The sequence below is a fragment of the Hyla sarda genome, chromosome 8, assembly GCF_029499605.1.
Source record: "Hyla sarda isolate aHylSar1 chromosome 8, aHylSar1.hap1, whole genome shotgun sequence".
Taxonomy (NCBI): Eukaryota; Metazoa; Chordata; class Amphibia; order Anura; family Hylidae; genus Hyla; species Hyla sarda.
The window spans coordinates 174805542-174949720 of NC_079196.1; the positions used below are offsets into that span (position 1 = coordinate 174805542).

Below are 144179 nucleotides of genomic sequence, written 5' to 3' on the forward strand. Positions count from 1 at the left end.
AGCAAAGAATTGTTATATGGATAAGATACATTTGTTGCTTTTTCTTTTCCCCAGGGTCTAGGTAGGAGAACCAGGCAATGGCGGGTACACTGCCAGTTAGTGGACCTGTCAAACTTTTTATATAATGTAGATAACATATATATATTTGTAATATACATTGGTAAAAAAAAATGTATATTTTTGGGTGAAAATGCTGTCCCTGAAGCTATTGCCTGTGTGTCTCTGTGAGGAGACCAAATACAGGAAGTGAGGGTGGGACAAGAAGGGCTCTGTGCAGGCTTCTGGCTTGTCAATCATCCTCATAGGTAAGCCCATAGCATGTCAGTGAACAGAGCCTCGTTTGTCCTCAGTGCAGAGCCCCGCTTATTCACTCTCACTTCCTGTATTTGGACTCCTCCTAGAGAGACACACAGGCAATAGCTGCAGGGACAAAAATAGATATTTTTTTAACCAATGTATATTACAGTGGTCCCTCAAGTTACAATATTAATTGGTTCCGGGACGACCATTGTATGTTGAGACCAGAACTCTATGGAAACCTGGTAATTGGTTCTGAAGCCACCAAAATAGGAAAAAGTGAGGGTTAAAGATAAATAAGTAGATAAAACCAGTCCTTACATATAAAAGTAAGAAAGATCTGCTGGGAGCTGTAAATCACTGTCTATGTCAGTGTTTCCCAACCAGGGTTCTTCCAGCTATTGCAAAACTACAACTCCCAGCATGCCCAGACAGCCGAAGGCTGTCTGGGCATGCTGGGAGTTGTAGTTTTGCATCAGCTGGAAGCACTCTCTTTGGGAAACACTGGTCAATGTAGAGGAAAGAAGCTTTGTCAGGGTCCTGTACAAAACACGCAATATCCTAATAAAAAAAACGTAAAATGGAGCCGTCCTAACCTGATGTCCAAAGAAGCAGCTAACCCTGGCACAGGTAAAGAGTACAGAACATGTTATACCTCCCTGTACTGTAGGAGGTGCTACCAGACATCAGTCAGTGCATACACCTTAGGAATACAGGGGTTTTACCAGTGAAATGTCCATTTTGATTGGTCGGTTCTTCCAACCCTTGACACGTTTTGCAGATTCCATAGCATTGTATGTTGAGTCTGGTTTCAAGTTACAATGGTCCAGAAAAGACCATTGTCTGTTGAAACTATTGTATGTTGAGGCCATTGTAAGTTGAGGGATCACTGTACAAATATACATATAATTACATTATCTACATTATATATAAAGCTTTTGTTGATGACCGGTCCACTTTAATAAACTGCAGATCAGCTGCCTTGTTGGTTGGTACATCTCACGTGATCTTGTACGCGCTTCAAGTAAGACGACAAAACACACACATGTAAGGAATGTCTTTATTCTGCTGCTTAGACTGAGCCAAGGATATAGAATCCAATATCCACACAGACAGCGACTACTTGACACTTTTCTTTTTCCTATAAAGCAATTTTATATAACCATCCATAGACTTTCTATAGTGAGTCGCTATCAGTAACACTGCTTCTTGTATCATTCTTACAGATGATTGGTCTATCTATATAGGTGCATGAGCAATGTCAATTATGTTATTACCAGAAAAGTACAACCAACTCCACCTAATCCCCGACATACCTTTAACTTAATTTATGCTTCCTGCCACCACCTTGTATAAGCCTCTCCTTCCACTTCATTTACACCAACATTAACCTGACTGCTAGAGATGAGCGAACTTACCGTAAATTCGATTCATCACGAACTTCTCGGCTCGGCAGTTGATACTTTTCCTGCATAAATTAGTTCAGCTTTCAGGTGCTCCGGGAGCACCTGAAAAGCTGAACTAATTTATGCAGGAAAAGTCATCAACTGCCGAGCCGAGAAGTTGGTGACGAATCGAATTTACAGTAAGTTCGCTCATCTCTACTGACTGTCTTACTCATACAGTATAGGACAGGTCTAATCTCTATCCCATCATGCTAGCACTACTATATAACTAATGCATTTCATGGTTTGATTTTTATATATTTATTTCTGTTCTATAAAAGAATGTGCTATAGCTAACCCACAAAATGCATCAGTTAACAGCTAGAACACAGTATGAAATTGTGCTAGAGTAAAGGAGGCCTCGTACGCTTATGTACAGCAACACTGAGTGCCCATTTAAAAGGAGTACTCTGCCTCTGGACATCTTATCCCCTATCCAAAGGGGCCCCCGCAATCTCCCTTCTGTGACCAGCATTCATTTATGGGTGCAGCCGCACCCTCAATGCAAGTCTATGGGAGGGGGCATGACTGCCGTCATGCCCCCTCCCATAGACTTGCATTGAGGGCGCATGGCCATGATGTCACGAGCCGCCGCCCCGCATGTCATCCAGTGGATATCTGGGGTACTGCAGCCGAGATTGCAGGGGTCCCCTGAGATCAGACACCTTATCCCCTATGCTTTGGATAGGGGATAAGATGTCTAGGGGCAGAGTACCCCTCTAATAAAATGGTGCTGTAAAGCAGCAAATCACATTAGATTTACACTTTTTGAAAAGTTACAGTGAGGGTCACACTGTGTTAATGCTTCTTTTAGATGTACCTAACTGAACACTACCACAGTGTGAACCTAGCCTAAGATCTGGTCTCTACACTTTTGCACATTTTACCATAGTAAATGAGCGCTAATGGAGTAAACCTGTAACAAAAATACAAGTTTAAAAAACAAAAAAAACACTTCCTCTTAGACCAGATTGATGTCTCGTTACCCAGGCCAAACAATTGTACTCACTGTAAGTAGTGGGAGACTGGGCTGGATGTGCCCACAACAACCAAAGGTCACCTTCCGTATTTTTTCCATGGCAGTCCAGGAAGTAAATGGTGCATTCTGGTTGCTGAAGGCCAAATGGGCACTTTCCCACTGAAATAACGTGATACGTGAGGCCATCGGTTTATAACCTGCGGCAGAACTACAATTCCCACCTTGCCATAACACCTGTGTGGTCAAAGATGAAGTTCTGCAAAAGCTGGAGAGCTGCTGGTTGTAGAATACAGTACAAGGGTCACTTCTAGAGATGAGCGAACTTACAGTAAATTCGATTCGTCACGAACTTCTCGGCTCGGCCATTGATCCTGCATCCTGCTCCGGTGGGCTGGAAAAGGTGGATACAGTCCTAGGAAAGTCTCCTAGGACTGTATCCACCTTTTCCAGCCCATCGGAGCACCAAAAAGCTGAACTAATTTGTGCAGGAAAAGTCATCAACTGCCGAGCCGAGAAGTTTGTGATGAATCGAATTTACTGTAAGTTCGCTCATCTCTAAATCACTAAAAAGAGGTATGAGGCAAGCCTTACAGAAAATACATATAACACTTTAGACTGTTAAGCAAACATTTTAGTAAGTTAAAATAAATAACAAAAATAGAAAAAAAAAAAAAAAGTTACAAAATGGCTGCAATTGCTTTTTTGTTGCAGAATTTCCCTAGAAAACAAAAAGGAGCAGTAAGGATATGTTCACACAGGCAGATGACCCACCCGGTTCCTGCTGTGGTGGATTTTCCTCAGCAGATTACATAAACCTCAAGGGAATGTGCTGCAGCGAGGAAATCTGCCGGTGTGAACCCTAATACATCAAGTGGGGTTCCAGCCAAAACGCCTGAATGTGTGATGCATGATGCACAGGAATCCTCTTTTCGTTCTTTGAATCCCTATTTTACTTCTACTCTGTGTTCCTGCACTAGGTGTAACTGTATCAGTTCCTTTAGAGTACTTATCTGTACGCTCCAGAGGAAGTTGTGTAGTTCTTTCCAGTCTGACCACAGTGCTTTGTGGACACCTCTGTCCATGTCAGGAACTGTCCAGAGCATAAGCAAATCCCATAGAAAACCTCTCCTGCTCTTGACAGTTCCTGACACTGACAGAGGTGTCAGCAGAGAGCACTGTGGTCAGACTGGAAAGAACTACACAACTTCCTGTGGAGCATACAGCAGCTGATGAGTACTGGAAGGATTAAAAGGGGGTTATTCAGGAATATAAAAAACCACTAGTCTTTGTCCAGGTTGGGTGTGGTATTACAACTTGGCTCCATTCACTTCAATGGAACTGAGCTGAAGAACCGCACCCAACCTGGAGACAGACGGGGGGTGTTTTTTTAAGGAATTTGCTCTGTTTTTCTATTCCTGGACAACCCCTTTAAGATTTTTAAAAAGTAGTCATTTACAAATCTGTATAACTTTGACACCAGCTGGTTTGAAGACATTTTTTTTCTCCTCCAGAGTTCCCCTTTAAGGAAAAGCTCCAGCAGTACATTTTTAGAAAAGCTTTCAATACATTCCCCCTGATAGAAGCCGATCCCATATTAGGCACTAAATAAAAAGAACAATTACCCAAAGCTTTTTCATGCTACAGCAGCAGTCTCCAAACTGCACCTCCAGTGGCTGTCCAGGCATGCTGGGAGTTGTAGTTTTGCAACATCTGGAGGTTTATAGTTTGAAGATCACTGTTCTACAGTATAGGATTATAGTCTTGTCTTACAAGGTGTTCGTATGCTAGGGCATAAAATATAGTAATTGGCAACTGTAATTAATACATTGTATCATGCCCATCAATGTCTTCATCCTTCCAAATCTAAGTGACGGCCGGTTGACCCGACACTGGACACCCCCCCATCCCCCCCCCCCCTCCCCCTCCTGTAAAGTCCATCCCACTTCAGTATGGCGTACCAACTTTCATGCCTAAGAAAAAGGCTGCTGGGGCGTTCCCGCATTTAGGAGAGAACCATATTTTCTAACAGCCATTGTAGAACTCGAGGAACAACAGAAAGAGATAGAAAATAAATCCTCTGAAAATAAACATTTAGGAGAGATAATTTACAGCTAGAAATAAGTGCAATATATTAGTGTTCTCTAAAACTAAGTCACAGTATTATAGCAAAAGGGTATCTCTGAACGGGGGCCAGTAATAGGGTCCCATCCCTTCTTTAGCTTTTACATTAAGTATCATACAACTACGTTTACCGCAGATAGAATTTACGCACTTCAGCTCCTACACGGCAGCCATGCATAAAACAGACCTTGTGCTGTGTTTAGTGTACTAAGAAAAAGTACCCTTAGGGTCTATTCAGATGGCGGAATTTCCGCTTGCAGAATTCCGCCTCAAATTAAAACCCATAAATGGGATTCCACACTCCCATTCAACCTTCTAAAATTCAGGTTCAGCCGAGCAGAAGTTTTAGGCAACCAGTGGACAGGTGTGGTGCTATTTTTTTTTTTATTATTTTTTTTTTTATTATTATTATTTTTTTTTTAATAGGAAATCAGCCATATTTTTCTACTCTTACTGGTAGGGCCCATTCACAGAATTTTTAAACAGTATCCAGTGAAAAAAAACTCAGCTGAGAAGTTCCCTTGCAGCAGCCTCCCATTGTTATCAAGGGGATTTTGCTGCACTGTGCACACAGCAGAAATTTCCAATGGAAACATCTGCCATGAAAATTCAAATTCCAGACTCCACAGAAAGAATTGCCGTGTTCATTATTTTTGCAAAATCTGCTCAAGAAGGCATTGGTGTCTATGGAGACATTTCCGGGCAGTCTTTGCATCAGCTTGAATTTTTTTCAGCCGGAAATTCCACTGTGAGAGTGCCCTTAAAGGGGTACTCCATCCCTAGACATCTTATCCCCTATCCATCTCGGCTGCGGCACCCCAGACATCCGGTGCACGGAGCAAACTTCGCTCCGTGCCGGATGACTGGCGATGCGGGTCACGCCCTCTCCCATAGACCTGCATTGAGGGGGCGTGGCTGTGATGTCACGAACCTCCAGTGCTGCACTTGATGCTTTAAACGACCGCCGGGTGCAGCAGGGAGATAGTGGGGGTACCCATCGTCGCGATCCCCGCATTCAGACAACTTATCCCCTATCCAAGGATAAGATGTCTGGGGGCGGAATACCCCTTCAAAGGTCTTCTCTAGGTGAGCACAATAGGCAAAGTCAGATAAAGCTCATGAGGAAACAATTTAAGGGTGCGTTCCCACCTGGCGTATACGCAGCGTATTTTACGCTGCGCAAAATTTACGGCAGCAGCGGGAAATACGCTGCGTATCCCTTGCTCACTATACACACACAGGGCTTTCTGGCGGCAGCCCAATGTGTGCAGTGAGTTTTGGAGGCGGAGCCGCATGTCAGAGTCACACCGGCACACGGCCCCACCTCTAAAATTCACTACACACAAGGCTTTCCGGCGGCAGCCCTGTGTGTATAGTGAGCAAGGAATACGCAGCGTATTTCCCGCTGCTGCCGCAAATTTTGCGCAGCTTGAAATACACTGCGTATACGCCATGTGGGAACGGACCCTAAGACCTAAAAGTGGGTTACAATTTGCTGTCGGCAGTCTTGTCGGACGTTGTATCGGCTATTGAGGTAGCCATAAGACATCTTTGCCATAAAGCATTAAATAATTTAGACTGTAATATACATATGAATGAATACGTTTAAGTAGTGGGAACATTTAAAGAAAAATACGTTCACAACTTCAGGAGCTTCTAGCTATTCTGGGCATTGGACATAAGTTTGTATTTTGTTCGGTGCTCGCTGATCTCCTCTTTGGTTTTGTTGATACAACTAAATATTTCCTGAAACAGAACTTTGTACTCCGGTTGTGAGGCAGGTGAGGTGGGGCTGTGCTTGGCAGAGTGTAGGGTCTTAGGTGGGGAGTTGTCTGGGGAGGTCATGGTGGGGAGCTTGGAGGTCTGGACAGCCTTGTGACTGAAGAAGTCATCCTCCATATGGCAGCGCTGAAGAAGCTCCTCATACTTGGTCTTCAAAGCACTGTACTGGGAGTCCACCTCATTGAGCAGAGAGATCCCCCTTTGCTTCACAGCCTCAGTCCTTCTGATGCAGGTTTCCTCGTGACCATTACGTATGGCTTCTGCGGAACAGCTGGGCAGAACCATCTCACTACTGCTTCTTTTTAAGGGCTTTATTTCTACTTGTGAGACAGGTATCACTGCATCGGACTCAAAGTCCTTTTCTGCAGTCTCTTTGAATGAGATGAAGATTGACTCCGGAATCAGCTTTTCAACGCTGCTTGAGAATACGCTGTCTGACCGGCATATCTGGCGCATTTCGGCCACCTCCGCTTCCAATTCTTCTGCCCGGGCATGACAGGAATCTCTGTCTTTCAGAATATGCTCGAACTCAGAATTTTCTTTCAGGACCTGATTATACTCCTCTTCTAAGATCTCCTTCTTCTTACGTTCTAGGCTGAGCTGTGCCTCCAGAACAGCCAAAGTCTTCTTGAGATGTTCATTCTCCTCCTCAATGGGACCGGGTTGTGCGTTTAGAGATGTGATCTTCTCAGCAAAGATGTGATCATAAACAAAATACCTGCAGAAATAGGGAAGAGATTGGTATTTGTAAGAGGCTCTTATGTGGTGATAAAAGACGCTGTACTACTTTACAGGGCCTTTAGTGTAGGTGACAAATGTCACTTCAAGGACCACGTTACAGGAGCATAAGAGGTGGATTTCTGTGCCTGTATTATGGCTGTAAATCCCACCCAGGAGGTCTCCTCACTTGACAAACAGCATAATGGGCCCTATAATGTGGTAATCCACAGTATACGCCTAAAATGTCTGATTGATTAAGGTCACACACCTCTTGGACACACTTATCTCAATATTGAGGGCTCTTGTGACTGCCAGAGGTGGTCGGGAAGCCAAAAACAGGCTAGACTGCTGTTTTACTCCATTTATGTAGCTCCTAAAGAGCTTAATGGAGATGCATAAACAGTGTAGCACCATTTTCATTAATGTCTATTCTACACACTAATATGCTAACTGCGTAAAACAGCCTGTTCAATCTGTGTGACGTCCTGAACCACCTCCTGATGGGGCTGGAGGTCCTCAATCTCAAGATAGGTTCAGGTCCCAGAAATGGAAGCTGCAGCTATCACACATCTATGATATATCCTTTACATAAATGTCCAGATGAGAATACCCTTTTAAAAAGGTCTTGCCACATAATGTCATGAACTATGTTAAACCTACTGGCGCAAGTCATAGAGTTCCTTTAGGCAGGAGAAGCTGTGTGTCGACCTAGACTGCTCAAACTTCTCGCGGCCGCCACACACCCGACCAGGCTTCTTCAACTCTTCCACTTGTTTCTGAAGATCTTCAATGTGAATCTGCAGACTTTCAATGGTCTCAGTCAAACTAAAAAAAAAAAAGGAAACACTGATTTGTTACCAAGAACCTTAACCCCAAAGAGGATACTCTCAAAGTATTACAGGTCATATCATTTCCAAGGGGGTTATTAGGAAAAAGAAGACGCTTGTGTTTTATCAGTTTGTTGCTGAATTTTTTGGGTTGATCATTGAGCATTAAAGGACTTATGCAGCGTGATTAACACTTATCCCCTATCCACAGGATAGGGTTAAAGTGTTTGATCGCGGGGGTCCGACCACTGGGACCCCCTGTGATCTCCTGTAGGGGGCCACAGCTGTCTCGTGCAGGGGGCGTGCCGGCCGCAGCATGATGTTGCAGCCGGCACGCCTCCTCCATACTTCTCTATGGGAGAGGCAGGGAGGCAGCGTTCGTGCCTCCCCCATAGAACTGTATGGGGGACGGGGAGGAGACTGGGCGTCACCGTCGACCTCTAGGTCGACGCTACGCGCCTTAGCGCTCACCGTGAGTGCTAATGGCGGCGCCCCGTACAGGAGATCACATGGGGTCCCAGCGGTCGGACCCCCGCAATCAAACACTTATCCCCTAATCCTGTGGATAGGGGATAAGTGTCATACCGCTGCAGTTGTCCTTTAAACTAAGGATGAATGTAAAGTGGTAATGTAATGCAAATTGAGCATCTACCCCTATCAAGGGTGTTCTATTTGGTACCAGAGGAGCAAGCCTTCCCAAGGTGGACCTGTAAGGGTATGTTCACACTACTAAGTTCCTACAGAATTTCCACAAGCTGAATTGCGCTCAGAATTCTGCAGTGTGACCATACCCTAAGGCCCTATTCACACGGCAGAATTTCCACTCATCCGCCCCAATTTCGCTTCCGCTTTTGAGGATTTTGTGCTGTATTTGTGTGGAATCCAAGCAGAAATTCAGCGGGAGTGTGGACTCACATACAAGCAGAATTCTGCTGTGTGAATAGGGCCTAAGTGTAAGACACCATTGAACTATGAGCAATATACAGATGCCGACAAAGACTTTTTTTCCCCTCTGGCAATTCATTGGGGCATGTTCCATTGAATGCCAACCACTAGATATATAGTTTCTAGAGCAGAATACAGCGACATGAAACAACCATTTGGTGACATATAGAGCCCCTTCAGTTCTCCATTATGGGATGTAAGGGGCCTCAATGCACCACTGTGAGGGCTCTCTGCATGCAATTTTGTAGTTAATTTTGGGGAAGGGTTCTGAATGCATTCTCAAGTTTAGGCTCCACCACTGACCTTCGCTTATCTGCAGTTCCCACAAAAAAAGAATGTGGATCTAAGAATGGGTCATGGACTGAATGATAAACAAATATAAGCACAGGGCCATGAAAGGGGTCATGGTTGTTGAAGAGTCTGGTTGACACTTGGTAGGGTTGGCATTTAAAGGGGTACTCCACTGGCCAGCGTTCGGAACATTTAGTTCCGAACGATGCTTGTGTACTCCGGGGGTCAGCCGCGCCCCCTGGTGACCTTGGCCATCACGCCCCCTCCCATAGACCTGTATTGAGAAGGCGTGGCATCACAAGGGGGGGGGGGTGGCCGACACCAGCACGCACACAGCGTTGGGAACTAAATGTTCCGAATGTTGGCCAGTGGAGTACCCCTTTAACCAGCAAATTGTGCCTACTAGTTGTTCGTTTACATATCCTAATTTAAAGGCAACCTGCCTTAGTGCTACGTTCCCTTTATGTACTGACTTTCCTAAAAAATTGCATTGTCCATAGCAGTGTTTCCCAACCAGGGTGCATCCAGCTGTTGCAAAACTACAACTCCCAGCATGCGCAGACAGCTGTTAGCTGTCTGGGCATGCTTGGGGTTGTAGATTTGCATCAGCTGGAGGGACTCCGGTTAAGAAACACTGCTATGGACAATGCTATTATTTTTTTTTTTTTTTTTTTTTTTTTTTTTTTTTTAGGAAAGTCAGTACACAGAGAAAATGGCCCCTTACTTCCATAATAGAGAACTGAAGGGGCTCTATATGCCACCAAGTGGTCTATATACAATTTACAATGTTGGGGTAAATGGTGGTGAAAACATTCACAACAAAATGATACTGCAGTCAAAATCTGATAGATTGACTGTTCGTAATCCCATTGTGGAGGTATCTGGGATAATACATAAGATTAATAACTGTTTATAAACTATGACACTGTAGATAGTTCAGTCAGTTTTGAGCAGTGATTTAAAGCACAAAAGATGGATCTATCACAAGAAACATCGCACATAAGGTATATATATATATATATATATATATATATATATATATATATATATATATATATATATATATATATATATATACGGAACTATCAGGCCGCCAAGACTTCCTGAATTACCATATGCTGCCATACAACTTTTGAAACAGGACAAACACGTAGACTGATTCAAAGTGAGAAGTAAAATAAAGTTATAAGATTTTTTTTTCTTTTCTAGGTTTGTATACAGGTGTTAGGCTGCTTCCACACTATGAAAAGTGCCCGTTATATAACACCCGTTGTAAAATAGCAGCCGATCGCGGGGTTAAACGGCCATTAGAAAATCCCATTATAGTCTATGGGATTTTTCTATTAGCCGTTTTAACCCATTATCGCCCGTTATTAATAACGGCCGTTATTTCGTGACGGGCGATTGAACTGAAGAAATAGTGCATGCATCATTTCTCCCGTTACTATCTTCCGTCACAGAATAACGTCAGTTATTAATAACGGGCGATAATGGGTTAAAACGGCTATTAGAAAAATCCCATAGACTATAATGGGATTTTCTAATGGCCGTTTAACCCCGCGATCGGCCGCTATTTTATAACGGGTGTAATATAACGGGTACTTTTCATAGTGTGGAAGCAGCCTTAGGAGATCACGCTGCACACATCCAACAGTATTAGGAAATCAATTTTACACATATGTGCAAAAAAAGTAGGTGATGGCTGAATCAAATTTACTTCACAGCCTCGGCCTACACAAGTAACGCAGACCGTGTGAGAGATCTCACAGGAGAAGAATACAAATAATTAGAGATGAGCGAACTTACAGTAAATTCGATTCGTCACGAACTTCTCCGCTCGGCAGTTGATGACTTTTCCTGCATAAATGAGTTCAGCTTTTCGGTGCTCCGGTGGGCTGGAAAAGGTGGATACAGTCCTAGGAGACTCTTTCCTAGGACTGTATCCACCTTTTCCAGCCCACCGGAGCACCTGAAGGCTGAATTAATTTACGCAGGAAAAGTCATCAACTGCTGAGCCGAGAAGTTCGTGACGAATCGAATTTACTGTAAGTTCGCTCATCTCTACAAATAATATTTATAAAGAGGGAAGTAAAGTAGAGGATGCAAGGGAACACCCCGAGTGGGTAAAGAGCCTAATTAGCATATTACAATATTTGGCCATAACAGGAGCAGGGATTCAAAAATGGTAAGGACCGTCTAGATTAAGCACTATATGCCTGTACCAGCAGGTAAGTGCAAGCAAATCTTAACCCCCTTAAGGACTCAGCCCATTTGGGCCTTAAGGACTCAGACAATTTTTACGTTTTCGTTTTTTCCTCCTCGCCTTCAAAAAGTCATAACTTTAATATTTTCATCCACAGACTAGTATGAGGGCTTGTTTTTTGCGCGACCAGTTGTCCGTTGTAATGCCATCACTCACTTTACCATAAAATGTATGGCGCAATCAAAAATATACTATTTGTGTGGGGAAATTAAAAAGAAAACCGCAATTTTGCAAATTTTGGAAGGTTTCTTTTTCACTCCGTACAATTTACGATAAAAATGACATGTGTTCTTTATTCTTTGGGTCAATACGATTAAAATTATACCCATGGTTATACATTTTTCTATTACTATTGCGCTTAAAAAAAAAGAAAAAAAATTAATTGCAAATCCTTTAACCAAATTAGTAGGTTTAAAATCCCCCTATTTTGAAGACCTATAACTTTTTCATTTTTCCGTATAAGCGGTGGTATGAGGGCTCATTTTTTGTGCCGTGATCTGTACTTTTTATTGATACCATATTTGCTTATATAAAACTTTTAATAAATTTATCAATTTTTTTGGGAATAAAAGGTTATTAAAAAAAAGCAGCAATTTTGGACTTTTTTTTACGTTCACCGTACGGTATCATTAACATATCATAATAGCTTGTATATTTACACACGTGGCGATACCAAATATATATCTAATTTATATTTATTTTTTTACACTTTTTGGGGGTGAAACAGGTAAAATGGGACAATTTACGTTTATATTGTGGGAGGGGGGTTTTCAAAAAAATGTTTTAAACTTTTTTTTACCACTTATTTGTAAACTTTAATTGTCCCCATAGGGGACTATTTATAGCAATCATTCGATTTCTAATACTATACAGTGCTATGCATAGAGCATAGCAGTGATCAGTGTTATCGGTCATCATCTGCTCTGGTCTGCTCAATTACAGACCAGAGCAGAAGACCCGTGGAAGGTAGCGGAGGCAGGTGGGGGGACCTCTGTCTGCCGTTCTCGATGATCGGATCGCTGCGGCAGCACTGTGGGCGATCGGATCATCCATTTTAGTGTCTGCAATGCTGCAGATGCCGTGATCTGTATTGATCACGGCATCTGAGGGGGTTAAAGGGGTATTCCGGGAAAAAAACGTATGTATATCTCAACTGGTTCCAGAAAGTTAAACAGATTTGTAAATTACTTCTATTAAAAAATCTTAATCCTTTCAGTACTTATGAGCTTCTGAAGTTAAGGTCGTTCTTTTCTGTCTCTGATGACACGTGTCTCGGGAAACGCCCAGTTTAGAAGCAAATTCCCATAGCAAACCTCTTCTAAATTGGGCGGTTCCCGAGACACGGGTCAGAGATTACTTAGAAAAGAACAACCTAAAGTTCAGAAGCTCATAAGCACTGAAAGGATTAAGATTTTTTAATAGAAGTAATTTACAAATCTGTTTAACTTTCTGGAGCCAGTTGATATATATAAAAAAAAAAAGTTTTTTCCTGGATAACCCCTTTAATGGCGGACATCCGCATGATCGCGGATGTCAGCCATTACCGTCGGGTCCCTGGCTGCTATCAGCAGCTGGGACCTGCTGCACATGATCCGGGCATCCCATGTATAGGACGTAAATGTACGTCCTGGTGCGTTATGTACCTGCATCGTTAAGGGGTTAAACAGGATTTATGTCTTGTAATTATTGCTTTATATTTCCACATCTGAATGCCCAAAGCTTCCAATGCCAGGTCTGTGTACAGTATCATTACTTTCCTGTAGCATATGTAGTAATATCTGCAAAACCATGGGAGATTTGCAATTGTTACCCTCAGGGCGCTGAGCTTGGCATGGCCAGATTGGGGAGTATGGGAGAGAAGAAAAAAAGGTAGCAGATCTAGACTTCAGGAGGCTCTAGGTCAGGTAAGTCTTCCCTCACACAAGGTCACCTACCCTACAATCTTTTGCTGTGATGATCGACTCTCCAGCACCAGCTTCTGATTGGCACCTTCTAGTTCTCTGGCTGTGACATCTAGCTGCTCATACACCTTGGCATGCTGCTCGTTCATCCGCCTCAGTAGATCCACCTGCTTCGTGAGGTACTGGTAGAAAGAAGAATAGAAACTCATTGGGGGAGATTTATCAAAACCTGTCCAGAGGAAAAGTTGCTGAATTGCCCATAGCAACCAATCAGATCGCTTCTTCCATTTTTCAGAGGCCAAAGAAGCGATCTGATTGGTTGCTATGGGAAACTCAGCAACGTTTTGATAAATCTCCCCCATGTCCAAACTATATAAGAAAGTGAAATTGAAAAACAGCCCCGTATAAGCTCTTCTTGACCCAATAAACTCCTTTTGATATTGGCGTCACGTTTCCACTTTAAAGTGAATCTGTCACATTATAATCACGTGTTAAGCTGGCGACACATTGCGGGAGGAGTTTACACCCATGAATTTTTAAAACTGTCCAAGAATGTTAGAGCGGCATGGCCCCGGGTCCTATGCTGCAGGATTGCACAGCCCCTCTCCGCTCGAGGTGCACCCGTTCCTCCTCGCGATTGTCACACAGGGTTTGACCTATGTAGTTGTCCCTCTGTAATACACATTGATGGTGCATGGGCGGGACAACTACACAGGACCGCCTCAGGCAGACCACCTGTGTGTCAATCGCTAGGAGTAGCAGGGAACGCCTTCAGGGAAGAGGGGCAGTGCGGCTCCGGGGCATAGTGGACCCCCACTCATGGACTAAAAATTATTATTATTATTTATTTTCTTAAATAAAGCATCCAAATCTCAGTAGATAGATATGACTAGATTATGGGTGTGAACCCCTACTGCAATGTGTCACCAGCTTAAAGCGCAACAGTCATCATTTATTACCCCGCAGACTACCACAATGTTGTTACAGACGACCATATAGTAAGTCTAACATACCTTTATGGACACTCTTTTCTGACTTATAAAATACTTTTATAGGAGGTGTCGGGCACAGTCTGATAGGCATGGTTTGGGGTACACAAAACCCTGCCGCCGCCGCCACGCATCCTCCCTTTCAGCACTTGGACCGCTTGCGCATGCGCCCCTCCCTGCCGACTCTAACGTGCACGCGCCGCCGCCCTTCATTGACAGAAAGCGCATGCTCCTGGGTATGCGCCAAACCACGCCTATCCGACTGTGCCTGACACCTCTATAAAAGTACACTGCTCAAAAAATTTAAGGGAACACTCAAACAACACATTGTAACTCCAAGTCAATCACACTTCTGTGAAATCCCACTGTCCACTCAGGAAGCAACACTGACTGACAATCAATTTCACATGCTGTTGTGCAAATGGAACAAACAGGTGGAAATAATAGGCAATTAACAAGACACCCCCAATAAAGAAGTGGTTCTGCAAGTGGTGACCACAGACCACTTCTAAGTTTCTATGTCTCCTGGCTGATGTTTTGGTCACTTTTGAATGCTGGCAGTGCTTTCACTCTAGTGGTAGCATGAGACTGAGTCTACAACCCACACAAGTGGCTCAGGTAGTGCAGCTCATCCAGGATGGCACATCAATGCGAGCTGTGGCAAGAAGGTTTGCTGTGTCTGTCAGCGTAGTGTCCAGAGCACTACCAGGAGACAGGCCAGTACATCAGGAGACATGGAGGAGGCCGTAGGAGGGCAACAACCCAGCAGCAGGACCGCTACCTCCGCCTTTGTGCAAAAAGGAGAACTGCCAGAGCCCTGCAAAATGACCTCCAGCAGGCCACAAATGTGCATGTGTCCGCTCAAACGGTCAGAAACAGACTCCATGAGGGCGATATGAGGGCACGACATCCACAGTTGGGGGTTGTGCTTACAGCCCAACACTGTGCAGGATGTTTGACATTTGCTAGAGAACACCAAGATTGGCAAATTTGCCCTGTGCGCTTCACAGAGAAAGCAGATTCACACTAAGCACATGTGACAGACGTGACAGAGTCTGGAGATGCCGTGGAGAACGTTCTGCTGCCTGCAACATTGTCCAGCATGACCGGTTTGGCGGTGGGTCAGTAATGGTGTGGGGTGGAATTTCTTAGGGGGGGCCGAACAGCCCTCCATGTGCTTGCCAGAGGTAGCCTTACTGCCATTAGGTACCGAGATGAGATCCTCAGACCCCTTCTGAGACCATAGGCTGGTGCAGTTGGTCCTGGGTTCCTCCGAATGCAAGACAATGCTAGACCTCATGCAGCTGGAGTGTGTCAGCAGTTCCTACAAGAGGAAGGCATTGATGCTATGGACTGGCCCGCCCATTCCCCAGACCTGAATCCGATTGAGCACATCTGGGACATCATGTCTCGCTCTATCCACCAACGCCACATTGCACCACAGACTGTTCAGGAGTTGGCAGATGCTTTAGTCCAGGTCTGGGAGGACATCCCTCAGCAGACCAGCCGCCACCTCATCAGGAGCATGCCCAGACGTTGTAGGGAGGTCATACGGGCACGTGGAGGACACACACACTACTGCGCCTCATTGTGACTTATTTTAAGGACATTACATAAAGTTGGATCAGCCTGTAGTGTGGTTTTTCCACCTTGATTTTGAGTGTGACTCCATATCCAGACCTCCATGGGTTGATAAATGTGATTTCCATTAATAATTTTTGTGTGATTTTGTTGTCAGCACATTCTGCTATGTAAAGATGAAAGTATTTCATACAATTAGATCATTCATTCAGATCTAGGATGTGTTATCTTAGTGTTCCCTTTATTTTTTTGAGTAGTGTATTTCATAAGTCAGAAAAGAGGGAAGAGCGGCCATAAAGGTATGGTTAGACTCACTATATGGTCGTCTGGAACAACATTGTGGTAGTCTGGGGGGTAATAAATTAAGACAGTTGCGCTTTAACAAGTGTCTATAACGTGATAAAATGTGTCCCCTATTCACAGGTTAGGGGATAAGGATCTGAACGGTGGGGGTCTGACCAATGGGACCCCCACTGATCATGAAAACAGACTATAGGAAGCCTGCTGGTGAAAGGGGAACTAAGAGTCTAGGGGGAAGCTATGAAACAGGAAATCTCCAGAGAAGAACAAAGGGGGAGATTTATCAAAACCTGTGCAGAGGAAGAGTGGTGCAGTTGCCCATAGCAACCAATCAGATTGCTTCATTCATTTTCCACAGGCCTCTAAAGAGGCCTGTGGAAAATGAAAGAAGCAATCTGATTGGTTGCTATGGGCAACTACACCACTCTTCCTCTGCACAGGTTTTGATAAATCTCCCCAAAAGTGTGTACATAGTATTTACACTGGATATGTACAGCAATCCGCAGCTTTACTGAACCCGACTACCCATAATGCTCTTCTTCATAATTTCTTACTCTAATAATCTAGACCGGATTATTAGACACGTTACTAACATTAATATTTCAGCATTGTCGGCCCAGCATGCAGGCCCTTGGTGCTCTGCAGCTGCTTCACATGGCTGGAGGATTTGGTGTAAAGTATGGATTAACCTGAAGTGCTTCAATATGACCTATTTCAGATTAGCACCTTCCTATGGGGCATAGAGGAAGTTCACAGGATTCATGATGTCCTATTTGTAGACTATATTCAGAACAGCACCATGACAATGCCAGGCTGATATTCCCAAGGGGACCAGCGTGCCCGACATCCTGAGCAGGTTATAGACTCCCTTATATGCTGCAGAGCTGTGTGTGTGAAGAAAGTGTCAGCCTTCTCCTCTAAAAACAAACACCATTTGTAATTCTGTGACACACGTTGTTTGGAATCTACTGAGGAGCCTTCTGACTAAACCTGCGCGCTTAGAAGTCTGGGACCCCAGCTGTTACAAAACTACAACTCCCATCATGCCCGGATAGCTGAAGGCTGCAGTTCTGCAATAGCTGGAGATCCACAGGTTGGAACATGCTGAACAAACCCAAAACATTTCAGATAGGCTCCTTACTAGGCCGAGGTTTAGTAAATTAAATGCACGCGCAGCTTTTACCTATGGATTTGCTGAGGTAAAGTCTGCAGTAGCATGTTTAGGTCCTATCCATGTTGGATCCACGTGCTACATATACAGTGATCCCTCAACTTACAATGGCCTAAACATACAATAGTTTCAACATACAATGGTCTTTTCTGGAATATTGTAACTTGAAACCAGACTCAACATACAATGTACAGACAGTAGTTAACAGAAATACAAAGGCACTGATAGTAACCTAGGCCATATAACAATACACTCTCAGAAAAGGAGGCACAGGTAAGGAGTAGTAAAGAACTTGTAGTTCCTCCCTGTAATGTAGGGGGCGCTACCAGACACCAGTCAGTGCATGCACTTCAATAATACAGGCGATTTACCAGTAAAATGCCCATTCTGATTGGTCAGTTCCTCCAGTTGTGACACGTCTCACAGATCTGGACTGTCTGTACATTACACTCTCAGAAAAGGAGGCAAACTAGGTACAGTGATCCCTCGACTTATGATGGCCCCGACATATGATCATTTCAACATATGATGGCCTCTCAGAGCCCATCGTATGTTGAAGGCAGCCTCAACATATGATGCTGCTGTGTGTCGGGGCCATCATACAAACAGCTATCTAACAGCGCTGACAACTTCAGCAAATGACAGATAGTTGTATAATGTCCCCGTGTGCCCCGTTCTGCCTCCTGTTACTCACATGCTGTCCTGCTAACTCATACAGGCTTCCACTGTGAGCTCCGTGTAAGCCCCCCCCCCAGTGCAGCTATAGCCAATAGCCTGGAGCATCTTGCTGCAGGCATCCAATGAGCTGCTCCCCTTCCTTTCCTATAGAGCTGTAGTCGGCAGGATCGTAATGGAGGACATTCTGTCCCCCCCCTGAAGGTATTTAAAGAACTGTACAGTACTGTATGCGATGTCACACATCACATCCAATACATATACACACTATACACCCCATACATCAATGTTTACCTATCAGTGTGCCTCCAGCTGTTGCAAAACTATAACTCCCAGCATGCCCAGACAGTCAATGGCTGTACATGCATGCTGGGAGTTGTGGTTGTGCAACAGCTGGAGGCACCCTGGTTTGTTAAACACTCCCCATACAATGGTCATCCCAGAACCAATTAGCAATTTCCCATAGAGATATGGATCAAACATACAATGGTTCCGAGGCCCCAGAACCAATTACCATTTTACATAGACATATGTACTCGACATATGATGGTTTCAACATATGATAGTTCTCCTGGAACCAATTAATATCATATGTTGAGAGACCACTGTATATGTTATAAAAATTCAATCTTTATTTAAACAATCAATAAAAAACGCAAGCTAAAATCACGAGAGGAGATCTGTGGTGATCAGATAAACACATACTGAAAGGCGGGGTGAGACTGTCCCGAAAAAAAAAAAAAAAAAAATTTTTTTTGATTCAAGAAAAAAGCATATCACAAGGATTGTATCAATTATTAGGGTAACACACTAGGGGTAGGTGAGATGCTCCTCTGTAGGGTACATGACTGGTACTTTTGAATACATGTATATTGCCTTTTGCTTTCAGTCTCCCCTTGCTTAATATTTAACCTTTTATGTAACTCCAGTGTATACTCCATTCCGTATACTTTGTTAATTTCATTTTTCGGAGTGCGTTACCCCAATAATTGATACAATCCTTGTGATATGCTTTTTTTCTTGAATCAAAAAAAATATATATGTTTTTCCTTTTTTTCATTCGGGACAGTCTCACCCCGCCTTTCAGTATGTGTTTATCTGATCACCACAGTTCGCCTCTCGTGATTTTAGCTTGCATTTTTTATTGATTGTTTAAATAAAGATTTAATTTTTGTAACTTATATCTAGTTTGCCTCCTTTTCTGAGAGTGTAATGTACAGACAGTCCAGATCTGTGAGACGTGTCACAACTGGAGGAACTGACCAATCAGAATGGGCATTTTACTGGTAAATCGCCTGTATTATTGAAGTGCATGCACTGACTGGTGTCTGGTAGCGCCCCCTACATTACAGGGAGGAACTACAAGTTCTTCACTACTCCTTACCTGTGCCAGGGTTAGCTGCTCCTTTAGACACCAAGTAAGGGTGGCTCCATTTGGGACACTGTGTGTACTGTATAGGACCCTGAATAAGCGCCTGTCCCCTACATAAACCATCGTTTCCCAACCAGGGTGCCTCCAGCTGTTGGAAAACTACAACTCCCAGCATGCCCGGACAGCCAACGGCTGTCCGGGCATGCTGGGAGTTGTAGTTTTGCAACAGCTGGAGGCACCCTGGTTGGGAAACACTGACAGACAGTGATTTACAGTTCCCAGCAGCTCTTTCTTACTTTTATATGTAAGGATTTGCTTTATCTGTATTAGTTATCTACTTATTTTTATTTAATCCTAACTTTTTCCTAGTTTGGATGACATTTTGGGGGGTTCAGAACCAATTACCAGGTTTCCATAGAGTTATGGTCTCAACATACAATGGTTTCAACATAGAATGGTCGTCCTGGAACCGATTAATATTGTAACTTGAGGGACCACTGTACAGACTTTGCTTATGGCTGTTATTAGAGATGAGAGAACTTACAGTAAATTCGATTCGTCACGAACTTCTCGGCTCGGCAGTTGATGACTTTTCAGCTTTCAGGTGCTCCCGTGGGCTGGAAAAGGTGGATACAGTCCTAGGAGACTCTTTCCTAGGACTGTATCCACCTTTTCCAGCCCACTGGAGCACCTGAAGGCTGAGCTAATTTACGCAGGAAAAGTCATCAACTGCCGAGCCGAGAAGTTCGTGACGAATCGAATTTACTGTAAGTTCACTCATCTCTAGCTGTTCTCATGGCATTGAATCTGCTGAAGACGTTTGCTATTACCTATTAGAGAATAATGTTTGCTTCAGTTTCCGAGCAAAAATTAATTTCTCATGCTGCCTACATTTCCCATGAATCCTGTGGCCTTGCAAAGAGGGGGTGGTGCACTTCACCTAATGAGACCAACCTATTCATCTGGCTTGACTGCAGCAACCAGAAACCTAAACTGCTGAGACTCATAAATAAGTGTCAGTTCAGTCGACCAGTTGCCCATAGCAACCAGATCGCTTATTTCATTTTTGAAAGCGCCACTGAAAATAAAAGCAGCAATCTGATTGGTTGCTATGGGCAACTGGTCAACTTTTCAATACAGGTCTTGACGAATCTCCCCCATTATGTGCAGCTTTAAAGGAAAACTGTCACATATTTTCTCCCGCACTATCCACAGGTACTGGTGGATAGTGCGGGAGACGCTGATTAAAACGAGCCCTACCTTGGTCTGATCCGCGCTGCCGTTCGCCCGCAATTGTAGTTTTAATCTCTGTGTATATCCTGCTGTAACTGGCAAAGGCGGGGCTTCTGCGGGCAAACAGACACTGACGTCAGCGCCGCTCATGAATATTCATCCCTCCTGTTCTCCCTCTCTTCGCCGCTCCTAACCAGAGGCAGGGATGAATATTCATGAGCGGCGCTGACGTCAGTGTCTGTTTGCCCGCAGAAGCCCCGCCTTTGCCAGTTACAGCAGGATATACACAGAGATTAAAACTACAATTGCGGGCGAACGGCGGAGCGGATCAGACCAAGGTAGGGCTCGTTTTAATCAGCGTCTCCCGCACTATCCACCAATACCTGTGGATATTGTGGGAGAAAATGTGACCGTTTTCCTTTAAAGGGGTAAAGGGGTAGTCTGGCCCCGAGACATCTTATCCCCTAAGGATAAGATGTCTCGCCGCGGGGGTCCCCCGTACTCTTGTATTTGCCACCCACCTGTTTGTGAGCTGGCACCGCGGTGCCAGCTCACAAACAGCCGGGTGGCGACCACAGGGCCAGAGTATTGTGACGTCACGACTCCGCCCCCGAGGGACGTTACCCCCCCCCCCACACCCCGCTATGCAAATCTATGGGAGGGGGCGTGACGGCACTGAAGTGTGAGTACCCAATGGTAAGTAGCCAGATGCAGGAAAAGCTTTGTACCTCTATTTCCTGGATCTGTTCCTGGTTGGTGGCGTACATCTGCTGCAGAGACTCCTCAAGTTCAGTGTTGCGGTCCAGTAACGTTTTGCCAAGCTCAGCAGCGAGTTGCAGATCTGGTAATAAACACGACATATATAAAGATGAGACATGCAGGATCAAAATATCACCAATATATGTGCAAATAGTTTCACCTGTTAAAAAAATGAATTCATAAAAAGTAAAAACATATACGCAAAAGTGCATTTTAATGTACAAAGGCTTCACCACTATTACCCAACATACAATTATAAGTAAAAGGAAATGCCCTGTAAAAAGCCAGCGCCGTATTGTTCCCTTAATCTGGGAGGTGCTGGACCAAAGCTCAAATAACTATGAAACTGGTAAAAGCAAATAGACTGTAAAGAATAGGATTACAGAATAGGATTACAGAGTGCTGCACCTGTGCTATGTCAGCATCCAGGTATTTTACATGCAAAACATCCACCTTGCTGGACTACGAATGACCTGTAAAAGGAGAACTATTGTGAAGAAAAAAGTGTCTGATCACAGGGGGTCCGACTTCTAGTCTCCTGCACAGGACCCTGGCTCTGCTGAAGAATGGGGCGTTTTGACCCCCGCACGAAGCAAGCAGCTGACACCCCCCCTCTATGTATCTCTATTGGAGAGCCGGAGATACAGCGTTTGGGTAACTCCGGCTCTACCATAAAGATACATGGAGGGGGCTTCGTACAAGGGTTGACACAATCCGTTCCCGGGGAGTGCAAGGGACCCCTGCAAGACATCGCGGGGGTCCCAGAGGTCGGACCCCCTGCGATCAGACACTTATCCCCTATCCAAAGCACAATAGTTCTCCTTTAAAGGCCACGTTCACACATCAAAATTTCTGATCTGAATTCATTGGAAAAAGTCCACTCAGAAATTCCGTTGCAGCAGAGCTCCATTGATTTCAATGGAATTCTGCTGCACATGGCAGAATGTAATGTTTCTGCCCTGGAATCCCGATTCCGGCCTCCGCAAAAAGAATTGACATGTCAATTCTTCAGGTGGAATCCGCTTGGAAATGCATTGCCGTCTATAGAGATGGTACATCACCGAGCAGTCATGGCACCATGTTCTGCCGCCACCCACTATTTGCGTAATTTCCCAAATATTTCACTATGTGAACATAGCCTCAGGTTGTGTAGTCCAGCTGCTGCAAGCTATATGGGACATGTTCACATGTGGTAGATACGCTGCAGAGTTGTAAAATCTGGAAAAAAAATAAAAAATATACAGCAAATAAAGTGTGTGAGCTGTTCACACAGAACAGAAATGCTGCAGATTTTGACTTCCTGACTGAACTTAATTGAGAAAACATGCAGCATTTCAGTCTCATGTAAACATACCTTTGGATGTGTTCACATGAGCACAATTTCAGTATGTGAACATACCCCAATACTAAACATTAGCCATATTTTATTGTGAGATAGCAGCGTGCTGCCAAAAATCTGACACAGACCCCAATGACTTTAATGCAGTCTGCAGCGGAAAGCCCGTCCCGATTCAAGCTCGCAGCAGGAAACGCGCGGCTACATCACAATAAGATATGCCGGGTATAAATTAGAGATCAGCACACGGGGACACCACTCAAAGTACTCTGCATATAAGTAAATGGCGTATACATTGTGGTCCTATATATTGTTAACTGCTAAATGCCCTACTTGAACAAAAAAATGCAGCCCACATTCCAAGATGTCCATTGTAAACCAGCGGAGGCATTCTGCATCATAGTGAGAATTAAAGCCACATCCATGACTAAACAGGCAGGGCTGCGCACAGCTGCGCGGGACACAGAGGGCTCATTCACAAAGTGACAAGGAGAAATGAGTAATGCTAATTATCAGATTCAGAAGAGGACTTCCTATTGATTCCGATAAATACACACGCCATTCACAGCTAACAAAACGTGCCGATATGTAGACATACAGGTGGCATGGCAATGCAATATATACAAGAATAATACAAAGAAGATCAAGAAGAGTTTTTTTTTTTGTTTTTTTTAAATGAATGATATTTAATTACATAACCTTGTTTAGCGCTAGAATATAATTTATATTTATTAGGGATCAACCAATATTGATTTTTTAGAGCCGATACCGATAACCTGTGAACTTTCAGGCCGATAGCTGATAACTTATACCGATATTCCGTGCATTTCAATTCCCCCCCCCCCCCCAAATAAAATGAGGGTGAGCGTGTGTGCGCAGGTATACCCTAATAAACTGTTTCTGGCCCCGTAGAAGCCGCTGTAGATCAATGATTTAAAGCGGGTGCTTTAAAATCAATGAACTGCAGCGGCTTTTGCGGGGCCAGAGACCACCGCTGCCACCCGCTTCTCTTCCCCTGCCTGTCCTGGGGTCCTGAGTCCAACCACCGACGCTGCCAGATTGCCTCCCCTGCCTATCCTCCAGCCAGAGACCGCCGCCGGTGCTGCCCCATTGCTTCCCCCATCCCTGGTTTTGATAATTACTTGTTCCCGGGGTCCGCGCTACTTCTGGCTCTGGCGGCGTCCTGAGCTGTCACTGTGCGCCGGGTCACTGACGGTGACGTTGCGTTGAGGACATCACTTGTCATTGTGCACAGCAACAGCGCAGGAGCCAGAAGTAGCGCGGACCCAGGGAACAAGTAATCATCAAAACCAGGGATGGGGGAAGCAATGGGGCAGCGGTGGTCTCTGGCCAGAGGATAGGCAGGGGGAGGCAATCGGGCAGCGTCGGTGGTTGGACTCAGGACCCCAGGACAGGCAGGGGAAGAGAAGTGGGTTGCGGCGGTGGTCGCTGCCCGATTGCCTCCCCCTGCCTATCCTCTGGCCAGAGACCACCGCTGCCCCATTGCTTCCCCCATCCCTGGTTTTGATGATTACTTGTTCCCGGGGTCCGCGCTACTTCTGGCTCCTGCGGCGTCCTGCGCTGTTGCTGTGCACAATGACAAGTGATGTCCTCAACGCAACGTCACCGTCAGTGACCCGGCGCACAGTGACAGCTCAGGACGCCGCCAGAGCCAGAAGTAGCGCGGACCCCGGGAACAAGTAATTTTCAAAACCAGGGATGGGGGAAGCAATGGGGCAGCACCGGCGGCGGTCTCTGGCCGGAGGATAGGCAGGGGGAGGCAATCGGGCAGAGTCGGTGGTTGGACTCAGGACCCCAGCACAGGCAGGGGGAGAGAAGCAGGCTGCGGTCTCTGGCCCTGCAAAAGCCGCTGCAGTTCATTGATTTAACCTCTTAAGGACCAGGCACGTATGAGTACGTCCGTGGGAATTTCGGTCCCTGCCGGGCGGGGTGACTGCTGATATCGATCAGCAGGCACCCCGTGCAAATGCCCAGGGGGGTCATCAGACCCCCCCCCCCCCCCCCCCATGTCGGCGATCGGCGCAAATCGCAAGTGAATTCACACTTGCAATTTGCGCGATTCCGGGTCATTACGGGTCTATGGTGACCCGGAATATAAGGGGGATCGCGGTTGTCTAAGACACCCACGATCCCCTTGAAGGGATAGGAGTGAGGTGGCACGGGTGCCACCCCTCCTATCCCTGCTATTGGTGGTCTAGACGCGACCACCAATAGCAGATCGGGGGCGGGGGGGGGTTAACTTTCGTTTCCCCCGTCCTGCCCACCCACAATAGACGGGGCAGGACCGGGAAACCCGACAGGGACCGGCGCCGGAGTCCACTTACCGATCCGGGTGGGCGACGGAGGCTGCGGGCGACGGAGATCGGCGGGCGGCGATGACGTGCGGCTGGATCCGATGGAAGCCGGTAAGTTGCCTAGCAACATCTGCAGGGTACAGTTTGAGACCATTATACAGTGGTCTCTAACTGTAGCCCTCCAGATGTTGCAAAACTACAACTCCCAGCATGCCCAGACAGCTGTTTGGGCATGCTGGGAGTTGTAGTTTTGCAACAGCTGGAGGGCTACAGTTTGAGACCACTATATGGTAGTCTCTGAACTAGCCCTCCAGATCTTGCAAAACTACAACTCCTAGCATGCCCACACAACTGTTTGCTGTCTGGGCCTGCTGGGATTTGTAGTTTTGCAGCATCTGGAGGTCCCCAGTTTGCAGTGGTCTCTATACTGTAGCTCTCCAGATGTTGCAAACCTGCAAATCCCAGCATGCTGGGAGTTGTAGTTGCGATCCCTCCAGCTGTTACATAACTACATCTCTCAGCATGCCCTTCGGTGATCAGTACATGCTGGGAGTTGTAGTTTTGCAACAGCTGGAGGCACACTGGTTGGAAAATATTATTTTTCGCAGCAGCGCAAACTCCTAGCAGGGAACTCACTGTAAACCTCCGCCAGTGTGAATGTACACAAAAAACACTACACTATACTGATACATAAGGGTAAAACACTACATATAGACCCCCTTACACTGCCCCCCCCCCCCCCCAATAAAAATGAAAAACGTATTGTACGGCAGTGTTTCCAAAACGGAGCCTCCAGCTGTTGCAAAACAATAACTCCCAGCATTTCTGGACAGCCACTGACTGTCCAGGCATGCTGGGAGTTTAGCAACAGCTGGAGGCACCCTGTTTGGGACTTACTGGCGTACAATACCCCTATGTAATCCCTAATTTAGTCCTCAAATGCACATGGCGCTCTCTCACTTCGGAGCCCTGTCATATTTCAAGGAAACAGTTTAGGGCCACATATGGGGTATCGCCGTACTCGGGAGAAATTGCCTAACAAATTTTGGGGGGCTTTTTCTCCTTTTACCCCTTATGAAAAGGTGAAGTTGGGGTCTACACCAGCATGTTAGTGTAAAAAAATTATTTTTTTTACACTAACATGCTGGTGTTGCCCTATTCTTTTCATTTTGACAAGAGGTAAAAGGGAAAAAAAGCCCCCCAAAATTTGTAATGCAATTTCTCCCGACTGCGGAGATACCCCATATGTGGGCGCAAAGTGCTCTGGGGGCGCACAACAAGGCCCAGAAGGGAGAGTGCACCATGTACATTTGAGGTGATTTGCACAGGGGTGGCTAATTGTTACAGCGGTTTTGACAAACACACACACAAAAAAAAAAAAATACATGTGACCCCATTTCGGAAACTACACCCCTCTCGGAATGTAATGAGGGGTGCAGTGCGAATTTACACCCCACTGGTGTCTGACAGATCTTTGGAACAGTGGGCTGTGCAAATAAAAAATGTTGTGCAGCCCACTGTTCCAAAGATCTGACAGACACCAGTGGGGGGGAGGGAGTAAATGCTCACTGTACCCCTTGTTACGTTCCTAAAGGGGTCTAGTTTCCAAAATGGTAAGCCATGTGGGGGTTATTTTGCTGTCCTGGCACCATAGGGGCTTCCTAAATGCGACATGCCCCCCAGAGCAAAATTTGCTCTCAAAAAGCCAAATATGACTCTTCTCTTCTGAGCATTGTAGTTCGCCCGTAGTGCACTTCAGGTCAACTTATGGGGTACCTCCATAGTCAGAAGAGATGGGGTTACAAATTTTGGGGGGTATTTTCTGCTATTAACCCTTGCAAAAAATGTGAAATTTTTTTTTTTTTTACATATGCAAAAGTCGTGAAACACCTGTGGGGTATTAAAGCGCACTTAATTCCTTGTTACGTTCCTCAAGGGGTCTAGTTTCCAAAATGGTATGCCATGTGTTTTTTTTTTGCTCTTCTGGCACCATAGGGGCTTCCTAAATGTAACATGCCCCCCAAAAACCATTTCAGAAAATCGTGCTCTCCAAAATCCCCTTGTCGCTCCTTCGCTTCTGAGCCCTCTACTGCGCCCGCCGAACACTTTACATAGACATATGAGGTATGTGCTTACTCGAGAGAAAATGGGCTGCAAACATAAGTATAAATATTCTCCTTTTACCCTTTGTAAAAATTCAAAAATTGGGTCTACATGAACATTCGAGTGTAAAAAATGAAGATTCTGAATTTTCTCCTTCACTTTGCTGCTATTCCTGTGAAACCCCTAAAGGGTTAAAACGCTAACTGAATGTCATTTTAAATACTTTGGGGGGTGCAGTTTTTATAATGGGGTCATTTGTGGGGAATTTCTAATATGAAGACCCTTCAAATCCACTTCAAACTTGAACTGGTCCCTGAAAAATAGAATAGAGTTTGAAAATTGTGTGAAAAATTGGAAAATTGCTGCTGAACTTTGAAGCCCTCTGGTGTCTTCCAAAAGTAAAAACACGTCAATTTTATGATGCAAACATAAAGTGGACATATTGTATATGTGAATAAAAAAAAAAAAATTTTTTGAATATCCATTTCCTTACAAGCAGAGGGGTCAAAGTTAGAAAAATGCAAAATTTTCAAATTTTTCATCAAATTTTGGGATTTTTCACCAAGAAATGATGCAAGTTACCACAAAATTTTACCACTATGTTAAAGTAGAATATGTCACGAAAAAATCTCGGAATCAGAATGATAACTAAAAGCATCCCAGAGTTATTAATGTTTAAAGTGACAGTGGTCAGATGTGCAAGAAACGCTCTGGTCTTAAGGTGTATAATGGCCTGGTACTTAAGGGGTTAAAGCGCCGGCATTATGGGCAGGTTAGATGCCGATACCTTTGAAAATCGTGAATATCGGCCAATCTCTAATATATTTATTATATTCTACCTCTAAGCAAGGTTATGTAGTTAAATATCATTCATTAAAAAAATAAATAAATAAATAAATACATTTTAAAAAAAAAGACCACTAGGGCTTCCAAAACATAATCCTGTCCGGCTGCAGCATCATCATCTTTGTCCCAGCCTGTGCTTCAGCAGAGACAAAGTCCAGGAACTGAGGGTGGGACTAGCACTCCTCTGTGCTCACTCCTGTCCTGTCTATTAGACTGCAGCATGAAAACAGAGAGGAAGGGGTTAAAGAGACTGAAGAGACCTAGCACAGCAGCCTCAGGGAGGAAGTGAATGCATGGTGAGTGAGGCAGGCTCAGTGCTTGCCTCGGACAAGCCCCTTCCTTAGCAGTGGATGTCAGAATAAATGAGCAGCATAACAGGGGGATTTGTGAGCCAAGTACAGAAGCTAGACAAAAAAAAAAAAAACACATGTAAAGCATCTGCATGACCTAGTGAGTAACATATATAATAATGCGTTAAGAGTGTAGTCACACACAGGATCCGCTGTGGATTTGATGTTTTAAAATTTGAATTTGAGGATCCGCAACTGCAGATTTTACTGGGCAATTCTTATGTACTTTTCACCACTTTGTAAAGACTGCAATTGCAGATCGAGCATGTGTAAATCCACCCTTACACTTTTCTATGACATTTTGTCTGGTGCTTAAGACATGATCAAGAATGTCGCTGTAGAGCGCACAAAAGGCTCCAGCACAATTGTGACCCCCACATGGGCAGTGGCAGCTGCCATTGTTTGACCTGCATTAAATCTACAAGGCTGAATACTGTACAATGGGAGGTCAATCAGAATAGAAGACATTGTTTCTGCTCAGTGTAACAGTTTGTTGGCAGCTCTCTGCAATGTCTGAGAAGTTCCTCATCTTCCCTTCAACACAGAGTATCCGGATTCCCATGACAGCAGGAGTCATACTAACGTAACCGATAACGCTGGAGCTGATCTCCCAACGCAGGTCTGAGACAAGCTCCAGAGCAGAGCTGTCAATCACATTTCAGTCCCACCCACACAGAGCTGTCCTGCACTGTAAACACTGTAGGAACCAGTACAGTTCTCTTATTTTACAGTAATTTATCTCCCCTGGGATAATCAGATTGGAGAGAAATTGCACCACACAACCACGATAGTTCAAGAAAGTACTGTGGTTTTTTTGTTTTGAGTTTTGTTGCAGTTATCCAGGATCTGGAGATGCAGGGAAGGATGTCAATCACTAAGTAGGACCGCCCACCGGACTCCTAAACCCAGAATTAGAGATCTAAATGAATATATAAAAGAGTCAGCTATATAATATGTGATACAGGAATGTGGGTCAGAATCTCTATATTTCTCCATGGTACTTACTGTATCTGGATACCAAGATTAGGAAGCACATACATCACCCAAAGGAAAGCTGGTTGAGATATGGGAAATTCAGGAAACAGGTAAATCCATTTTTAAGTACTGAATCTTTATGGGATGAAGTACAGGTTTGGTAGTGGGGTCTTCCATGCCAGCCCAGGATTTCATAGTAGCCCATATCAGTACAGATGCAGAAGACAGCTCGTTGTTCAGCTTTAAATCTAAGGCTGAGGAACCTCTGATGAGAGTTGCAGTCTCAAAAGTGCAGTCTCAAAAGTTGACATTTACATTTTTTGCATAAAACATTTGTTTTGTGTTTTGTTGGGTGGCTGGTAGTAAGCCCCCTGTATAGATAGGAAAGTTAAATCTGTGTAGTTAGTGCTACAGGATGTATTCTTGTTTTTGTTTGTGAGTGAAGTTAAAGGCTGTATTTGTTGTGTTCTTGGAGAGAGAATTTTTTTTATTTTACTTCTGTGTCACTATCTCTGAATACTATTTTACCGCTACTGGACTGGTTCACCGGAGCTAATTTCCCACAATATACACTGCTCAAAAAAATAAAGGGAACACAAACAACACAATGTAACTCCAAGTCAATCACACTTCTGACAACAAAATCACACAAAAATTATCAATGGAAATCAAATGTATCAACCCATGAGGTCTGGATATGGAATCACACTCAAAATCAAAGTGGAAAACCCCACTACAGGCTGATCCAACTTTGATGTAATGTCCTTAAAACAAGTCAAAATGAGGCTCAGTAGTGTGTGTGGCCTCCACGTGCCCGTATGACCTCCCTACAACGCCTGGGCATGCTCCTGATGAGGTGGTAGATGGTCTCCTGAGGGATGTCCTCCCAGACCTGGACTAAAGCATCCATGCGAGACATGATGTCCCAGATCTGCTCAATAGTATTCAGGTCTGGGGAACTGGGGGGGGGGGGGGGGGGGGGCAGTCCATAGCATCAATGCCTTCCTCTTGCAGGAACTGCTGACACACTTCAGCCACATGAGGTCTAGCATTGTCTTGCATTAGGAGAAACGCAGGGCCAACTGCACCAGCATATGGTCTCACAAGGGGTCTGAGGATCTAATCTTGGTACCTAATGGCAGTCGGGCTAACTCTGGCAAGCACATGGAGGGCTCTGCAGACCCCCAAAGAAATTCCACCCCACACCATTACTGACCCACCGCCAAACCGGTCATGCTGGAGGATGTTGCAGGCAGCAGAACGTTCTCCACGGTGTCTCCAGACTCTGTCGTGTCTGTCACATGTGCTCAGTGTGAACCTACTTTCATCTGTGAAGAGCACAGGGCACCAGTGGCGAATTTGCCAATTTTGGTGTTCTCTGGCAAATGTCAAACATCCTGCATGCTGTTGGGCTGTAAGCACAACCCCCACCTGTGAACATCGGGCCCTCATACCACCCTCATGGAGTCTGTTTCTGACCATTTGAGTGGACACATGCACATTTGTGGCCTGCTGGAGGTCATTATGCAGGGCTCTGGCAGTGCTCCTCCGGCTTCTCCTTGCACAAAAGCGGAGGTAGCGGTCCTGCTGCTGGGTTGTTGCCCTCCTATGGCCTCCTCCACATCTTCTGATGTACTGGCCTGTCTCCTGGTAACGCCTCCATGCTCTGGACACTACACTGACTGACACAGCAAACCTTCTTACCACAGCTTGCATTGATGTGCCATCCTGGACGAGCTGCACTACCAGAGTCACTTGTGTGGGTTGTAGACTCCATCTCATGCTACCACTAGAGTGAAAGCACTGCCAGCATTCAAAAAGTGACCAAAATATCAGCCAGAAAGCATAGGTACCGAGAAGTGGGCTGTGGCCACCACTTGCAGAACCACTCCTTTATTGGGGGTGTCTTGTTAATTGCCTATAATTTCCACCTGTTGTCTGTTCCATTTGCACAACAGCATGTGAAATTGATTGTCAATCAGTGTTGCTTCCTGAGAGGACAGTGTGATATCACAGAAGTGTGATTGACTTGGAGTTACATTGGCCCTCATTTACTAAGAGTGTTGTGTAGGTTTCTTTGTGAGTTTTAAATTCCCTACAATTTATTTTCCATGGTATTTACTAAGGTTTCCCTACATTTTCCACTTTCCCTACATTTTTTTTTTTTTTTTTTTTTTTTTTTTTTTTTTTTTTTTTTTTTTACACATACTCTGATCTGTAGGGTTTTCCTCAGCTCAAATCCACCACATTTTATGTTGAAACCTTAGTAAATATGTTGGGTTTTTGTGAAAATGTCAGGGACATGCCCCTTCTCGGAGACCATGCCCCTTTCTGTGACCACGCCCCCCTTTTCAGGTTTTCATAGCAAAATGGAGAGTTAGTCGGGGTTTTTTCAATTCTGGCGTAGACAGAATTTCTGGCGCAATGCGACAGAATCTGGCGTACAACCTGACAAAACATGTCGTGTTTGCAATAGTAAATGAGGGCCATTGTGTTGTGTTCCCTTTATTTTTTTGAGCAGTGTATTTCATACGATTAGTTCATTCATTCAGATCTAGGATGTGTTATTTATCTGATCAGTGTATATCAATGTATATATATATCAGTCTGCAGTGTATATATATCAGTCTGCAGTGTATATATATCAGTGTATATATCAGTATATATATCAGTATATATATCAGTCTGCAGTGTATATATCAGTGTATATATATCAGTATATATATCAGTCTGCAGTGTATATATCAGTGTATATATCAGTCTGCAGTGTATATATCAGTCTGCAGTGTATATATCAGTGTATATATCAGTCTGCAGTGTATATATCAGTGTGTATATCAGTGTATATCAGTGTATATATCAGCATATATCAGTGTATATCAGTCTGCTAAGCTCCTCCTGCTCTTTAATATGATGCCCACACACTGGACAGCCTGGTCTGACATGTACGGGGCTCAGCTGCAGTGTATATCAGTATATATCAGTATATATCAGTGTATATCAGTGTATATCAGTGTATATATCAGTCTGCTAAGCTCCTCCTGCTCTTTAATATGATGCCCACACACTGGACAGCCTGGTCTGACATGTACGGGGCTCAGCTGCAGTGTATATCAGTGTATATATCAGTATATATCAGTGTATATCAGTGTATATCAGTGTATATCAGTGTATATCAGTGTATATCAGTGTATATCAGTGTATATCAGTGTATATCAGTGTATATCAGTGTATATATATCAGTATATATCAGTGTATATATCAGTATATATATCAGTATATATATCAGTCTGCTAAGCTCCTCCTGCTCTTTAATATGATGCCCACACACTGGACAGCCTGGTCTGACATGTACGGGGCTCAGCTGCAGTGTATATATCAGTATATATCAGTATATATATATCAGTGTATATCAGTATATATATCAGTGTATATATATATCAGTGTATATATCAGTCTGCTAAGCTCCTCCTGCTCTTTAATATGATGCCCACACACTGGACAGCCTGGTCTGACATGTACAGGGCTCAGCTGCAGTGTATATATCAGTATATATATCAGTATATATATCAGTCTGCTAAGCTCCTCCTGCTCTTTAATATGATGCCCACACACTGGACAGCCTGGTCTGACATGTACAGGGCTCAGCTGCAGTGTATATATATATATATCAGTGTATATATATCAGCGTATCTCAGTGTATATATATCAGTGTATATCAGTATATATCAGTCTGCTAAGCTCCTCCTGCTCTTTAATATGATGCCCACACACTGGACAGCCTGGTCTGACATGTACAGGGCTCAGCTGCAGTGTATATATCAGTATATATATATCAGCGTATATCAGTGTATATATCAGTATATATCAGTGTATATATCAGTGTATATATCAGTATATATATATCAGTCTGCTGAGCTCCTCCTGCTCTTTAATATGATGCCCACACACTGGACAGCCTGGTCTGACATGTACGGGGCTCAGCTGCAGTGTATATATCAGTGTATATATATATCAGCGTATATCAGTGTATATATATCAGCGTATATCAGTGTATATATATCAGCGTATATCAGTGTATATATATCAGCGTATATATATATATATCAGCGTATATCAGTGTATATATATCAGCGTATATCAGTGTATATATATATCAGTGTATATATCAGTCTGCTAAGCTCCTCCTGCTCTTTATTATGATGCCCACACACTGGACAGCCTGGTCTGACATGTACGGGGCTCAGCTGCAGTGTATATCAGTGTATATATAAGTGTATATATATATATCAGTGTATATATCAGTATATATATATATCAGTATATATCAGTCTGCTGAGCTCCTCCTGCTCTTTAATATGATGCCCACACACTGGACAGCCTGGTCTGACATGTACGGGGCTCAGCTGCAGTGGCACACAACCCCAAATGGCCATAAAATATATGTATAATAGTAGAGGACGCCTTTTATTGATATTACCAAAACACCTTTAATAAGTCACCTACCTACTACGGACATTTGCAATAGCAAACATTCCTACATAGACAAAATATCCCCGGATTTCATACTTTAATCTTTGTATCTTGGAGTCGCTCAAGAGAACTGGAAACAAGAGAAGTGGATAAATGTGAATCCTGCTATTTGTCTGGGGGGGGTAATCTCTCATGAACAGAACTCCGGACCCCCGCTCAAATGCTCCGCATTCTTGGGGAAAGGGTTTAATAAAGGAATGTACAGACATAAGGAGGAGAGGCAAAAGGCGTCTAATGTAACATGAGGAAGACATTACAGAGCAGATTATGTCATGTCCTGTCCTGGTGACAAACACAGAGTTATTAACCCCAAGGAGACCGTAATGGTGATGACCTCATGTACATTATACCACATCTGCTCCAGTAGTAAAACCACATGGACCAATATCTCACATTTCTTTTTCATTGCAATTAATTTAGGTAGGTCAGATGAGCGCAATATGGTAGTATGTATCACTATGAAACAGTATAATGAACTTAACAGTACTGCAGCCGCCCCCCCCCCCCACCCAACCCAACATCATAAATGCCTGACAGCACTGCAGCTACCCCCCCCCGACCAACATCATACATGCCTGACAGCACGACCGCACTGCAGCCCCCCCCCACCCAACATCATACATGCCTGACAGCACTGCAGCCCCCCCCCACCCAACATCATACATGCCTGACAGCACTGCAACTCCCCCCCCCCCACCCAACATCATACATGCCTGACAGCACTGCAACACCCCCCCCCCGCCCAACATCATACATGCCTGACAGCACTGCAACTCCCCCCCCGCCCAACATCATACATGCCTGACAGCACTGCAACTCCCCCCCCGCCCAACATCATACATGCCTGACAGCACTGCAGCCCCCCCCCCCGCCCAACATCATACATGCCTGACAGCACTGCAGCTCCCCCCCCGCCCAACATCATACATGCCTGACAGCACTGCAGCCCCCCCCCCGCCCAACATCATACATGCCTGACAGCACTGCAACTCCCCCCCCCCACCCAACATCATACATGCCTGACAGCACTGCAGCTCCCCCCCCCACCCAACATCATACATGCCTGACAGCACTGCAGCTACCCCCCACCCAACATCATACATGCCTGACAGCACTGCAGCTACCCCCCCCCCGACCAACATCATACATGCCTGACAGCACGACCGCACTGCAGCCCCCCCCCACCCAACATCATACATGCCTGACAGCACTGCAGCCCCCCCCACCCAACATCATACATGCCTGACAGCACTGCAACACCCCCCCCCCGCCCAACATCATACATGCCTGACAGCACTGCAACACCCCCCCCCCCGCCCAACATCATACATGCCTGACAGCACTGCAACTCCCCCCCCGCCCAACATCATACATGCCTGACAGCACTGCAGCCCCCCCCCGCCCAACATCATACATGCCTGACAGCACTGCAGCTCCCCCCCCGCCCAACATCATACATGCCTGACAGCACTGCAGCCCCCCCCCCGCCCAACATCATACATGCCTGACAGCACTGCAACTCCCCCCCCCCACCCAACATCATACATGCCTGACAGCACTGCAGCTCCCCCCCCACCCAACATCATACATGCCTGACAGCACTGCAACTCCCCCCCCCCACCCAACATCATACATGCCTGACAGCACTGCAACTCCCCCCCCGCCCAACATCATACATGCCTGACAGCACTGCAACTCCCCCCCCCCCCGCCCAACATCATACATGCCTGACAGCACTGCAACTCCCCCCCCGCCCAACATCATACATGCCTGACAGCACTGCAGCCCCCCCCCCGCCCAACATCATACATGCCTGACAGCACTGCAGCTCCCCCCCCGCCCAACATCATACATGCCTGACAGCACTGCAGCTCCCCGCCGCCCAACATCATACATGCCTGACAGCACTGCAGCTCCCCCCCGCCCAACATCATACATGCCTGACAGCACTGCAGCTCCCCCCCCCCCGCCCAACATCATACATGCCTGACAGCACGACAGCACTGCAGCCCCCCCCCACCCAACATCATACATGCCTGACAGCACTGCAGCCCCCCCCCACCCAACATCATACATGCCTGACAGAACTGCAGCTCCCCCCCCGCCCATCATACATGCCTGACAGCACGACAGCACTGCAGCCCCCCCCCCCCACCCAACATCATACATGCCTGACAGCACTGCAACTCCCCCCCCCCCCACCCAACATCATACATGCCTGACAGCACTGCAGCTCCCCCCCCCACCCAACATCATACATGCCTGACAGCACTGCAGCCCCCCCCCCACCCAACATCATACATGCCTGACAGCACTGCAGCTCCCCCCCCCGCCCAACATCATACATGCCTGACAGCACTGCAACTCCCCCCCCGCCCAACATCATACATGCCTGACAGCACTGCAACTCCCCCCCCGCCCAACATCATACATGCCTGACAGCACTGCAACTCCCCCCCCGCCCAACATCATACATGCCTGACAGCACTGCAGCCCCCCCCCCACCCAACATCATACATGCCTGACAGCACTGCAGCTCCCCCCCCCCGCCCAACATCATACATGCCTGACAGCACTGCAACTCCCCCCCCCCGCCCAACATCATACATGCCTGACAGCACTGCAGCCCCCCCCCCGCCCAACATCATACATGCCTGACAGCACTGCAACTCCCCCCCCCCGCCCAACATCATACATGCCTGACAGCACTGCAGCCCCCCCCCCACCCAACATCATACATGCCTGACAGAACTGCAGCTCCCCCCCCCGCCCAACATCATACATGCCTGACAGCACTGCAGCCCCCCCCCCCACCCAACATCATACATGCCTGACAGAACTGCAGCTCCCCCCCCGCCCATCATACATGCCTGACAGCACGACAGCACTGCAGCCCCCCCCCCACCCAACATCATACATGCCTGACAGCACTGCAACTCCCCCCCCCCGCCCAACATCATACATGCCTGACAGCACTGCAACTCCCCCCCCCTCCCAACATCATACATGCCTGACAGCACTGCAGCCCCCCCCCCGCCCAACATCATACATGCCTGACAGCACTGCAGCTCCCCCCCCGCCCAACATCATACATGCCTGACAGCACTGCAGCTCCCCCCCGCCCAACATCATACATGCCTGACAGCACTGCAGCTCCCCCCCCCCCGCCCAACATCATACATGCCTGACAGCACGACAGCACTGCAGCCCCCCCCCACCATCATACATGCCTGACAGCACTGCAGCTCCCCCCCACCATCATCATACATGCCTGACAGCACTGGAGCTCCCCCCCCCCCCCCCGCCCAACATCATACATGCCTGACAGCACTGCAACTCCCCCCCCGCCCAACATACATGCCTGACAGCACTGCAGCTCTCCCCCCCCACCCAACATCATACATGCCTGACAGCACTGCAGCTCCCCCCCCGCCCAACATCATACATGCCTGACAGCACTGCAACTCCCCCCCCCCCCCCCCCGCCCAACATCATACATGCCTGACAGCACTGCAACTCCCCCCCCCCCCCCCCGCCCAACATCATACATGCCTGACAGCACTGCAACTCCCCCCCCCGCCCAACATCATACATGCCTGACAGCACTGCAACTCCCCCCCCCGCCCAACATCATACATGCCTGACAGCACTGCAACTCCCCCCCCCCCCCCCGCCCAACATCATACATGCCTGACAGCACTGCAGCTCCCCCCCCCCCCGCCCAACAGCACTGCAGCTCCCCCCCGCCCAACATCATACATGCCTGACAGCACTGCAGCCCCCCCCCCGCCCAACATCATACATGCCTGACAGCACTGCAGCCCCCCCCCCGCCCAACATCATACATGCCTGACAGCACTGCAACTCCCCCCCCGCCCAACATCATACATGCCTGACAGCACTGCAGCTCCCCTCCCATCATACATGCCTGACAGCACTGCAGCTCCCCCCCCGCCCAACATCATACATGCCTGACAGCACTGCAGCTCCCCTCCCATCATACATGCCTGACAGCACTGCAGCTCCCCCCCGCCCAACATCATACATGCCTGACAGCACTGCAACTCCCTCCCCGCCCAACATCATACATGCCTGACAGCACTGCAGCCCCCCCCCCCCCCGCCCAACATCATACATGCCTGACAGCACTGCAGCCCCCCCCCGCCCAACATCATACATGCCTGACAGCACTGCAACTCCCCCCCGCCCAACATCATACATGCCTGACAGCACTGCAGCCCCCCCCCCCCCGCCCAACATCATACATGCCTGACAGCACTGCAGCCCCCCCCGCCCAACATCATACATGCCTGACAGCACTGCAACTCCCCCCCGCCCAACATCATACATGCCTGACAGCACTGAAGCTCCCCCCGCCATCATACATGCCTGACAGCACTAGCGCCCCCCCCCCCCCCCCACAGCATCACACATGCTTGACAGCACTGCAGCCCCCCCCCCACCATCATCATACATGCCTGACAGCACTGCAGCCCCCCCCCCCCCACCATCATACATGCCTGACAGCACTGCAGCCCCCCCCCACACAGCATCATACATATTCCCTCACAGCATTACAGTTCCCTATTGATGCAGGATGGGCTTAGCAGACTGATATATGTCTTGGGTGATTATCCCTTATTGTAGCAGTTTCTTTGGGTTAATAGACAAGTGGTTGGGCTGGGGGTTTGTGATCCTAATATGGGTGTATGAAATGAGCTGCAAAGTGGAATTCAATCATTTAAATCATTTTGCACATTGGTTGTCCCATCCCCCAGCAAAGGCAAGAGCATTTTTTGGGGAAAGCTTTTATTCTCTCCAATGTTAGTATTCAATCATTTGTATGTCAATACCAGACAATAGATCTCCATCCTACAAGCGTGAAGTCTCCTGTACAAGGCCCAGAAGGTCGTACAGCAGCACATTGTCCCTTACTGCTTCCTGTGCCGCCATGGTGCAGCGTGTCAGACACCTTCTCCTCTGGAGACAATGCTTTCATATAGATGAATTGCCATTTGGTCATGGACAGAATTGTGATTATCTGTACAAAACATTTACAATTATCGATGATTAACCCAACCGTCTCTTCATCTGCCAAGTGAACAGCGTGGAGCGTCCGCTCTAGAGTCCACACAGTGCAGATTACACCTAATGCATAATCCATTATGCCCGACACCTGATCACTGCGGTTTCCTTCAGTCACTGCCAAGTGCTTTCTTACACTGCTAAAGAGGCTGAAGATTATTAAAGGGGTACTCCACTAGAATTTTTTTATTTTTTATTTTTTTATTTTTTATATCAACTGGTGCCAGAAAGTTAAACAGATTTGTTAATTACTTCTATTACATTTTTTTTATCCTTCCAGTACTTATCAGCTGCTGTTATGATCCACAGGAAGTTATTTTCTTTTAGAATTTCCTTTCTGCCTGACCACAGTGCTCTCTGCTATCCATTTTAGGAAATGTCCAGAGCAGGATAGTGTACTCTGTACAGTTCCTAAAATGGACAGAGGTGTCAGCAGAGAGCATTGTGGTCAGACAGAAAGGAAATTCAAAAAGAAAAGAACTTCCTGTGGATCATAACAACAGCTGATAAGTACTGGAAGGATTAGGATTTTTTAATAGAAGTAATTTACAAAGCTGTAACTTTCTGGCACCAGTTAATTTAAAGAAAAGGGAAAAAAAATTATGTTTTCCAGTGGAGTACCCCTTTAAAACTGGTGGTGCACCAAAATGAAAGTTTTGGGCCAAAACCGAATGTCCTTGGCCAAAAAACGAAACCGAATGACTAGCCCCGCCTACTTGTAAAAATAAAAGTTTAGTACTAGCTTTGGGTCCGCTCCAGAGCCACAGGCTGTGTCAGGGCATGCTGGGAGTCGCAGTTACTAACTACAACTCTGAGCATTCCCTGATACAGCCTAAGGCTCTACATTTGATCCGACTCAAAACTACAACTCCCAGCATGTTGCACTATATAGTGGTAAAGTATAGGCTACAGTACAACATACTGGGAGTTGTAGTTTTGGATAGGCTGCAGAACCATTGGCTCCCAGAATACCCTGACACAGCCAATAGCTCTGCAGCTGACCCAAAACAAAACCACAAACTCCCTGCAATCCTTGTCCCAAGTCTAGTGACCAGAACCTGCGATATCTCTTTACAAATCCTCAAACTATTGTACAAATTGACATACAATGGAGGATATTATATTATAACAGGCCTATAGTTCCTAGGGTCACTTTTTCACCCATTTTTGTTCAAATTTAAAAAAAAAAAGTTGTTTATTCAGAACAGAATAATAAAAATAAAGATTTACTGTGCATCATGTTCACTCTACCTAAATTTGTATCATATATTTTAACCATTATCAAATGTAAACATATAATTAATAATAATTATAAAAATAATAAAGTTCTTCCTCAGTCGAGGATTGGCTGAGCAGGCGTGTGACTTACAGTCCCCAAACCCAGATCTGATAGTCAGTGGTAAGGGACGTTCCGTTATAGTGGCGGCAAAGGAACAAAGATGATGAGAGTGTTTGTTTTTTTCCTTTTGTGTTTTTTTTTTTTTTTTGTTACTTTTTTTTACTCAAACCCTACCTAGTTTAAAAAAATAAAAAAGTAGTTATTTGTTGGACTACCCCTTTAAATATTAGAAATAAGGGTTTGTCATGTGACCTAACTCCCTTAGAACACAGGTTAATGTCATCAGTCGACTTTTTTATTATTTTTTATGCGGTGCTGCACTTGGTTTAGACAGGTGACATGTAATGTCTCATCCACTTTGAGTCTCATTTTTTGCTGCTTTTATCTGTTTATTTTTTTATTTTTTTTATTTTTTTTTATAGCTTTTCAATGCTTTTTCACCACCTTTCTGTTTTAGTAGCATTTTTATTGCACCTTTTAAAAATCAAAGTAGTGCTGTTTTCTTGTTTTAAAGGGGTAGTCCAGTGTAGAACAACGTAGGGGATACGGTAAGTTTCAGATAGCGGGGGGTCCAACCTCTGGGGCTCCCCGCGATCTCCTGTACGGGACCCCAGCTCGTTGGCCAGAGAACGCATGCCGACCATTGCACGAAGCGGCTGACACCCCCCCTCAATACACCGCTATGGCAGAGCTGGACATTGTTGAAGGCAGCGCTCCAGCTCTGCCATACTGCTGTATTGAGAGGGGGTGTCGGCCACCACTTCGTCCAAAGGATAGGGGATAAGATGTGTGATTGCAGGGTTCCCATCGCTGGGGACCTCCATGATCTCTGTGCAGCCCCCCCGACATACATGGAGGGGCGTGGCCGTGATGTCACTAGGGGCATGGCCATGACGTCACGTCCCCAGTCTCTGAGGCAGCGCCCGACACAGAATGCTGGGGGCTGCACAGAGATCGCGAGGGGTCCCCAGCGGCGGGACCCTGCGATCGTACACCTTAACCCCTATCCTTTGAATAGGGATAAGATGTATAAAGCCGGAATACCCCTTTAAAGAGGCACTGTCATTGTTGAAAACTTTTGATATATTGCAGGACTCCTAATATGACATTTCACAATATACACCTGTTAATTAAATTTTACATTTTCACCTGAAATTAAAGCTCAAAATAGCCGCCACTAGGGGTTGCCTGTCTTTTAGCCAGACAGACCAGTCTAGATTTTACAGCATACTGGATACTGGCCGTAAAGCATACCAGTGTTCAGTATAGGAGATTTCTATTGTGTATGCGTGGGCACGCACTGCCTGTGAACGAGCACAGGGAGCGCGCTCACACAGGCATTCACTCACCCCCCACCCACTCTCCCTCACTGCCTTCAGACAAGCAGTTCACAAGGTAAGTTCACAATTCAGCCCCTGCAGAGTGCATTGAGAGGCCTTACCTCAAAAGTTGCCACTATGTAAATCCTGCTGCGGCCCCCTGCTGTTGTCCCGTGCTCTGGCACCTGTGTTTCGTGCTGCGGCCCCTGCGGTTGTCCTGTGCGGCAGCCCCTGCGTCCCGTGCGGTGGACCTGTGTCCCCTGCTGAGGCCCATGGGGCGGCCCCAGCTGGGTCTGTAAGCATCTTAGCTATGCTCCCAGCCAGGGCCTCTGCACATGGGGCTAGGTGCACTGCAGAACATTGCACCCTGGTGTCTTCCACAGATCCAATGGTGCAATACTCTGCAGTATGCACATACACCCCCCCCCCCCCCCCATGTGTATAGCAGTGTGTGTGTGTATGTACAGAGCATTGCACCCTTGTCTGTACTACAGTCAAGGGTGTAATGCTCTGCACATACCTCCACCTGTATAGGAATGTTCATACACACACTGCTATTCACAAGGAGGGGTATGTGCATACTGCAGAGCATTGCACCCTAGGGTCTTCTACAGACACTGGGGTATTTGGAGAGCATTGCACCCTTGTCTGACGTACAGAATAGGGTGCAATGCCCTGCACATACACACACTGCTATACACATGGGGAGGGTATGTGCAGAGCATTGCACCATTGCCTGTATTACAGACAAGGGTGCAATGCTCTGCACATACCCCCACCTGTATAGGAATGTTCATACACACACTGCTATACAAATGGGGGGGGGGCAATGCTCTGCAGTATGCACATACCCCTCCATGTGTATAGTAGTGTGATTATGAGCATTCCTATACAGGTGGGGGTATGTGCATACTGCAGAGCATTGCACCCTAGTGTCTGTAGAAGGCCCTAGGGTGCGATCCTCTGCACATACCACCCCTCCATGTGTATAGCAGTGTGCATATGAACATTTCTATACGGGCAGGGGTATGTGCAGAGCATTGCACCCTTGTCTGTAGTACAGACTAGGGTGCAATGCTCTGCACATACCCCTCCATGCGTATAGCAGTGTGTGTATGAACACTCCTATACAGGTGGGGGTATGTGCATACTGCAGAGCATTGCACACTAGTGTACTACAGACAAGGGTGCAATGCTCTGCACATACCCCCACCTGTATAGGAGTGTTCATACACACACTGATATACACATGGAGGGGTATGTGCATACTGCAGAGCATTGTACCCTAGTCTCTGTAGAAGGCCCTAGGGTGCGATGCTCTGCACATACACACACTGCTATACACATGGGGGGGTATGTGCAGAGCATCGCACCCTAGGGCCTTCTACAGAGACTAGGGTGCAATGCTCTGCAGTATGCACATACCCCTCCATGTGTATAGCAGTGTGTGTATGAACACTCCTATACAGGTGGGGGTATGTGCAGAGCATTGCACCCTTATCTGTACAGTGCTCTGCAGTCACCTAATGTGGAGGGGGGGGGGGGAAGAACTATACTGCCAACCTAATGTGGGGGGGGGGGGGGGGGGAGAACTACAACCTAATGTGGGGGGGGGGGGGGGGGGGGGAACTACAACCTAATGTGGGGGGGGGGACTGCAACCTAATGTGGGGGGGGAAACTACAACCTAATGTGGGGGGGAAACTACAACCTAATGTAGGGGAACTGTACAGCCAACCTATTGTGGGGGAATTATACAGCCAACCTAATGGGGGGGGGGACACTATACAGCCAACCTAATTGGGGGGGGGGGGGGGGAAACGACACTATACAAAAATATAAAATTGTACTATACTGATCACTATAATTCTTATTTTTCTGTATATGGGGATGTGTGAGGGTCATTTTTTGCGCTGTGATTTGTAGTTTTTATCGGTACTATTTTTGTTTTGATGGGACTTTTAAATTGCTTTTTAGGTATTTTTTATGGTATTTGAAGTGACCAAAAATGTGCAAATCTGGCACTATTAAGACTTATGGGCCCCCCCCCCTTTTTGATTTTGCCTAGGGCCATGCTAAACCTAAAACCGGCCCTGGGAATACTGCAGGCAAGCTACAAGCATCTTCCTCTGTGTAACATGAAACCAGAGAGGAAAGGGTTACAGAGTAGACAGTATTGATTGGCTGACTGCCCAGGCTTGCTCCTGTGAGGGAGACAGACTGACACGTCCCCTCCAGCCTGCACAATGAAAAAGTAACTCACCAGCAGATAAATGCTCATATCTCTGGATATATAGGTCCGAGACACATAAAAATTATATGCACATGATCAGGATTGGGTCCTGAGTAACAAATCATTTTTTTTTTTTTTTTTTTTTTTTTTTTTGCACTATGACAGGTACGCTTTAAATGACATTATTCCAGTCTAAAATATTAATGGTTTCTCTGAGCTGAGAAGCCTTTGTGTTTTTTGTGGCTCCTCTACTGAGCACCCTATTGATGGACAAATTAAAATGCATTATATTGTGGTCACTATTTCCTAGGTATGCCCTTATCTTCATATGTACTTATTCTGTTGGTCAGGTGACAATGATTTTAGTGTTCTTACTGCTATTGCTAAATGTTAACTCTCATTAAAATTACATTTTTGCTATTGCACTCCTTATGATAAATAAAAAATATTTCTAATATACTTTGTTTAAAAAAAAAAAAAAAAAAAAAAAAAAAAGAAGTTTTCTATGTTTTATTTATGCTTAAAAAAGCTCAAGAGCACATTTTACCCTAACTTATACACAGTCTTAGGACCGAAGTCCAAACACAGGAAGTGCAGCCTGGAGTGCTGAGGGGGTGTGTCCAGCCTCATCCAATCATAGCTCCTCTCACACTTAACTGCCATATGCTGTTGGTTGGACACAACCAGTAGTACACATACAGGCACTTCCTACCTTAGTCAATCAAAGCACAACACTCACTTCTTACTATTATGTCATGACTAGAGATGAGCGAATTTACAGTAAATTCGATTCGTCACGAACTTCTCGGCTCGGCAGTTGATGGCTTATCCTGCATAAATGAGTTCAGCTTTCAGGTGCTCCGGTGGGCTGGAAAAGGTGGATACAGTCCTAGGAGACTCTTTCCTAGGACTGTATCCACCTTTTCCAGCCCACCGGAGCACCTGAAAGCTGAACTAATTTATGCAGGATAAGTCATCAACTGCCGAGCCGAGAAGTTCGTGACGAATCGAATTTACTGTAAATTCGCTCATCTCTAGTCATGACATCACATAGTGCTGGTGGATTATTAACATGGTACACTACTATAGTAGGCAAGTGGAGGAAAGAAGAGGTTACTGAGGCACTGGGTTTGCAAGGTGCTGTGTGAGCAGAAATGCAAGAAAACAGCAGCAACAAAAGGGGTTAAACCAGGGCTCAAGTCCTGCAGGAACACAAGGGAGTGGAGGTCCTGCACTTTTTTTTATTGAAGGAACACTGTTCTCATTAGCAGGAGTCCTACAGGACCAGCCCTTGAGTGAAAATCATGGGTGAGTTCCCACACTTTTTTCCTCACAACCTGACCCCTGGGTTAAACCTAGCACTAAACTGCAGGAAAGACAACAGAGAAAGGGGAAAAAAATCATACTGCAACATTAAAAGGAATACACCTAATGTGTACATGGTTGTGAGAGAGGGAAGCCTCGATTTACCTTTATGGTTCATCTTCAGCAGGCACACAGGCTCGTCTTGCAGGTACAGAACCCCTGCTCACTCATGCTTTCTTCCTTCCCTGCACATAGAACATGGTAATCTCCACCCCCCACATCCTGTGATTTCCCTGGGTCTGTTACTAGAGACAGAAATTCCATGACAACCGGCAGCAGACAGCAATTTGCATACAAGGGAGAAACCTTAAGGACTCCTGCTAATGGGAACATCTAGAGGTTTGAGGACAGAACCCTGCAGAAGGGTGTGCTGGGGAAAATTAGGAAGAAATGAGAGGTGTTGACCCTGGTATTCCAAGAGGCTGTGGGTTCCCAGAATTCCACAGAGTAGAGTTGCCTCCACATGGAGGTAGGATCAGAATGGTTAGGCCGAGATAAGACAACATTACAGTCTGGTTGGCGGCCTAGTGCTGGAGAGAACAGTGGGGTATCACCAATTCTTGTCTGGACCGAAATCCTGTAGAGCACGGTCAACTGCAGTCCATGCTTTTCATTGTCCTAATATCTTATATTTCCTCATGGATATTAGATTATAGGCCTGTATCCAGGGAGGAGTTAGGCTGCGTTCACACGGCAATCTAGACCCGTCCCGTTCTTCTCCCGTCAAAAATAAAAATGGACTTTAAAAAACAAAAACATGCTCAGAAGTAAACATTAAAAAAAAAAAAAAAAAGGATTGAAAAAAAAAATGGATGCAAACGGATGACAATAAAGGCTCATCCGTTTTCCATAGACTTTAATGTATCTGTTTTTTATTCCTTTTTTTTTATGGTAGAAAAAAAATACTGCATGTGCCGTTTTTTCTGCCGTCAAAAAAACAGAAATGAGTGCAGACAGGTACAAACGGATGTAAACTGATTGTAAACAGATAAAAAAAAAGGTTTAAAGAAAAAAAAAAAAAAATAATCCCATTCATGTCAATGGGATTTTTTTTTTTTTTTTTTTTTTTTTTTTTTTTTTTACAGCCTGCAAGAACGGAACCGAAACGAGGATTAAAAAAAACAAAAAAAACAAACACGAGGACAGACTGTCGTGTGAACGCACCCCAAGAAGAGTCTGCATTCCAGCCCATGAGGGTTTTATGGCTGTACCAGGTTCAGCGGCAGCATAAATGGTTTAGTGAACCGTGTAGGGGACGTTGTTTGATGCCATCTTGAGTTGAAGACCCTGCTCAGCTGTATCTTGAGGCAGATGTAGCAGCATGGACATGCTCACCTCTTAATCAGATTTGTAAATTACTTCTACTTACAAATCTTAATCCTTCCAGTACTTATAAGCTGCTGTATACTACAGCAGGAAGTTCTTTTCTGTCTAACCACAGTGCTTTCTGCTGACAATTTACAATAAAGGGGTAAATAATGGTGGCAACAATGTACTGATAAATAGTGGTGGGAGATGTACTTTTGCAACAGCTGGAGGCACCCTGGTTGGGAAACACTGTTGTAGATAATGTAGATGGAGTACCATTGCCCTCTACAACTCCTTTCCAGCCAACTTCAGAACCATGATCTCACAAAAAGCATCACCAGCCTCTGGCAAACTGTTGTATTGTTTTGTTTTGTTTTTTAAATCAACTGGTGCCAGGAAGTTAAACAGATTTGTAAATTACTTCTATTAAAAAATCTTTATCCTTCCAATAGTTATCAGCTGCTGAAGTTGAGTTGTTCTTTTCTGTCTGGCAACAGTGCTCTCTGCTGACATCTCTGCTTGTCTCGGGAACTGCACAAAGTAGAAGAGGTTTGCTATGGGGATTTGCTTCTACTCTGGACAGTTCCTGAGACACGTGTCATCAGAGAGCCCTTAGACAGAAGAGAACAACTCAACTTCAGTAGCTCATAAGTACTGAAAGGATTACGATCTTTTAATAGAAGAAGTAACTTACAAATCTGTTTAACTTAAATTTATTTATTTTTTCCCTGGATAACCCCCTTTTAGCAGCAGGTTTATGAATACTTGCAAAGTAAAGAACTTGGACGTGCCATGGGGTCCTCGCTCTAGTGATGCCATCTCCTCTCCCGGAGATACCTCAAAGTTATTAAGAAATTACAGATTATTAGATTTCCTTTAAACTAAAAAAAAAAAAAAAAAAAAAAAAAAAAAAAATTATATATATATATATATATATATATATATATATATATATATATATATATATATATATATATATATATAGAAGAACAAATTTGCTGCAGCACACAGAGTAGTGACGTGGTTTTATTTCATTCCAATTGCTACGTTTCAACCGCACATGCGGCCTTTTTCAAGCACTTGTGCAATAAACCACATGTCACTACTGTGTGCTGCAGCAAATTTGTTCTTCTAGCCATACGGACCCGGGACCAGCCGCTGCGTGCACCTACCTTCATACATCTTCGAGGTGCAGCTCACCCTGTTTTATCTATCTATCTATCTATCTATCTATCCACACACACACACACACACACACACACACACACACACACACACACACACACACACACACACACACACACAGTATATACTCGAGTATAAGCCGAGTTTTTCAGCACGATTTTTCGTGCTGAAAACACCCCCCCTTGGCTTATACTTGAGTGAACTCTCCGCCCTCAGTGGTCTTCAACCTGCGGACCTCCAGATGTTTCAAAACTACAACTCCCAGCATGCCCGGACGTTCTGGTGAGCTGGTCCGGGACATCTGTGCTACAGTACCGTCCAGTGGGAGGGATGGTCGTCCCGGCCTGTCCATCTTCACCGGGGGGGGGGGGGGGGCCTCTTCTCCACGCTCTTCTCTTCTTCGGCCCCGGCATGACGACGTTGCCTTGACGACGACGCACAGGGACGTTGCGTCCCTGTACATCGTCGTCAAGGCAACGTCATTATTCCGGGGCTGGGCGCGGAGAAGAGGCCCCCCCCCCCCCCGGTGAAGATGGACAGGCCGGGACGACCATCCCTCCAACCGGACGGTCCTGCAGCACAGATGGCCCTGACCAGCTCACCCGAACGTCCCGCCGAGCGGAGGCGAGTACAAAACTAAAGGGGGGGGCTGGATGATGACGAAGGCCCAGGCAGTGGTTTTCAACCTGCGGACCTCCAGATGTTTCAAAACTACAACTCCCAGCATGCCCGGACAGCAAGTTGTAGTTTTGGAACATCTGGAGGGCCGCAGGTTGAAGACCACTGTTAAATCAGACATTGACAAGCGGTGATGATGAAGGGGGTGGTGTGGGATGATGACAGGGTATTGATGAAGGGGGGGATGATAACAGGTGATGATGATGATGATGAAGGGGGGGTTTGGGATGATGATAGGGTAATGATGAAGAGGGGGGGGATGATGACAGGCGGAGATGATGAAGGGGGGGGGATGATGACAGGTGGTGATGATGAAGGGGGTGATGATGATGAGGGTGTTAATGACGGGGGTCTGGATGATGACAGGGGGGGGGGGGATGATGTATTTCCCACCCTAGGCTTATACGCGAGTCAATAACTTTTTTTTTTTTTTTTTTTTTTTTTTTTTTTTATTTATTTTTTCTCTTCTACTTCTCCTGGGTTTTTGGGGTGAAATTAGGGGCCTCGGCTTATATTCGGGTCAGCTTATAAGGTATATATTTCGGAAATAAAAACTTATTTTTTTTATTTATATTTTTTTAAATAAAAAACACTCCACAATATGTAAAAGAGTTACGATAGTATTTAGCAATTCACGTCTAGTACAAGATGCAGTCATCGTGACAAACACAGCGATGGGCTGCGATCACTGGCTGTTAAAGGGGACAGTGCCTCACTTAAAGGAGATTGCATCAAACACAGGACCGCAGAGCATGTACACACAACACAGGCTGAGATCACAGAACCCTCCGCAACGGTTCTTCAAAGCAAAGAGATGACACAGGCAGGAAGAATTCAGGGAGCCCGAAACAAAAAAAAACACAAGTGATTGATCCTATCTATGCTAAAAAGCAAAGTCAGCCACGTCCAATGGGCCTTATAGTATAAACGTAATGCTGAATATTTGCAGTCAATAGTGACAGCAATGGAAATTTACTAGGTCATAACAAGGGGAGAACTTGCTCCATTATACAGTGCTCCCTCAAGTTACAATATTAATTGGTTCTGAGATGACCATTGTATGTTGAAACCATTGTATGTTGAGACCAGAACTCTATGGAAACCTGGTATTTGGTTCTGAAGCCCCAAAATGTCATCCAAAAATAGGGAAAAAGTGAGGATTAAAGATAAATAAGGAGATAACTAATACAGATAAAGCAAATCCTTACATATAAAAGTAATAAAGATCTGCTGGGAGCTGTAATCACGGTCTATTTCAGTGTTTCCCAACCAGGGTGCCTCCAGCTGTTGCAAAACTACAACTCCCAACACATTGTGGCCCTCCAGCTATAGCAAAACTACAACTCCAAGCATGTCCGGGCATGCTGGGAGTTGGAGTTTTGCAACAGCTGGAGGCACCCTCGTTGGGAAACACTAGTCTGTAGAGGACAGGAGCTTCTTCAGGGTCCTGTACATGTACAGTACACAGTGTCCTAAAAATGTAACATGGAACCGCCCCTTACTTGGTGTCCAAAAGGAGCAGCTAACCCTGGTACAGGTTAAAAGTAGTACAGAACATGTAGTACCTCCCTGTACTGTAGGGGGCGCTACATCCAGTCAGTGCTTGTCCTTCATTAATACAGGGGTTTTACCAGTAAAATGCCCATTCTGATTGGTCGGTTCTTCCAGCTATTGACACGTTTCGCAGATCTGGACTGTCTGTAACATTGTATGTTAAGTCTGGTTTCAAGTTACAATGGTCCAGAAAAGACGATTGTATGTTGAAACTATTGTATGTTGAGGCCATTGTAAGTTGAGGGATCACTGTATATAAATAAAAATAAAAACATGTCAATGATCCAGGCATCAGTGGGGAAGACATGGAGATTCACCCTTCATCCCTGATATATATATATATATATATATATATATACACACACTGTATATTGGATCAGGGATGGAGGGCGAATCTCCATGTCTTCCCCACTGTATGCCTGGATCATTGACACACATTATATATATATATATATATATATATATATATATATATATATATAAATATAATTTTTTTTTTTTTTTTTTTTTTTTTTTTTTTTTTTTTTTTTTTTTTTTACATCATTACATTGGATCTCATGTGATCACAACTGATCATTTCCTAAAACATCACATAAAGATCCCAGTTACTGCCTCGTACATGATCCTGTTACATCTCTGATCAGGGCTGGTACACATTGGAGACTGTGCACAATAACTTTTTATTATTGTTTTATTTATCATTAGCAGATTTCGTTTTTGATGATCTATCAGAGAAGAGGCAAGAAGGGTGGATGACAATACAAGCAGTGCACAAGACGCCGGCTGCACATGGTGCCCGTTAAATTCCCTCACCTTGCTGCAGGTCCTGGTGATCGTACCACGGCTCATCCTCCTTGATCTCGAACTCCTCCACGTTGCTGTCGGTCAACATGACTGCAGGCAGGATGGAGCTCCACTCTCCCGGGACTCCCGGCTGCAGCAGGCGGCGGTGGCTGATGCTGACAGCTCCAGGAGCGGCTCCTTCTACTCTCCGACCAGCCCCTCCCGCCCCGAACGCCTTTCCGAAGAAAGCCGAGAGTTTCCGAACGGCGCCGCAACGTGGCAATCAGAGTGGTTGACCACACATTTACATATGGGCGGGGCTCTTTACAAATGAACCAATAGCGTCACGGGATGGAGTGAGAGCTCAAGCCTTCGGACCTATCAGCTGCTCGCAGAGGCCCTACGCAGCGCTGTGATTGGTTCAGCACGATAAACACGCCCACGTTTCTGTTTTTGACACTTCCGTGTTTTTATGCTGGTAGATCGCTGAGACTCTTGAGGCGTGCGGGTTGCGAAGGGCAACAGACTGGTGGTGGTGGGAGATCCCAGAGCGTCCTCACCCCCCCATAAGCCCCCGGTCTCGCTGCCTGGTAGTATGTGTTCACTATGGGTGCATGCTTTAGCGTTGTATTTGGTGACGGTGAACGTGTAGCTGTTAGATGTGCGCTACTCGATTAAAAAAATCGCAATCGTCATGCGGTTTTCTTGTACTGATCGCTGTTTTGCCGCAAAACTTTGTTCTGTGTTTCATTTTCATCATTTGAAAGATCCATGTTGGCTGTCAGTGAATGGGGACATTCCTTGTTTACAGGCACATGAGCAGGTGAAGAAGCTGTTTTCATTCACTGATGGCAAGCAGATCCTGAATTGAAGCATTACTGTTTGGGTGCATTCACACCACGTTTTTGCAATACAGTTCCCGTATACGTTTTCTATGTGAAAACCGCACGGAACTGTATTGTAAAACGTATGCCAAAAGATGCATCAGGTTGTGTCCGTTTTGCATCCTGTACGGTTTTGTCAGTTTTTTTTCCTGTACCCAAAACTATAGTCTACCACGGTTTTAGGTCCGGTTGAAAAACTGTATTAAACCGTATAAGTTTTTATTAAACATGGGAGTCAATGGGAACCGTAGAGAACTGTATGTGTGTTCGGTTCCATCCGGATTTCCCCATACGGTTTTTGACTTTGTGCAGTTTTTTTTCTTGGAATTTCAATCAAACAAGTGAAACTTTATTCAAAATGGAGTGAAAAGTTAAAAACGTATACGTTTTTTTCTTATAAAACGGATGCAACCGAATGTCATTTTTCAAACCGTATACGGTTTTTAACTGTATACGGGTTAAAATTTGTACACACGTTTTGATACAGTTTAGTCAGGTTTTGAGGAATCCGTTTTTCCCTCAAAAACCTGATATGGGAACTGTATTGCAAAAACATATCAATTTGAAAACTGTACGGAACCGTATTGAAACCGTATGCATTGACTCTTTATTAATAACCGTTTTCCAAAAGATGCGTCCGTTTTGTGTCTTGTAAGGTTTTGTCGTTTTTTTTTCCCGTACCCAAAACTGTAGCCTACCGTATTGAAACCGTATACATTTATTTTTTTTTAACATTGGATTCAATGGGAACCATACAGAACTGTATGTACGTAAGGTTCCATCCGGTTTGCACCATACGTTTTTTTCCTTGGAATTTCAATCAAACAAGTGAAATGTTATTCATAATGGAGTGAAAAGTAAAAAAAAACTTTATTTTTTTTATTTTATTTTTTTTATTTTATTTTTTTAACGGATGCAATCGGACATCACTTTTCATACTGTATACGGGTTAAAATTTTTACCCACGTTTTGATACAGTTTAGTCTGGGTTCACACCACGTTTTTGCAATACAGTTCCCGGATTCCTCAAAACCTGACTAAACTGTATCAAAACGTGTGTACAAATTTTTATCTGTATACGGTTGAAAACTGTATACGGGTTTAAAAATGATGTCCGGTTGCATCAGTTTTTTAAGAAAAAAAAAAAAGTATGCGTTTTTTTACTTTTCACTCCATTATGAATAAAGTTTCACTTGTTTGATTGAAATTCCAAGAAAAAAAACCGTGCAAAGTAAAAAAAAAAAAAACGGTTGGTAAAAACCGGATGGAACCGTACGCACATACGGTTCTGTACGGTTCCCATTGACTCCCATGTTAAAAAAAACGGATACGGTTTTTCACCCGGACCAAAAACCGTGGTAGGCCACGGTTTTCTGTCAAGGAAAAAAAAAAAAGTAAAAATAACGTATGGTTTGAAAAACGGAGACAACTGTAAACATTATGGTGCATACGGTTTTGAATGGGAAGTCTATGGGCACGGTTTGCTGTACGGTTGCATACGTTTTTTTTCCATGAGACCATATAGCAAAATCGTGGTGTGAACCCACCCTAATCCGGTTTTTGAGGAATCCGTTTTTCATCAAAAACCCGATACGGGAGCTGTATTGCAAAAACGTGGTGTAAATGCAGCCTTAATCAGTGAGCTTGGTCTCCACGTTGTGGCCCTCCAGCTATAGCAAAACTACAACTCCAAGCATGCCCGGACAGCCTTTGGCTGTCCGTGCATGCTGGGAGTTGTAGTTTTGCAACAGCTGGAGGCACCCTGGCTGGAAAACAGTGGTCTAGAGTTACAATTTACAATGTAGGGGTAAATGGTAGAGGTGAGCGAATTTACAGTAAATTCGATTCGTCACGAACTTCTCGGCTCGGCAGTTGATGACTTTTCCTGCATAAATTAGTTCAGCTTTCAGGTGCTCCTGTGGGCTGGAAAAAGTGGATACAGTCCTAAGAGACTCTTTCCTAGGACTGTATCCAACTTTTCCAGCCCACCAGAGCACCTGAAAGCTGAACTAATTTATGCAGGAAAAGTCATCAACTGCCGAGCCGAGAAGTTCGTGACGAATCGAATTTACTGTTAGTTCGCTCATCTCTAGTAAATGGCAACAATCACAACAAATTTTGCAGTCAAAATCTTCAAGAAGGCATCACCGGCCTCTGGAAACTGTAGTATTGCTGGGAGCTGTCGTTTTGCAACAGTGAGAAGTACACTGGTTGGAAAATAGTGGTCTATAGGTACAATTTACGTTGGATAGGGGATAAATTGTCCTGTACCATAGTACTCCTTTAAGACATACGTAATTGAGTAACCTGTGTTCCTGTAGAGCAGGGCTTCCCAACCAGGGTGCCTCCAGCTGTTGCGAAACTACAACTCCTAGCATGCCCAGACAGCTTTTGGCTGTCCAGGCATGCTGGGAGTTGTGGTTTTGCAACAACTGCAGGCACTCTAATTGGGAAACAGTAGTCTATAGGTACAATTTACAATGTAGTAGTAAATGGGGCTGAGAGTTGTAGCTTTGCAACAGCTGGAGGCACCCAGGTTGGGAAACACTGCTGTAGTTGGAAACTGTAGTATTGTCACTTAGTGTTAAAGAGGTACTCCGGGGAACTAAACCCATAGCCCAGCCTTTCCCTGTCACCAACCTATGTATTTGTCTAAATATCGTTCATTAGCTATATAGAGCAGTGTCCCTCTTTTTGCTGTCGCTTACATGCAGGGAGTGAGAGAAAAACGTCATTCTCAGATCCACCTTGTCTTGTGTAAACCCCTCACTGACACCTAGCCCCCACCCTTCAGGACAACACCATGTGATTATTTCTGTTTGGTCTAGAGCTCTGGCTGTACAGCCACACCTCCCCTCCCTGTGTGAGGAGCTTGTAAGCTAGGAGAGAAAAGCACTGAAGATTCTTAGTCACAACTGAGCACATAGCTGCTGTTTTTCTGCTGTAGATCTAATCACTGATTGCTGCCATTCAGAGCACAGCATGATTTATTGCTGGGGGAAGGATAGTCTGAAAGAAAATACATGTACAGTGTGTGAGCTGCAGTGTAAGCAGTTGACTGGCAGCCATTACACAGAGCTGCAATGACTTCTGGGAGTTGTAGTCTGTGCTGCAAACAAGGAAAAAAGTATTTAGGAGACATCAGGGGCCAAAGGAGCTGCCAAAACCACATGGATAACTACAGGGGAGATAGAACAGGTATTGTGGAGGCTTTGGGGCATGTTTATTTTGCTTAACTTCCCCCTGGAGTACCCCTTTAATGAGCCAAAGTATGGAGTGCAAGCTGCCACTTAAGAGGTGAGCATGTCCATGCTGCTACATCTGGCTCAAGATGGAAATGACCAGTGCGCTCAATTCAAGATGGCATTGATCAAGGTTCCCTTCGTGGTTCACTAAACCTTTATGTCGCTGGGGTCAGACCTGGTACAGCCACGACATATTGGGCTGACCTGATATAGGCCACTATAAATGGTCTCTCAGACCCTAACTCTCCTCCCTGGATACAGGCCTATAATCTAATATCCATGAGGAACTAGAAGATATTAGGACAATGAAAAGCATGGACTGCAGTTGACCGTGCTCTACAGGATTTCGGTCCAGACAAGAATTGGTGATACCCCACTGTTCTCTCCAGCACTAGGCCGCCAACCAGACTGTAATGTTGTCTTATCTCGGCCTAACCATTCTGATCCTACCTCCATGTGGAGGCAACTCTACTCTGTGGAATTCTGGGAACCCACAGCCTCTTGGAATACCAGGGTCAACACCTCTCATTTCTTCCTAATTTTCCCCAGCACACCCTTCTGCAGTGTTCTGCCCTCAAACCCCCAATCCGTCAGCTCCATATCTGTGGTATCCCCTACAGATGGGGTTTTCCCTTGTCACTCTTAGCTATTGTTAGTGATTGTAAAATTGCCGCAACTTTCCATGTGACTTTCTTACAAAGGTTGGAAATCAGAGACGTGGCTTTCCCAAAAGGTCTACGGCAGTGCTGGGCAGTATACCGGTTCATACCGAATACCGGTATTTTTTTTATCTGTACAATGTAAATTTTTCGTATTCCGTAATACCGATCGGGGCCCTCCTCGAATGAATGAATTATCAGCCGCAGCGTTGTCCCCACATCGGGGAACTAATCATATGTTCTCCCCGTCCTCCTGTGAGCCGCAGACGCTTTAAATGAATGGGGGGGGGGGGGAGATATACTATTAAATACTGCGGTACCGCCATAACTTACAAGAAATACAGTGATATGCATTTTTGGTCATACCGTCCAGCACTAGTCTATGGCACGACTGGTAATCCCAACTACCAACTCCAGCAGACCATGGTCTTCCTAGAAAGGCCACCCTGCACCCTGCATATAGCTGCTGTAGGCTGTCCGGGCATCCTGGAAGTTGTAGTTTTGCAACAGCTGGAGGTCGGTTGCTTGGAGACCACTGTTGTATATTGTTACAATGTAACATTAAAGGAATACTGTAGTGGAATATAACTTATCCCCTAGGGGATAAGTTATAGATCAAGGGGGCCCGACCTCTGGGACCACCTGCGATCACCTGTATGGGGCCGCAGCAGTCCCCAGGAAGGGGGCATGTCCTCTCAGCATGACACGGCGGCCGACACGCCCCTCCCCCATCTATCCCATAGAGATACATGGAAGGTGTTTCTGCAGCGGCTTCCTGCTGGGGACGTCACAGCGTTTCCAGGAGACTGGCGCAGCCCCATTCAGGAGATCGCGAGGGTCCCAGTGGTCGGACCCCCCCACGATCTATAACTTATCCCCTATACTTCAGATAGGGGATAAGTTATATTACACTACAGTATTGCTTTAAAGGGGTACTCCTGTGGAAAACTTTTTTTTTTTTATCAACTGGTGCCAGAAAGTTAAACAGATTTGTAAATTACTTCTTTTAAAAAATCTTAATCCTTCCAGTACTTATTAGCTGCTGAATACTACAGAGGAAATGGTTTTCTATTTGGAACACAGAGCTCTCTGCTGACATCATGACCACAGTGCTCTCTGCTGACATCTCTGTCCATTTTAAAGGGTAGCTCCCACCATCCTATTTTTTGCTAGCCCGTTTACCCCCCCCCCCCCCCCCCCCCCCCGCTACGGCACTGGATAGACTACTTCATGTTATCTTACACGCTTCGGCAGCACATATACTAAAATTTGAGCGATATAGAAGATTAGCATGGCCCCTGTGCAAGGATAACACGCAAATTCGTGAGGCGTTCATGTTATCTTTCCTGCATCCTTTGAAAGATGCCGCCTTTATTAGAATGTACTTTGTACATACGTCCTGTATTACCCTGTATATATAGGATATATGTGACTGAAGGTCACTTTGTGTCTGGACATATTCACAGCCATGAGTGAAAGCATTAGGACACTTTCCCTCATAGTAAGATGGGGAGTGACGCGATCATACAGCGCCCTTGTAAATGGACGCCGGCTACTTGCACATTGTATATTTCTACTGCTAGTAATACTGTACAGCGGAATGTAGAAGTGTTATGAAGAGTACTCCAATGAAAGACAATGGGGCCGCACCACAAGATCACGCACAGCAACTCCTTTGGCTTTTCTCCAGCGCCACTCCCAATTCAGTATATACCAGACTCGGTGCCCATTTGCATGTCCATAACACATTTGTGTTTGGAAGTTCTGCTGCGTGTATACTGCACTGCACCCTGGACTAGAGATGAGCGAACTTACAGTAAATTCGATTCGTCACAAACTTCTCGGCTCGGCAGTTGATGACTTTTCCTGCGTAAATTAGTTCAGCTTTCCGGTGCTCCGGTGGGCTGGAAAAGGTGGATACAGTCCTAGGAGACTCTTTCCTAGGAATGTATCCACCTTTTCCAGCCCACCGGAGCACCTGAAGGCTGAACTAATTTACGCAGGATAAGTCATCAACTGCCGAGCCGAGAAGTTCGTGACGAATCGAATTTACTGTAAGTTCGCTCATCTCTACCCTGGACCCATTACTTTACATTCCTATACTAGCGCACAGAATCCTATGCTGACTACTTATGACTACACAATCAGAATGTTGTGCGTACATATGTATGATCCAGGCAGGTGAGCGCCCACTTCACGTTATGTTGGTATACTCATGCCTAGGGTGCATTTACACACGCCGGCTCTCTAAGGGTTGCCATGTGTGATCTTCTGGTAAATCCACACTAGAAATGAAGAACGTCCAGCTCAGCCGCCAGATAAACTGCTGCAGTGTTCCTGTAGGACTGAAAGGCCAATGCATTTCAGGCTATTCATGATATTAGGGACATTTTCAAGAAGCCGCTTCTATTCCTTTACTTGTATACACCCGTGATTTATTAAGCCATGATTAAATGGGAACTGTCATATCGGCATACCAAAAGTTCTCACCCACCTCAGTGTCATGTGACCTGGATGGATGGACCTGCAATGTAAATCTATTGGGTCATCCAGATCTCATAGACCCAGAGCAGGGAGAGGAGCACACATCTCTCTCCCAGATCGCTCTCAGTCAGAACACTCAGACCCTGACTGATTTTTTTAAAATACAAGCACGTTGATCTTAAAGGGGTACTCCGCTGCTAAGCATTTGGAACAAACTGTTGCGAACGCTGGAGCCAGCGCCGGGAGCTCGTGACATCATAGCCCCACCCCCTCAATGCAAGTCTATGGGAGGGGGCGTTCCAAATGCTGAGCAGGCGGAGTACCCCTTTAAGGGTCCAGGACCCTTCATACAGCATCTGCAGATGTAAACACTTGATACACTGATCAACCATAATCTTAAAGGGGTATTCCAGGAAAAAACTTTTTTTTATATATCAACTGGATCCAGAAAAGTTAAACAGATTTGTAAATTACTTCTATTAAAAAAATCTTAATCCTTTCAATAATTATCAGCTGCTGAAGTTGAATTTTTGTTGTTTTCTGTCTCTCAACAGTGCTCTCTGCTGACATCTCTGTCTGTCTTGGGAACTGCACCGAGTAGAAGAGGTTTGCTATGGGGATTTGCTTCTAAACTGGGCGGTTCCCGTTACACGTTTCATCATAGAGCACTTAGACAGAAAAGGACAACTCAAATTCAGCAGCTCATAAGTACTGAAAGGATTAATATTTTTTAATAGAAGTTATTTACAAATCTGTTTAACTTTCTGGAGCCAATTGAGATATATATAAAGTTTTTTCCTGGATAACCCCTTTAATATGGTGTAAGCCTTCCTACGGCCAAAACATTTCTGACCCATCCAGGCATGGCCTCCACAAGATTTCTGATGCCCATCTGCCCATTGTAGCTACTTTCGTTATTGGACAGGATACAGCATTGGCACTTTGACTTGTCTGGATTACAGAGACCCATACACAGAAGACGCATGATGTACCGTGTGTTCTGACGCCTCTCTATGATAACCAGCTGGAACTTTTTTCCCATAGTTTTTTCTACAATAACACTTCTGTGGATCAGGCCAGATGGGGTAGCATCTATTCCCCATAGGCATCAGTGAGCCTTGGGAACCCATGACCCTGTTGCCAGCTCCTTAGTTGCCCTTTCTTTATAGGTACCAACCGCTGCATACTGGGAAAACCCCACAGGACCTCTCATTTCGGGGATGCCCTGACCCCAACTGCCTGGTAGCTTGTTGCCTTATATACCTGGCCCCTGACAGGAGCCATTGTTGTAAGATAATCCATTTTTATCTCTGTCCGTGGCTTTAAATGGATACTCCAGTGGAAAACTTTTTTTTTAATCCACTGGTGCCAGAAAGTTAAACAGATTTGTAAATTACTTCTAATAAAAAATCTTAATCCTTACAGTACTTATTAGCTGCTGAATATTACAGAGGAAATTCTTTTCTTTTTAAAACACAGTGCTCTCTGCTGACATCTCTGTCCATTTTCAGAACTGTCCAGAGTAGGAGAAAATCCCCATAGAAAACATAAGCTGCTCTGGACAGTTCCTAAAATGGACAGAGATGTCAGCAGAGAGCACTGTGTTTCAAAAATAAAAGGATTTCCTCTGTAGTATTCAGCAGGATTTAGATTTTTTAATAGAAGTAATTTACAAATCTGTTTAACTTTCTGGAACCAGTTGATAAAAAAAAAAAAAGTTTTCCACCGGAATATCCCTTTAATGTTCTGGCTGATCGGTCTATATCTTTTATTATGCCTGCTGGTACATTCTTATGTAGTTCTGTCTCTGTTGATGTTTTCTTAGGTGAACTCTGAAGATGAAGTTATCCTTTGGCATCCACCGGCCTGCCTTGGCCTACTCCATGACCACATTAGGTGCTGGAATGATGAACAGTATATTTAACTTCTACTACGTGAAGCTGTTTCTTAACCAGTACAAAATATCGGAAGGAGCCTTTCACCAAGCGCAGGTAAAATACAGCGACTGATCGCTCTCGGGGTTATGCCATGTTTTTTTTTCTTTGTCCTCTTTTTAAATAAATAAGATTGTGTTTGCTCTGCTCACATTTATGCCTCATTCTTTCTGTCAGCAGTTCAGCTATATTTGATGGTAGAAATATCGCAGCCTGCAGCATCCTGTCAGAAATCCCGAAACCCTGTCCAAGAGCATAACACTAATGTTAAGGGGAACCTGTCATCGCTTTCATGCCCCCAGGTGGGTGGATGCAGGAACTTTTTTCACGTTCTCACCCATCTGATCATTGAGAGAGGATACGTGTCTTTGTGCGCTCACGTTTAGGCTTGTCTTCTATTCTACTAAAGAGTAGAAAGCTGCATATGTTACCCCCCCCCCCTCCAATATTGGGACAATTGATGACCGTAACACAAATGTTTATTGGTTTCTGTTTTTTACGGGGTGATGGGTGGTTCAGGCTATTTGTCCTGAACCTTTATTATTATGGGGTGTTAGGTGGTTTAGTCGGACTTTTAGCCACAAGCTTTACACTTTGTGTGAAGGCGTCCATGACTGTAAAGCGCTCGGTGGCATTTTTTACAATGTACCATACATCTGTTTTCAGAAATAATTAGTATGAAGGATAATTTGATTATTTTATGCATTTGTCAAAAAGGAGAAAATAGTCTTGATAGTGCATTGAGATAAATTAAAGAGGACCTTGTTGATCCGGCGATTGGATATGTGTAAACTGGCCAAGCATTCTTGTAGCTCAGATTAGGAGTCAAAATGCCCAAAGTCCCGTGTGACAGGTAGTCTTTAAAACTGTGTAATGACTGATTTCCCCTTTGGGGGTGCTGCAGGGAAAATAAATTCTTATTGCCCGATGTTCCCCAAAGATTATAGGCTAGGTGCACACCACCATTGAGCTCCACCAAAGGGAGCTTCTTATGATCAATCCACTGATGTCACCGACCGCCCCTGCTATGCAAGTCTATGGACTTGCATAGCGTGGGGTGATGTCACACGGGGGCGGAGTCGTGACGTCCCGATACTCCGGCCCCGTGGTCGGCACCCAGCAGTTTGTGAGCTGGCAGCGCGGCGTGCCACTCAAAGAGGTGGGTGCCGAATGCAACATTGCTTGGGTCCCCAGCGCTGGCTATCCTTTGAATAGGGGATAAGATGTCAGGTCCAGAGTATCCCTTTAAGCAGAGGAAAAAAATACTACATGTCCGCTCAACTTTGCAAAAATAACAGATACTTGACGGACCCCATTAAAGTCAATTTGTGTCCATTTATTGTCAGTTGTGCAAAGGGTGTGTTTGGCTCCGATGTTTGGTTCTGAACGGGATGAAGCACAACCATGATGTGAACTTAACCTTAGGTTATTGCTGGGGACACTTTATCATGTCTTTGTCAGGGACACTAAATAAAGTAGGGAATGCCCAGAACAGAGAACTTCCCTTGGGGGATTAGCACACTGCATTGTATGTAGGTTGTCTTTATGCTATTTATTTGCTGTTTTGATTTTACAGGTGGTTTTTATGATCTGGAATGCCATAAATGACCCCTTATTTGGTTATATACAAGATAATTCCAAGACAGGCTTCTGCTCTATACGACGTCATTCCATATTATATGGAGCTCCATTTTATGCCCTCGCTTTCCTGCTTCCTTGGTTCCCCTGGAAAGATTACTCAGAGGGTGACTGGCTTAGTGGAGTCCATCTCATGGTAGCCCTCTGCATTTTTGATGGCATGCTTACCTTTGTGTTGCTCGCCCAATGCGCCCTGTTTGCCGAGATTTCAACCAAGCATGAAAGTCGCCTTCAGCTCATAAAATACAACCAAGTGGCTTCACTGCTGGGATCATCAGCCATCCTCTTCTGTGGACTTGTGTCGGACAACATGGACAACTTCCCCAGCTTTCAGACGTTTACAATGTTTGTGGCTATCCTGGCCACTGCATGCATGTGTTACACCGGGATGTTTGGGGTAACCCAGTATGAACAGCGGGAGAAGTCTGTGGAGAGTGGCGGGAAATCAGAGACCAATCTCTCCTGGACCGCTGTGCTGTCTCTTACCAAACAGATCCTCACCCAAAGGAACTTTCTGTTGTTTGTGTCTATGAACTTTTTTCAAGTTTTTCTTGCCACTTTTTTCAGCAACTTCATGATAATTTTTGCTGATAACCTCATTCCCAAAGATGCACTTCCCTCTATTGTGAGGAGTATCATGTACGGAGCAGGCTTTATCTTTCCTCAGGTAAATTCTACTATGTTCTAAATAAAATTTCAATGACATTGTTTAAAGGGGTACTGCAGTGTCCCAGCCTTCTAAACATCCGGTTCAGAAGACTTGGAGCAGCGGCCGTGGTCGCGAAGTCACGGCCACGCCCCCTCAATTGATGTCTATTAGAGGGGGCGTGACAATCGCCACGCCTCCCTTAGACATCAATGGAGGGGGCGTGGCCATGACGTCGCAACAGCGGCCGCTGCTCCAAGCCTTTGGAACCGGATGTTCAGAAGGCTGGGGCACAGGAGTACCCCTTTAATGTCAGTCTTAGGGCATACTGACACCAACTTCATGGTTTGTGATGCAGAAACTGTGCAGATTTTCATGTCAAAAGGTATGTGGTTTCACTTTAAAAAAAAAAAATAGTTCGCATTGATTTCAATGGGATATGACGAACAACGCAAAAAATGAAATCAATGAAAGGCCCCCTTGGCTGACCCTGGCTCTTGTGCACATGCTTTTTTGTCATATGAAAGCCCTCATGACAATGGGACCAAGTGCCCATCTATTCTTGGAATTGTTTTTATCCTCTTCCGGAAAATGTATAAACAAAATGACAACTGAGTGTAGCCATTCTTCTTAAAGGGACAAACAGTATCAAAGTTTGGACCTAGAAGTCCAGTGGGCAGTCCTACCACTGACGGACAGCTCTGTATGTACACTTATATGGAGAAGGTTGTCCATCACTGAGTAGGGACGCCCTGTGGACTCCTAAATCCAGAATGAGCAGGGATTGCTGAGGAAGGAACCCAAGTGCGGTTCTAAAATGCTTTCAGTATGTTCTCCACTGCATATCTATGCAGCATTTATACATCTATATTGCTCTTATGCTATAAGGAGCTATCGGACTTAGATAAGTGCTTTTCTTCCCATCTCACTCCTTTCTGCCAAAGCCTGTCTCCATATTGTATAGAAAGTCTATGGAGCTTGTCTCAGTATTGTATAGAAAGTCTATGGAGCCTGTCTCCTTATTGTATAGAAAGTCTATGGAGCCTGTCTCCTTATTGTATAGAAAGTCTATGGAGCCTGTCTCCTTATTGTATAGAAAGTCTATGGAGCCTGTCTCCTTATTGTATAGAAAGTATATGGAGCCTGTCTCCTTATTGTATAGAAAGTCTATGGAGCCTGTCTCCTTATTGTATAGAAAGTATATGGAGCATGTCTCCTTATTGTATAGAAAGTCTATGGAGCCAGTCTCTGTATTGTATAGAAAGTCTATGGAGCCTGTCTCCATATTGTATAGAAAGTCTATGGAGCTTGTCTCAGTATTGTATAGAAAGTCTATGGAGCCTGTCTCCTTATTGTATAGAAAGTCTATGGAGCCTGTCTCCTTATTGTATAGAAAGTATATGGAGCCTGTCTCCTTATTGTATAGAAAGTCTATGGAGCCTGTCTCCTTATTGTATAGAAAGTATATGGAGCCTGTCTCCTTATTGTATAGAAAGTCTATGGAGCCTGTCTCCTTATTGTATAGAAAGTATATGGAGCCTGTCTCCTTATTGTATAGAAAGTCTATGGAGCCTGTCTCCTTATTGTATAGAAAGTCTATGGAGCCATCTCTATATTGTATAGAAAGTCTATGGAGCCAGTCTCTGTATTGTATAGAAAGTCTATGGAGCCAGTCTCTGTATTGTATAGAAAGTCTATGGAGCCATCTCTATATTGTATAGAAAGTCTATGGAGCCAGTCTCTGTATTGTATAGAAAGTCTATGGAGCCAGTCTCTGTATTGTATAGAAAGTCTATGGAGCCATCTCTATATTGTATAGAAAGTCTATGGAGCCTGTCTCTCTATATTGTATAGAAAGTCTATGGAGCCTGTCTCTCTATATTGTATAGAAAGTCTATGGAGCCTGTCTCTATATTGTATAGAAAGTATATGGAGCCTGTCTCTATATTGTATAGAAAGTCTATGGAGCCTGTCTCTATATTGTATAGAAAGTCTATGGAGCCTGTCTCTATATTGTATAGAAAGTCTATGGAGCCAGTCTCTGTATTGTATAGAAAGTCTATGGAGCCAGTCTCTGTATTGTATAGAAAGTCTATGGAGCCTGTCTCTATATTGTATAGAAAGTCTATGGAGCCTGTCTCTATATTGTATAGAAAGTCTATGGAGCCAGTCTCTGTATTGTATAGAAAGTCTATGGAGCCTGTCTCTATATTGTATAGAAAGTCTATGGAGCCATCTCTATATTGTATAGAAAGTCTATGGAGCCAGTCTCTGTATTGTATAGAAAGTCTATGGAGCCATCTCTATATTGTATAGAAAGTCTATGGAGCCATCTCTATATTGTATAGAAAGTATATGGAGCCAGTCTCTGTATTGTATAGAAAGTCTATGGAGCCTGTCTCCTTATTGTATAGAAAGTCTATGGAGCCAGTCTATATTGTATAGAAAGTCTATGGAGCCATATCTGTATTGTATAGAAAGTCTATGGAGCCATCTCTATATTGTATAGAAAGTCTATAAATCCTGTTTCCTTATTGTATAGAAAGTCTATGAAATTCATCTCCCTATTGTATGGAAAGTCTATAAATCCTGTTTCCTTATAGAAAGTCTATGAAATTCATCTCCCTATTGTATGGAAAGTCTATAAAGCCCATTTGTGTTTTGTATACAAAGTCTATAGAGTCTGTTTCCTTATTGTATATCTCTGTACATCTCTATATTGTATAGATAGTATATGAAGTCTGTTATTGTATAGAAAGTCTATGGAGCCAGTATCCTTATTGTATAAAAAAAAAGTCTATGAAGCCTGTTTCTGTAGTGTATAGAAAATCTCTAAGGCTTTTGACAATTCTCTAAGACACTATAAGTTTTCCATATGAAATGGCTGTAATACACTTTTCTTTATATTTTCAGTTTCTGGTGCTGATCATTCACTCTTTTCTGTCCAGTATCGGTTATTATAAGGTCATCTTGTATGGCTTCTACGTGGAAGCCTTCTCAGCAGTCCTGATGCTGTTCCTGGGACCTCAGCATTATTATATCCTGGCTACGTTCCTCATCACCAACATGTAAGTAAACAGATCTCACGCCTGCGTTCTGTCAGTGTCGGCCTTAATTTCCCCTGTTTTTCTTCAATATTATTTTGCCTTTAATGAAATCTAAATATTCATGGACATTGTCACTGAATGAAATACAAGGTTGTTTTAGCACCTTCTAGTCTGGCAGTAGATTAAATTGCAACAGAGACTTCATGACAGGCTTTATACAGTGCCAATGTATAAACTTACAATAAAAATATTGCTCTAAGCCAGTAATTCCCAACCAGGTTGCCTCCAGCATTTGCAAAATTACAACTACCAGCATGCCCAAGGCTGTCTAGGCATGCTGGGAGTTGTAGTTTTGCAACAGCTGGAGGCACCCTGGTTGGGAAACACTGCCCTAAGCAATAGCACTGACTACTCTTACACAAGACACTGGAAAACTTCTAGATTCTATCTGAAGGAGTAAAGGTGAGCATATACCAGATAGATGAGATGTGCATTAGTCCAAAGGCTATTACTTCTGCCCCCCCACCCCATACTTAGAGCAAATGTTCTCAATAGGGAAAGTCGACTGAGCCACTGCCAGACATCTCTGGTGGTGACTTATCTCCTGTAAAAACAAAAGGATGGGACATGCTGAACTACAACATATCTAAGCCTTCTTTAAAGGAAATCTGTCATCAGTATAACCCGTACTAACCTGTCATACAGGCTTATAGTGCGGGTGATGCTGATCAAAATGATACTTACGGCATCCGGAACCGTTACACTGTTTCGCCATTATTGCTTGTTTCCAGGGTATGCAAATTAGGTCCTTGGGACATGTGCAGAGCTCCGACCCGAGCTCCGGGCACTGTGACGTAATTTTCGTCCGGGCGAGCGCTCTGCCTGACTTATCCAAGACAAGCAGGGCTCTGTACACCAAGGACAAACAGTGCTCTGTGCACTCACTGAGCACAAACAGGGCTCTGTGCACTGAGGGCAAGCGGGGCTCTGTACACCGAGGACAAGCAGGGCTCTGTACACCGAGGACAAGCAGGGCTCTGTGCACCGAGGACAAGCAGGGCTCTGTGCACCGAGGACAAGCAGGGCTCTGTGCACCGAGGACAAGCAGGGCTCTGTGCACCGAGGACAAGCAGGGCTCTGTGCACCGAGGACAAGCAGGGCTCTGTGCACCGAGGACAAGCAGGGCTCTGTGCACCGAGGACAAGCAGGGCTCTGTGCACCGAGGACAAGCAGGGCTCTGTGCACCGAGGACAAGCAGGGCTCTGTGCACCGAGGACAAGCAGGGCTCTGTGCACCGAGGACAAGCAGGGCTCTGTGCACCGAGGACAAGCAGGGCTCTGTGCACCGAGGACAAGCAGGGCTCTGTGCACCGAGGACAAGCAGGGCTCTGTGCACCGAGGACAAGCAGGGCTCTGTGCACCGAGGACAAGCAGGGCTCTGTGCACCGAGGACAAGCAGGGCTCTGTGCAGTGAGGACAAGCAAGGGTCTGTGCACTGAGGACAAGCAGGGCTCTGTGCACTGAGGACAAGCAGGGCTCTGTGCGGTGAGGACAAGCAAGGCTCTGTGCAGTGAGGACAAGCACGGCTCGGTACACTGAGGACAAGCAGGGCTCTGTGCACTGAGGACAAGCAGGGCTCTGTGCATTTTAAGGGTAAACAGTTGCCCTGCCCCCCCCCCCCCCCCTCCCTCCCTCCCTCTTTCTGGGTGCTTCATTTTTCCAAATAGAACATCATTTCCAGTCCCTGCTGCTCTGAATTGCGATCAAAAGGGGTATTGTGTGTGGACCAGACATCACTATCATTGAAAAAAACATTTGACATATCGTAGACTTCTTTAGTGAAAAAATTTGGATTTGATTGACAGCTGCGTGCTGCTGGGAAATTCTCCTGCTCATAGCAAGCAAATGCAGTGGGTCTCAGGAGTGAGACCTGGTGCGATCAAAACTTTTGACATGTCTGGAGAACATGTCAAAAGTTTATTTTTATGGTATTTTTAATGTAACTCTGAGCCTCTCACAGTGTTACACTGGTCAGGTTACTTCCGGTCCACACAGCAAGTGCTATGTGAATCGGTAATGCAGCAGGGACTGGAGCCAGTGTTTATTGGAGCAGGGCAGCCATTTACCCTCCGCATGCTTATGCTGGGTGAGGGGTATAACGTGTTGGAGTGTCACTTTAACCTGACATCATCTGTAAAGAAAGAGCCAGGACATCCCTCATACACATTTGTTGGTTGGCAGTATTATTTGGGCAAGGGTATATAAGAGGGTTGTAATATTAATTGTATTTGCCCATTTGAGTAGTTTCTATGGAATGTAAAGTGTTAAAACAGAGATCTCCCTCTACACAACAGGCAGACAGAGTGTGGTCCCTGAACATCAAATATACTGATGTGTACATTGCCGCTATGGATGTGTGCAGATAAAGCATGGTTAAACATTTGTACAGCACAAACATGTTATTATTACCCCATCAATCATATATCTGCTATGTCATTTCCTCTACACCACTTCTCTGACTCTGCAGAATACTACAGTGATCCCTCAACTTACAATGGCCTCAACATACAATTGTTTCAACATACAATGGTCTATTCTGGACCATTGTAAGTTGAAACCAGACTCATCATACAATGCTACAGACAGTCCAGATCTGTGAAATGTGTCAATGGCTGGAAGAACCGACCAATCAGAACAGGCATTCACTGGTAAAACGCCTTTATTACTGAAGTGCATGCACTGACTGGTGTCTGGTAGCGCCCCCTACAGTACAGGGAAGTATTACATGTTCTGTACTCTTTACCTGTATTACTGAAGCGTATTCACTGACTGATGTCTGGTAGTGCCCCCTACAGTACAGGGAGGTATTACATGTTCTGTACTCTTTACCTGTATTACTGAAGCGTATGCACTGACTGGTGTATGGTAGCGCCTCCCTACAGTACAGGGAGTTATTACATTTTCTGTACTACTCTTTACCTGTATTACTGAAGCGTATGCACTGACTGGTGTCTGATAGCGCCCCCTACAGTACAGGGAGGTATTACATGTTCTGTACTCTTTACCTGGGCCAGGCTTAGCTGCTCCTTTGGACACCAGGTGAGGGCGACTCCATGTTACTTTTTTAGGACATTGCCTATACTGTACAGGACCCCGAAGAAGCTCCTGTCCTCTACATAGACCAGTGTTTCCCAAGCAGGGTGCCCCCAGCTGTTGCAAAACTACAACTCCCAGCATGCCCGGACAGCCTTTGGCCGCTACATTGGACCCCCATATGAATAGGAGATCATCGATGTAGCGGCCATACCACTGGATGGCACTCTGGAAGGGATTTTGGGGGCAGAATAAAGTCTCCCTCTCCCACCAACACATGTATATGTTGGTGAGGGAAGCTCCCGTGACCTAAATCAATTGGTTCCAGAAAGATAAAAAGATTTGTAAATGACTTCCATTTAAAAAAAAAATCTTAATACTTCCAGTACTTATCAGCTGCTGTTATGATCCAGCTGCTGTTATGTTATGATCCACAGGAAGTTCTTTTCTTTTTGAATTTCCTTTCTGCCTGACCACAGTGCTCTCTACTGACACCTCTGTCCATTTTAGAAACTGTCCAGAGTAGGAGCAAATCCCCATAGCAAACCTATCCTGCTCTGGACAGTTCCTAAAATGGACAGGGGTGTCAGCAGAGAGCACTGTGGTCAGACAGAAGGGAAATTCAAAAAGAAAAGAACTTCCTGTGGATCATAACAGCAGCTGATAAATATTGGAAGGATTAAGATTTTTTAATAGAAGTAATTTACAAATCTTCAAATAAGGTGAAGCTCACAACAAAAGGACCGAGGTAGTTAAAGCTATAGCCGGACCCCACCGGCAGCAAAATAGAAATATAGTCAAAGTAATAGCTTATACCTCTAGGACCTCACCAAACCTTGGTGCATAATGATAGGAGTGGAAATAAATTTTAATATAACAGCGTTACTCATATAAAATTTTAATTAAAATAATTATAAAATATAAACAAATTTACACATTTGTCTGGCACTGTTAAATGATAATCCCACTGGGCCCTAGTGGGATATCAATAATGGATTATTAAGATGGATAATTAGTATATTGTCCAGTAATCTGATACTCCGGTGTATATGGAGAAAGTCCGTTAGTCCGCAAACAAAAAATGAGTGAAAGTCCCGTTTTGTAGCAGAATAATTAAGTGCACTTAATAAAGTCAATCTCCAGATAGAAGATATATAAGGTGTTATGAATGATGTTTCTCACCACTGGTCCTGGCGGCTCAATGATCCTCTGTTGTAAATCACAGTCCCACACTCCTCTCGTGCCCCGATGGCAGGGGGGCGCAGTGTGATGTCCTGTACCGCAAGCTCCGGTGGCAGGGGAGCGCGATGCGATGTTCCGTGCTCTAAGCTGCACTCGCTCACCGGCTGCCTCTCGATGGTGTTACACTGACACTCCGGCAAGAGTGTGAGTAAGCACGGGAGCGATAGTGAGTCTGGTGGCAATGGTGCGTTCGGGTGCGGTAGTAGGTCCGGGGATGGCGTCCCACGTGAAGACTTAGGCTGCGGGAGATGGTTGGAGGTAAGATGCCGCCAGGCAGGGCGGAATAGAGCTGGATTAACTCCTCTGTTGCAGGTTTGCAAGCGGACGCTGGTAATGACTGTATGAACAGTGTCAGACACCTAAATGCGTTTCGGGGTGCTGGGAATTGTAGTCCTCCGACCCCTTCCTCAGTAGAAATGTGTATGTAATGTGTAATGTATTCTGCTACAAAACGGGACTTTCACTCATTTTTTGTTTGCGGACTAACGGACTTTCTCCATATACACCGGAGTATCAGATTACTGGACAATATACTAATTATCCATCTTAATAATCCATTATTGATATCCCACTAGGGCCCAGTGGGATTATCATTTAACAGTGCCAGACAAATGTGTAAATTTGTTTATATTTTATAATTATTTTAATTAAAATTTTATATGAGTAACGCTGTTCTATTAAAATGTATTTCCACTCCTATCATTATGCACCAAGGTTTGGTGAGGTCCTAGAGGTATAAGCTATTACTTTATCTATAATTTACAAATATGTTTAACTTTCTGGCACCAGTTGATTTAAAAAAAAAAAAAAAAAAATGCTTTCCAGTGGAGTACCCCTTTAAAGTTATCCAGAATAGTTAATAATTCATCAACTTTTAGGTCAGAGTTGTATTGTATTTAGGTGCTTGTTGGTTTATTTCTATCATGGGTTAAATGCATGGCCGGATTTACAGCTCAGGTGCCTGTAGGTATAAAAAACCTGAAGCGCTCCCCGCTCAGCCCCCCACCCCAAGGAAGAATTAAAAAAAATCAGGGAAAATATATATTTTTATTAAGAATAAATGCTACAGGTTACAGCACATTCCCTACTAGGCGTGCTGGATGCCTGCGGTATAGTGCACTGTGGAAAATTATTAAAGGGGTATTCCAGGGGAAAACCTTTTTTTTTTTTTCATATCAACTGGCTCCGGAAAGTTAAACAGATTTGTAAATTACTTCTATAAAAAAATCTTAATCCTTTCAATAATTATCAGCTGCTGAAGTTGAGTTGTTGTCTGTCTGGCAACAGTGCTCTCTGCTGACATCTCTGCTTGTCTCGGGAACTGCACAGAGTAGAATAGGTTTGCTAAGGGGATTTGCTTCTAAACTGGGTGGTTCCCGAGACACGTGTTATCAGAGAGCACTTAGAAAAGAACCACTCAACTTCATCAGCTCATAAGTACTGAAAGGATTGAGATTTTTTAATAGAAGTAAATTACAAATCTGCTTAACTTTCTGGAGCCAGTTGATATATACATTAAAAAAAAGTTTTTTCTTGGAATACCCCTTTAATACCCCAGGCATCCAATATACTAATCTCCAAGTCAAGTTATAGTTATAGCGGATGAGAGTTTCAGCCTTGGATTTCTGTAGTGGATTCTTCCAAAAATTGCTAGAATTATTCTGAGCGTCCTGGTTTGTGAATGCAGTGAGCAGGGTGGTTATGTATGTACTCATTGTAACGGTTGTAGCTTTGGCAAACAGGTGTCAATGAATACCTTAGTTATTGTGATAGCCTAAATCATTTGATGATATGTACTGTAGGATGGTCTGTTATTATGTGCTACACCTATGCAGATTAATCCATGATACTATCTTAGATTGAAAACCTGTTACAGAGTTATGAACTCAATGCATGGAAGGGATGGTAATGAAAAGCCATAAAATGAAATTAATATTTTGCTGGGACTACTGCAAAAAAAAAAAAAAAAAAATAGTGATACCAACCTACCCTGTTCCCCCACAGCTCTTCTCTTCTCCTGCCCCTCCCCCCCCCCCCCAGACGAGATGTCTGAGCAGAATCTACCCGCTCAGTCAATCGATGGCGGACACCACTGCAGCCTGTGATTGGCTGAGCGGGCGCTCAGCCAATCACAGGCTGCAGTGGTGTCCGCCATCGATTAACTGAGTGGTCACCTATTGTCTGGGGAACAGGGAGCAAAGATGAGCAGCTGGTAACCCAGAAGGAGCTTCAATGAAAGCTGTGGGGGATCGGGGTAAGTAAGTATCCCTTTTTTCTTTTTTACATATTCATTTTTCTCTGGAAATTCCTGTATAAGACTCTATAAATCTGTCTATATTTTATACTACTTTTGTTATATGTTTTCTCCACAGGGTGTTGGTACAAGCCTCATTTAGTATATTTAATCTGCCTCTGGCTGATATTGTAGATGCAGATTTTGCCAACTACAAACGCAAGTAAGTGATCTACTCAGAGTCAAGTAAGTGTGTATACAAGGAAGAGTCTGAATTCTTACAGCTGACCTGCTTTGCTTGTTTATGCTTTACGCGTCTTTTAGAACCTGTCTATTACTTACTGATAATTACCTGACCTATTATTCCTTTAGTCACTATGAAGAGCTCCAACCTCGGTCTGTAGGAAAGCCTGTTACATATTCATGTTACCCTATTTTCCGTAAATAGGTCATTAGTGCGACTATTTTAGAGGAGAGGAAAGGGTGCAGCAGCACCTCCAGTTAACACACTTACGTAGGAAAACTTTGTAATAGTTTGTCAGAAGACAATGGACATATTGGGTTTGGCTGATGCTGAGCACCATCAACTCTGACCCAAGACAGTAAGGGCCATTGGTCCATTTTTTTGTTTACATTAAGGGTACGTTCACACGTACAGTATTCTGCGCCGATTTGATGCGCAGGATTTTCTGCTGAAGATCTCAATGTAACTTGACAAATGGAATTGACAAATGAGAGACTTCTAATGGGAGCTGCAGGTTGAAAAGAACGGCGCTGGCTAGAACGGCTACAGGTAGAATATACAGTTTAATCTAAAACAATGCAACGCGTTTCACTGCGCATACGCGGTGAAATGCGTTGCATTGCCTTACATTAAACCATATATATTCTACCTGTGGTTATTCCAGCCGGCGCCATTCTTTTCAACCTTCAGCTCCCGTTAGAAGTCTCCCATTTGTCTGTTTTTGCTGAGCAGGAGGGCCGCGGACGGAAACTTCATCCTCACTCACTCAATCCATTGTTATGTGTGTGTGTGTTCACACAACCACCTGCGGTAAGCACAATTTTCCCTTACCGGAGTTATCCCCTGGTGGTTTTTCACTATGGAGCGCCTCTCTGTGTTTTATTTCTACTGAGTGATTGACAACTCTTTATATGCATACTTATAAACAGACAGCTGTCAATCACTAAGAAAGACCTCCCATATGACTAGAATGTGCAAATTTACATAAATAAATTATTCTTAAACTTTTACTTTAACATATATATATATATATATATATATCTCAATCTGCTCAGGTCTTCCTGCTCTATAACATGATGCCAGCAGATTGGACTGCATTTTTAATGTGAAAGGTTCTCTTTAAATTCATTCTAGAATCCCTAAGCTGACACTTCCTGTTCTAAACAGATTATTTTTCCAGCAGTGTCCTCCTTATCAATACACACAGGATTACAATAAAAGGGGACACTGGTGTATAAAAAGGCACCTTTCACCATAACTGAAGCTCAGAGCTCTGCCTTCCCCTCTGTAGAATGACCTCTGCCCAGGTCATAGAGTATGCCTAGAAAATACTCCCATTCTAGTCAATAGTGTCTGATCTAGGCCATTTTGTCTATGTCCATGGGCCTTGTTGTAAAGCATCTAACTGCTGTTAGAAACAGCTCAGACAAGATGGCTGCCCCATAATAATGTACTAAAACTAAATTTAAAAAAATAATTGAGATAATACAAGAAACTGATTAGAAAAAAATGTTTTAGTATCTGGCTCTAATCCGTAAAAAAACTCAAAATCTAGATGATACTTTCCCTTATCCTGGTGAAGCTTAGCTATCATGAGTGCATCTGTCCACTGACATCTATGTAGAGAAAGTGAGTTAAAGGACATATGCAGTGGTAAACATTTATATATGCCCGTGCCCGGGCCTCAAAAATAAACAAAATTAACTTATACATACCTTCCTACGAGCCCCCGTTGGTCCGGCACAGGCCTCACGGTCCGGCAGTGCTGACGTCATTCCAATTCCTGGGGACGGGGACACCGCAGGGCCGTCGGCGTATCACCTGCCGTGGCGATGTCCCGCCCTGGCCAGTGATAGGTTAAACGCACTGTCAGGTAAGAAGTCGGCCAGAGCTCCTTACATGACAGTGGGCTCAGCCTATCACCAGCCTGGGCGGGACATCGCCATGGCCGGTGACACGCCGACTGCTCTGCGGTATCCCCGTCCCCAGCAAGTGGAATGACATCAGCACTGCCGGACTGTGAGGCCTGTGCCGGTCCAACGGGGGCTCGTAGGAAGGTATGTATACGTTTATTTTGTTTATTTTTGAGGCCCGGGCACAGGTATATATAAATGTTTACCACTACAGTTGTCCTTTAAAGGGGGATTCCGGCACTAAGACAACTTAACCCCTATCCAAAGGATAGGGGATAAGATGCGTGATCGAACATCGCTCCGGGTCTGATGACTCACAATCACGGGGCCGGAGTATCGTGACATCACGGCTCCGCCCCATGTGACGTCACACTCCGCCCCCTCAATGCAAGCCTATGGGAGGGGGCGTGATGGATTTCACGCCCCCTCCCATAGGTTTGCATTGAGGGGGCGGAGTGTGACGTCACACTGGGCAGAGCTGTGATGTCACGATACTCCAGCCCAGTGATTGTGAGTCATCAGACCCGTAGCGATGTTCGCTCCGGAGTCTGATGATAGTGAGGTGCTGCATGAAAGATTGCGGGGTCCCCAGCGGCGGGACCCCCGCGATCAGGCATCTTATCCCCTATCCTTTGGATAGGGGATAAGTTGTCTTAGTACTGGATACCCCTTTAACGTGGTTCTAAGCTTTCACTTCCACTTCACTTTTTAACTATGTTCCTATGTTTGGTGGCTGCACCAAGAAAGCTACAGCCATAAATGGTGACCATATCCATAGTGCCCCATGTACCCGTTTTATGCTGAAATTGTGTTCTTGCCAGTATGCAGTATTCCATCGTGTGTGAACAAGCCCTGCCACATTTCTTGGTCATGATGGATAACAACCACAAGTTTTCATCTAACAAATGAATGGATTGGTTTATAGCAGGCTGGGGTTATAGGATATGGCAGAATGTTGGGTAAATGACATGTACATTGCTCATCACATACATTTCCTTCTTCAGGACTGTATTGTGTACAAACGGTGTCACCATAGATATTTATCTCGGCTCATCCCATTTGCATAGCTAAATGATAGGGACAGCCTGATTTTCATACGTTTAAGGTCTGCGAGCTGCTTTGTTATTTTCCAGTGCTGTCTGCACTCTTTAACTGTGCAAATAAATGTTTTTCTCTTCCAGGATTAACCCTATATAGCTAGATAGTTCATAAGGTTGAGAAAAAAAAAATCAAGTTCAACCTATATCGCTATTGTGTTGATCTAGAGGAAGGCAGAAAACCCTTATGAGGCTGAAACCCATATCCCCATACCAGGTGGGAAATTCCTTTACAACTTCAAATATGGCATCAGAATAAATCTCTGGATCAACTTTCTGTCCCAATAAATGTTATTACTCTCCAGAAATGAATCAAGACCTCTTTTGAACTATTTTACAGAGTTCACCATGACCATTTCCTCCGGGAGAGAATTCCACAGTCTCACTGCTCTTACAGTAAAGAACCCCCGTCCGTGCTGGTGTAGAAACCTTCTTTCCTCTAAATGTAGAGGATGTCCCCTTGTTATATATACAGTCCTGGTACGGTCCCCTGATATATTTATACATAGTTATTAGGTTGCCCCTAAGCCTTCTTTTTTCTAAACTAAATAACCCTAATTCTGATAATCTTTCTGGGTACTGTAGTCCTCCCATTCCCCGTATTACTCTGGTTGCCCATCTTTGAACCCTCTCCAGCTCCACTATATCTTTCTTGTACACTGGTGCCCAGTACTGTACACAGTATTCTATGTGTGGTCTGACTAGTGATTTGTACAGCGGTAGAATTATTTCCTTGTCGTGGGCATCTATGCCCCTATTGGTGCACCCCATGATTTTATTTGCCTTGGCAGCAGCTGCCCGACACTGGTCACTACAGCTAAATTCACTGTTATCTAAGACTCCTAAGTCCTTTTCCAAGTCAGTCGGCCCAAGTGTTCTCCCATTTAATACACGATCCCAGCCCAGATTTTTCTTCCCCATTACCTTACATTTATCAGTGTTGAACCTCATCGGCCACTTCCCAGCCCAAGCCTCCAACCCATCCAGATCCTCCTCATAAAAGCTGATCAGGTTAGTTTGACAAGACCTCTTCCCCATAAACCCATGTGATATGGAGTCATACATTTATTATCATTGAGATATTCCAATAGGGCATCTCTTAGAAAACCCTCAAACTATTTACATACAATGGAGGATAAGCTTACAGGCCTATAATGCCCGAGGTCACTTTTTGACGTTTTCTTGAATATTTGCACCACATTTACTATGCGCCAGTCCTGGGGAACAGACCCTGTCACTATAGAGTCCTTGAATATAAGGTAAAGGGGTTTATTGTACATTTAAGATAAATACTGCCTGATGTTAACTATTGTGGCATAATCTTCCACAATCCTCAGCCTGGCCTTATAAAAACAGAGGGAGACTCTTCTTTCCATTTCGATTACAAAATGGAAGAGTTTTTCTCCAGACAAGTTGTAGACAACAAATCACCCATCAGTCTTGGAATCTTTTTGGATCGGAGGAAGGCACTAGGTTAGGCGTAGGAACTCTTGGTCCTATGTATTATATGTGCACTTACCATGAATAAAATGGAAAATTAAGATCTGCATATGCCTATGCCGATTCTACACTAAAGCTCTAGACACAAACTAATTCATATCATATTTTATTTCTTCACATGTATGTACAGACCTTGCTTGGCCTTAAAGAGATATTCCGCTGCTCAACGTTTGGAAAAAACTGCAAAGGGCTGGCACCGGGAGCTCATGACGTCATAGCCCCACCTCTCATGACGTCACGTCCGCCCCGTCAATGCAGGTCTATGGGAGGGGGCATGACAGCCGCCACATCCCCTCCCATAGACTTGCATTGAGGGGGCGGGGCTATGACGTCACAAGCTCCCGACACTGGCTCCAGCATTCGGAACAGTTTGTTCCAAACTCCGAGCAGCGGAATATCCCTTTAACAACAGCTGTTCTAGTAAACTAATACCATCTCCTATACTCTTACACTGTTCTGCTCATTAAATGCTGTCCTTCTCTTAAGAATTATGTAAAATATGTGGAGAATTCCAGCAGTGGCGCTCCCCCATCTCTCCTCCTAGGCCGCGTTTGTTATTGTTCATCTCTGATATAATGGTTTAGAGAGATGTAAGGCTCCTCTGCTTTGTGTTACATTAAACAAACTTCCATCTTTTTCCAAATTTTCTAATAAAAAGTTGAAGATCTTTGGGAATGGTTTTTTTTTGTTTTTTTTAACTTTATTTCCACCAGTTTTAAATGATGTCGGGTTGTTTTCTCTATTCAAGTATAAAACATATCTAGGCACAATAGTGGTTTATCGCCATTCTCAAAACATTATGGACCCCATTTAATGTCAATGGGATCTGTCTGGATCCATTGGTGGCCGTTGTGCAATGGACTCGTTCAGTTCTGTTTTGAGGCCCCCAACAGAGTCTGTTACGGTAATGTGCACTTACTTTTAACTGTAACTCAACCAAGCTCCTGTAATGTCCTACAGTAACAGGAGTCCAGCAGTTTTATGGGTTTACCTTTCTGTCTGAAAAACCAATAAAACATAATTCAATGAAAAAGTAGTACAAGATAAGGAAAGAAAACCTTGTAGAAAGTTACTCAATGTTTTATGTAGATGTAATTTATGTGATATTGTAAAATGTCATTTTGGGTAGGGTCACACGCCATATTTTGCTGCGTATTTTCCTACCCATTGAACTTAATGGGAAGCAAAATCAGCTTCAGAAAATATTCAGCAAAATGGGGCACATGTGACCCTACCCTAAGCAAAATCTATCTAATTCTATCTGTCTATCTATATCTTTAAAGGGGTACTCCGGTGGAAATATATATATTTTTTAAATCAACTGTTGCCAGAAAGTGAAACAGATTTGTAAATTACTTCTATTAAAAAATTCTTAATCCTTCCGGTACTTATTAGCTGCTGAATACTACAGGGGAAATGCTCTCTGCTGACATCTCTTTGCTATGGGGATTTTCTCCTACTCTGGACAGTTCTTAAAATGGACAGAGATGTCAGCAGAGAGCACTGTGCTCGTGATGGCAGCAGAGAGCTCTGTGTACCAAAAAGAAAAGAATTTCCTCTGTAGTATTCAGCAGCTAATAAGTACTGGAAGGATTACGATTTTTTTTATAGAAGTAATTTACAAATCTGTTTAACTTTCTGCTACCAGTTGATTTAAAAAAAAAAAAATACGTTTTCCACCGGAGTACCCCTTTAATTCTACTTGAAGTCACTTTTTTTTCCCTAGGAAATTGATCCCTGCTGTTTTCCAGATGTGCTTGTCTGGCATGTACATTATTCACAGTAAAAGCCCCTGTTTTTCCTTTTGTAAAGTAAGACTTACTATTTACTATCTTCACATAAATCAAAAGAATGTTGCAACCAAATGACTCCTATACCCTAAGCAATTCTCGTTGGAACAGACCTTTCTCTTTGCATGGGCATATATGGATACAGTCTGTATACATATATGTACCCTCTATCAACAGAATAAGGGCTAACTAGCTCATTGATGGGGGCCCAACTGCCGAGATCCCCATTGATCATGAGAACACAGGCCAGTTGTCTCTCATGTGAAAAAAAGCAGTAGCACTCATGCCCAACCACTGTATTCATTTTCTTTGGGACTTCTGACCATTGTAAAGCGCTGAACTTGGCTATGTTCAAAAGTCCCATATATTTAGTGAATGCCTCTCTATTAACTGGAGGGACAATTGGCCTCTGTTCTGGTAAATGATGGGGGTACCAGCAGTCGGACCCCCACCAATTAGCTTATTATGACCTATTCTGTGTATAGGGGATAACTTTCAGTCTTGGTGGTCAGTGTTTAAGGTGTTTGTAATATATCCATACAATGCTATGGACTTGTCACCATCTGTATGAAGTATATTCTTATTTTTATTTTTTTATTTCTTTAGGTCTCCACTGTCATCAATGGTATTTGGAACAAACGCCCTCTTCACAAAGCCTGCACAGTCCCTGGCACCCATGTTTGTTGTTACTATTCTTAACCAGTATGGATATGAACACTTAACTAACAAAGTTGACCAGCCAGATCCCAAGTGAGTTGCACACTACTGATATGTAGAGATGTCGCGAATTGTTCGCCGGCGAACAATTCCCGGCGAACATATGTGAACTTCGATCCGCCCCCTATACTTTAACATTGCTGTAAACTTTGACCCTGTGAGTCAGAGTCAGCAGACACATTACAGCCAATCAGCAGCAGTCCCTCCCAGACCCTCCTACCTCCTGCACGGATGCCATTTTACCTTCATTCGGCATGCTGCAGGCTTAGAAAGTGGAGGGACAGAGAAGTTGCTCCTGCTGTAATAGGGAAAGCGCTATCTAGGTTGCTGCTAGGTGGTGTATTCAGAGTCCACTTTACTCCTAAAGCACTAGTCTAACATCTGCTTTAAGGACAGCACTCAAAAAAGCCCTTTTTAGGGCTCAAATATCAGTCCGTGTGTCTTGGAACAGCTGGGGGCACCCTGGTTGGGAGGGGACCGCTGGTTAAAAGGGGTACTCCAGTGTAAAACTTAATTTCCTTCAAGCAACTAACTACAGTATTAAAAGGGCTATAAGTTCAGTCAGTGTGTCTTGCAACTGCTGGAGGCACCCTGGTTGGGGACCTCTGCTTAAAAGGGGAACTCCGCTGGCAACCTTTTTTGCTCATGTCACACTAGTGTAAATCACATTTGGTGTGACAGTTCAAAAAAAATAAAATACCTTTTTTGGATGTGAAATAAAACCAGTCAGTTCACGTCACAGTTGTGAGTTTTTTTGGCCTGCAGGGCTAATTGTGTCACCCTAGTGCAAATCACATTTGGTGTAACAGTTGTGCAAATAAAAATACCTTTTTTGGCTGTGAAATAAAACCAGTCAGTTCACTTCACACTTGGGAGTTTTTGGGCCTGCTGGGCTCATTGTCACACTAGTGCAAATCATATGTGGTGTGACCGTAGTGTAAATTTGAAAAAAAAATACCTTTTTTGGCTGTGAAATAAAACCAGTCAGTTCTCACGTCACAGATGTGAGTTTTTTTGCCTGCAAGGCTAATTGTGTCACCCTAGTGCAAATAACATTTGGTGTGACACTTGTGCAAATAAAAAATAAAAATACTTTTTTTGGCTGTGAAATAAGATCAGTCAGTTCACTTCACACTTGGGAGTTTTTGGGCCTGCTGGGCTCATTGTCACACTAGTGCAAATCATGTGGTGTGACAGTTGTGTAAATTTTAAAAAAATATAACATTTTGACTATTAGATTGAATAGCAGTTAGTTGTCTGCAAGCGTGTTTCAGGCCTACAGCGTCTACTCTACGTCTGTCAAGGACATGTTTGAGCGTAAGATGCCAATGTCACAAGGTCACCCCCTAGCCCGGCGTCTGACAGCTGGCTTGTCTGAACTCATAGCCCGCCAGCTTTTAAAAAATTAATAAAAAAAAATAAAAAACATTTTACTTTTTTTTTTTTTTAAATAGCTACAATTTTTTTTTAGCTATTGGGACACCGCAGTGGAAGGTACCCGGCCAAAATTTCTTAGCACAAAAGGCAATCCCCAACCGGTACTCAATTGTACAACAGGAAGTAATGGCATGTCTGGCACACAGTGTTGGGGCAAGGGTCCATCTGACCACTGATACCTGGTCTGCAAAGCATGGTCAGGGCAGGTATATCACCTACACTGCGCATTGGCTAAACCTGGTGACGCCGTGCAGGGTTGCCGCGGTGGATTTTGAATGAAGACGGGCCTCTTGAAGCTGATTGGTCGCTCGCTGCTGGATGGTATGGGGGTGACCAATCAGGAACGTGCCGTACATGGCTGTGTACAGTTACGCTGTCATAGGAAAAAGTCGGTTAGGGGATGTCATCCAAACATGGGCATGGGTATGGTAGGCTTAACTCTGATTGGCTGTTCGGGATGTCGAGTGAGCCAATCAGAGAGGGGACGTATGAGTTCAGGTTGCAAGTCTTTGCCACTGGTGGCGGCAGGATGTCTTTAAAATCTTTCAGCCAATCGCTGCTGGGCAGGTCCGGGCGGCGACGAATCAGGTTAAAGACGTGTAATTCCTCTTTGGGGGATTCCTAGAGGCATCGGCGGCAAATCTTTTTTGAAGAATTCGACCAATCGCTGCTGGGCAGGTCCGGGCGGCGACCAATCAGGGTTGAGACATGTATTTCCTCTTTGGAGAATTCCAAGAGGCATCGGCAGCAACTCTTTTTTTAAGAATCTGACCAATCATGTTCCGTCTGGGTAAGGTGGCGACCAAGGACGACTTGCATGACTTATCCGCCACCAACTATGGTTCAAGCCGCAATGTTTTAGGGCACTTTCTGGCTGGGAAACAAACTGAAATTTTTCTGGCTGCTGCTACAGCAGCGGCTGCAACAATACCAAATTTTTCAGCCATGTGTACATGCCTAATTTTTCTGGTACTCTCTGCTGACATCTCTGTCCATCATGCCAGTGAGGCGCTTGATTTGCGACAGCCCAACACGTTGGAATTCAACACTCCTAATGTTCGACCGCCTGCTCCAACAAGAAAAAGCCTTTAACGAATATTTGTATGACTGGGGTGCTAGGACATCATCTGCGGAGCTGGGAATTTTTTTGCCAAATTACTGGAGGCTCATGCGCAATGCCTGTAGGCTCATGCGTCCTTTTGAGGAGGTGACAAACCTAGTCAGTCGCACCGAAGGCACCATGAGCGACATCATACCATTTGTTTTCTTCCTGGAATGTGCCCTGCGAAGAGTGCTGGATCAGGTAGTAGATGAGCGTGAAGAGGAAGAGCTGTGGTCACCATCACCACCAGAAACAGCCTTATCAGCATCGCTTGCTGGACCTGCGGCAACGCTGGAAGAGGATTGTGAGGAAGAGGAGTCGGAGGAGGAATGTGGCTTTGAAGAGGAGGAGGAAGATCAACCACAACAGGCATCCCAGGGTGCTCCTTGTCACCTATCTGGTTCCCGTGGTGTTGTACGTGGCTGTGGGGGAAGATTATACCTTCCCTGACATCACTGAGGACGAGGAACGGGACATGAGTAGCTCGGCATCCGTCCTTGTGCAAATGGGGTCTTTCATGCTGTCGTGCCTGTTGAGGGACCCTTTTATTTTGAAAAGGATTTCTTTGTGTTTTTCGCCGTCCTGCATTATAGAGTCTTCTGGACTTCATGATAATTTAAACTTGAATTTTCCAGAGTACTAACCATTACACAAAGGAACGCTTATTGCGTGTGATTTTTTAACTTAAATTTTCAAAAGTAAAAGAGAGAGGGAAGAACTCTGTTTCTTTATTTGATGAAAAATTTTATTTAGAAAATAATTTCTTTGTGTGTTTCTCCATCCTGCATTATAGAGTCTTCTGGACTCTTGGATATGCGCTTGTTCTTATTTTTCAGCCATGTGTACATGCCTAATTTTTCTGGCCTCTGATGCTGCACTTTTTATGCTGCCGCAATTTTTCTGGGCGCTGCTGCGGCTGCAACAATACCAAATTTTTGAGCCATGTGTACATGCCTAATTTTTCTGGTACTCTCTGCTGAAATCTCTGTCCATTTTAGCAACCGTGGATATTAGATGTATGCTAAGGGTAGCATGGTGGCTCAGAGGTTAGCACTGCTGACTTGCAGCGCTGGGGTCTTGGGTTCAAATCCCACTATGTGCTGCCTAAAGGGGGGGCTCTAACTATGTGCTGCCTAAAGGGGGGATCTAACTATGTGATGCCTAAAGGGGGGATCTAACTATGTGCTGCCTAATATGGGGGAATCTATGTGCTGCCTAAAGGGGGATCTAACTATGTGCTGCCTAAAGGGGGGGATCTAACTATGTGCTGCCTAAAGGGGGGGGATCTAACTATGTGCTGCCTAAAGGGGGGGGATCTAACTATGTGCTGCCTAAAGGGGGCTAAAGCACATTATTCCAAAGAATTTAGGAATAATAGGTGATTAATGCCCTTTATGGATTAAAACCAGACTCTGCATCAACTATGTAATTTTCCATGGGAGTTTTGCCATGGATCCCCCTCCAGCATGCCACAGTCCAGATATTAGTCCCCTAGAAACAACTTTTAAATCACTATTGTGGCCAGAAAGAGTCCCTGTGGGTTTTAAAATTCGCCTGTCCATTGAAGTCAATGGTGGTTTGCCCGGTTCGCAAACATTTGCGGAAGTTCGCAATCGCCGCTCGTGAACCGAAAATTTTATGTTTGCGACATCACTACTGATATGCCTGAAGACCCTGTCCACAGGATAGGGAATAAGTAGCCGATGCAGGGGGGGTCTGACTGCTAGGGCCTCCTGAAATCTCAAGAATGGAGACCCCAGTCTCCTGATAGAATGGAGTGGTGGATTGCATATGTGCGCCACTGCTCCATTAGTTTTTCTATGAGAGCCGCAGAAATAGCCAATTGCAGTGGACGGTTATTTCTTACAACTCCCATAAATAATGAATGTAGTGAAGGCATGTATGCACAATCCACCTCTCTATTCTAATGGGAGACTGGGGTCCCTGTTCTCGAGATTGTGAAGTGCCCTAGAGGTTGGAACCCCTATGATCAACTAGTTTTATTTACAGGATAGAGAATAACATGTGACAAGATGTCACAACCCCTTTAAAGGGGTATTCCAGTGAAAATCATTTTTTTTTTCATATCAACTGGCTGCAGAAAGTTAAACAGATTTGTAAATTACTTCTATTTAAAATTCTTAATCCTACCAGTACTTATCAGCTGCTGAAGTTAAATTGTTCTTTTCATTCTGACCACAGTGCTCTCTTCTGACACCTCTGTCTGTCTCTGTCCAAAGCAGGAGAGGTTTGCTTTGGGGATTTGCTCCTACTCTGGACAGTTCCTGAGACAGACAGAGGTGTAAGCAGAGAGCACTGTGGTCAGACTGAAAAGAATAACTGAACTTCAGCAGCTGATAAGTACTGGTAGGATTAAGATATTTTTTTTTTTAATAAAAGTATTGTACAAATCTTTTTAACTTTCTAGAGCCAGTTGATATGGAAAAAAATAGTTTTTCACTGGAGTACCCCTTTTAAGGCACTTTGGATCTTGGAATTACCCCTTTTATTACCAGTCCTCAAAGTTTTCCTCTACCCTGACTCATGGTGTTCTGATTGAATGTCCCAGTAGTTAGGTCATTACTAATAAAATAGTAATCCTATTCTATGATAGAGGATCACTTAAGCTCTGTCCCATCGTAGCGGGGATCGGTTCTCTAAACGAACATGTGTGTGAGTGGTTGGACTCTGTTCTCCAACCCATTGTAAACCTCTGTCCAAGCTATATCAAAGATACGAAACATCTTTTAGGTATTATGGATGGATTCACGTGGAGCGACTCTCTGTCGTGGATTACCTGCGACATTGAGTTGCTCTATTCATGCATCCCCCAAAATTTGGCTCTGGTTGCCATTTTGGAAATCTTGGATCGTTTTTCAGATTATTCTTTTGATTTAAAGCAATTTATTATAGAGGTGGTGGATTATGTTTTGAAGCACAATTACTTTTTGTTTGGCAAGGACTTTTATTTACAGCGCACAGGTGCCTCAATGGGGGCCAAATCTTCACCTGCGTTAGCCAACCTTTATGTTTTTTGGTGGGAGGAGCACTTCATTTTTTGTGATCAGAATCGGTTTTCCACATGCCTCTCATGGTACGGGAGGTATGTGGACGACGTGATTATGGTTTGGAAATCCGATCCAAAGGAGGCATTTGCATTCATACAATATATGAATGATAATCATTGTAATCTAAAATTTACGTACACATACAGCAAACAGGAGGTTCCCTTCTTGGATCTGTTGTTGCGGGGTAACTCCATAACAAGAAAAGTAGAAATAGAACCTTACCGTAAAGATATTACGGGCAATACTATCTTAAGAGCTGATTCTTGCCATGCTAAGCATACCATTTCTGCCATACCAGTTGGGGAGTTGATCCGTATGAAACGGAACAGTTCCTCATCACAAGTGTATCAGAGGGAAGCCGAAAGGGTCTGCACCCGCTTGACAGCGCGTGGATATCCCCCTTGGCTCCTGAACAAAGCCCGGGCTCGGGTCGATCATATGGACCGCAACAGCCTGTTAACAGGTAGGAAACATTCCAATACTCATGATCAAGTGACTTTCGTCACCACTTATAGTATGGAATTCAATGAAATCAAAAGAATTGTGAATAAACATCTACCTCTACTGGCAGCAGATCCAGTAGTAGGGGAAATCATCAAACCAGGGATCCGGTTTTCTGCCCGACGTGCTCCAACTCTATCGAGCCTGCTTGTTCCTAGTATGGTTTGTGTAGAGGAGGAGCAGTCAACCTGGCTGAAAATTAAAGGTTTTCATAAGTGCGGTAACGCAAGGTGTGTGGTGTGCCCCTATGCAACAAAAGGCAATAAAATAGAAGGTACAATAGATGGTAAAATCCATATGATTCGCGAGTTTATTAACTGCGATAGTACCTTCATAATATATAGAGTCACCTGCACTACTTGCAAAATGGATTATGTAGGTAGCACTCAACGCACCTTAAAAAAGAGAATGCAGGAGCATATCAGGCACGCTGCAGGTCCTTTGATACCTAGCATGTCTAATGTCTCAAAACATTTTTTTCTTAAACATAATTCAGACATATCGTCCTTGCGTTTTTATGGCATTGAAAAAAATCAAAAGAAGTAAAAGAGGAGGTGATCTTATACGCATTCTTCATAATAGAGAGATTATGTGGATTTACTTGTTGAATTGTACATATCCGCATGGCCTGAATAACAAGACGGACTTAATACTACATTACTAAAAAGTCCATCATTTGTTTTGTTTCTCATAGCTGTTATATAGTCCTATTGGATTTTATATGTGAGTTTTTTAATGATACATGTATTTTCCTGGTTTTACTTGTGTTGGATTGCACACTGACATAAGATGTCCCTCCCCTTCCTAATGGAAGGGATGGCCTTGCAGTATATAAGGCATTCTCATTTGAGTATTGGCAAGCTATGAGTAAGGGTATAGCAACCTGAAACGCGTCAGCCTTGTTTGGGACTGTTTTTCCATGTGCAATATTTCTATTTTTGTATATGTCCGTGTCTTTCTGCCACCATGAAGGTTTTTAACGAGGATTCGTGAATAAAGTTTTGAAGATTTCATTCAGCCGTGCTGGCCTTTTTCTACTTTTTTCAGATTTGTAAATTACTTCTATTTAAAATTCTTAATCCTACCAGTACTTATCAGCTGCTGAAGTTAAATTGTTCTTTTCAGTCTGACCACAGTGCTCTCTTCTGACACCTCTGTCTGTCTGTCTCTGTCCAAAGCAGGAGAGGTTTGCTTTGGGGATTTGCTCCTACTCTGGACAGTTCCTGAGACAGACAGAGGTGTAAGCAGAGAGCACTGTGGTCAGACTGAAAAGAATAACTCAACTTCAGCAGCTAATAAGTACTGGTAGGATTAAGATTTTTTTTTTTTTAAATAAAAGTATTGTACAAATCTTTTTAACTTTCTAGAGCCAGTTGATATGGAAAAAAATAGTTTTTCACTGGAGTACCCCTTTTAAGGCACTTTGGATCTTGGAATTACCCCTTTTATTACCAGTCCTCAAAGTTTTCCTCTACCCTGACTCATGGTGTTCTGACTGGATGTCCCAGTAGTTAGGTCATTACTAATAAAATAGTAATCCTATTCTATGATAGAGGATCACTTAAGCTCTGTGAATTACTCCTTTAAATGGTTAATATCCTCTAATTATAGTGATTCTCCCATATGGACAGCCCCTTTTATCAGACCATTTGAATGTTATATTTCAGTGTTTCCCAACCAGGGTGCTTCCAACTGTTGCAAAACTACAACTCCCGGCATTCCTGGACAGCCTCTGGCTGTCCGGGCATGCTGGGAGTTGTAGTTTAGCAACAGCTGGAGGCACCCTGGTTGGGAAACACTGTTATATTTTATGACTGCAGTTAAGAGCCAACATTAAAGGGTCATTTAGCGCCATCTACTGTTAAGATCCTATATATATTCCATGTTTTCAAATTCTAAAGTTGCTTCTTATATATTTGCATATATTTCTGATGTACTTTGAAATACCCCTTACTGTTTTTCGTACGCATTGATTTTTTCATCTGTATTAATGTCATGTCACATGACCACAATGTTCAATTGCTGGCAGTCAAGAGCAAATTTCTATTGATAGTGACGAATGTTTTGCGGCAGCCACTTTATTTCCACAACAAAATGTATATTGACCTATTCAGTCAGTAATTTCTCATGAATATATACTTTTTATTTTTTGCAGATTTTTTATTGCATTTCTGTAGCTGGATAACATGGGGGAGAGGATTGGGGAAACGTATAATATCTTCAGATGTTTAAAGAGTTGCTCCCACCATGTATATAATTATTTTTTTCTGTCCCTACCTATTGCTAATCTATACCTAACCCCCTCCTTGCCTTTAAAAAAATGTTGTCCTACCTTCTAAACAGCTACTCTTATGCTGCCCACTCTTGCTGAGCAGGAAGTCGACTTTCCTAGCAGGCGCCACGTCAGTGATGCCTGCTGGGCGCCGACTTCCGCCCTCACCTCATCTATGCTGCGCTCCTGTTGGGCACGTGCATAGATGAGCGGCCAATAGCACCGCAGGCTGCTCCAGGGTCTTCTCCTCCCTGTTTAGCAGTTCATGTGCTACTCTGGGAGGAGGAGTATAGATAGGAGCATCGCCGACCTGCCGTGCAAGATATTCCTGCCGGGGACAGGCTGCGCGCGAGGCCAGTGAGCCAATGCACGCAGCCCCGGCGTTCACAGCGCTCGCTCCCGCATGTCTGATTGACAGGGAGCGAGCGCAGGCTGACTGAATTCGGACCGATTGCCCAGCCGTAATCGGTCCGAATTCAGCTGTGACGTCACATCAGACTGCAGCCGGCCACTAGGAGAGAGACCCCTAGTGGCCGGATTTCAACTAGAAAATACAATATTTTAAATACAAAAAAAATTATTGATGTATAATAGAGATAAATTGTAGTACAAAAAAAAGTTCATGACTGTGCCCATTTAATAAAACTAACTTTTATATTCAGTTTATTTTTAGGCCTCCATGACGCCATGTTCTACCTGACCTGCATCGTCCCTCTCTGTATTGCCACCATACAGATTATCGTTTGGACACCATACTCCTTTCGGACCAGCCATGTGGCCAATGGACACTGAGCAGCTAAATAAACAATAACTTTCTGCATATCTCACTGGGGCCTTATATTTTGTTTTAATACCTGTCTGGCAGTGTTCCTCACCCCCCCCCCCCCCCCCCCCTCGGGCTCTACAGCTATTGTAAAACTACAACTCATCATAATGGGCATGATGGGAACCGGGGGGGGGACACTGCTACATGGTAAGCGAAATCTCTGCAAGGACATGTGGAAATCTTTTTTTATTTTTTTATTTTTGTGAATGTCTAATAGTTTGTGTCTTATTTACTCACATGTTAAGTGACTTTATGTATGGAGGAGGTCTCAAACTTATTTCTGGCTTTATTTTCTAGAAATTCAATGCAAGTCTATTGTATAGGTTGCTATGGCATTAAAGGGACTCTCCTATCTGGACAATCTTTGTCTATAGAAACTAGTAGGGGGTGTGTGTGTATGTTATTTATATATACATATATATATATATATATATATATATATATATAGATATATAATCCCTGAGAGACCAATCTCTATCAGCCACTATAAAGAGCAGATCACATGGTGGCACACTTGGGGCGCTTATGTATAGACAAGCAAATCCCAAGAACCGCAGTGATCAGCTGATCAAAGTGGCGGCTCTCAAATGAGAAGGGTTTTCTATGATGAGAGGCTCCTTCACCAAAGCTCACTCTGCAGTGAACTGATACACTGTAATGGACTATTTTACTGCCATATGTTGTACATGACAAATATCACTGCAGATATTCAGTGGTCGCTTTTTATTGGAATAATTTCACAAGACAGTAGAGAATATCATGTATGACTGGAGTCCTAATGTAATTCTCCACTAGAAGTCTTAAATACCACATAATGAATGACTTCTTTGCTTTACTTAAAGGGTACCTCTCATCAAATAAACTTTTGATATATTTTAGATTAATGAATGTTGAATAACTTTCCAATAGCATGTTAATGAAAAATATGCTTCTTTCTATTGTATTTTTCCCGATCAGTCCTGTCAGCAAGCATTTCTGACTCATGCTGGAGTCCTAAACACTCAGAGCTGCCAGCCTGCTTTGTTCACAGTCAAGCAGGCTGTGAACAAAGCAGGCTGGCAGCTCTGAGTGTTCTCCTTTGTGAACAAAGCAGACTGGCAGCTCGTAGTGTTTAGGACTCCAGCATGAGTCTGAAATGCTTGCTGCCAGGACTGGTAGGGAGACCCCTAGTGGTCATTTCTTCAAAGTGGAAAATTAAATAGAAAGAAGCATATTTTTTAATAACATGCAATTGTAAAGTTATTCTGCATACATTAATCTATAATATATCAAAATATTTTTTGATGAGAGGTACCCTTTAAAGTGTGCCTGTCATTAGAAAAAAAATAAAGACAGTCGGGGGTGCTGTGATCATGCTGGGAACAGCGTGTACTTAACCCCTTAAAGGGGTTATCCAGGAAAAAACTTTTTTTTTATGTATCAACTGGCTCCAGAAAGTTAAACAGATTTGTAAATTACTTCTATTAAAAAAATCTTAATCCTTTCAGTACTTATGAGCTTCTGAAGTTAAGGTTGTTCTTTTCTGTCTAAGTGCTCTCTGATGACATGTGTCTCGGGAACCGCCCAGTTTAGAAGCAAATCCCCATAGCAAACCTCTTCTAAACTGGGCATTTCCCGAGACACGTGTCATCAGAGAGCACTTAGACAGAAAAGAACAACCTTAACTTCAGAAGCTCATAAGTACTGAAAGGATTAAGATTTTTTAATAGAAGTAATATACAAATCTGTTTAACTTTCTGGAGCCAGTTGATATATAAAAAAAGTTTTTCCTGGAATACCCCTTTAACCCCTTAAGGACCGGGGGTTTTTCTGTTTTTGCATTTTCGTTATTTGCTCCTTGCCTTAAAAAAATCATAACTCTTTCAATTTTGCACCTAAAAATCCATATGATGGCTTATTTTTTGCGCCACCAATTCTACTTTGTAATGACATCAGTCATTTTGCCCCAAAATCTGCGGTGAAACGGAAAAAAAAATCATTGTGCGACAAAATTGAAAAAAAAAAAACGTTTTGTAACTTTTGGGGGCTTCCGTTTCTACGTAGTACATTTTTGGGCAAAAATGACACCTTATCTTTATTCTGTAGGTCCATACGATTAAAATGATCCCCTACTTATATAGGTTTGATTTTGTCGGACTTCTGGAAAAAATCATAACTACATGCAGGAAAATTAATACGTTTGAAATTGTCATCTTCTGACCCCTATAACTTTTTTATTTTTCCGTGTATGGGGCGGTATGAGGGCTCATTTTTTGCGCCGTGATCTGAAGTTTTTAACGGTACCATTTTTGCATTGATAGGACTTATTGATCGCTTTTTATTCATTTTTAAATTATATAAAAAGTGACCAAAAATGCACTATTTTGTACTTTGGAATTTTTTGGCGCGCACGCCATTGACCGAGCGGTTTAATTAATGATATATTTTTATAATTCGGACATTTCCGCATGCGGTGATACCATATATGTTTATTTTTATTTACACTGTTTTTTTTTTATTGGAAAAGGGGGGGTGATTCAAACTTTTAATGGGGGAGGAGTTTAATGATCTTTATTCACTTTTTTTTTTTTACTTTTTTTTTGCAGTGTTATAGGTCCCATAGGGACCTATAACACTGCACACACTGATCTTCATCATTGATCAATGGTTTCTCATAAGAGACCAGTGATCGACGATTCTGCCGCATGACTGCTCATGCCTGGATCTCAGGCACTGAGCAGTCATTCGGCGATCGGACAGCGAGGAGGCAGGTAGGGGCCCTCCCGCTGTCTGTCAGCTGTTTGGGATGCCGCGATTAGCCGCGGCTATCCCGAACAGCCCGACTGAGCTAGCCGGCCACTTTCACTTTTAGCCGCGCGGCTCAGCTCTGAGCGCGTGGCTAAAGGGTTAATAGCGCGTAATACTGTGTAACCCCGCGTTATATATCAGGAGACCAGGACCAAGGACGTACCGGTACGTCCTTGGTCCTTAAGGGGTTAAGGACCATGGGTTTTTCCGTTTTGGCACTTTAGTTTTTTACTCCTCACCTTTTAAAAATCATAACCCTTTCAATTTTGCACCTAAAAATACATATGATGGCTTATTTTTTGTGCCACCAATTCTACTTTGCAGGGACATCAGTCATTTTACCCAAAAATCTACGGCGAAACGGAAAAAAATCATTGTGCGACGAAATTGAAGAAAAAAATGCCATTTTGTAACTTTTGGGAGCTTCCGTTTGTACGCAGTACATTTTTTTGTAAAAATGACACCTTCTCTTTATTCTGTAGGTCCATATGATTAACATGATACCCTACTTATATAGGTTTGATTTTGTCGTACTTCTGGAAAAAATCATAACTACATGCAGGAAAATTTATACGCTTAAAATTGTCATCTTCTGACCCCTATAACTTTTTTATTTTTCTGCGTATGGGTCGGTATGAGGGCTAATTTTTTGTGACGTGATCTGAAGTTTTTGTCGGTACCACTTTTGTATTGATTGGACTTTTTGATAGCTTTTTATTCATTTTTTCATTATATAAAAAGTGACCAAAAATACCCTATTTTGGACTTTGGAATTTTTTTGTGCGTACGCCATTGACCGTGCAGTTTAATTATTGATATATTTTTATAGTTCGGACATTTACGCACGCGGCAAAACCACAAATGTTTTTTTTAAATGTTTTTATATTATTTATATGGAATTTGGGAAAAGGGGGGTGATTTAAACTTTTAATAAGGAAGGGGTTAATGTGTGTATTTAAACTTTTTTTTTACCTTTTTTTTATTTATTTATTTTTTACACTTTTAGTCCCCTTAGGGGACTTTTAGGATCATTTGATTCCTCATACAGATCAATGGAATTACATACAATCCCATTCATCTGTGTGCTCTGCGCTCGAATGATAAAGCCTGGCCCTGCCAGGCTGTATCATTCAGAGAGCCGGAGCCGACACTGAAGGAGAGGTAAGCCCTCAGGCTACCTCAGCAATGGATCGTCGTCCCCCCGCGATCGCGCTGCAGGGGGGGCGATCCACCCCACTGGACCACCAGGGACTGAATACAGGCACCTTTAGATGCCGCTGTCAGCTTTGACAGCGGCGATCTATAGGATTAATAGCCGCAGCGATCGCCACATGTCGGCTATTAACGCCGGCCCCCAGCTACAGGAATCAGCTGGGGGCCGGCCGGTATGTCGCGGGCTCAAGTCGGGAGCCCGCATCATACCCCGGTAACGGCCATTGGACGTGTATACACGTCCATGGTCGTTAAGGGGTTAAAGGGGTTCTCCGCTGGGAAAAAAATTATTTTAAATCATCTGGAGCCACAAAGTTAAAAACATTTTTAAATTACTTCTATTGAAAAATCTTAATACTTCCAGTACTTATCAGCTGCTGTATTTTTTATTTTTTTTGAATTTCCATTCTGCCTGACCACAGTGCTCTCTGCTGACAATTCTGTCTGTCTCAGGAACTGTCCAGAGCAGGAGCAAATCCCCATAGCAAACCTGTCCTGCTCTGGACAGTTCCTGATATGGACAGAGGTGTCAGCAAAGAGCACTTGTGGTCAGACAGAAAGGAAATTCAAAAAGAAAAGAACTTCCTCTGTAGTATACAGCAGCTGATAAGTGCTGGAAGGCTTAAGATTTTTAATAGAAATAATTAACAAATTTGTTTAACTTTCTGCCACCAGTTGATTTAAAAGAAAATGTTTTCCTGTGGAGTACCCCTTTAAGCGGTTCATTACCTGGCTCACAGTAATCTCCGTCCACCTGGAGTCTACTGGATGGCCCTATAGACTCATAATGGGGATGGGGGGGGGGGGGTGCAAGCTGGGGGGGGGGGGGGGGTGAAGTGCTTTAGCTCACGCTTCTCCCAACTCGTTCAGTGGGGAACTGATCACCCAGATCCTGACCAAATAAAAGTTTTTTTAAATGGCATGGACACATTAATAGGTGTATATAAATGAATCATGATATATACATTTATACTACAGAAATTCTGTAGAAAAAGTAGTGTACCATTTTGTACCTGTTAATCTGTCAAGCGCCTACATACTGTGAAAATCCAAGCAAAATTACTCACCGGTTAGTGTTTTTCAAAAAGACAGAGTTTGTAGGCTTATTGTAGCGCATTTTTCTGCCCTCATCAGTGCATACTGCATACGTACATCCAAGTATTGTACCATTTAGTACCTGTTAATCTGTAAAGGGCCTACATACTGTGAAAGTCCAAGCAAAAGTAATCACCTGCTGCTGTTCTAGACAAATACTGTTTTAAGAGTAGTGAAGCGTATTGTACTCCTCTCATATACGTTGTGAGAAGTATCAGGGATCGCCCTTTTTGCTGAGGAAAAGGGACACGTGTCTGTCTTTATCCAAATCAGGCAAACAGCATCAAGTTCATACAATCTGACTCTTGGCCAGGTTTATTACAAAGGTTGCAAGCCAAATAATAATACAGGAACAAAGGAATAACCTTGCCTGTCCGGCACTAACTATACAAGTGATGACCCTCACTACCAGCTGGAGAGCTTCTCTCTGCCAGCTAACAAAAACACTTTCAGCAACCTTTACTCGCATGAGTCTCTCCACAGACAGGCGTTCTGTGTCCTCAGCCAGAGAGAGAGATCTGACCTCCTGGCTTCTCTTTTATATCCACCCTCTCATTCACCTTAATCAATCACCTGGCAGGTGAGAGGCTCTGGAGTTACCTCACATAGGAAAGGAACCTGGGAGAAATATACCTGCCTTCTACCACCAAACCTGCATGAGTGTCACATATCCCCCCCTCTGCTCAGGCCACTGGGGAACACGTGACAGTGCATCTGCATTTCCCTACAGCCGACCAGACCTATGCTCTACTGTAAAGTTGTAGGCCTGCAGAGCTGGAAACCATCTTGTTACCCTGCTATTTTTCTCTTTACTTAGGTACATCCACTTCAGAGGGGCATGGTCAGTGACTAACCTAAACTTTCTTCCCAACAAATAATATTTGAGGGACTCAAGGGCCCACTTGATAGCCAAACATTCCTTCTCTACAATTGCATAATTTCTCTCATGCTTATTCAGCTTCCTGCTTAACCCGATAACGACCATGGACGTCTATACTCGTCCAATGGCCGTTACCGGGGTATGACGCGGGCTCCCGACTCGAGCCCGCGTCATACCGGCCAGCCCCCAGCTGATTCCTGTAGCTGGGGGCCGGCGTTAATAGCCGACATGCGGCGATCGCCGCGGCCGGCTATTAACCCTTTAGATCGCCGCTGTCAAAGTTGACAGCGGCGTCTAAAGGTGCCTGTATACAGTCCCTGGTGGTCCAGTGGGGTGGATCGCTCCCCCGCAGCGCGATCGCGGGGGAGCGATCCACTACTGAGGTAGCCTGAGGGCTTACCTCTCCTCCTGTGTCGGCTCCGGCTCTCTGAATGATAAAGCCTGGCAGGACCAGGCTTTATCAATCGAGCGCAGAGCACACAGATGAATGGGATTGTATGCAATCCCATTTATCTGTATGAGGAATCAAATGATTCCTCCTAAAAGTCCCCTAAGGGGACTAAAAGTGTAAAAAAAAAAAGTTTAAAAAAAGTTTTAAAACACACACATTAACCCCTTCTTTATTAAAAGTTTAAATCACCCCCCTTTTCCCAAATTCCATATTAAAAATATGTAACCATAATAAAAATAAACATATGTAGTATCGTCGCGTGCGTAAATGTCTGAACTATAAAAATATATCATTAATTAAACCGCACGGTCAATGGCGTACACGCAAAAAAATTCTAAAGTCCAAAATAGCGTATTTTTGGTCACTTTTCATACCATAAAAAAGGAATAAAAAGCGATCAAGAAGTCCAATCAAAATAAAAATGGTACCGATTAAAACTTCAGATCACGGCGCAAAAAATGAGCCCTCAAACCACCCTGTACGTGGAAAAATAAAAAAGTTATAGGGGTCAGAAAAGGACAATTTTAAATGTATACATTTTCCTGCATGTAGTTATGATTTTTTCCAGAAGTGCGACAAAATCAAACCTATATAAGTAGGGTATCATTTTAATCGTATGGACCTACAGAATAAAGATAAAGTTTAATTTTTACCGAAAAATGTACTGCCTAGAAACAGAAGCCCCCAAAATTTACAAAATGGTGTTTTTTCTTCAATTTCGTCGCACAATTATTTTTTTTTCCGTTTCGCCATAAATGTTTGTGTAAAATGACTCATGTCATTCCAAAGTAGAATTGGTGGCGCAAACAATAAGCCCTCATATGGATTTTTAGGTGCAAAATTGAAAGGGTTATGATTTTTAAAAGGTGAGGAGGAAAAAACGAAAGTGTAAAAACAGAAAAATGCTTGGTCCTTAAGGGGTTAAATAAAGCACAGGATGTTCCTCTCCATTCCTGATTTGTGACAGGACAGCCCCTATTCCAGTCTTAGAGGCGTCTGTCTGCACCACAAACTCCTTTTTAAAGTCTGGCGTGATCAAGACCGGCTGGAAACAAAGGGACAATTTCAATGTTTGAAACGCTTTTTCTGCTTCAGGGCTCCACCTTAACATTACTGAGTCTTTTCCCTTGGTGAGATCAGTCAGGGGATTAGCTATGGATGCAAAATTGGGTATGAACCGTCTATAATAACCTGTAATTCCCAGGAATGCCCTCACCTGCTTTTTATTCAGAGGCTGGGGCCACTTCTGGATTGCTTCAATTTTGTCAATCTGGGGCTTGATTATACCTCTTCCGATTATGTAACCCAAATATTTGGCTTCTTCTAAACCAATGCAACATTTTCTAGGGTTAGCTGTCAGACCTGCTACCTGTAAACTGTCAATTACTGCCTATACATCCGATAAGTGAGTCTCCCAGTCAGGGCTATGTATCACTATGTCGTCAAGATAGGCAGAAGCATATTTCCTATGTGGTTTTAACACTCTATCCATTAACCTTTGGAAGGTCGCGGGAGCCCCATGTAAGCCGAAGGGCATATTTACATACTGAAACAAACCGTCAGGTGTGGAAAATGCTGTCTTTTCTTTGGCAGATTCAGTCAGAGGAATCTGCCAATAGCCTTTTGTTAGATCTAGTGTTGTGATGTAGCGAGCGGTGCCCAGCCGGTCTATAAGCTCGTCCACCCTTGGCATAGGATATGCATCAAACTTAGACACAGAATTTAACTTTCTAAAGTCATTACAAAATCTTATAATACCATCCGGTTTTGGAATTTTAATTGGGCTGGACCACTCACTATGAGATTCTTCAATCACCCCCAAGTCCAGAATCTCTTTCACCTCCTTAGATACTGCCTCTCGCCTAGCCTCAGGGATTCTATAGGGCCTCACATGTACCCTTACTCCAAGTTCTGTTACAATGTCATGTTTTATGAGAGGGGTCTGCCTAGGTTTGTCAGAAAAGAAGTCTTTGTTATGAATCACCAATTGTCTAGCTTCTTTCTTTTGCTGGTTAGACAGAGACTCAGCTATATTAACATTAGGTATTACAGTACCATCACAGGCTGGCAAAACCACCACCGTAGCCAGAGCTTGCCTGTCTTTCCAAGACTTGATCAGATTCACATGGTAAATCTGCTCAGGTTTTCTTTTATCTGGTTGGTGAACTTTATAATTCACCTCGCCTACTCTCTCTATAATGTAGTAAGGAACCTGCCATTTGGCCAGGAACTTACTCTCTACAGTAGGAATAAGTACCAACACCCGATCTCCTGGTGCAAAGGTACGAACCTTAGCACCCCTATCATAAATCCTTTTTTGCATACCTTGAGCCTGTTCCATGTGTTTCTTTACAATTGGCATCACGGCTGAAATTCTATCTTGCATTTGTGAAATATGTTCTATCACACTTTTGTAGTGAGTGACCTGCCCTTCCCAAGTCTCTTTTGCCACATCTAACAACCCACGGGGATGTCTACCATACACCAGCTCAAATGGTGAGAACCCTGTGGACGACTGAGGCACTTCTCTCACTGCAAACAATAAATATGGAAGCAAAAAGTCCCAATTTTTCCCATCTTTGTCCACTATTTTCTTTAACATCTGCTTTAGGGTCTTATTAAATCTTTCCACTAAGCCATCAGTCTGAGGGTGTTAGACTGAGGTGCGTAATTGAGACACCTTAAACAACTTACAAAGTTCCTTCATCACTTTGGACATAAAGGGAGTTTCCTGGTCTGAAAGTATTTCTTTTGGCATGCCCACTCTACTGAACACCTGAACCAACTCTTTTGCAATGGTCTTAGACGATGTATTACGCAAAGGTATAGCCTCCTGGATAGCGTGTAGCATAATCCATTATGACTAAAATATGTTGGTGACCACGGGCTGACCTTACCAGGGGACCAACTAAATCCATCCCAACCCGTTCAAACGGTACCTCAATGATAGGTTAGGGAACTAGGGGGCTGCAAAAATGCAGCCTTGGGGCAGACATCTGACACTCTGGGCATGATTCACAATAATCTTTTATATCATGATGTACACCAGGCCAGAAGAATCTAAGCAAAATTCTCTCTGTAGTTTTCTGGAAGCCCAGATGGTCCCCTACAATGTGCCAGATCTAAAACTGTTCTCCTAAATGCCTTTGGAACCACTAGCTGTTGCACGGTATCCTCCTCTTTTTTATCTATCTGGTACAGTAAATCATTTTCCAGGGACATATAAGGGAAAGCTAGCCTAGCCCCAGGCTCCACCTGTACCCCATTTATTACTTTTACATTTTCTCTGGCTTGAGCTAGTGAGGGATCCTTTAACTGCTCACTTTGTAAGTCATCTTTTCTGACCTCTAAATCAGGTATACATTGTTGAGGGATCCCTTGAGTTTTTGTCTCTGGTTGTGGTTCTCCTAAATCCCCTGTCATAACAGAAAAGGGAAAGGTTAAAGGCCTTTCTACAGACACCCCAACTACATCCTCCACTGGGGAACTTTCAAGTTGCTCAGGGCTTAAGTCAGGGGTTGTGGGCCTATCAGGTGTATCCTCTTTAAGTACGAGATTGTATTCCCACAATTTCCAAAAATATGGAAAATCTCTACCAAGTATAACATCATGCATTAAGGCCGGGACTATCTTCACCTTGTGACACACGGAACCATAAGGAGTTGAAATACAAGCAATAGCAGTTTGGTAATCACAAGTATCCCCATGCACACATGTTACAGTGAAAGTGTCTGGATGCCTGTTAGAAGAACCTATAATAATGGCCTTTACCAGACTCACCACACTCCCTGAGTCTAACAAAGCAACCACCTTTTTATCATCTACTGTCAGCTCACACAGGTGTTTTTTAGACCCGACCGAGCCGGCAGCAGTACACACTACTTGAGCAAACATAGACATTCGTTTTTTCAAAAAGGCAGCATCACATTGCATAGGTTCAATAGTCAAAGGACAGTTCATGGCAATATGTCCCAACTCATGGCAACAAAAACATCTTATGTTATCTTTGCTTAATCCATAGTCCTGCATTTTAGGCTTTCCTGAGCCCATAGTCTCATACTTCTCATGTAAAGTCGTTGCCATCCGGATGGTTGAGGGTTGGGACTGGGTGTTAGTCAACAGCTCCTCTGCCGTCGAATACCGTTCAACAAGATCCACAAGCTGGTCTGCGGTTTTAGGAGCTCCATGGCTTACCCACTTCCTTAATGCTGGGGGTAGAGCTCTTAGGTATCGGTCCATAACAACACGTTGAACCACCTCAGGTGCTGATAAAAAATCTGGTTGTAGCCACTTCCTGGTAAGATGGATGAGGTCAAACATCTGGGAACGTGGTGGCTTACCCACGTTGTATGCCCACTGGTGTACTCTCTGGGCTCTGACCGCTAGGGTTACACTCAAACGGGCCAGGATCTCTGCTTTGAGTTTATCAAAGTCTTGGGCTGCCTCCGGTTCAATATCATAGTAATCTTTTTGTCCTCCTATGAGGAATGGGGCCACCAAGCCCGCCCAACGTTCCTTAGGCCACACTTCTCGTGTAGCTGTCCTCTCAAAGGTTGCAAGAAATGCCTCCACATCATCTTCCGGCATCATCTTTTGCATCTTTGGTTCACACGGATATCTCTTTGTGTGGACTGTGGCTGTAATTGGCCACATACTGCATCATCTCCTGCATCATCTGGCGGTCTTTATTTGAGGCCTCTGTTAAAGCAATCAGCTGGGCCACTAGCAGGCGATTTGTATGCTGCTGTTCTCTGGTAGCCTCTTCCTGAGTTGCATTTGTACGCTGTTGCTCTCTGGTAGCCTCTTGCTGCGCAGCAACAGACTGCACCAAGGCCTTCACTACGTCATCCATTATTTGTCACTTTAACACAGTTCGCTCCTGCTGTGGCACACTGTGCAGAACCCTCTGCTGTGGTGACAGCTGCTTGCTGTCCAAATCTGTGGGTCTCAGGAACCACTTCACCTTAACGTGTTGCCCGCATCCTCCACCAATTGTGAGAAGTGTCAGGGATCGCCCTTTTTGCTGAGGAAAAGGGACACGTGTCTGTCTTTATCCAAATCAGGCAAACAGCAGCAAGTTCATACAATCTGATTCTTGGTCAGGTTTATTAGAAAGGTTGCAAACCAAATAAAAATACAGGAACAAAAGAATAACCTTGCCTGTCCGGCACTAACTATACAAGTGATGACTCTCACTACCAGCTGGAGAGCTTCTCTCTGCCAGCTAACAAAAACACTTTCAGCAACCTTTACTCGCATGAGTCTCTCCACAGATAGGCATTCTGTGTCCTCAGCCAGAGAGAGATCTGACCTCCTGGCTTCTCTTTTATATCCACCCTCTCATTCACCTTAATTAATCTCCTGGCAGGTGAGAGGCTCTGGAGTTACCTCACATAGGAAAGGAACCTGGGAGAAATATACCTGCCTTCTACCACCAAACCTGCATGAGTGTCACAACGTACTAAGTATGTCAAGCAGAGAAGTGCCAGGATGTGCACAGAGGAGTGGCAGAGGCCTAAATCCTTCAGGCAGAGGTCGCAGCAGACTAGGGGCGAGTGGCAGCAGGAGTCGCAGCGAGAGGCCTGAGCTCCCGTTATCAGCTAGCGGTCGTGTCTTGACCAGCAACCCATCTGCCGTCCTCGATTGGTTAAAGGGGTTGTGTGCTGCCCTGCCTTTCGGAGCTCCGCTCGCAGCGTCCGGAAGTTCATTACTCCGAACGCTGTGTGCGGGCTTCCGTGTTCGCGGGCGCCGGGCGTGACGTCACGCCCGGCCCCTCATGATGTCACGCCCGCCCCCTCTACCAAAGTCTATGGGAAGGGGGCGTGACAGCAGTCGTGCTCCCTTCCCATAGACTTTCATTGAGGGGGCGGGCGGGCGTGACGTCACGCCCGGCGGCCGCGAAAATGGAGGCCCGCACACAGCGTTTGGAGTAATGAACTTCTGTTTTGCACTATCCATATTTGTGCAGTGTTGGTGTAGCACCATGGTCAATCTACTCTGATGCATCTGGAATTGGTCGGTGGAAATACTGGCTGATCCATGCCTGATTCATCTTCACAAAGGTCAGTCTCTCCACATTTTTCGTGGACAGACAAGTTCTCCGCACTCGCATGGCGCCCGGAGAGAAGGATCGCTGCGCTGGATGGGTGAGTGTGTGTGTGTCTGTCTCTCTGTCTGTCTCTATCTCTGTCTGTGTGTGACTCTGTGTGTGTGTTTGTTTGTATGTGACTGTGTTTGTGTGACTCTGTGTGTGTGTGTGTGTGTGTGTGTGACTCTCTGTGGGTGTGTGTGACTCTGTGTGTTTGTGCGACTCTGTGTTTGTGTGACTCTGTGTGTGTGTGACTGTGTGACTCTGTGTGTGACTGTGTGTGTGTCTGTCTGTGAGTGTGTCTCTCTGACTGTGTGTGTGTTTGTGTGTGTGTCTCTCTGTGTTGTACGTGGTTTTTTTTTTGTGTGGGGGAGGGGGGTTTGAACCAGCAATCTAATGTGGGGAGACTTTGACCCATTGTGGGGAACCTGCAAGGGGACCTGCGGCCTAATGTGGGGAAACTACTACCAAATGTGCGGAGTCTATGCTACCTAATGTGGGGAAACTGCTACCTAACGTGGGAAATCTGTGCTACCAAATGTGGGGAGTCTATGCTACCTAATGTGGGGAATCTGTGCTACCTAATGTGGGGAAACTTCTACCTAATGTGGGGAATCTGTGCTACCTAATGTGGGGAAATTGCTACCTAATGTGGGGTTTCTGTGCTACCTAATGTGGGGAAATTGCTACCTAATGTGGGGTTACTGGTACCTACCTAATGTCGGGAACTGGTACCAAATGTGGGGAATCTATGCTGCCTAATGTGGGGAAAATATGCTACCTAATGTTGGGAAACTGCTACCTACCTAATGTGGGGGAACTGCTGCCTACCTAAACTGGGGGAACTGCTGCCTACCCGGCAGTAGCACCCTCATCATCCACCAGCAACACCCCCGGCCCAGCAGTAGCACCTCCATCAGCAGATCCTGATGGTGGATGATGGCGGTGCTCTTGCCAGGAGGATGATCCTGCCAATGGATGATGGGGGTGATACTGCCAGGGGGGATGGCCAGTAGCACCCTTATCATCCTCCAGCAACACCCCCCCAGTAGTAGCACCGCCATCATCCACTAGCAACACCACCAATACCCCCCTACCGTGGTAATAGCATCAGCTAACGGATGTTGAGGGGTGTTACTGTGGTTGTGGTATTATATTCAGAGGGTGCACTGTATGGCAATGTTATATTCAGAGGGCGCAGTTTGTTGTAGTATTATATTCAGAGGGCGCAGTGGGTGGTAGTATTATATTCAGAGGGTACAGTGTGTGTCAGTATTATATTCAGGGGTACAGTATGTGGCAGATTTATATTCAGAGTGTACAGTATGTGTTGGTATTATATTCAGAATGTACAGTGTGTGGTAGTATTATAGTCAGTGAGTATGGTGTATGGAAGGTTTATAATCAAAGAGTATAGTGTATAGTAGTCTTATATTTAGAGGATACAGTGTCTGGCAGGTTTATAATAATACTTGTTTTCATATAGAGGATGAGAATGCGCTGACATAATGAGGAGACGTCTGGGCGTCACATTCTGCACAGAGAAGTTTTAGCTGGAACAAGTCCTGGCGGAATGTACCATCTGAATTAGATAAGGGAAGACTATAGAGAAGACGTCACCTGTAGTCACTGATATAATTGTACATTCTCCTCACTATAGAGAAGACGTCACCTGTAGTCACTGATATCATTGTACACTCTCCCCATTATGTCCTATCAGAGCTGTAGTCACTTGTCAGTTCTACAGTTATGGTGAGTGAAACTACAACTCCCAGCATAACTTCACCACTGCTCAAAGGGGTACTCTACTGGAAAACATTTTTTTTAATCAACTGGTGCTACAAAGTTAAACAGATTTGTAAATTACTTCTATTTAAAAATCTTAATCATTCCAGTACTTATTAGCTGCTGTATAAGCGATTCACAGGAAGTTTTTTTCTTTTTTAATTTATTTTCTGTCTGACCACAGTGCTCTGTGCTGACACCTCTGTCCATGTCAAGAACTGTCCATAGTAGGAGCAAATCCCCATAGCAAACCTATCCTGCTCTGGACAGTTCCTGACATGGACAGAGGTGTCAGCAAATAGCACTGTGGTCAGACTGGAAACAACTACACAACATCCTGTGGAGCATATACTAGCTTATAAGTACTGTAAGGATTAAGATTTTAAATAGAAGTAATTTAAAAATCTGTTTAACTTTCTGGCACCAGTTGATATAAAATAAAATGTTTTCCAGTGGAGTACCCCTTTAAGTAATTCTGGGATCTGTATATTTAAATGGTGAAAACTTCTTTAACACTTTCCTATTCTGTGGCAACTGGTATATCTGATTCTTATACTGGAATTTCTCACAATGCGCTACAACAGTGGTGTCTGTCACAACAGGCTAAAAACTTACTGGGGGAGGGGGTAGGTATGGGGGTGACACCATTTTCTACTGCACCGGGTGACTCCAACCCTAGCAACGCCACTGGTAGCACAGCTATCCAAAATCTTAATTTTAAATTTCTAAAATTCTTGGTTTTTTTCTTTTGGATTGTGAAGCCCTGGGGCCTCCTCATGCTTCAGCCAACTCCAGGCTGTGTCATTCAGGCAATATAGTTTACTGATGCCGCTGCTGGGCCTGGGTCTGGGAATAAAAATGTTGTTATGGTAGGTAGCACCAGCTATCCAAAACCTTAATTTTAAATTTCAAACATTTTGGTGTTTTTTTCTTGGGGATTGTGAAGCCCTGGGGTCTCCTCGTGCTTCAGCCAACCCCAGGCTGTGTCATTCAGGCAATATATGTTTTACTGATACTGCTGCTGGGCCTGGGTCTGGGAATAAAAAATTTGTTATGGTAGGTAGCACTAGCTATCCAAAATCTTTGGTTTAAATTTCTGAATTCATCTTTTGATCTTAGGGATTGTGAAGGCCTAGTGTCTACTCATGCTGCTGGCAACTCCTGGCTGTGCCATTCAGCCACTATATGGTCTCCTCGTGCTGCCAACACCTCCACGCTGTGTCATTTAATTAAATTTTCACATCAAATTACATTAAATATGACATAAAAGATCTCTTTATCCTCTTCAATTTTGACACCTTGTGGTCTCCCTGCTGCCACATAGATGCTCTGCAGCGGTGATTCTAATGGCAATGCCTGTAATCTGCATGCCAAAGTGAATAACAGTATGATTTCACTAAACTAGCTCTTCCTATGTGTGTTACAGCAAGGCAAAGTGTTGTACACCCCTATTGGGGCTCTGTGTAGGCCAGAAATAGCAGTTTTTAATACAGTTTCACTGCAAATTTATTCGATCCGAAGTGAACCGAATTTTTGAAAAGTTCGCTTATTTCTAATTATTACCATTATATTATGAATTTTCTGCCATGTGACTGTAAAACATTCTCTCTAACAGATGCCTCCATAGACATGTATAAAATATATCTTCTCCTTCTCCACTGAATAAGAAGTACTTTTAACCAAGCCCTGTCTCTCCCTTTTTACCTGAAGAAGGACCTATAACCAAGCCCTGTCTTTAATCCTGACTCTTATCCCAAGTAAGACCACTTATAATAACCACATATTGGTATAACAAGTTATTCTTTTTATTTTATTTTATTTTTTACTTTTTTTTTGCAATGTTATAGGGGGCTATAACATGCATTATACAGATTGCAGGCACTGATCAATGCTATGCCATAGCATAGCGTTGATCAGTGTTACCACTGCTTGACTGCTTCTGCGTGGATCTCAGGCATGGAGCAGTCATTCGGCGATCGGATGCAGAGGAGGCAGGTAAGGGACCCTCCTCGTGTGACCTGGCTGATCAGGACACTGCGGTTTCGGTTTAATGCCGGACGTGTGGGTATGATGCGAGCTCAGCTCCTAAGCTCGCGTCATAATCCTGTGGTGGTGCAGCGCCATTTAAAAACGGCGTTTTGCGGCAAGGGGTTAAAGTATTTTTCTATCTATTCTTTAATGTTTATAATTTTTTAAAGCATTCTAAGTTCCCTCAACTATTTTAGTCTAAGTTCAAAAGGAGGATCGTCCATGTGGTAATCGGCCAGAATAGAAGGCTAGGTTCACACGATGGAAATTTAATTCCGAATTCTGGATAGGAAATTGGGATGGAGATTCCGCTGCAGCAGAGTCATGTTTAATTCAATGTGACTCTGCTGCTCAGTGCACATGGTGGAATTTTCATGCCAGATATTTCCTGAACGGAAATTCCTTTGTCAACATCCGCGCAGAATGAACGCGGTAATTCTTTGTGTGGAAGCCTCACGGAATGTATAACTGTCTATGCGCATTCCTGTGCGGTCCAAGCACCTGAAGATTCTGCTAGAGCACGCACTGTACAGAATGTGCGCTTAGAGATTCTCCATGTGGACATTCTGTTGGGAGAACACAGACTTAGGCACAGTCATTATTCAGCAGCATAGTGTTGTGGAATTCAAAAGGGGGAGATTGATGACAACACGTGTAGAGGAGGAGTGGTGCAGTGACCAGAGCAATCAATCAGATTGCTTTTTCAATTTTTCGCAGGTCTCAACAAAATGTAAAAAAACGAAAGAAGGAATCGGATTGGTTTCCATGGGAAACTGCACCATGCTTCCACTACACATGTTTTCAGAGACTAAAATGCACCATGCGCATGGCATAAATTCATATGCTTTATTTGAATCAGCTGCTAAAGTGAAATTGGAGCACTAAAATATAGGAAACCAAAACAAAAAATGTTTTGCATCAGACATCTACAAGGATAACCAAAAAATGACCAAAACATTTAAACATTTGAAATCATTGAGGGACATTTACTAAGGGGTTTAGTCTGGTTTTTCTTACTATATTTGTCGCAAAAATGTTGCTATTGCGCCTACGCTGTTTTCCGTGCGACTTTTCATCGTCAGAGCTAGAAGTGCATTTTTTGTTTACCCGCCCTTTTTTAGTAAGATTTCACATTTGACTTGCAGTGGTCACGTATTTATTATGTCGCAGGAAGGTAAAAACTTGACTAAATGTACCCCACCAAAGTCTTGGCTTACCCAACTAACATATTTAGCAGAAAAAAAAACGTACACGTTTGTAAAGTTATTTTTACTCTAAACTGTTTTGTGTTAGTTTTTCAAGCTTTACTGTTTGTTTAACTAAATTGTTAGAGTTTAACCCATTCTCCTATCATGAACTCCCAATGAAAACGCAATCCTTAGATTTTCAAACAAACATTTTTTTTATTAAACAGGCAACGGTTTTGCATAACTTAAACAATGCGAAAAACAGCAAGGGATGAACCCCACATCATCATTTTACAACTTGTTTGGCTATGTTACATATAGTTCCGTGGGCAAGTGATGGCCATGTGCATGTCAGGTTGCAAGTTTTGGTCAAATATGGTTCCTCACAGGATTTGGGCATTTTTTCAACCACTAACCAATTAGCAGGTGTGTGTTAAACTTACATAGTTTAGTTTAGAACCATGGTAACCCCACGCATAGTGGTTAATGTTCCTATGCTTAGCTAGCTGCACACTACTAAGTTGGATAAATTCTTTAACCCTTACATTAGTGCCTTAAATTGCACAGTAAAGATGGAAAATCCTTTTTGACCTTGTAGGTCGGTTTAACATCCTTCTTTTTTAAAAAACATTTACATTAGTAAAACTATTTTTTGGTTTAATAACACAAACTCTGAACAAGTCTAAATTTGTTACATTTTGGATTCAAACATAATTGGGGTTGACATATGTTTCCCATCTTCAAGAAGTTTATCCAGGCAAATGTTTTGGGGCCCACTGTGGCCGGGCAGTACATTTTTAACTAAGAAAAATTCAATGACCTGCATAAAATCCCCCTTTGTTACGGTCTCGCCGTCACGTGCTACGGTCCTGGTCTCTTCCTCTTGATGCAGGTCGCTGACTTCATTCTGCACTCAGCCTATCAGTGGCCGCCTCAATGTCCCACCGCGGCCGCTCTGAGGCAGAGCGCAGTATGAATGCACCGACCCGCAGGAAGAGGAAGAGACCGGGCCTGGAGCACGGGATGGTGACATCAGAACAACGGTTGATTGTAGGCAGGTAAGTGAAAGTTTATTTTGTGCAGATTTACAGCTCGGCCTCTGCAGTCCAAAAAACATTTGCTTAGGCAAAACTCGTTTAAGCGTCGAGGTCTTTGTCAGTTACCTTTGACAGTGTACCTTGTCCCTAGTTTCCCTTGGCAACCAATCAGCTATTTCCTTTTCATTTTTTGCTTAAACATGTTTAAAATAAAAAAGAATAGTTGATTGGTTGCAAGGCTCCACTGCATAACTTATTCACAGTCCTGGCAATTCTCAATCTTTTGTGGATTCCTTTTAGATGGCTCCATAAAGTGTAACCCAAAACACCATCTATTCTTGGTCTAAAAATCCAAGGAAGCTCGACGGAGCTAAACATAGGTAGGGGTGTCATGCCCGTGGTACGATTTATTCTACTTACTTTGCACAGGACTTTATGGGATTATTGCACTTTATTGACTAATATGTTATCCGGAAGCACTTTAGTCATTGCTTGTGTACATGTGCATTAACCTGTATCTACGCTAGTACTACATATCACTGTCTACCTTGTGTCATGTATCTTTTTGGGTTTGTCATCTGTGACATACTGCCTTGTTATGTGTATTATAAATCTTGTAATTGTGTAATAAAAATATACCTTTTGCATTATTTTCTCAGAATCTTACCTTGGGTGTATATTGTATCAAAAGTATACTATCATATATTTAACCTCCAGAGGTTAGCCCTTGCAGGAGGTTATTTGGAGTACTCTAATTATCAATCAGGATGGATTTCTTAGTTAAATCCACCTTGCTCCAGCTGCATAATGCGTTGTTCTAAATTGCTGCACATATCATCCATTTTTTGACTAATAATAGCCAGATTTTGCTGCAAATGTTCTTTTAGACGTCCTTCCATAGCCAGAAGTTTTTCTTCAAAGTTAAGACCAAAATTCGCTGGTTGGCTTGTTTCTGTTATTGGGTCTGTTGGTATAGTTTCCAAGGTTAATGTAATAAACTCATCCCCACCGGAAATTTGCATCTGTGTGTGTTTTGGAGCCATAAATAAAGGTAAAAAAAAAAAAGAGAAAAGATAATTAGGTCCTGATAATTAGTACAATGTATTTTTTAAGATTTTTAATCTTTCTTAATACTGGTTTTGTCTTGGTTCATGTTCAAATTGTTATCTAACCATTACCTTGTTTTTTGCCACACTTGACTGCCCAAATTGTCAAAAAGAATTGGCATTACGCTACGATAGCTTTTGAAAAACATCAATGGCAGCAAAAACACTGTATTAACACCTTGGTAAGGGGTTGTTCACACTCCGGTGACCATGGTTGGCCCGTATACGTAGTACAGAATCGGTTGGGGGGAGTGGGGGGCGACCTTAATAACGGCGACCAAAGTTAGCCATATACAGTAACCATATTGAATGCTTGGCTATGTGCCAAACGGAATTCACCGCAGCCTCCAGGCGTCTGCGTTTGTGACCCTATAGCTGTTGTCGCACCTTTTGTATAACAAAGATTGGCCACGTTGTGGCCTACGATGATGAAAACGTATATGGTAGAAAAACAAGCCATCAAGAGGCTGCAGGTCCCTCTGCTTGGCACATAGACTTGTCTTAAATCCGAATCACGTATGTAGCTCTGTGGGGGGGCCGCGATTAAGGCATGCCCCCCCTTCCTCCACCCGTATACGGGAATCGTATACTGACAAACGTGTCTCACAACAGTGTGAACCTTAGATACCTTATGGCTCAATTCTGGCCAATTTTAAAATTTTAAGCTGACCGAAACGTAGATTGTTTAAACTGTGCGAGGGAAAAAATAGAGTAAATGGCTGCAAGAAACCAATCACAATTCTGCTTACCAGCAAAGGAAAAGCAAAAGAAGAGCTGTGATTGTTTGGATATTGGAAAACCCATTTTTGGGATGGTGCACATTTTGGGATACATCAAGTTAATAAGAAACGTGTGGTGTATAGGATATCCCTTAAATATGATTACCAATGGTTGGGGTATTCCATTTTATCAATATCAATAGGTGATATTCTTTTTGAAGCCACCAATGCACAACAAACTTTACAAATTTGGCCAATTGAATTACAAACTTACCTCGTTTCCGGTGTTCCCAAGGGGTACATTTTCGGCGGCCGTCATCACTGGTGCAGATGAAGTGTTGGGTGCAATTTGTTCTGTGGCTTTTCCTGTTGGATTAATCCTGTTGTTAGTTGTGTTTTTTGCCTGATTTAGAACTTTCAACAGTATGGTTGGATTTTCACTTACCCTTTGCAATTTTTCGTAGTATACCATCGTACGTATCCTTTTCTCTTGTCCTCAAGTCTGAATACCTTTTTTGGATCTGCCTTTCCAAGCGGTCAACTCCAAACTTTTCCTCTAATTCCTGTCTTAAGTCCTGCAAAATGCTGCCTTTGTTACTGTTTATGGTTCCTCGCTCTCCAACACCATACTCTCTTTTCTCCATGTAGTCTACTATGAAGATCAGCTCGGCACGTGTAAAAGGTGGTGCTCTTTTCCTGGGTTGCTTTTCTAAACTTTTGGTGGAGCTTTCTGAAAAAAAGTTGGTGTACATTAGTCTTAACCTTGCCCAATTTCCCTTGGGTGAGGCTGATTAACAAATGTTATTTTTTTTAGGGAAGGTCAGCAAAGTGTGACATACTGAAAACACAACTTTGGTCCGGCAAAAACTTGCTGAACATAAAAGGAATGGCTAGCTTGAATTATGTTTTTTGGGCCATTACATTATTTGTGCTTTAAACATAGTTGCCAAAGGAGTTGACTCTGCCAAAGCATTACTTTGGGAAGACATCAATCCCGCCGCAAATATCCAGTTTTGCAACAGAGAAATCTACAACCCTTGGCTACATGATACAGTCTTCTAACGTTATAATCTGGGGAGGAACACGTATTGGCTGCGTGCTGTTCCTAATCCAAAGATAGTGTAACATTTTAATCCAAAAACACTTTCTAATACCCTTTATTGGCATCTGTCAATGTGCCTTCATCCTGCCATAATTTCTAAAATCGACATTTGGGACATGGACGGAGAGCAACAGTCCGACAACTGAAGCATGATGCGCTCCCCTGAGCATTGTTCCTAATCATGGTACTTAGCCTCTTTTTTTTGGTGGGATAAATTTGACTTATTTTCAGGACTAAATTAGATGAAGATGTCGCCAGACCTCTCGTGTTGTAGAGTGGCTGGACGCTATCTAAAGTCCCTTATTTGCTACTAAACTTGTCCCTCTAGCTTGGGTTGGCCAAACACAGTACTGGGCTAACCTCCTCTTCCTGTTGACATAGGGGCGGGCACTTTGCAATGCCTTCAGGTTTTTCCTTGTGAGCAGTTAAGGGGCGTATGCACTGCGGGTTAGCTTTGCCCTTAATCTGGCAAGTGCCTTTATAACATTGATAGGTTACATGGCGCACATTTTGACAGCAATTAAGACTGTCCCTTTTGCCCGCTTTGGGAAATATGATGGTAGGTTTTCAGTTTTGGGAACCCAGGAAGCTGAACTCACTGGCCGGCTGTGAATCCCTTTTTTTTTAGCATCCTTGACATTTTATGGTGGAAAATAATGAGGGTGATTTATCAAAACGTGTGGCGAAGACAAATTGCCCAGTTGCCCTCAGCAAACAATCAGCCACCCTTTTCCAATGCTCACTGGCCCTTGGAAAAATTAGGGTACTCCCCTGCGAATCCTTGGTTTCAGGGGATTTGAAATCCATGGGTCCAAGAAAGGTAACAAGATTTGTAAATTACTTCTAGTTACAAAAATGTATCCCTTCCAGTACTTTTTAGCAGCTGTGTTCCCATCCAAAATTTTTCTGCACAGATTAGGGTTGTCAATATTGCTCTCTGCTGACACCTGATGGCCATATAAGGAACCGTCCAGGGTGGAAGAAGATCCCATCCCAAACCCATGCTGTTGTTGACCGTTCCTTATACGGGCACCAGATGTAAGTAGAGAGCAATGAGGACAACGCCAATCATACATTTAAAATGTACATAATTTCTTCTTGAGTATCCAGCAGGCAAAAAGCACTTTAAGGGTAAATTTCTTAGCCCCAAAGAACCTTTAAATTTTTTTATTTTTTAGGGGCCAAGTTGATTACAAAATCAATATTTATCACCGGAGCACCCCTTTAAAGGAGGAGAGCTGATTGGTTGCAAGGGTCTTTTTCTTAACTTTGCCTTTACTAAAGTTTTGTGGAATATCCCTCTAAGCTTTTTGTGACAGGCATGACCTTATTAAAGTAGTTTTTAAATTTTCAAAGACCATTAGAGGAAAAATTCAAGTAATCACAGTTTCTGGTCCAATACTCTTTAAAAGTGAAATAAAGGCTAGGACTCAAAATGGTCCCTGTTACCCACTACCAGTCATGTGGTCTGTCCCTTTCCCTATTGTAAGATGAATGGACTTAGGTGTTGGCATTATGTAGTACACAAATCTAAGTTTTGTGTTGCCTTGTCAGTTGAAAGACTAGTTTAGGGGATACATACTAAGGCACTACATCTTAACAGCTCCCATTTGCGTATCTGGGTTTCCTTATACTCTTGTTAGCATGAAGTTCAAAGAGGGGTACTGTAACATGATTTCAGGATTGTACTTTACCTGCTTCGTGATCCGAGTTTGACATGACAGCTTTGGTTTTCTTGTTTGGTGTTGTATTTTTAGAAAACTAGGCCGGCAATGTTCACTCTTCTACTTACCACCTAAGTGAAATTGAGTTTGCAAAGTTAATCACTGCCCTTTGATTGGCTCTGACCTGCCCGCGCTGACTGTCTGCACCAGCCTGTGCACTGAGCTCCCGTGCGATGACAGGAATAGGGAGGGGCGTGCACTCTCTCTCCTCCCCCGCCTTCTCTCTGCCGTGCAGTCTTCGAACCTCTGAATGCAGAGGAGAGGCCGTGTATCCGGTCTCCATCCACCCCCTCTCCTCTGCTCTAAACTCCGGCCAGATGAGTGTTTCGGTGTTGTCTGTGTATATATGTGTCTGTGTGTTGTCTGTGTATATATGTGTCTGTGTATATATGTGTCTGTGTGTTGTCTGTGTGTATATGTGTCTGTGTGTTGTCTGTGTATATATGTGCCTGTGTGTTGTCTGTGTATCAAAGTGTCTGTGTTGTCTGTGTATATATGTGTCTGTGTGTTGTCTGTGTATATATGTGTCTGTGTATATATGTGTCTGTGTATATATATATATATATGTGTCTGTGTTGTCTGTGTATATATGTGTCTGTGTTGTCTGTGTGTTGTCTGTGTATATATGTGTCTGTGTATATACGTCTCTGTGTATATATGTGTCTGTGTATATATGTGTCTGTGTTGTCTGTGTGTTGTCTGTGTATATATGTGTCTGTGTATATACGTCTCTGTATATATGTGTCCCTGTGTATATGTGTCTGTGTGTTGTCTGTGTGTGTTTATATGTGTATTTATAAGTACCTGTTTCTGTATGTGTTGTCTGTGTCAGTGTGTGTGTGTATGTTGGGGGGGAGGGGCGGGGTGTTGAGCTGCCTAATATGGGGGACAACTTTGTTGCTTAATCTGGGGGACAACTATGCTGCCTAATCTGGGGGGCAACTATGCTGGCTAATCTGGGGGACAACTATGCTGGCTAATCTGGGGGACAACTATGCTGCCTATTCTGGGGGACAACTATGCTGGCTAATCTGGGGGACAACTATGCTCTAAATCTGGGGGACAACTATGCTGCCTATTCTGGGGGACAACTATGCTCCTAATCTGTGGGACAACTATGCTCTAAATCTGGGGGACAACTATGCTCCTAATCTGGGGGACAACTATGCTCCTAATCTGTGGGACAACTATGCTCTAAATCTGGGGGACAACTATGCTGGCTAATCTTGGGGACAACTATGCTCTTAATCTGGGGGACAACTATGCTCCTAATCTGGGGGACAACTATGCTGCCTAATTAGGGGGACAACTATGCTACCTAATCTGGGGGACAACTGCTGCCTAATCTGGGGCACAACTGCTGCCTAATGAGGGGTACAACTATGCTGCCTAATCTGGGGGACAACTATGCTGCCTAATCTGGGGGACAACGATGCTGCCGAATCTGGGGGACAACGATGCTGCCTAATCTGGGGGACAACTATGCTCCTAATCTGGGGGACAACTATGCTGCCTAATCTGGGGGACAACTATGCTCCTAATCTGGGGGAAACTATGCTACCTTATCTTGGGGAAAACAACCCGGTCCTTCACAATTTTTGGGTTTCGAATGTGGCCCCATGGAAAAAATATGTGCCCACCCCTGGTTTAAGGGGTACTCTGTTGCACCCGTGTACCGTAAAATTTGGTAAAAAAGCCCATTAAGTGCGGACATGCACCCTCAATGCAAGCCTATGGGAGGGGGCGTACTCCCTCTCCCATAGACTTGCATTGAGGTGGCGTGGCCATAACATCACGACCACACACCGAGCTATAGGGCTAGAATTAGGGGATAGCTGGGGCACTGGAGTACCCCTTTAAAGCCTGAAGCATGTTGCGTAGTTTGCCTGACTAACACCCCGTCCTTGGTTGCAACATTTACCAAATTTGGAAGGTACCCCTTGGGGACTTTAAAATGCACACTTCAAAGGCACCCAACAATGAGGAGACGGGGAACGTGTTTAAAATTTATGCCCAATTAGAAAACGCTACCCCCATAAATTTACATAGAGAATGTTACCTGTATTTTAACAAATATTTGAGGGAACATACATTTCTTAATAAGACAAATGATGAATAAATAAAGAACGCAGTGGGGGGAGTGTGGGGTGGGAGGAGGAGTGTGGTTTACGCCAAACCACTCTACCACACCTTTGCGCACACGTGAACCGTATCTCTTGCATGCATATGAGGCAAACATATGGAACAGCGGACTCTGGTCGCCCCTTTAACATAAACTAATTGGTGCCCCAAACATTGGTATTTCGCAAATACTCTGCTCTTTCAATTAGTTTGGAAAACCTCCATACAGCAGAAATGGATGCAAAGTGGTGGCCCCGGAGAACTCTGTTTAACATAGAGTCCGTTAAAAAATCACATTGCCATAGGCTACAGATTGTTGTGGCCGCAATTTGACACGTAACACCCCCACCCCACAATTCCACCTGCCACTAAGGTTAACGTTAATGTCCAAACTTGCTTGCAAACCATGCAGAAGGGCATAAGCTAACATGTACATGGTTTACACCCACAATTGGAAACCCAAACTTAAAGTTATAAAAAAAAAAAATTATTAGCAACTACGTATTCCTCTCTCCTAAGGATAGAGGCTCAAATTTTGATCGCGGGTGGTCCGACCGCTGGGGCCCCCCCTGATCTCCCACAATGGGCCTCACTGCTTAGAGAGGGCATGTCGACAAATGCACCAAGCCGCTGCCAAAACGCTCTCTCCATACGACGCTCTGGGGGAGCAGTAATCTGCGGAAGGCAGCGTTTCTGCTCTACAATAGCAGCGTATGGAGGGCGCTTGACTGCCTCCGCTTCAGGCGGGGGTTGACACGCTCTCTCTATGGTGAGAGCCGCGGCCCCGTATGGGAGATTGCGGGTGGCCCCAGCAGTTGGACCCCACGTAATCTGCAAAGTATCCACTATTCCTTTAGATCGTTGCTACATTTTTACACACCGTAGGTCTCCTTATAACCTTCCTAAAAACTTGACAAAACCAACAAGGCCTCTCAAATTAAATAAAAAAACAGGTATGGTGATGTGCCATACTTTGAAAACCCAAACCCCACCTTGCTTTGGATTATTCAAATTTTGCTTAGTTGCTAAGGTGTCTCCTTGCCAATGAAAAACAAGACCATCCCTATTTACCAACAGCTGTCATAGAAAATGATTGCAATGGTCAGAAGGGGACAAATTGGTAAGTCTAATATTGCAGTTGTCTTCCCCAACGTGTTTAAAAGCAAGCAAAGAGAGTATACTGCCCAAAGTGAAATAATTATGATATGAAGTGTACTTTATTAAAAAATCTAAGAACTAATGTGATCATTGTTTGTCCATAGGAAAAGTTAATAAAAATGGCATTACCAGTCTCCTTGGTGATAATGCGGGCACACAACATTGCCAACTCGGCCAATCCTTCAATTACTCCCCGTCAAACCCGAAGGCCAAGGCGGTTCAAAATTAGGCTTAACCTGAATTCATTTACAGATGAGGATGTCCTTCAACATTTTAGACTATCAAAAGATTCCATTAGAATGCTTTATGAAGAAATCAAACTACACATTGACAGACAGACAAGAAGAAGTCACGCTATTTGTGGAATGTCTAAACTCCTAGCAGTACTTCATTACTTAGCTAGTGGTTCTTTCCAGTACTGTATAGCCTCCAAAATAGGTTTCACCCAACCCACATTCAGCCGCTGTCTTCGTCAGGTTGTTAATGCTATTGTGAACATCAGCACCAATTACATAAGCTTCCCATACAGCATCTCAGAAAGGGAGGAAGTGAAGCAAAAGTTTTTCCAAAAATATGGTATGCCTTTAACAATCGGATTAATAGATTGTACGCATTTCGCAATCATCCCACCCGCAGCAGAGGAACAAAGCTACAGAAACCGGAAGATGTTCCACTCTTTAAATGTTCAACTAATATGTGGCCCCTCCGGTGAAATTTTAGACATTGTCGCCAGATATCCTGGAGGAACCCATGACTCATTCGTGTTAAGCGGAAGTGGAATTGGCCAACTATTTCAAAGTGGTTATTTTGGTGATGATTTATTATTAGGTAAGTTGATATTTTGGGAATTTAAACTATGACTAATGGACATAAGTCTGGGCAAACCCACAGTGGCAAAGTGTGCACACTCATTGTTTGCAAAGGGCACAAGCAACTGCTGCGTTCTTGCAATCTTTGGACCTTGCAACATGAATGTTGTGCACATTTTCAACATAGGTGGTAATGTGTTTGGAAAAGGATACTGCATGTAGCGGTAGCTAAGACTCAGCCATGTTATCTTTTACTTGCCAGAGGAATGGCCTCTCAATGAGTCACTTGTAATGTGATCAGTTTTGCAGGACTAACCATTCCAAGGTTCTTTTTACCTCTAAGCGAATGTCTTGTCCAATGTACCGTCTTGACCTCATGCCTTGGTTACACTGACTGGTGACTCATTGGGTAGCACTGACAAATTACAATCAACTTGTTCCTGGGTCGCATTTTTGTATTCCCCCCTGTGGGTTTGACAATTGTATGACCAAATTTTTTGTTGCTTGTTATTTTTCCGGCAACTAAAAGTAACGTCTGAAGTGGCCAACCCGTGACACCTGTTCGTTTTTGGGAAAAAGTGATTCTTTAGAGAGTTGGACTAGGCGACTTTTTTGTACATAACAAGGAAAAGGTCTTTGAGATTGTACCTTTCTTTTTGAACAGGTGATAACGGGTATCGCCTTACTCCATGGCTACTTACCCCCTATCTTTCGCCACGAACAGACGCCCAGCAACGCTATAATCTAGCGCACCGAAGAACACGGAGCCAAGTGGAAAGAGTTTTTGGACAGCTCAAGTCACGTTTTCGCTGCCTAGATGTAACAGGTGGTGCTATGCTATATAAACCAGTTCTAGTTGGAAAAATTATCTTGGCCTGTGCCGTGTTGCATAATATTGCACTACAACATCACATACCAATAGAGATTGCTGCGGATCTTCGCGAACCCATCGACTGCCCGCCTGTGATGGGTCATGAGAGTAGTCAGGCTGGAAACTTGAAACGAAATGACATTTCTTACAATTTTTTTAGCCGATAGGCTTCATTCTGCCAAGCTGTTTGTACGTTGTTGAATTTAAACAGATTTAGATACCACATTTACAACAGGCAGGCTAGTGTTTAAAGGTTGGGGTTAGATGGGCCTTTAACCCAAATTCATTAAAATTAATTATAGTTTAAACCTGTTCCACAGATTTGGCATTCATGTTTTTTGAGATGGTTAACAATTAAATAAATATTTGATTGCAAATGACTAGGCGTAGATGCTTATAATCATATTTATTTCAATCCAACAACAACACAACATCGCCGTTACTAATTTGACTAAGAAAGGTTTGACCAAGGTAATGTGTGCTTTCAACATGCCATATATATGTCTGTTAACTGAAAAATTGTCCAGCAATGTAATGATGCAGCTTAACCCACTAACCTTAAAAACACACCATATAAAATGGGTAATGAGTAATGTTACCTTCTGAAAATAATTATTTTAAATAATTTCCAACAACCAACGAGTATGTTAAATATAAAACTGCCTTGGTTGAAATGTTTGCCTTAGGGATACTGGTCTTTATTTTCTAAAGTCTGGATTAACTTTCCAGGATATGCCCAGGGTTTTGCGGGTACCGATAGTGGGCGTCATTGTCGCCGACGTAGACTGCCTATTTTCGGGGCTCGAAAGTTCTTTTTTGCACGTTAGCAAAAAATGGGCCCCAGAACTCATTTGATCCCCGGCACACACCTTTGTGGTTTGGTTCCCCATCCAATTTGAAAGAGAAGGATTTGAAAGAGACAAGTCAAGTGCTTGAGCACTTGAACTCTCCTCATCCAATAATACTGACTCTGATGAAGAAACACTCTCAGCCACATTTGACTTTAAAGTAATGGCTGAGCCTAAGCTATGTTCCGTGCTAAGTGAAGATGGTGATCCCTGAATATCATGGTGGACTTGGTCACCAGGGGGTGGGTTGTCCACAGACTGTGGTATAGTTGTTGTTAGAGAGTGAGCAATTTGGGTAACACCACCAGTTTGGCTTTCCAGCATACTAGCAATAGTGTTTAACCCTTGGGAAATGGAGTTTGATCCTCGTAAAAATGCCTCAGCTAAGTTGTTTAAACCTTTTTCTAGAGTATCAAATCTTGAATCAACACGCTGCATATATTGCAAATGCTGATTTGTGTACTCATTAATATATGTTGTTTGGGATTCGGAAAGTCCCAGATCTGCAGGTAAAAAAAGTTCCTCATTTGGTCTAGGAGGATTGACAGGGCCGGATGTGTTCTCCGTAGCGGGATCATTTCCATGACAATGTGGCTGATCAATTGCTTCAACGGCAGGTTCTTCTGGACTAATCTCCTCATTTCTTTCAGACATTATGTTTTCCCCTGTGATGAATGAAATTGACAATATGTTACCCAAATGCATTTTATCTAGCGTATTGGTTGCTTTAATCCGATTGGCTTAAAATATTTTGCTAGACTTTTGATTACCAAAAATTTTTTGGCTAAAACAAGTATTCCCTATTTCAGAAAATTGGATACAGCGTATTAAGTCAAATTGCCTTGTTGACCATATTAACCTTTGGGAAAACTTCTTGCATATTGAAGTGTTCTTTTGCATTCCCAATTAATCAAGCTGGTTGGTTGCTATGGGCAAATTTGCAATTATAATTTTAAATGGGGAGATAAAAGGTCTGGGCGGAATGTCAGCTTATAATAGTACTATTCAACTTTTAATAAAACACGAAAACCCTAAACTCACTTGTGGTTAGAGCCTGCATGCAGACATCCGCCAAGCCAAATCCTTCAACTTGCTCTCTTCGACAAGTGGAGCCTACTTTTTCCTCTAGCTGAGATAATTTCTCAGGACAAGATGGACCACCTCCTGTCTGGCGGGCATATCTTGAAATGGCAGCCATCTTGGCTTTTACTTTTTTCTTGATGTCTGACCATTTTTTCTTTAACTCGGGGACGGTTCTCCTGGCCACTCCTACAGAATTTACTTTCATCATTATATTAGTCCACGCCGCTGATCTAACGACCATTAAGCATTTGTCATTTTTGGACGGGAAGAGTGTTCGGTAATTTGCAATAATCTGTGAAAGGAAACAGAAAGGGCAAACTATCTGTTACCAAAACCAAGTAAAATAAAAGTACAATGACACAACCTTGAGCCAACAATCACAGCCATATTTCAAGCCCCCTCCCCTGTAAAGACATTTCCCATAGGGATCCATTCTTAATTTATTTTCCTAGGAAAGACCTTGCAAAGTAAGTAGTTTACAAATATGATAATGGGTGGAAAATCTGTTAGTCAAGCTTAAGGGCACCTCTATTTTCAATTAAAAACCAAAGCCAGAACTAAGTGTTTGTCAGCCATCAACCACAAAATGGAGGGCAAATATAAACCACTACCTTGAACAGAGTATTGGCGCATGGTGTGTTTTGTGTTGTCACATCAACATAAGGCACGTGTTTGTGGCAAACCCATTTTCACAAACACAAATGTTTTGTCATACAGTAAGCCTCTGTGTTGATGCCAAATCGCACATACAGCATTCCAACTAGGGGAAATTGAAGTTTACCATGAAGAATACAGCTACAGCAGCAGAAGACCAATAAGTGTCTAAAGGTTTACCAGGTGTTGTTGCTTAAAGTTCCAAACTTAGTCACATTTTAAATGCAATGAACCAGGGGCATCCAGACCATGTGTGCAGCCGGTGGAACTGCACAAGGTCCCCGCCATTCTGGGATCACACCGGCAGTGGGCTAGATGGAGAGATCTCTGAACAATGTACTGTAGCTTTAGCTGCAGGTTGGGCTGGGGCCACCCAGGGACTGATGGAGTACACAGGCTTGGAGAGTGAGGCCCCCCGTTAGTGAAAGTTTCCCTATACAAGTATAGGGGAGGATGTGAGTAGGTGTGTCCCGCACAGGCACAGCAGTCTGCTCCAAGCCCTTGGCCCTGTCCCTGCATCTGGCCGTGCTTTATCTTGGCGACATTTGCATACGAAGCAACAACCTCAGCTCCACTCCATCCCCGGCATCATGCGGCCCCTCTCTGGGCTAACTCTGCACCCCCAGCCCCTGGTGATTTGAGGGCCGTGGGTTGTGGGTTTATTCTGTGTGAACATGTTGCAAGATTTCGACTCACAGCATGCCAGGACTGCCTAAGGCTATCCAGGCAGGATGGTAGTTGTAGTTTTGTACCAGCTGGAGACACAATGCTTTGAAAACACTAAGATATATAGAGAGATATGTAGACTGGGCATAGATAAGTGTTTCCCTACAATGGTGCCTACAGCTGTTTCAAAAAGACAGTCCTTGCACGGCGGGTTTATGTACTTTTGCACCAGCTGGAGACACACTGGCTGATAAACACTGAGATAGATAGGTAGACTGGGCCTAGATCAGCGGCGCCCTACCATGGTGCCTCCAGCCTTTGCAAAACAACAGTCCCGACATGCTTTGAGTTGTGGCTTTGCAACTGGTGGAGCCACCGTGGTTTGTAAACACTGATCCATGTCCTAGCTATCGATCTGTCTATCTAGCTATCTGCCTATCGCATATCAATGAGTCTCAAATCGATCTAACAATCTAGCTATCTATCTCTCTAGCTATCTATCTATCGCATATCTCTCTATCTCTTTCTCTCTCTGTATCTCATAAAAATCTGTCATCTAGCTAGATATCTATCTCATATCTAACTATTTCCTATCTATCCATGGTTCTCATATCTGTTTATCTATCTCAATTCTACCTAGCCGTCTAGTTAAAATCTATCTATCTATCTAGCTATCTATCTCAGATCAAACTATCTATGGATCAAATGCATATCTATCAATGTTATATACAAGGGCGGAAAGACCACCTGTGCAACCAGTTCAGCTGCACAGGGGCCAGGCGTGTGAGTGGGACGGCTGCACTTTGACAGAGCGGAGGTCCCCCTCACACAGCGCTAATAGCGCTAAATAGTTGTAAAGGAATAGAGGAAATTACAGGAACTGTGGGAAAATTTAAGCAGAGGGGGGGGGGAGAGGAATGAAAGAGGGACAGGATGGGGGTAATCGAAGCAGGAGGGGTTAATGGAAAGGGAAGTGTGTGTGTAATGGAAGCAGGGGGGAAATGGAGGCACGGTGGGAGAGAATGGAAAGAGGGGCAGGATGGGGTGAAATGCAGGAGAAGGGGGGGGGGAAGGAAGCAGGGGATAATGGGATGAAGGGCATGATGGGGTAATTGAAAGGAGCATGAGAGGTTAATGGTAGAATGGGTTTAATGGAAGCGCAGTGGGGTGAATGGAAGCGCAGGGGGTGAATAAAGGAGGGGCAGGATGGGGTGAATAGAAGGAGCAGAAGTGTTTAATGGGTGCCGGGGGGTAGTGGAAGTATGGGGGAAAATGGAAAGAGGGGCAGGATGTGGAGAATGGAAGAAGCAGGGGGTAATGAAAGTGGGGGGTGAATGCAAGCAAGGGGGGGGGGGAAGGAGTGGAAGAACAATAGAAGCAAGGTGGGTTCTGCAAGGTACCATAGTTTCTTTTAGATAAGCAATGCAGACAAAAACCTTAGCTTCAAAACCTGATAACCCTACCTACCTCATCAACCAAAACCTCCATCTCAGGATCCGTGTAGTTCTTCTTTTTAACTGCGCGCACATGCTGCATTACGGCAGCAACTGAACATTCCCCATCAGAAACCTCGGAGGAATCTTGAAAGGAAGAGCCAGCATCCATATCCTGACTTGCAGTGGCGCCAGACATGCTTTCTAACATTACCTCGGCAGCTGAAGGTTGCCCAACGTTGTTGTTTTTGGACCTCCGTTTGCCACTTGTTTGAGCCATCACTTTGAAAATCTAGTGTAATGACTCTGATTGGTGTGAAAAGCCTGACAGCAAGTCAAAAACCAAAGTTCCTGTGAGAAAGCTAGCAGCCAGACCTCTTCAGACAGCAGGAACTACGAATTGACTATTCATTCTACTACCTGAAGTAAATTTCCCGCTTTTGCCTATGTGCGACAAATTTACTAACACCGTGCGACAATTTAGTAAATATGTCGCACGTAAGCAAAAAGCAAGTCGAAAAAACCAGGGTAAAAAACAGACTACATAGTCAAACAATAGTAAATGCCCCTCATTGGGATTAAACTGTATTATTTTAGAATGTTAGATATTTTTAGATCAGATTGCCCTTCAGTTTCAAGCTAAAATGTAATTTGAAACTTAAACTGCACTGTGTCACAAGGTACAACCCAAAAAAAATTGATAAAAGGCTTCCAACTAACTATTTAGATAGGATTTCCTCCAGGTCTGACATGGTCTGACATTTCAGCGTATTTTCCGTAGATGAGACTTTTTTGAGACTTTTCAATAAAAGTCTCAGTTGATAAATTCCTGACCACTGCATTTTATCCTCTATTGTAGAATTGTAGACCACTATACTATTTCTGCGGAGATGGGCTCTAAAGCAAAAGTCTCATAAAAGTCTCAACTAAAAAGACTGAGACTTTCTGAAAGACAAATATAGACCGTGTAAACTAGTCTAAACAGTTTGATAAATCTCCCCCAAAATATTTAAATCAGTATTTGACCCTCATGTTTTATCTTATTTCTTAGGCAAAACCAGGAGTGGGTCCAAAAATGTACAAATCTTTTTATTATAGTTTTTATTTGTGTCTACTCTTGGTTTTGATTAAAAAATGAGGGTCACACCCTTCAGTCAGCCCCGTTATCAATGTGTCTAATGGAGCTCCGCAATGCTGATGTGAACATAGGCTAAAAGACATACTGTGAAACAGAAACAAAATATTTATAAGGTAAAATTAAAAAGAAAAATTCTATTTTTTTACTCCCCAAATTATAATTCTGACATATGTTTTTATTTTTTTATTGAATTGGTTGAAACAAAATATGTATTTTTTTTACATCTTTTTTAATTTGAAAAATGGGGGGTTATTAGAGTTTTTATAAGGGGAGGGGGTATTTATATTTTTAAAAACATTTTATTTTATTTTTTTTCTACCATTTTTTTAATACTCCTAGGGGACTTGTATTAGCAATTATTCAATTTCTTATACAGATCAATGTTGTGCTCTTTTGGGGGTCCTTGATTCCCAGGAGGGCCCTGGCAGCCAGAGAGAGACTGAACGGAAGACTTTGGTGTTTTTCGGAAAAATCTTGGCATTTTTCTCCCGTAGAAGTCTATGAGAGTGAAAAAACGCCCCAAAAAAAGCCATGTGGGTTTTAACATTGACGTTTTAGTGGGCGGTTTTTATTCTTTTTTTTTACTTTAGTGATCCAAAAAAGGGATTGAGTTAGCTTTTTTTAATGAAATTTCGTAGGTTACCATTAAAAAAAAAATAGATACAATAGGGATGAAAAAAAATTGTAGCAAACAAAATTTATATTTTTAGGAACAACATTTTTATTCATTTTTAATCAGGGACCAATTTATGTGAGCGGGCAGGGACATAAAAATGTAGGCAATATCAAGGGGCTATATATTTGTTAAACTTTATTAGTAATGTATTTTAATAATGTGTTTTATAAAGTGTGTTTTATTTTTACTACTTTTCAATTTTATTTTTGACATTATTTAGGTTCTACTACCAGTAGTACTAATAGACAGATCACCGCAGGTGTCACTCCTGACACCCATTACGATCGCCCCTTTATACAGTGGGGCAAAAAAGTATTTAGTCAGCCACCAATTGTGCAAGTTCTCCCACTTAAAAAGATGAGAGAGGCCTGAAATTTTCATCATAGGTATACCTACACTATGAGAGACATAATGACAAAAAAAATCCATAAAATCACATTGTCTGATTTTTAAAGAATTGTTTTGCAAATAATGGCGGAAAATAAGTATTTGGTCACCTACAAACAAGCTAAATTTCTGGCTCTCACAGACCTGTAACTTCTTCTTTAAAGGGGTACTCCCATGTAAAACTTTTTTTTTAAATCAACTGGTGCCAGAAAGTTAAATAGATTTGTAAATCACTTCTATTAAAAAATCTTAATCCTTCCAGTACTTTTTAGTGGCTGTATACTAAAGAGAAATCCCAAAAAGAAATGCATTTCCTCTGATGTCATGACCACAGTGCTCTCTGCTGACCTCTGCTGTCCATTTCAGGAACTGTCTAGAGCAGGAGAAAATCCCCATAGCAAACATATGCTGCTCTGGACAGTTCCTGGACAGCAGAGGTCAGCAGAGAGCACTGTGGTCATGACTAGTGTTGAGCGGCATAGGCCATATTCGAATTCGCGAATATTCGCGAATATATGGACGAATATTCGTCATATATTCGCGAATATTCGCATATTCGTTATATTCTCGTTTTATTTTCGCATTCGCGAAGATTCGCGTATGCGAAAAGTTACATATGTAAAAATTCGCATATATCAAATTAGCACGCGTGACAATTCGCATATGCGAAAATTAGCATATGCTAATTTTCGCATATTCGAATTTTCGCACGCCAGTCTCACACAGTAGTATTACAGCCTTCTTTACACCACACAAGCTGGAAGCAGAGAGGGGTGATCACTGTGATGTGTACTGTGAAGAAAAAAAAACAAAAAAAAAAAAACGAATATTCGTAATTACGAATATATAGCGCTATATTCGCGAAATTCGCGAGTTCGCGAATATGCGATATTCGCGAATAATATTCGAATTGCGAATATTCGCGAGCAACACTAGTCATGACATCAGAGGAAATGCATTTCTTTTTTGGATTCCTCTTTAGTAAACAGCCCCTAAAAAGTACTGGAAGGATTAAGATTTTTTTATAGAAGTGGTTTACAAATCTGTTTAACTTTCTGGCACCAGTTGATTTAAAAATAAAATAAAAAAGTATTCCATGGGAGTAGCCCTTTAAGAGTCTCCTCTGTCCTCCACTCCTTACCTTTATAAATGGCACCTGTTTGAACTTGTTATCAGTATAAAAGACACTTGTCCACAACCTCAAACAGAACTGAAAAGAAAGGTAGTCAGTGCTCCGTAGTGTATTACCAAGGGATGCACTGGGGGAGGCGGGCAAGGACAATTGCATGCTTACCACAAGAGGTTACACTCCGCCAAGCGCAACAATGGAAAACAGTTAAAAAAAAAACAAGTGACTGTAGCCTTTCTACGTCCTGTGCAATAAATCTTGAATGAAATCCTCCAGTAGCGACGGGATAGTTACACAGTAGTAAAAGGGAACTGATGTTTAATCACCCATGATGCAACGCGTTTCACAGTACAACTGCTTCATCAGGCATACTCAGGTGAGTACGGACAGGCATTTTATATGATCTAAAAATTAACCCTTTCCAGGGAAGTCTTAAAGAGGCCATAACTATTAAAAATACAAAACTATAAAATTCACATATAGACATGTATATGACCAAGACATAAAATACGCAAATGAACACTATAAATACAAACAATATTAAATAATACTAAATAACAAAAACCAAAAGAACAAAATTATCATACATTATTAATAATAATAATAATAATAATAATTACCTAGCATTCTGGATCGTCCCATTGAGCCCTCCCGGAGTCAATGTGCCCAACAAGAAGATCCAGAATGACTCTCTGTTAATTAATCTCGGAAATCTATTTCTAATGTGTAGTGGAATAGTTTCAATAACCGTAAGTTTGAGTGATTTTATATCATTATTATGTTTTAATGTTAAATGATGGGATACACTGTGTAACATGAATTTATGTTGTATATTGAAACGATGTTTGTTCATGCGGGACCGCACGGTTTGAACCGTGCGGCCCACATATTGTAAACCGCAAACGCATGTGAGTAGATAGACAGCATATGAACTGTCACAACTATAGCAATCCTTAATTTCATGTCTCTTATTACTATCGACACTGTTCGAAAAGAAAACACTGGAGCCAAAACCTATCATTGGGCAGCAGAGACATCTCTTATGATTGCACGGGTAACAACCCATCTTGTCCCAATGAGGTTTTTATTTTTATCACTATTATTAATTTACTAGGGGCCAATCAATTTTGTAGATTATTAGACCTACGAAACGTGAGATTAGGTTGGGGGGTAATGTATTTTTGAGCACTGGGTCATCCAAAAGGATGCTCCAGTGTTTCGTCAAGATTATTTTGAAATTATCTGTGGCACAACTGTAATTTGTAATAAAAGGATGTTTGCGATTAACTTTTGTACTTTCTATTGTAGAGATAGTATTTGATGATTTCGGCTGGACCAAGGTAACTTGTGTTTTATCTTTCACTTTTTAGAAGGCATCCACTAGGATGGTTTTGGGGTGGCCTTTATCAATAAAACGTTGCTGCAGGATAGATACCTGTTTCTTAAAGTCTCTATCAAGGGTACAAATCTTTCTAACACGGAGATACTGACCATAAGGAACATTACGAATCCATTTGGGAAAATGAGAACTATTGCGCCCGGACTGGATTTGGACAAATCCACATGAATAGCAAGCAAAAGAGAAGATGTCCAGTGCTGACTCTTGAACAAAGGAACTTCTTTATTGATTAAAAATCATGGTTGCCATGGGATACAACAAAGATTCATGCAGCATGATGAATCTTTACAATATGTTGGTTGTACCATCAAGCCTCTACGCAAACATCTGTCTGATGTGGCCCATTTTCAGACGTGGCACATGTCCATGGTGACCAAACATTGTGTGGACATGCACGAAGGAAACACTTCAAGTTTAATATTGCAAGCCATAGAAAGAGTAGATAAACCATTACGGGGAGGAAATATCAGGCAAAAGGTTCTCAATTGTGCGATTTTTTGGATTTTGACACTCAATACACGCATGCCGCAAGGTCTGAAGAGGAGACTTGACACCATATTGCATTAGTGAGGCCGTTACTCAGGTGTATTTTTACCTTTATATTCACAATACATTTTGTATATTATGTTGTAGTCAAGTATCGCTTTGTGTAATATGATATAAAGTCTCCTATATATATGGTAGTTTTATATATCTATGTTTATATTTATTTATACAAACCTTCTTTCAAGTTTGGTTACCACCTTTTTCTCCTATGCAAAATATTCTCCATGTTCTCCTATCATCATTGTTTTTATTATGTCCTGTTTCCCCTCTTCTTTAGCCATTTTGATTTGGTAATGTTCTCTAATATATATATATATATATATATATATATATATATATATATATATTTCATTTTATAATATAGGAATTTAGAACGACTTCGAAGAGGTGAATCATATATGATTATTGTATATGTTTTTTAATGTCTGGTTTTTGTATTTGACAATACAATGAAAGGTGTAATTATGTATGCAGGTGTGTTTAGAGGCGTTGCCTTTGGTGTCGTCACTTCCAACTGGCATATATAAGCAGATCCACACACAGTGCTATATGTGTATGACTAAGGCCCTGCGGGTCAAAACGCGTCACGCTGCATGAATCTTTGTTGTATCCCATGGCAACCATGATTTTTAATCAATAAAGAAGTTCCTTTGTTCAAAAGTCAGCGCTGGACATCTTCTCTTTTGCTTATTATTAATAGAAAGTTTCACTAAATGAATTTTAAAAATATATTATTTTTACAATTAAATGGCCCCTTTATACATTTTTATATTGTCAGCTATGTTTTTGTCCCTGCCTGCTTACATAAATTAGTCCCTGATTGAAAATTAATAAAAATTTTGTTCTAACAAACTATAAATTTCGCCCAACGCCTGATTCCCCCCGTTCCATCCACCACCTCCCCACTTCACCATCGCCTGACCGTGATGTGACGTGCCTCGCTGCCTCTGATTGACTGGGTGAGTTGCTCCGCACCTTTTCTTTTGTGATCTTTTTTTTTCCAACTGTAGTTTTTATTGAATTTTCAAATGCATAAATCCAAAGAAAAACAATAAGCAAATAACATTAAGACGGGTCACGCCTGCAAAAACGCAAAAATGTATACAAAGATGGCTTACCAAAAAGCGGAAGGGTGACCCCTAAGGAGACGCCCCACCCAGGGAGACTCAGAATAGTGGGCAATACAAAAGCCGAACAATGCCAAGGATTAAGGCACATATCTATACATGAACACAGTAACCTACGAGGCCCAAAGGGCAAAACGCACACATAAAAAGGGAAGGGGGGGGGGATAAGGGAAGGGAGAGGGAAGGAAAACACTAAGGGACCACGCAGACAAACACAAAACAAAATAGAAAACATGAAACACAGAGCTAGGAGGGAGAGGAAAAGGAAAGAGAGAAAGAAGGTGAAAATAAAATAGAACCCAACAGATCAAGGTGGTTGCCGGTCAGAAAAGCGATCCCAAGGTTCCCAAACTGAGAGAAAGGAAGGGATAGAGTTATTCAACATAGCCGTGAGATATTACAAGGAGCAAATATCTCGGACACGAGCCAATAGGTCAGACTCAGAGGGAGGGAGAGTTTGTTTCCAACATTTAGCTATAAGGGTTTTGGCTGCCACGGTGATGTGCATGAAAAGTTTGAACGGCTTTTTAGATAGGGCGGGATGGGAGAGATGGAGGAGATATATACGGGGATCTAGAGGAACCGAGACACCTAGGGAATCAGAGACCAATCGCTGCCCCAGCTTCCAATAGTCACTTATAAGAGAACAGGACCAGAAAATGTGGAATACTGTACCCAAACTCACCCCACAATGCCAGCATTGAGGAGGTATAGTAGGGTTCAGTCTATTTAATAGCTCAGGGGTATGATACCAGCCCATGATCATCTTATACTGGGTTTCCTTATAAGCTGTGCAGATGGATGCCTTGGACGCCCTTTCCCAAATAATATGCCACTGAGGCAAAGTGATAGAAGTATTGAGGGCAGCATCCCAACGGCGCATGTACCGGTGGGATGGGGGATCACTATTAGGGGGCTGAAGAAGAAGCGAGTATATGTCGGAGAGAAGTCCCCGCACCTGAGGTCCACCACGGCATAACCTTTCAAAATCAGTGGGTCAAGAGACCACAGTAGAACCAGTTGTGGAGGACAAGAAATGACGAAGTTGCAGGTAGGGAGATCCCAATGAGACACCAGTTGGTCAAAGGGTAGCGAGACAAGGGGTCCACTACATTAGCCCAGCAAAAGAGGCCTCGAGAGCCCCATTCCCGCACCATGAGTGAGGACATACCCACAGAAAAAGCAGAACAGTAAAGGAAAGACCGTTAGGGGGAGGAGGGGGAATAGAATCTAAACTTCCTAGAGCAAAACCCCAAACGTATCTAGAGAAGGACATAGGATCCAAGAGGGGAGGGAGAGAGACAGAGGACAACAGAGGGGATCAGAGGAGAGAGTTCGGATGAATGGGAGCCAACCAAAGTTTCTCTAGCTCCATCCAGCGGCTGTAGGCATGGTAGGAGGACCAGGCAGCAAGATGGCGTAAGTGAGCAGCCCAATAGTACTTAGTTACATCGGGCCTAGCCAGCCCTCCCATAGTCCGACTAGCCATCATGACTGACATCGGCAGGCGATGTCTCTTCCCGTCCTAGATAAAGCGAAAGCTGGCCGATTGAAAGGAGCGAAGGATAGACTAGGGCACACGGGTCAGCAACATTTCGTAAAAATACAATAACTTATAGCGTCATTTTAACCGATGTGATCCTCCCGAAAAAGGAAATGTACTGCGACTTCCATTTCTTAAGGAAAAAGGGGAGGTAGTTAGTAGAGTAAAGAGTGGTGTATTTGGAAGTGATGTGGACCCCCAAGTATTTGATAGCAGAAGTGGACCATTTGAAAGAGTAGTTAGAGCGTAGCAGAGTAGAGACAGAAGAGGGAAGGTTTAGGGGAAGAGCCTCTGATTTAGAGAGGTTGGCCTTATAGCCAGAGACAACACCGTAGTCATGGAGGACCCTATAAAGATTAGGTAGAGAAAGTAAAGGATGGGAGGGAGTGAGGAGAACATCATCAGCAAATAGGCAAATCTTGAATTCTCTATCATGAAGGGGAATGCCAGCGATGTCCGGGTCCCTCCTGATCATGGCAACAAGAGGTTCAATGCACAAAGCATACACCAGGGGGGACAGCGGACAGCCCTATCTGGTTCCATTGAAGAGAGGAAAAGTAGGAGAGGGAGCATGAGTGAGCTTAAGAAAGGCAGTAGGAGAGGAGTAGAGACCCCACAGTGCAGTGAGAAAGTTACCTGTAATTCCAAATTTTTGGAGAATAGCGAAAATAAAAGGCCACCCTTGGCACAAAAATGGCAAACTTGGCACAAAAAATGAGCCCTCATATCGGTCAGTACGCGGAAAAATAAAAAGGTTATAGGGGTCAGAAGATGACAATTTTAAACGTATACATTTTCCTGCATGTAGTTATGATTTTTTTCAGAAGTACGACAAAATCAAACCTATATAAGTAGGGTATCATATTAACCGTATGGACCTACAGAATAAAGATAAGGTGTCATTTTTACCAGAAAAATGCACTGCATAGAAACGGAAGCCTCCAAAAGTTACAAAATGACATTTTTTCTTCAATTTTGTCGCACAATAAATTTTTTTTCCATTTTGCCGTGGATTTTTTGGTAACATTTTTTGTCACTGCAAAGTAGAATTGGTGGCGCAAAAAATAAGTCATCATATGGAATTTTATGTGCAAAATTGAAAAGTTATGATTTTTAGAAGGTGATGAGGAAAAAATGAAAATGCAAAAACGCTGAGTCCTTAAGGGGTTAATAATATCCTTCTGGGGTAGTATTTGGGGTGTATTTGAATAGTGAAAATGTTCTGATTGTGAATGATCCTATCCCTACGGTCTAACCACAGGTCCATGGATGCTGCCAGATACTCACAGGAGTTAATAATAATCTATAATAAATAAATATATGATCTTGGTGCTTCCTTGTCTGTGGGTCCCGGCAGCAGTAAGGGTAGACAAAATCACAAAACTAGTGAAATTTACACCCACAGACAAGGAAGCACCAATATCGTATATTTATTTATGGATTATTAATAACTCCTGTCAGTATCTGGCAGCATCCATGAATCTGTGGTTAGACCGTAGGCATAGGATCATTCACATTTACTTATATACACCCTCTACTGTAGTGACCCTGCTTAGGCTTCAGTTTGCAGCATGATTTCCTGTCACAGGGTGTGGGTTAAAGTTGCTCGTGATGTGATAGCTACATATCACTTACTCTGACTGGAAGCCAACAAAGAGTTAAGTGTATGCAGAAGAGTCCTTGCTCAGCTACTGCTTTTTACTGAATAGACAATTCTTCTCATTGGAGCAGGAAGCAGGATTTTGAAGATAACTGGAAATGAGTTCTGACTAGGCCTTAACTCCTCTCACATGGGACATAGCAGAGAGATTAGACAGGCAGGTTCCAGTTCTCTAGGGAGAAAGGGTTGGACTTGGGAGACTAGCAATTTCTGCATAGAATCTAGCTAAGATGAGTCATGTGACCAAGGATCTATACATTCTTACACATTCATATATGGCTCATAAGTAGGGGCAACAAAGAGTAAAATGTCAACTCTTTCACAGCCATAATACCTCAAAGTATACAGTAGTAGACATATAAAAATAACTTGTTATGTAAATGTAAGTCATGATAATGTCCATATTGTGATGGACCGGCACCCAACTAAACATAGTAAATATACAAGTTCTAGTATTATGCAACAACATCGCCCTTGTGTCATAATGGCATTCCTAAAGAAATGCACAAAATCTTGTATATCACAGGGGAACTCTGATGAATCGAATATTACACATATTAGAAAAGAGTTCAAACAACACCTGATATAAAATTCTAAAATATTTTATTGTAAATACATTTAAAAAAAACATATGAGACGCAATATGGAGAAGTACTGTAAAAGTCAACATATACAAAGTAGTGGGGCTTATGATATAGGTTCTAATTATGTATTTTGATGTCATTATCTTTGCACATTTTTGCACTGTTATGCACTTTACTGAGGGTCATGAGACATCCATATAAAGGACTCTGTCACTGCAGAGGTAAATCACGTAAATGTAGACGGTTTCTTCACAAAAACAGCGCTGTTCTTTCAGTGCGCTTGCTCCCTGTATGCTGTCCGTGACACGGCCCTCGGATGCAACTGGGGTCTTGGTGCGCACGCTCAGCAATTTTTTATCCTTGGGCCTGCGCACTTTGACAGAGACGCCGGAAGTGGGGCTGTCTGTGAGTTCCAGGGGGTCAGTACGCAAGCGCCACAATGAATCCACACCGCTGTCGGTAATAAGACCACTCATAACACTATAAAATCTTGGTCAGTGAACATGAGTGTAGGGAAACCGAAATGATCGTAGGAGTCGGGGCTCTGGCTGCTATCCCACATGGGTAAGATTGATTAGTCTTTTTTTCATCATACTGCTATCTGCATATTGACCTGGTGTACATCTACCTTTACTTTTACTGCTGCACTTATGCTAGGGGCATTAGTGTTGTTATAGATTTTCAGTTGTTGTAGAATATCCAGACTTGTAATAATTCGGGCTCAGTGGTGTCTGCCAGGATAGCGAATTCGCAATAGTTGAAAAAACACAGACAGACATAGTCAGTGATCCAGCAACTGATTCCTTCTCCAGCATAAAAAGAATACCTGGGGGAAGGTCAGTGTTCAGTTTATTTATGTACAAAACAAAGAGGGAGGGGTTACAGTAGCCACTCCCACATATACAGTATCAGGTGTCACACCTACAGCCAAAGGCACTCCCACAGTGGACACAGACAAGTTACAATATGGTTACAACATTGTGCACTGAGGCTTGTATGTCACTGACCACCAACACATCTGCAGCTGTGCCAATAGCCAATAACCACAAACCACACTGCACAACATTACGCTCACCATGAAGGCAATGTGACAAACCAGAAAATATTTCCACAACAGTTCCCCCCTTTTTGTCATATTCCTTCCTAGTGGTATATTACCTAGAGGGAAGAAGAACTAGATAGGCCAAGTCAGCCCCCCCCCACCCGATGAAGGCTAACCCAAGAGCCATTCCCACCAGGAAGTCCAGAAATGTAATAGTCCAGAAATGTAATAAAATAGTCCAAAATTGAAGGTTGTTGATCTTCTTGCTTCAAACTTCCGGCTTCAAACTTGCGATGTGGCGGCTTGATCTTCATAGTAGAGTGGTCTTGATATCATGATGTGATTTGTTTAAACGATGCTTTAAACGGATTCCATCCTTCCTCTGCAATCGCCCAGGCCCTCCCCTGTAGATCCTTTATCTTGTCCAGATGAGCCTGCACTTGATCCTTGGTGTCTGCGATCCAGGTGCAGCAATCTCTTCCTATGAATTCACAAAACCCACCCTTAGCTGCCAACAAATAGTCCAAAGCCATCTTCTCCTGAAACAGGAGAATTTTTTATCTGTCTCTGTTCCTCAGAAATCTCCTTTACAGCCTCCACAGTTTCATTAAACATTTGATCCACTATAGATGAGAAATTGTTTAATCTGTTCATAAGCGCTATCCCCCACCCCGTCCATGCAGGAAACCATGCCCAAGCTTCATTGGACTTAGTAAATAACTCCCTTTTGCTCTTCCAGTGAAATTTTAATTTCACATGGGTAGAGAAATCCTCCTCAGATGTAACATAAGAGGCTTGTACTAATTTGACCAATGTGCAAGTGCCCATTGACCCTGGGGGAATTACCTTATATGCTGAGGATCCACAAAGGAAATAGTATGGACTAGACAAACCAATGCAGGGACCCCCGACTGGACGGTGTTCCGCTTGTGCGATTACCCAAACAATTTGGGCAATCTCTCCACTAGTCTGGGTCCCACAGGACCCGTTCCAACAGACATATTCAGGTCCTTCTAATCCACCAGGTTCACCTGAGAAGTCAAGAACATCATTGTCCAAGCCGATTGTAACACCATTTTTACATGTGGTGGTTCCCAGGTCGTTATTTCCAAAACTAAAATGAAAACACACCCATGGATCACCCAGTCTTCCAGAAACCCAGATAGGTTTGCTGAGGGTTCTGCATGAGTCACGGTCATTGTTTAAACTATACAGACCCTCCCTTCCCATTCTGTCATCCAGAAATGTGCTGTTTAGTTCAAATGTTAGATCCCTACCACCTCCCGTGGACAACCCAAAACTATATGTGGCATAGATGGCGGCCATGGCCGATGTGCTCTGACTAGGGGCAGGATGGAGCACACCCAACAGTTGGTAAAATTGGTGGCTTTAGCCAACTGCACATGTATTCTGAATAACAGATTAGGACGGTCACTCATACACAAACCTAGGGTTACAAAAACAAGACAGTAGCCGACACGGATACTTAGACCCGTTTCCCGTATATTTCTGCAGCTTCTTGCAGTGGCTGTCGTGGATCCAGAAGTCCTTGTCCTGAAGATTTAGAGATGTTGGTGATGTATCAGCACTTTGAAAGGTCAGTGTAGCTTCTACCCCCTTCTGTTGGAACTTTATAATTACGACCCAATCACCTGGTTGGATGGAATGTAAACCAGTTATTGAATGTAGGTCAGGGATAGATACATGGACATGATGGTGGATCATAGAAAGCCTGTGTCGCAGGGGCTGCATACTCTCAGTGAGCAGTACAGTCCTGTCTTAGGGCTGACCTAATAACTATGTATTAATTTATTGGGGGCAGCACAGAGATCTCTACATGATCTATTTATACCCAGGACTGTATCTATAACAAGGAATAAAATTAGATTTTTACACCAGCACAGACTGTAAGAGCAGTGAGACTATGGGACTCTACCAGAAGACGTGGTCATGGTGAACTCTGTAAGAGAGTCAGAAAAGGGCCCGGATAAATTTCTGTAGATAATAACATTACAGGTCATTGATACTGGGGTAAGGAATATTATCCAGAAATTTATTCTGATGCTATTTGGAATCAGGAATGGTAATTTTTCCAATTACCATCAGCCATTTAAGGATTATTATTATTAATTTTTTTTATGTATTTATTCAGTAGGAGGGGCACAATAAGGATAAAGGCTGAACTTGATGGACTCTAATCTTTTTATTTTTAACCTTATGAACTATGTAACTATGTTTTACGCCTATTCACAAACAACATTTTGTACAGGGATAAACTGTGGGGACATTAATGAGCATTTCATACTGGATTAAGAGTATTCAGAAGACATTCTGGCCAAAGCGGACTCATGTTTGCCATCATCTTAACTATTTTGTTTTTAGCCGGGGGGGGGGGGGGGGGGGGTAGTTCTGTACCATTCACTCTTATAAAGGAGTAATTTTTACCACTGATATGTCCGTTACCTATGAGTGCTGTATCTACAAGTGGTTAGTGTATATGTTTACAGGGATTTAACTAGAGCACTTAGGACAGCATATGGTAACTACGATGTGGCAGTTCTTTCATAAGGCCCACTATTTTGTATTGGTTGACTTTTACAGTACTTCTCCATATTGCGTCTTATATGTTTTTTTAAATGTATTTACATTAAAATATTTTTGAATATTATATCAGGTGTTGTTTGAATGCTTTTTCTAATATGTGTAATACCCAACTAAGCATACAGAGGAAGATTTATTAAAACCTGTGCAGAGGAAAGTTGACCAGTTGCCCATAGCAACCAATCAGATTGCTTCTTTCATTTTGAAATGGACCTCTGAAAAATAAAAGCAGTGATCTGATTGGTTGCTACTGGCAACTGGTCAACTTTTCCTCTGCACAGCTTTTGATAAATCTCCTCAACAATGCTTTTTTTTTCTGAGATGAAATGTTTTCCCCTTGTTGTATAAAATGAGGGCACACAACTCTCGATACAACTTGGTACTAACTGCCAGAAGTGGTCCATATGAGCCGACCATTTTGAAAGTCAAAAGACGTTCTGCAGCAGCTGTGTTGTGTATGATAATAAATAATATCCCCATGGCCTGCTTATAAAACGCTGCCTTATACTTTTTAAATACTCATGGAAGATTATAAAGATCCTTTTGTAACTTCAAATATTCTTCTATTTTACAATATGCCTTCATTATTTTATATATACAAGCTTTGTATTAGTTATTGCTTACAATTCAGTCTCCTATACAAGGAAGGAAACATAACATATGAGCAGTTGGATGAGGTCCCAGGTGACATGGAGTAGCACATATGTGGATTTACCTGTGTGGTGTCTATAAATGTAAATTATATATAGGAAATATACTGAGGATCAGCTTTTGGATTAAGGACAGGCACTTCCATTAATAATTATAGGGGATTGATGTCAGGGCCCACTATTGTAGAGGTTTCAGCAGGGATATTGGTTATTGATCCAAAATTATTGGGGAGATTTATCAATCAGCCTAAAACCCTATTATATATTTGAATCCAGCAGATCAGCTGCATACAAAAGAGCTGGTTTGTGGTTGGTTGGTCTAGATACAGGTGAGCTGGCCTGTGATTGGTCAGTCTGGCCTGGCACCTGCACGGTATGTTTGTCTGGTGTCCTGACAACCAACTGTTACTCAGCTGGTGCGCCCGAAGCATCTTGTGCCGAGGAGACATTCAGAGATTTCTGAGTCCTAAAAGTGCATTATTTGTATTATTTGTTGTGTCTAAGTGTCTGTGTGTGTTGTTCCTTGTTGTGTGTCTGTGTGTGTGCTTTTATTACAGGTTATACCACCCTTTCCAAGTCATCCTTAGGTTATACCACCTTTCCGGATCATCCAGTGGTAAGTCCTACTCTAAACTATATTATCCCTCATCAATATCATCACATATTTTTGTTCAGTTACACATCCAGGGGGAGATTTATCAAAACCTGTCTAGAGGAAAAGTTGCCCATAGCAACCAATCAGATCGCTTCTTTAATTTTTAACAAGGCCTATGCAAAATGAAAGAAGCGATCTGATTGGTTACTATAGGAAACTGGGCAAGTCCCCCAGTGATCTAACAAGTTGTTACATCCTGGAGTTATCTTTTCATTTTTGGCATTTCTGACACATCTTTAGACTGTCTAATATAAGTTTAGTACACTGGTCCCTCAAACTACAATATTAATTGGTTCCAGGACGACCATTGTATGTTGAAACTTTTGTATGTTGAGACCATATGGAAAGCTGGTAATTGGTTCTGAAGCCTCCAAAATGTCATCCAAAAATAGGAAAAAGTGAGGGGGAGTAAACAAAAATAGGTAGATAAATAATATAGATAAAGCAAATCCTTACATATGAAAGTAAGAAAGATCTGCTGGGAGCTGTAAATCACTGTCTATATAGAGGACAGGAGCTTCTTCAGGGTCCTGTACAGTAAAATGGAGTCACCTTTACCTGGTGTCCAAAGGAGCAATGAAGCAATGAAGGTTCCCAGGGGTGGACAGGTTTCATGTGAAATACTAGAGAAGATGGGCACCACCCAGTATCCCCACTGTTGGGTGCAAGCTAGTTGCTATAATGCATATAAACACACAAAAGAAGAAGAAAGCTAGCAACCATGTAACAATGCACACCAAAAAATATATAAATCAAATAATCCGTGCATATAAAAAGTATCTTTATTGACAAATCTGAACATACAAGGGAAGACAGTGTACAGACATTTAAAACCATTTAAAATACTATGAACACCGGGCGGAGGAGTGTAATCAATTAATGCAATGTATGTTTCATGTGCAGACTATTGTATAGGGGTCAAGTAGTAAAAAGCATCCACTGCCACCATATTAGTAGCTTCCTACTGCCCATTAGATTGCATGTAATAGATACTGATGGGTTGTTAGAGGAATATAAGGGGGAGCTCTATGAAAGGCCGACATGCTGTTCTCGTGCACGTGTCCTCTGCTGTCTGTGGCCACTCCTGAAGGTTCCTATTGATGACAGCAAGCAACAGACATCAAGAAAAACACTGGTGCAGAAAATACATAGAAAGTTTTTTTTATTATACAAAGAATACCTTATATTTGTGGACACCAGATGGGGACAATGAAGACAGACTCCTTGCTATGTTAACATCTGGTAGATTGATAATTGATTATTCTTAATGTGGTAAATATATAAAGAATAATTGTATATGTCAATCACTAAGAAATCACACTATATGACTATTGTGCAGGAAAATGTCTTTACTGTTTTCAGAAAGTCAAACAGCTGACCTCTATATCTCACTTTTTTTGGAGATGGAGCACCACACTCTTAAGAGGACATCCCCTTACGAATACACAGATGAACAGGTAAATCTCATGTTTGTGTTGATTTTCATTAATCCTATAGTTGTGAATAATAATTGCTCTGTTAAAGTGAATCTGCTCCTGAATCAGCTCCATACAAGATGTAGAAGCTGCAGATCTTTGCATTTAGGTGCTAGAGGGATAAGATTAACCATACATTTAGTTTTGATGATCGCCTGTGTTACCAGCTGAAGAGTCAAACAGTTGGTGCTAAGTTTCAGCAGCATCTCCTCCTTCCTCTGACCTGTCTTGTCGAATTATGGAGCAGAGTGGTGACGTGGGCTGTCAATCATCAGCTGCATACAAAATCAGCTGGTTTGTGGTTGGTTGGTCTAGATACAGGTGAGCTGGCCTGTGATTGGTCGGTCTGGCCACCTTTCCGGATCATCCAGTGGTAAGTCCTACTCTAAACTATATTATCCCTCATTAATATCATCACATATTTTTGTTCAGTTACACATCCAGGGGGAGATTTATCAAAACCTGTCTAGAGGAAAAGTTGCCCAGTTGCCCATAGCAACCAATCAGATCGCTTCTTTAATTTTTAACAAGGCCTATGCAAAATGAAAGAAGCGATCTGATTGGTGACTATAGGAAACTGGGCAAGTCCCCCAGTGATCTAACAAGTTGTTACATCCTGGAGTTGTCTTTTCATTTTTGGCATTACTTTACCCTAGTGGCGTTTTTTTGGCTTTATGGAAACTTTTTGGTGTTTTGCAAAGAACTCTTCTCATTGTTGTATCCTCCTTCGCATGGACAACATCTCTGCTGTCCAATACATCAATCATTTGGGAGGTACAAATTCAAAAATGCTTGCGGATTTTGTCAAAGATTTCTGGCATTTTTGTTTGGAATATCTTCCGGGAATCTCCAACTCCGTAGCAGACTGGTATTTCCATTATCTGACAGATTCCAGCGACTGGAGACTACATCCTCCAATTTTTCAGATGATCAATTCTTTATGGGGGCCTCTTTATCTGGATCTTTTTGCGTCTCGTCTCAACACCCAACTCTCTCGTTTTTTCAGTTAACGTCCGGATCCAGAAGCTCTAGGGGTAGACGCCTTCCTGCAATTTTGGCCACGGAAGATTCTTTACGCTTTTCCCCCATTCAATCTCATTCCACGAGATCTCTTCCAAGTAACAGTTCAGAAAATGACTCTAGTTCTAATTACTCCTCTTTGGCCAACCCAATCCTGGTTCCCTCAATTACTGAACCTTCTCATCGATTTTCCACGAATTCTTCCATCATGTCCGCATCTTCTTCTAGATCCACAAGGGAATTGTCATCCTTTGATCCTATCCAACCAACTACCTCTAGTCGCGTGGTTGATTTCAGGCCAACAAGATCTGACATTCAATTTTCTCAATCAACTAAGGATATCTTATCAGATGCCTGGGCCCCGGGTACCAGAGCAGCTTACAGATCTGCCTGGGGACTTTGGATTTGTTGGTGCAATCAATGGGATGTGGATCCCTTACATGCATCTATCTCCCACATTTTAAATTTTCTCGGCATCATATGATGAAGGTAAAGCATATAGAACTATAAATCTCTATTGTTCTGCTATCTCATCTAAACATCCTCCTATTGATTCTATTCCTATCGGCAAACATCCGTTAATCTGTCAATTACTCAAAGGTATCCATTTCAGACGCCCTCCTTTACCAAAATATTCAGATACTTGGGATGTTACTCTCATCCTAGATATGTTTACCAATTGGGAAGACAATGATTCTCTTTCCCTTAAACTTCTCTCATTCAAGTTAACAGTTCTCCTTTGTCTCATCTCAATCAAGCGTATCTCTGATGTCCGATCCTTGGATATTTCACGTAGACAATTTACTCAAGGAGTTCTTTTTTCTATATTTCGTCGTACTAAAACTTCTCTTCAATCTGTTTTTTATCCATCTTTCCCTTTTCATGATAAACTCTGTGTTGTCCGTTGCTTACGTTCATATGAGTCCAGAACAGAAACACTTAGACTTCCATCTTCTTCTCAATTACTTATTTCTTTCTGCAGACCACACCCTCCTGTTTCTTCACCCACACTTGCTAGATGGGTTAGACAAACCATGCACATGGCTGGTATTGACATCTCTAAATTTGGTGCTCATTCTACTAGAGGAGCGGTATCTACTAAAATCTTTCAATCAGGTGCCTCCCTTTCGGACCTATTAAAAGCTGCCAATTGGTCATCAGATTCTACTTTTAAAACTTTTTATTTTAGACCTGAATCCCATGTATCTATGGTTCTACTATAATATAGATATTATTTTACATTCATGTATTTTTAATGTCATCCTACCATTGTTTGTACATATTTACAGCTTTAAACTAGCATAATAGGAGCGTCTTGTCTTGCCTTAAAATTGGGAATTTTCCTATCTTTTGTGCGGAAAATTTAGATTTTAATAAAGACAAGACGCGAGTATTATCCCCCCCCCCCCCTTAATGTTGAACCCATCCCTGTAATTATTTATTCTTATTTTTTCAACAGTTCAACAATGATGTTCTTATGGTCACCTACTTCTGAACCATCTACATCTGGATGTTGTGAAACACTCTCCGCTTTGATGTCGTACAACATTCGTCATATCTTAAAGAAGTTTCATCTCATTGTTCCATAAGAGTTTTCTACGTTCAAGTTGTTTCTACAGCCAGTTCACAGCAAAGAAGAGGAAGATTCCTGAATATCTATTACCTTTATTACCTAGACTGTGGACTGATTGGGTGGTTCATACAGCACCCTTGGTTGCGCATAAGATTTCATGTTTGTATGAATTTCACATGTTAAAAAACTTTTTTCTTTATTAATACATACAATATCTAGTTGCTGCTGAGTCAGTAAAAGAAGTCTTATAAGCATAATACTCGCGTCTTGTCTTTATTAAAATCTAAATTTTCCATCACAAAAGATAGGAAAATTCCCAATTTCCATTGATAATTTTTGTGTGATTTTGTTGTTAGCACATTCAACTATGTAAAGACGAAAGTATTTCATACGATTAGTTCATTCATTCAGATCTAGGATGATCTTAGTGTTCCCTTTATTTTTTCGAGCAGTGCATATATAACATGTTGCCAAGCATTATATATGGTCAAATATAATGCTTGGTTCCCTTAAACCACATGCAGAGATTGCAATACAGGAACAGGTTTGGTGGAACAGCCCGCCCCCAACAGGCAGGAAGAAAAGTAACAAGCTGTTACCAAGCTCCCCATAAGTAGGTGGCAAGGTGGCGAGCATTTAAAACCCCTTAAAGGTCTGGGAATACAGATTTTTCCAATAATTATTTTTTATGTAAAGCAGTATTCCACTAATTTCTAAAAAATAAAAAATAAATGTGGCTGTGACAGGGGGGAAATAGCCTAAAAAGCCATACAAACCCAGCCCTGGATCCTGTGTGTCTCCTTCTGGTCCCTCAATCTTCTCTTTTCTTCCTGCCTTTGAGACAGGCACTTAGTCCAGGACCTGCTCTCTCAGCCAATAACTGGCCGACAGTGGACACCACTGTGAAGAAGAAAGATTGGGGGACCAAACTGGGGCCAAACAAAGCTGTGGTGGACCAACAGGGCATTGGGCTAGATATTATATATATACTTATTTTTTCCCCTGCCCCAGCAGCATATTACTTTTTTTTATTTTACTTATTTTTTTTTTTTTTTAGAAAACATTGGAATACCCCTTGGGGATGGAGCCCATTATAACCCTAAGGACAGGTGCATTTTTTGCAATTCTGACCACTGTCACTTTAAGCATTCATAACTCTGGGATGCTTTTATTTTTCATTCTTATTCCGAGATTGTTTTTCGTGACACATTCTACTTTATGTTAGTGGTACATTTTTGTCGATTCTTGATGAAAAATTCCCAAATTTGATGAAAAAATAGAAAATTTAGCATTTTTCTAACTTTGAAGCTCTCTGCTTGTAAGGAAAACAGACATTCCATATAAATTATATATTGATTCACATATACAATATGTCTACTTTATGTTTGCATCATGAAGTTGACATGTTTTTACTTTTGGAAGACATCAGAGGGCTTCAAAGTATAGCAGCAATTTTCCAATTTTTCACCAAATTTTCAAAATCGGAATTTTTCAGGGACCCCTTCAGTTTTGGAGTGGATTTGAAGGACCTTCATATTAGAAATACCCCATAAATGACCACATTATAAAAACTGCACCCCTCAAAGTATTCAAAATGACATTCAGAAAGTTTGTTAACCCTTTTAGGTGTTTCACGGGAATAGCAGCAAAGTGAAGGAGAACATTCAAAATCTTCATTTTTTACACCCGCATGTTCTTGTTTTTGAATTTTTACAAGGGGTATTAGGAGAAAAAGCCCCCCAAAATTTGTAACCCAATTTCTCTCGAGTAAGGAAATACCTCATATGTGTATGTCAAGTGTTCGGCGGGCGCAGTAGAGGGCTCAGAAGGGAAGGAGCAACAATGGGATTTTGGAGAGTGAATTTTTCTGAAATGGTTTTTGAGGGACATGTCACATTTAGGAAGCCCCCATGGTGCCAGAACAGCAACCCCCCCCCCCACACATGGCATACTATTTTGGAAACTACACCCCTCAAGGCATGTAAAAAGGGGTCCAGTGAGCCTTAACACCCCACAGGTGTTTGACGACTTTTCGTTAAAGTCGGATGTGTAAATGAGGAAAAAAAATTTCATTAAAGTGCAGTTTTTCCCCCCAAATTTATCATTTCTACAAAGGGTAATGGGAGAAAATGCCCCCCAAAATTTGTAACCCCATCTCTTCTGAGTATGGAAATACCCCATGTAAGGACCTGAAATGCTCTGTGGGCGAACTACAATGCTGAGAAGAGAAGGAGTCACATTTGGCTTTTGGAAAGCAAATTTTGCTGAAATGGTTTTTGGGGGGCATTTCGCATTTAGGAAGCCCATATGGTGCCAGAACAGCAAAAAAAAAACACATGGCATACTATTTTGGAAACTACACCCCTCAAGGTGCGTAACAAGGGGTCCAGTGAGCCTTAACACCCAACAGGTGATTGAAGAACTTTCGTTAAAGTGGGATGTGAAAATGAAAAATAAAATTTTTAACACTAAAATGCTGGTGTTACCCCAAACTTTTCATTTTCACAAGGAGTAATAGGAGAAAATGCCCCACAAAATTTGTAACCCCACTTCTCTCGAGTAAGGAGATACCTCATATGTGGATGTAAAGTGCTCTGTGGGTGCACTAAAGGGCTCAGAAGGGAAGGAGCGACATTGGGCTTTTGGAGAGCGAATTTTGCTGAAATGGTTTTTGGGGGCATGCCCCATTTAGGAAGCCCCCAATGATGCCAGAACAGTAAAAAAAAAAAAAAAACATGGCATACTATTTTGGAAACTACACCCCTCTCAGAATTTAATAAGGGGTGCAGTGAGTATTTACACCCCACTGGCATTTGACAGATCTTTGGAACAGTGGGCTGTGCAAATGAAAAATTATATTTTTCATTTTTACGGACGACTGCTCAAAAAATGTCAGATACCTGTGAGGTGTAAATGCTCACTGCACCCCTTGTTACATTCTGTGAGGGGTGTAGTTTCCAGAATGGGGTCACAAGTGGAGGGGGTCCACTGTTCTGGCACTATGGGGGCTTTGTAAACACACATAGCCTTCAATTCCAGCCGAATTCTCTCTCAAAAAGCCCAATGGTGCTCCTTCTCTTCTGAGCATTGTAGTTCACCCGCAGAGCACTTTACATCCACATATGGGGTATTTATATACTCAGAAGAAATGGGGTTACAAATTTTGGGGGGCTTTTTTTTCCTATTACCCCTTGTGAAAATGAAAAATTTGGGGTAATACCAGCATTTCAGGAAAATTTTTATTTTTTATTTTCGTGTCCAACTTTAACGAAGACCTGTGGGTTGTTAAGGCTCACTATACCCCTTGTTACATTCTCTGAGGGATGTAGTCTCCAAAATGGGGTCACATGTGGGTGTTTTTTTTCCGTTCATGTCAGAACCGCTGTAACGATCAGCCACCCCTGTGCAAATCACCAATTTAGGCCTCAAATGTACATGGTGCGCTCTCTCACTCCTGAGCCATGTAGTTCGTCCACAGAGCATTTTACGTACACATATGGGGTATTTCCTTACTCAGAAGAAATTGCGTTAGAAATTTTGGGGGTCTTTTTCTCCTTTTACCTCTTGTGAAAATGAAATGTATGGGGCAACACCAGCATGTT

At 43.3% G+C, this 144179-nt stretch overlaps 4 protein-coding genes and 1 pseudogene across 15 annotated transcripts; 3 read left to right on the forward strand and 2 right to left on the reverse strand.

Moving 5' to 3' along the window:
• Window positions 1–6264: 6264 nt before the first annotated feature.
• Window positions 6265–51229, reverse strand: CDR2 (cerebellar degeneration related protein 2). Of its 4 annotated transcripts, XM_056533878.1 has the most exons (5): window positions 50988–51229; window positions 21621–21733; window positions 13605–13753; window positions 8005–8169; window positions 6267–7342 (listed from the first exon to the last, which is right to left on the reverse strand). In XM_056533878.1, exons 1-5 carry the CDS (start codon window positions 51064–51066, stop codon window positions 6499–6501), a joined length of 1350 nt encoding a protein of 449 aa, XP_056389853.1. In that variant the 5' UTR covers window positions 51067–51229; the 3' UTR covers window positions 6267–6498. The 4 variants fall into 4 exon arrangements, with proteins under 4 accessions (XP_056389854.1, XP_056389856.1, XP_056389855.1 ...); XM_056533879.1 differs by lacking the exons at window positions 21621–21733; window positions 50988–51229 and adding an exon at window positions 20920–21086 and having other exon boundaries at window positions 6265–7342; XM_056533881.1 differs by lacking the exons at window positions 21621–21733; window positions 50988–51229 and adding an exon at window positions 20614–20692 and having other exon boundaries at window positions 6266–7342.
• Window positions 51230–51404: 175 nt separating this feature from the next.
• LOC130284007 (transmembrane protein 180-like) lies at window positions 51405–88900 on the forward strand. Of its 9 annotated transcripts, none has more exons than XR_008846900.1 (8): window positions 51405–51550; window positions 60055–60220; window positions 61740–62468; window positions 65361–65515; window positions 72201–72284; window positions 73035–73115; window positions 75400–75532; window positions 79212–79347. XR_008846900.1 is itself a non-coding variant. In XM_056533872.1 (7 exons), exons 2-7 carry the CDS (start codon window positions 60068–60070, stop codon window positions 88492–88494), a joined length of 1395 nt encoding a protein of 464 aa, XP_056389847.1. In that variant the 5' UTR covers window positions 51406–51550; window positions 60055–60067; the 3' UTR covers window positions 88495–88900. The 9 variants fall into 9 exon arrangements, 6 of the variants coding, with proteins under 6 accessions (XP_056389852.1, XP_056389847.1, XP_056389848.1 ...); XR_008846901.1 differs by having other exon boundaries at window positions 73038–73115; XR_008846902.1 differs by lacking the exon at window positions 73035–73115.
• LOC130290149 (U6 spliceosomal RNA) lies at window positions 56988–57088 on the forward strand (annotated as a pseudogene).
• A 15807-nt stretch (window positions 88901–104707) lies between the features above and the next one.
• Window positions 104708–111861, reverse strand: LOC130284402 (uncharacterized). The gene is made up of 4 exons (XM_056534721.1): window positions 111700–111861; window positions 109349–109633; window positions 109178–109269; window positions 104708–108100 (listed from the first exon to the last, which is right to left on the reverse strand). The coding sequence occupies exons 1-4, from the start codon at window positions 111722–111724 to the stop codon at window positions 107855–107857; spliced, it is 648 nt and encodes a 215-aa protein (XP_056390696.1). The 5' UTR covers window positions 111725–111861; the 3' UTR covers window positions 104708–107854.
• A 3293-nt stretch (window positions 111862–115154) lies between these two features.
• On the forward strand, window positions 115155–116932 carry LOC130285310 (putative nuclease HARBI1). The gene is made up of 2 exons (XM_056536666.1): window positions 115155–115836; window positions 116482–116932. The coding sequence occupies exons 1-2, from the start codon at window positions 115155–115157 to the stop codon at window positions 116853–116855; spliced, it is 1056 nt and encodes a 351-aa protein (XP_056392641.1). The 3' UTR covers window positions 116856–116932.
• The last annotated feature ends 27247 nt before the right edge of the window (window positions 116933–144179 follow it).

What these genes read in the sequence shown, in the direction of transcription:
- LOC130285310 (XM_056536666.1), top strand. Translation starts at nt 115,155, where the DNA reads ATGCGGGCACACAACATTGCCAACTCGGCCAATCCTTCAATTACTCCC. An exon ending in TGGTGATGATTTATTATTAG is followed by an intron (nt 115,837 to 116,481) that starts GTAAGTTGATAT and finishes CTTTTTGAACAG; the next exon opens with GTGATAACGGGTATCGCCTT.
- LOC130284402 (XM_056534721.1), bottom strand. Translation starts at nt 111,724, where the DNA reads ATGTCAAACTCGGATCACGAAGCAG. An exon ending in AAACTCGGATCACGAAGCAG is followed by an intron (nt 109,634 to 111,699) that starts GTAAAGTACAAT and finishes ACTTTTTTTCAG; the next exon opens with AAAGCTCCACCAAAAGTTTA. An exon ending in ACTACGAAAAATTGCAAAGG is followed by an intron (nt 109,270 to 109,348) that starts GTAAGTGAAAAT and finishes TTAATCCAACAG; the next exon opens with GAAAAGCCACAGAACAAATT.
- LOC130284007 (XM_056533872.1), top strand. Translation starts at nt 60,068, where the DNA reads ATGAAGTTATCCTTTGGCATCCACCGGCCTGCCTTGGCCTACTCCATG. An exon ending in CAGGCTTTATCTTTCCTCAG is followed by an intron (nt 62,469 to 65,360) that starts GTAAATTCTACT and finishes TTATATTTTCAG; the next exon opens with TTTCTGGTGCTGATCATTCA. An exon ending in GTTGACCAGCCAGATCCCAA is followed by an intron (nt 79,356 to 88,364) that starts GTGAGTTGCACA and finishes TTTTATATTCAG; the next exon opens with TTTATTTTTAGGCCTCCATG.
- CDR2 (XM_056533878.1), bottom strand. Translation starts at nt 51,066, where the DNA reads ATGTTGACCGACAGCAACGTGGAGGAGTTCGAGATCAAGGAGGATGAG. An exon ending in TCACCAGGACCTGCAGCAAG is followed by an intron (nt 21,734 to 50,987) that starts GTGAGGGAATTT and finishes GTTTATTACCAG; the next exon opens with ATCTGCAACTCGCTGCTGAG. An exon ending in AACAGATCCAGGAAATAGAG is followed by an intron (nt 13,754 to 21,620) that starts GTACAAAGCTTT and finishes TCTTTCTACCAG; the next exon opens with TACCTCACGAAGCAGGTGGA.